General features: G+C 38.4%; 4 protein-coding genes across 8 annotated transcripts; 1 reads left to right on the top strand and 3 right to left on the bottom strand.

Moving 5' to 3' along the window:
• Nucleotides 1-16792: 16792 nt before the first annotated feature.
• Nucleotides 16793-36280, bottom strand: LOC135469078 (uncharacterized). The gene is made up of 15 exons (XM_064747603.1): nucleotides 36028-36280; nucleotides 31723-31785; nucleotides 30527-30584; nucleotides 30208-30365; nucleotides 29038-29164; nucleotides 26070-26162; nucleotides 25718-25818; nucleotides 24232-24300; nucleotides 23792-23855; nucleotides 22980-23018; nucleotides 22269-22471; nucleotides 19120-19170; nucleotides 18713-18824; nucleotides 18121-18353; nucleotides 16793-17207 (listed from the first exon to the last, which is right to left on the bottom strand). Exons 2-15 carry the CDS (start codon nucleotides 31783-31785, stop codon nucleotides 17193-17195), a joined length of 1386 nt encoding a protein of 461 aa, XP_064603673.1. The 5' UTR covers nucleotides 36028-36280; the 3' UTR covers nucleotides 16793-17192.
• Nucleotides 36281-51874: 15594 nt separating this feature from the next.
• On the bottom strand, nucleotides 51875-55601 carry LOC135469195 (PH domain-containing protein DDB_G0274775-like). The gene is made up of 2 exons (XM_064747741.1): nucleotides 55401-55601; nucleotides 51875-52303 (listed from the first exon to the last, which is right to left on the bottom strand). The coding sequence occupies exons 1-2, from the start codon at nucleotides 55599-55601 to the stop codon at nucleotides 52085-52087; spliced, it is 420 nt and encodes a 139-aa protein (XP_064603811.1). The 3' UTR covers nucleotides 51875-52084.
• Nucleotides 55602-55941: 340 nt separating this feature from the next.
• Nucleotides 55942-127212, top strand: LOC135469092 (serine/threonine-protein kinase D3-like). Of its 4 annotated transcripts, XM_064747620.1 has the most exons (23): nucleotides 55942-56140; nucleotides 83251-83389; nucleotides 84542-84673; nucleotides 86198-86334; nucleotides 89443-89499; nucleotides 92430-92652; nucleotides 93420-93500; nucleotides 93903-94038; nucleotides 94424-94547; nucleotides 95212-95289; nucleotides 96192-96453; nucleotides 97191-97225; nucleotides 98118-98190; nucleotides 98670-98776; nucleotides 99089-99145; nucleotides 99701-99805; nucleotides 109734-109832; nucleotides 110457-110541; nucleotides 111096-111171; nucleotides 111722-111828; nucleotides 112870-112958; nucleotides 117518-117659; nucleotides 127089-127212. In XM_064747620.1, the coding sequence occupies exons 1-23, from the start codon at nucleotides 56003-56005 to the stop codon at nucleotides 127094-127096; spliced, it is 2490 nt and encodes an 829-aa protein (XP_064603690.1). In that variant the 5' UTR covers nucleotides 55942-56002; the 3' UTR covers nucleotides 127097-127212. The 4 variants fall into 4 exon arrangements, with proteins under 4 accessions (XP_064603690.1, XP_064603688.1, XP_064603687.1 ...); XM_064747618.1 differs by lacking the exons at nucleotides 112870-112958; nucleotides 127089-127212 and adding an exon at nucleotides 114501-114586 and having other exon boundaries at nucleotides 117518-119057; XM_064747617.1 differs by lacking the exon at nucleotides 127089-127212 and having other exon boundaries at nucleotides 117518-119057.
• LOC135469076 (uncharacterized) lies at nucleotides 102640-106509 on the bottom strand. Of its 2 annotated transcripts, XM_064747600.1 has the most exons (4): nucleotides 106406-106509; nucleotides 105985-106207; nucleotides 104542-104707; nucleotides 102640-104240 (listed from the first exon to the last, which is right to left on the bottom strand). In XM_064747600.1, exons 2-4 carry the CDS (start codon nucleotides 106132-106134, stop codon nucleotides 104212-104214), a joined length of 345 nt encoding a protein of 114 aa, XP_064603670.1. In that variant the 5' UTR covers nucleotides 106135-106207; nucleotides 106406-106509; the 3' UTR covers nucleotides 102640-104211. The 2 variants fall into 2 exon arrangements, with proteins under 2 accessions (XP_064603670.1, XP_064603669.1); XM_064747599.1 differs by having other exon boundaries at nucleotides 105985-106495.
• Nucleotides 127213-138464: the final 11252 nt, after the last annotated feature.

Below are 138464 nucleotides of genomic sequence, written 5' to 3'. Positions count from 1 at the left end.
GCTTTAAATGGTCGGAATCGATTCATGGGACATTAAACTATCTATCTGCAGTTTGACAGTCCCAGCACTTGGGATCTACTTAAAAATACCATCTTGCAACTGAATGCGAAGAAGCAAACCTGACATATATTGTTCTTAAATGAACAACTTCCGCATAAGGTTGTGTTCACAGAAGAAGAGATCCGAGAAAAGGGGTACACACTTTGTCTCCATTGGAATACACATACAGTGTTGATAAATGTCTTTCCCGAATTTCACCTATATATTCTTACTAATGAGAAATTCACGCAAGTCAGTGAACCCAAAGACATCCCACAAATGGTACGCCATGGAACTAATGAAGACCTTGTTGCCCTTGACGTTAATCCGGTTTTAGCAAACACTGGAAGCTGGGCAGGAAGGAATGGTTTGTCACCTGAAGACAACGAAGATGGAAATAACTCCACTGATACCTGGACAGGACGGAATATCTGTGATACATGAAGTTGAAGAGCCCACAGAAGGAGTATTTATTTTATTTGATTGATGTTTTTCGCACTACAGAAGAATATTTCATCTATACCACGGTGGTCAGCATTGTGGTCGGAGAAAAAAGCAGAGCCGGGGAGAAACCCACGACCATAAGGAGTAAAAAGCCAGAAGGTGTGAAAACACTCCAGTGATACCTGGAAAACAAGGAATGCCCATGACACCTGAAAATGGTGATACCACTGATACCTGACAGAAAGGAATATCTGTGGCACATGAAGATAGAGAGCCTTCGGGAGATGGAAAAACTCCCACGAAGGAAGATATGTGGACCTGAATATGGAGAGCCTCCAGGAGATGGAATATGTCCAATGATACCTGGACAGAAAGATATCTGTGTTAACTGAATATGGAGAGCCTCCAGGAGATGAAAAATCTCCAATGATACCTGGACAGGAAGGAATATTTGTGGCACCTGAATATGGAGAGCCTTCACGTGATGGAAAAACTTCAGTGATACCTGGGCAGGAAGGAATGTATGTGGCTCCTGAATATGGAGAGCCTTCAGGTAATGGAAAAGCTCCAATGATATCTGGGCAGGAGGGAATATCTGTGGCACCTGAATATGGAGAGCCTTCAGGTAATGGAAAAGCTCCAATGATATCTGGGCAGGAAGGAATATCTGTGGCATCTGGATATGGAGAGCCTCCAGGTGATGGAAAAGCTCCAATGATACCTGGACAGGATGGAATATCTGTGGCACCTGAATATGGAGAGCCTCCAGGTGATGGAAAAACTTCAATGATACCTGGACAGGAAGGAATGTATGTGGCACCTGAATATGGAGAGCCTCCAGGTGATGGAAAAACTTCAATGATACCTGGACAGGAAGGAATGTATGTGGCACCTGAATATGGAGAGCCTTCACCTGATGGAAAAACTCCAATGATACCTGGGCAGGAAGGAATGTATGTGGCACCTGAATATGGAGAGCCTTCAGGTGATGGAAAAGCTCCAATGATACCTGGACAGGAAGGAATATCTGTGGCACCTGAATATGGAGAGCCTTCAGGAGATGGAAAAACTAAAATGCTACCTGGACAGGATGGAATATCTGTGGCACCTGAATATGGAGAGCCTTCAGGAGATGGAAAAACTTCAATGATACCTGGGCAGGAGGGAATGTATGTGGCACCTGAATATGGAGAGCCTTCAGGTAATGGAAAAGCTCCAATGCTACCTGGACAGGCACCTGAATATGGAGAGCCTTCACGTGATGGAAAAACTTCAATGATACCTGGACAGGAAGGAAAATCTGTGGCACATGAATATGGAGAGCCTTCAGGAGATGGAAAAACTCCAATGATACATGAGCAGGAAGGAATATCTGTGGCACCTGAATATGGAGAGCCTTCAGGAGATGGAAAAACTCCAATGATACCTGGGCAGGAAGGAAAATCTGTGGCACCTGAATATGGAGAGCCCCCAGGTAATGGAAAAACTCAAATGATATCTGGGCAGGAAGGAATATTTGTGGCACCTGAATATGGAGAGCCTCCAGGAGATGGAAAAACTCCAATGATACCTGGACAGGAAGGAATATCTGTGGCACCTGAATATGGAGAGCCTCCAGGTAATGGAAAAACTCCAATGATACCTGGACAGGATGGAATATTTGTGGCACCTGAATATGGAGAGCCTCCAGGTGATGGAAAAACTTCAATGATACCTGGACAGGAAGGAATATCTGTGGCACCTGAATATGGAGAGCCTCCAGGTGATGGAAAAACTTCAATGATACCTGGACAGGAAGGAATGTATGTGGCACCTGAATATGGAGAGCCTCCAGGTGATGGAAAAACTCCAATGATACCTGGACAGGAAGGAATATCTGTGGCACCTGAATATGGAGAGCCTCCAGGTGATGGAAAAACTCCAATGATACCTGGACAGGATGGAATATCTGTGGCACCTGAATATGGAGAGCCTCCAGGTGATGGAAAAACTTCAATAATACCTGGACAGGAAGGAATGTATGTGGCACCTGAATATGGAGAGCCTCCAGGTGATGGAAAAACTTCAATGATACCTGGACAGGAAGGAATGTATGTGGCACCTGAATATGGAGAGCCTTCAGGTGATGGAAAAACTCCAATGATACCTGGGCAGGAAGGAATGTATGTGGCACCTGAATATGGAGAGCCTTCAGGTGATGGAAAAGCTCCAATGATACCTGGACAGGAAGGAATATCTGTGGCACCTGAATATGGAGAGCCTTCAGGAGATGGAAAAACTCCAATGCTACCTGGACAGGATGGAATATATGTGGCACCTGAATATGGAGAGCCTTCAGGAGATGGAAAAACTTCAATGATACCTGGGCAGGAGGGAATGTATGTGGCACCTGAATATGGAGAGCCTTCAGGTAATGGAAAAGCTCCAATGCTACCTGGACAGGAAGGAATATCTGTGGCACCTGAATATGGAGAGCCTTCACGTGATGGAAAAACTTCAATGATACCTGGGCAGGAAGGAAAATCTGTGGCACATGAATATGGAGAGCCTTCAGGAGATGGAAAAACTCCAATGATACATGAGCAGGAAGGAATATCTGTGGCACCTGAATATGGAGAGCCTTCAGGAGATGGAAAAACTCCAATGATACCTGGGCAGGAAGGAAAATCTGTGGCACCTGAATATGGAGAGCCCCCAGGTAATGGAAAAACTCAAATGATATCTGGGCAGGAAGGAATATTTGTGGCACCTGAATATGGAGAGCCTCCAGGTGATGGAAAAACTCCAATGATACCTGGGCAGGAAGGAATGTATGTGGCACCTGAATATGGAGAGCCTCCAGGAGATGGAAAAACTCCAATGATACCTGGGCAGGAAGGAATGTATGTGGCACCTGAATATGGAGAGCCTCCGGGTGATGGAAAAACTCCAATGATACCTGGACAGGATGGAATATCTGTGGCACCTGAATATGGAGAGCCTTTAGGAGATGGAAAAACCCCAATGCTACCTGGACAGGAAGGAATATCTGTGGCACCTGAATATGGAGAGCCTCCAGGTGATGGAAAAACTCCAATGATACCTGGGCAGGAAGGAATATCTGTGGCACCTGAATATACAGAGCCTTCAGGAGATGGCAAAACTCCAATGATACCTGGGCAGGAAGGAAAATCTGTGGCACATGAATATGGAGAGCCACCAGGAGATGGAAAAACTCAAATGATATCTGGGCAGGAAGGAATATTTGTGGCACCTGAATATGGAGAGCCTCCAGGAGATGGAAAAACTCCAATGATACCTGGGCAGGAAGGAATGTATGTGGCACCTGAATATGGAGAGCCTCCAGGAGATGGAAAAACTCCAATGATACCTGGACAGGAAGGAATGTATGTGGCACCTGAATATGGAGAGCCTTCAGGAGATGGAAAAACCCCAATGCTACCTGGACAGGAAGGAATATCTGTGGCACCTGAATATGGAGAGCCTCCAGGTGATGGAAAAACTCCAATGATACCTGGGCAGGAAGGAATATCTGTGGCACCTGAATATACAGAGCCTTCAGGAGATGGCAAAACTCCAATGATACCTGGGCAGGAAGGAAAATCTGTGGCACATGAATATGAAGAGCCTCCAGGAGATGGAAAAACTCCCATGATACCTGGACAGGAAGGAATATCTGTGGCACCTGAATATGGAGAGCCTTCAGGTAATGGAAAAGCTCCAATGCTACCTGGACAGGAAGGAATATCTGTGGCACCTGAATATGGAGAGCCTTCACGTGATGGAAAAACTTCAATGATACCTGGGCAGGAAGGAAAATCTGTGGCACATGAATATGGAGAGCCTCCAGGAGATGGAAAAACTCCAATGATACACGAGCAGGAAGGAATATCTGTGGCACCTGAATATACAGAGCCTTCAGGAGATGGAAAAACTCCAATGATACCTGGGCAGGAAGGAAAATCTGTGGCACCTGAATATGGAGAGCCCCCAGGTAATGGAAAAACTCAAATGATATCTGGGCAGGAAGGAATATTTGTGGCACCTGAATATGGAGAGCCTCCAGGAGATGGAAAAACTTCAATGATACCTGGGCAGGAAGGAATGTATGTGGCACCTGAATATGGAGAGCCTCCAGGAGATGGAAAAACTCCAATGATACCTGGGTAGGAAGGAATGTATGTGGCACCTGAATATGGAGAGCCTCCGGGTGATGGAAAAACTCCAATGATACCTGGACAGGATGGAATATCTGTGGCACCTGAATATGGAGAGCCTTCAGGAGATGGAAAAACCCCAATGCTACCTGGACAGGAAGGAATATCTGTGGCACCTGAATATGGAGAGCCTCCAGGTGATGGAAAAACTCCAATGATACCTGGGCAGGAAGGAATATCCGTGGCACCTGAATATACAGAGCCTTCAGGAGATGGCAAAACTCCAATGATACCTGGGCAGGAAGGAAAATCTGTGGCACATGAATATGGAGAGCCTCCAGGAGATGGAAAAACTCCCATGATACCTGGACAGGAAGGAATATCTGTGGCACCTGAATATGGAGAGCCTCCATGAGATAGAAGAACTCGAGAGATACCTGAGTAGAGTGTAGAGTTTGACACCACCTCTGAAGATAAGGATCTACATGCATGTGTCATTAGGAGAATGAGACTGGTGTGTCAGCAGGTGATTGAGACTGGTGTGTCACCAGGTGATTAAGACTGGTGAGTCACCAGGTGATTGAGACTGGTGTGTCACCAGGTGATTAAGGCTGGTGAGTCACCAGGTGATTGAGACCAATGTGTCACCAGGTGATTAAGACTGGTGAATCACCAGGTGATTGAGAGTGGTGTCTCACCAGGTAATTAAGACTGGTGAGTCACCAGGTGATTGAGACTGGTGTATCACCAGGTGATTGAGACTGGTGAGTCACCAGGTGATTGGGACTGGTGTATCACCAGATGATTGAGACTGGTGAGTCAACAGGTGATGGAGACTGGTGAGTCACCAGGTGATTAAAACTGGTGTGTCCAGGGGATTGAGACTGATGTGTTGTGAGTTGATTGTGACTGGTGTGTCACCAGGTGATTAAGACTGGTATGTCCAAGGGATTGAGACTGGTGTGTCACCAGGTGATTGAGACTGGTGTGTCACCAGGTGATTAAGTCTGGTGTGTCCAGGGGATTGAGACTGATGTGTTGTGAGTTGATTGAGACTGGTGTGTGACCAGGTGATTGAGACTGGTGTGTGACCAGGTGATTGAGACTGGTGTGTGACCAGGTGATTAAGACTGGTGAGTCACCAGGTGATTAAGACTGGTGTGCCACCAGGTGATTGAGACTGGTGAGTCAACAGGTGATTGAGACTGGTGAGTCACCAGGTGAATGAGACTGATGAGTCACCAGGTGATTGAGACTGGTGTGTCAGTAGGTGATTGAGACTGGTGTGTCACCAGGTGATTAAGACTGGTGAGTCACCAGGTGATTAAGACTGGTTTGTCCAGAGGATTGAGACTGATGTGTCGTGAGGTGATTGAGACTGGTGTGTCACTAGGTGATTAAGATGGGTGAGTCACCAGGTGATTGAGACTGGTGTGTCACCAGGTGATTGAGACTGGTGTGTCCAGGGGATTGAGACTGGTGTGTCACCAGGTGATTGAGACTGGTGTGTCCAGGGGATTGAGACTGATGTGTCGTGAGGTGATTGAGACTGGTGTGTCACCAGGTGATTAAGACTGGTGTGTCAGCAGGTGATTGAGACTGGTGTGTCACCAGGTGATTGAGACTGGTGAGTGACCACGTGATGGAGACTGGTGAGTCACCAGGTGATTGAGACTGGTGAGTCACCAGGTGATTGAGACTGGTGTGTCACCAGGTGATTGAGACTGGTGTGTCACCAGGTGATTGAGATTGGTTTGTCCAGGGGATTGAGATTGATGTGTCGTGAGGTGATTGAGACTGGTGTGTGACCAGTTGATTGAGACTGGTGAGTCAGCAGGTGATTGAGACTGGTGTGTCAGCAGGTGATTGAGACTGGTGAGTCACCAGGTGATTGAGACTGGTGTGTAACCAGTTGACTGAGACTGGTGTGTCAGCAGGTGATTGAGACTGGTGAGTCACCAGGTGGATGAGACTGGTGAGTCACCAGGTGATTAAGACTGGTGTGTCAGCAGGTGATTGAGACTGGTGTGTCACCAGGTGATTGAGACTGGTGTGTCAGCAGGTGATTGAGACTGGTGAGTCACCAGGTGAATGAGACTGGTGAGTCAGCAGGTGATTGAGACTGGTGTGTCAGCAGGTGATTGAGACTGGTGAGTCAACAGGTGATTGAGACTGGTGTGTCGCCAGGTGATTAAGACGGGTGAGTCATCAGGTGATTAAGACTGGTGTGTCACCAGGTGATTGAGACTGGTGTGTCAGCAGGTGATTGAGACTGGTGTGTGACCAGGTTTTTGAGACCTCTGTAGACACGCGGGCAATGGTGAGCCATTCTGAAGTGTGTACAAATTAAGTGTACACATATTTCAATTTAGAGTGCAACAAGCAAACTTCTGAAGACATGTTAACAGATATAGAATGGATGCCCCTTCCAGGGCAATATGTTAGTGTATGGTGTGATGTGATAAGTCAGGCAAGATCTGAGATTGCCTCTTCAAATCCCAGTCCATTTTGTCAGGTAATATGTGTGAAAACAGCTGGGAGCCAACTATTTAGATATACCACATTAGTATAAATAGAGCTCAGTCAGGCCATCCCTAGTAACATGTATTTATAGAAGAAATGATGACAACTCCATCCTTGTTTAAACATATTTTTGTACTTTTTCTTCAAAAACCATTCACCAATGGCAGCCTTCCAGGGTCTGAGAGTTTGCTGGCAGATGGATGGACTTGTTAAATGGCCAGCTGGTGTGAGGACTAGAGGCAGAAAGTGGTGGAGGTCGAAGGGGCGTTGGGGTAGGGGAAAGGGTGTGATAAATACTCTAGCCCTAATGGAACATTACAAACAGAGCAGACTATAAATCTGACTGCCTCCTGTGAGAATATCCAGGCCCCAGCACTTAGGCGCTGGGGGATTCCCCTTTAGACTCACCTTGACTGAGACTGTCACTCAAAACAAGAGCAAATGAACAACATACATAAAACCAGAAGATAAAAAAATAGTTGCATATTAAAACACAGTAGCTAAAGTAAAGAGCGGGTAAGTGCAGGAATTGAACGCACATAGTAACTAGAGGATTTCAATTAATTGTAAAGAATAGTTGGATCAGTTAACTAAAGGCAGAGTAAATAAAGGCAGAGTAAATAAAGGCAGAGTAACTGTAGTAATCTGAAAGGGTTTAGCAGTTTTTCCAAATAAAATTATATTGCAGTGGGAGATGCATTTTACGAATGCATTTTAAATTATTATTAGTAATATCAGTTTTGAAATGTAAAATTTGCACAGAAGAGGCTGATACATTCTGAAAGGTAATTATTGGGATTTTTTTTTAAAACTATGGCCAAAAATTCACTGCATTTATACTGATGATTTTTTTGCCAAACATCAGCAATATAGCCTCTTTTAGAGATTTATACATCTGTATAAAAATATTTTACAGTCCAGAGTTACAATTTATTTATTTATTTATTTATTTGATTGGTGCTTTACTAAGGAATATTTGACTTATACAATGGAGGCCAACATTGCAGTGGGTGAAGACTGGGCATAGCCCACAGGGAACCCACAACCATCTGCAGGTATACCATATACAACTGGAGAGGAAGTCAACATGAGCTGTACTTGAACTCACAGCTATCACATTGGCGAGAGACTCCTTGGTCACTATTCTGTGCCAGCACCCTAAAAACCAGGCCAGGGAGACTCCTAACCAGAGTTCCAAGACCTGCATAGCGAATATATGAAATTTACATTTAAATTTTATTTATATGGCAGATTTAAATTCTACCAGAGGAATCTATCAAGACATGAATTTAAGCTAAATTCTTATGGACTCACAGTTGTGGGGAGCAGCCATCAGGGATGGGCATTCTCCACCCCCTCCTTAGCTCAGCTAACAGTTCTGTACTATCCAGGGTGGGATATGGGCTGCCTCCTAATGTAGAGATTTCAAACATCACCACCCCAAATGACCAGCTGAGTGGGAGAGAAGCAAAACAGTGAAATGTGAGAATTTATAAAACGAATAAAAATGAATACCTTTATTACATGTAAATACATTTGCTTTGATAAGATGGAAGGTACAGTAAGTGTATCAGTTGGGGTAAAGAGCTACATAGACAGTTCTGGCTACCTAGAGACTAATTTCACCAGTTTTCAAAGAGCAAACCTCTCAAACTTTAGAAAAAATTCCTTCTGGCAAAAATTTCAAGACACAAATAAATTTATTTAAATAAATTTATTTATTTGTTTATTTATTTATTTGAACGGTGATTCAAAGCATCTGGTTAACCACTGCGGTCAGATTGTGAGTTACATTGTCTTAAAATATCACAGCATATTTACTTGCCACATACTGTCACTTCCTATTTTAAGAGAAAGAAAATTACATCAAAAGGTTTAGCTATACATCCAAAAGGGGTTTCATTCAAGTACAAAAGATTCAAATCATTTCAACAGAATGTGCCAGCCACCACCTTTTATACATGAACAACTGTACTTACACATCACTGGCTGAAGAGAAGGTCATGTCAAATATAGCCTCAATGGACATCCACTTAATGGGCAGTTTTCCACCTCGTCTGTTCACATATACCTTATCATCGTATACAAAACGTGTCAGGCCAAAATCACCGATTTTCAGAGTTTTATTCTCCCCTACCAAAACATTACGGGCTGCCAGGTCCCGGTGAACATAACCTTTCTGAGACAGGAACTCCTACAGGCATAAAAACAATTACAACACACAATGGGTCTTGTGTTCGTGAGGACTGTATAAGTACCAAGTGCTTGGCTTAGAAATTGAATATATTAAAGTAAGCTTAGGTGATACCAATTTTATATTTTATTGTACAGGTCAGAAACATGAAAAGGCCCAAAATAGTATGAAAATAAAACTGAAAATTCACCTACTTTTTATTTTGTCTGATCCTGAGGTTTTTATGAATTCCCTATTTGTCAAGGCTTTCTGATCATGTAAGCAAGTCTTCAACAGTGAAAATTTCTCTGACAGCCCAAACTTTGAAAAAATTGGATGATTTTCAAATTTTACTATTGTTTTATACCGGACACTGAATAAAAATTTATTCTGCCTGTAAAACAACAATTTAAATTGGCATTGCCTTCTGTCACCAGACTGACATGAAGAAGTTCCCCACTGAACTTTTGCTGGTCATAAGTGAAAATAAAGCTGTACAATTTTCAATATAGTACGGAAACAGAAAACGGTTACAAATATGTTCAGGATATCGCATCCTTGTGTAAAACATTAGGATATTTATATTCCATATATTCTTCACTTGTGAGATATGCCCAGGGCAGCTTACTGGAGGACTGTCTGATTCACCTCATGATTGGGAATAGTTTGAGTAGATTTTAGTATGACAAGCACAAGCAGTTTCTTGAAGCCACATACAAATAATTGAAAATAATGAAATGTGATGAGTAAAACAGACTCTGACCAGAGATAGAGGATCATAAAGGTAACATAATGTCCCAAAATGCTTGTTTTCCACAGGCTAACAAAGTGGTGCGAACAATTCCACTAATGTTTACACTTTATTATAGACAAATAAACAGACACACATGGCAGTTAGAATACATTTTGATTATAAAGCTGGCCACGAAGCGAAAAATTAAATCTCTGAAATCACGCTTTTGCAGAAAAAATTTTCTTCCATTTCACACAATTTCTATACGTACCATTCCTACTGCAATTTGACGTGCAAATGAGAGAAGGTCCAAAGATGTTAGCTGTACTGGTGCCATATTAGCATAGTCATTTGTAGCCTTCTCACCCTGATAAACGCAAACATATATCTTCTTCATATATCTGAATGGCCTGATATTATCTTGATAACTGTACATCAAAAGTCTTATTCGACAGCTTTACTGACATTATTTCTGTGGAATGTTTATTCATCATACATTTATTAAATCACACTCAGTACTGCACAGATGGTGGTGAGGTTTATGGCTCGCCACAAGAAACTGAGAATAAACGCAGAATAAACCAGCACCCTTTGGCACTTAAATCTGCTCCTGGATTTGAAGCGGTGACATCACTGATCTGAGGTCAATAACTGACAACAAAAAAATGTTGAATGAACGAGGTAGTCTTTGGTTAGGAGCAAACTGTTGAGTCTGCAAATAGGATTACCTTGTCCAAAGCCTGGATTCAACCTGCATAGTAGTAGTTGTATAATTGTAAGTTTTGAAAACAAGAATGGCTATCTTCAAATATGTGAAATCTTGAGTGGGTATAAACACCTGTGTTTGAACTCACCTGTGTGTAGCTGACACGTATATCTCTCAGGTAAGAAAGAAGGTCTCCATAAGGCACATGTTCCACAACCAGACACACAGGGTCATCAAGTGTACAACATCCCAGCATGCTCACAATGTTACTATGACAACCAATATTCTTCATCAGCTTTATTTCCTTCAGAAAATCCTGCCTGTAACAGTCTTCAATGTCCTCTGAAAATATTACCACAGAAATTCTGTTCAATGACAAATTGGAAAAATTCAAAGCATGCTTCATTTTATAAGTGGTTGATAAGAACGTAGCCACTGTACACAGTCAGTCAGTAAGTCAGTCATTTCTCATCCCATTACATTGAAATATTGGGAGAAAAAGTCCGATACATCTTGGTAAACTTGTAAGCTACTTGCACAATGGATTTTCTTCACTGGTTGGGATGTAATAAAAAAATCTAGAGCCATTACGCAGTCAGAGCCCCCATGCAGGCTTGATATCCAAGGAACATAAATAAAACAAGGGGGATAACTCTCCTTCCTAAACAGACTCAAGGGGTATAACTCTTTACTCCTTGTGGATTCAACCACTCTTGGATATTTCACATACCAGTAATTAAGTAACAATTAAACTGAAGCTAAGGTGTTCACCTTGTAGCATTTTGATTGCAACAGTTATCATGTCTGTGGAGCTACTGGAGTCAGCTGGCCTGACAGATGATTGAAAGAGCTCATATGACAGACCACTCCTACTAACACGCCCCTTGACAACCTGTCCAAAGGCTCCAGTTCCAAGTACAGGCCCTGTCTCCAGACATATACGAGGGATTTCCCATTTATCAGGCGTTACTGTGACAGATGATTCACCAGGTGAAGTGAGTCTACAACAGAAAGAAAAGAGTAAACACAATAACTGTCAATGTGGCCAGAGTCATGGCACTTTTATTCAATAATGCTTTATTATATCTTACATAGTGTCTCCGTGGAAGGTCTGCCACTAATTCGCGGGGCTCAGTTGTTCTAAACTGGTTTAAGACTTAATACCAGAATTAACTTTAAGTCAAGTCTTCAATTTTGTACTTAGCATAAAAAAATTGCATGCCAGTATATTAAATATGAACTAAAACCTCTGCTGTTATACTTTAACTTTGCTGCTGAGTTTGACTTAAAATTTAAATATAAAATATGAGTTAATTCCAATATTATTAGCTAATAAACTTTCGAACAACTGGGCCCACATTGCCATGGGTTTCCCCCAGGCTTTGCCCAATTTCCTCCCACTATAATGTTGACAGCCCTTGTATGAGCCAGATATTCTTGAGTATGACATAAAACAAAAATGAAATAAATAATAAGTAAATAAATACATAACTTCTTGATTCTTTGTGTATATAAAGGATTGCCTTCAGTTTCTACTTTCTATGGATTTTATTTTTGAACCTGAAATGTTATAGGTTGGATTGGATAACTTCAGAGCACACAGAAAACTGAAAGTTTATTTATAGTTTACCCAGCATAATCTTTTCAAAACAATGTAAAATATACTGCAAAGCATGCAAATATTAAAATATGATACGAATGTTATTGAAAGCATGGAAAAATTACATTGTGCAAAACATGTATAAATATATGCACTTCAAAGCATAAAACACATATACATTGCTGTCATACAGAGTGATCAAACAACTCCAATGTTCTACTGAAACAAACAGGACTAAAATATATAAGTGTGATTTGGCCAACCTACTGTGCAGAATCGTGGGTAAAACGGATTGTATTGTAGCGGTCACTGTCATCATGGCTACCCCTGAGTACGCTCTGTTCTAACCGAGGCCGTTTCTGTTTCCTGTGCACCACCAGCATGGAAGCTGTGACAAGGACAAGGATCGCTGCACATGGTACGACGATTTCAACAACCAAGTAGTGCTGACCCATATCATCTGAAAGCAAAACATGAACTGTACAGATTCTACAGATGTGTTAACAGATGGCTTTAATAAAAGCTTCACTGGAGCCTTTGGCTGAGATTCTTTCTTCACTCTGGAAGTAGCAAGCTTAATGAAGGACAACCTTGGCGTCACTGATTAAGGCAGGCGAAAATAAATCCATTTGGAGTTTTAGTGTGAAATTCAATCCCTTTGTCAGAAATCTGTATTTTGAGATACTGTTTTAGATTTTTAATCGTACATGGGTTCAGTAGTAATGATGAGGCTGTAAAGGAATCTCCAAGTAGTTTTCATACAGTTCAAATTGTGTGGACATACTTTGACTTCTTCAGTATTAATCAATTTTGTGTTAAGGTTGAATCAAGATTTTTAGGAAATATGAGTATGCCTTCTGTCCATTACAATGTTACTGTCTTTTCTGTGGTATATTTATTCTGCATAAGACATGCATCCAATCAGAATGGTGACATGTAGATAATTTATATATACATGGGCTTGTACATCTACAGGGGTATTCCCACGGAGTATTTTCTGGACACTCTGGTTTCCTCCACCCATAAACCTAGTTGCCATCATATAAGTGAACATTCTTGAGGACAGTGTTAAACACAAACCAATCAACCAATCAGTGACAGAGTTCCCAATTAAGGCTCTATGATTTCTGTCAAGAACAGATGTGTAACACATGAACTTTATATCTAAGAAGAGACATCATTACTATTCTGGTTGTGTGTGAGTTCCTCCATCCCCTTGGTGTTCTCCAGGCCTGTTAGTGTATCGGAACTGTCAGGGGTGGAGTCAGTGCTGCTGGCAGAGTAGGGAGCCCCTGACTGACCAGAATCTGCCAATAGAACACAAACATCATACATCATGAAATTGTACACCCCGTTATCTAGAAATGTTCAAGATTATGTCTTATTTGTTTGTAAGCTTGTAGTTCGAAGTTATCTTTCTTTATAAAATAGTGTTATTGGGATAAATCCTGACAATGATTTCTTCTCACTGCCATGACATTTCATAGTGCTGTCTTATGGGGATATCATATCAAAAGACACCCAACAAAACACAATATGCTGTTCATGATTTTTTTTTTTTGTTTTTTTTTTATAATTAATACCAAAACTGCAAATAAAGGGGAGTAACTAAAAAATTCATGTGGACTAAGGGGAGATAACTTGCAATCTATACCTAGGCCTATATGGTCAGTTTTTTTAGAGCTATGTAAACCAGACGTCCATAAGATGAGATTAACACTGAGTGAATAAGCATAATATATCATACTATATGTTATTTTTATCAGCCATTTTTTTGCTGGGATCACAGTAAAATTTGACAAACCTGTCTGGTTTTGATTTTATTACCTGAAGGTTGAGGAGCAGCAAACTGAAGGATTTCTGTTGTATTCCATTCCACTTCTGAGTCATTAACCACAGGTGAGTGAAGCATAATTAACTGAAAATGGACATACATGTACAAACAACTAGCATTCCCTTTTTACCCGACATGCTTGATTTGGAAACTATGACTCTTGACTTACCCTTAGCCTTTAACATTAACCAGTAGATATTTTTTTTTTACACAGAAATTTGAAGATGTTTAATACATCTGAGCACTATATATATATATATATTTATATATATATATATATATATATATATATATATATATATATATATATATATATATATATATATATATATATATATATATATATATATATATATATACATCTTAAGGGGAAAATAGTCATCTATAGCTCTCAGTATATGATATATATTGTATAATAAAAGCACAAATCATGTGTATTTCTCATTGGTTTCTAACTGCAAATGCTGCCTACCTGTAATCCATACATGTTTCCTGGTTCCTCTAACGTTATGCTAATCTCTGAGTAGTTCTGTGAGGACAAACAATGTTATATTTCATGACAGATCTAGTACATGTACATTCCATGGGCAGGGATTGTACCTGGGCAGACGGAGTCAATTTTTTTTATTTATCTGATTGGTGGTTTATGTCCTACTCAAGAATATTTCACTTATAGGATGGCTGCCAAGAGTATGGTGGAAGAAAACTGAGTAGAACCCGAACTCACAGGGACCACAGATTAAGTATTAAATAAAATGGAAATTAATTTTAGGCAGTTGGAATGTAAGTGGATGTTTGCTTTCGTCCCCCATTCCATGAGCTTTCAAACTGATTAAGCATTTCAATTCATTTAATTCATTGTATTTAGTTTGAGTGAGTGAGTGAGTGAGTGCTTGGGGTTTAACGTCGTACTCAACAATTTTTCAGTCATATGACGACGAAGGAATCATTAGGGTGCATGTACGTGTAATGTGCCTCCTTGTTGCAGGACGGATTTCCACCGCTCTTTTATTTAGTGCTGCTTCACTGAGACGACTTACCGAAGGCAAGTAAGCCGCCCCGCCCGAGCCATTATACTGATATAGGTCAACCAGTCGTTGCACTATCCCCTTCATGCTGAACGCCAAGCGAGGAAGTTACAACTTCCTCTGTTAAAGTCTTAGGTGTGACTCGATCAAGGATTGATCCTGGATCTACCGGTCCCGAAGCGGACGCTCTACCAACTGTGCTATCCGGGCCGGTTATTTAGTTTGAGAGAATAAGCAACTTAAAAAAATTCATTCTTGAACAAGATGAATGATAATTTATTTGGTAACATTTATTTGTTGTTTAACACCTCGATAAATTCGCACTTAACATACAATGGCACTAAGTTTTATAGGTGGATGAAACTTGAGTGTCCAGGATAAACCATCAACCATTGGCATGTTATTAACAACCTTCTCCACGTGAGATATGCACACCTTATCGGTCGGTTGGTCTGCAAATAATGTTACACTGAGTATCAACCACACGAGCATCATGAATCATTGACTGTCTTCACCAAGGTCTCAAGAAGAGTTACAGTGGGGAAATGAGATGATTGGTTAAGCATCTTTCTCTTTTTGCTTTCCATGCCAGGCCTCACAGGAGAATATTTGACTAGAAATCTCCAGCCCTGTACTACATACATGTACTAATATCTGCATGTACATGTACATACTTTATCATATACCTACACATCACACTGACTGTTTACTTGTAACACTTATGAATTAAAGATATCTATATGACTTAGTGGAGAACACCTCAAGTTTCCATGTCGGCTGAGATAAAAGGCAATTTCAAGCTGTTTAAATGCATGAATCCCTTGATAAACCAGTGGGTTTGAACGTTAGAATTCAACTTTTTCTGTCCAGTTAGTGCTCTTTTATGATGTTTGTTTGTTTCTAAAATGCACCTTTTTTGGCAAATTGTTAGAGTAAATAAGTAGTCTATGGTACACACAGTGTGCACCAATCACCCTTCAGTCTAACCTGTTTAATGCCATACAGAGGAGTTTTTCACTTATTCAATGTCAGTCAGTTCAGAGGCAAAAGTGCTCAGGGTAAACCACTGACCTTTGGCAAGTTTTTGATGAACTTTCCCACATATGACAAACAGAATTGTTTACCATACAATGATGTCACAATGACTCATCAGTTTACACAATTCTTCGAAATGGATCTAAGCAAAAAGTAGACCACAATGTACATCAGATATGTACTTATAGATGAACATATTTTACCTTTGAGGGGAGGCAACTTTTAACTGCTGCGTGAACAGGGCAATTAATAGTTGTCCCCCCTCATCAACAGTAAGCCTACATGTAAATGTAGAGATAGCGATAGCTCTAACTTCCCACACTGATGAAAGCAGGCTTGGCACAAAAGTTTCACTAGAAAGCTGTTTTGGACGAAAACGTAATCACGTACACTGTACTGGGCAAACTTTTGTGTTGAACTGAGGGTATGGTATCTTTGTGTCACCAAGCTGCCTGCAAGGAGGGAATATTTTAAAATATAATTAAAAACCCAAACCCAATTTCAAGTACTTTTGCCACGGTTTTATTTTTGCTAAATATGCCTGGGCTTCTTTCCAGCATCTTCACTCATATTTTGATAAAATCATACAATCATGACTCAGTTATTGTTGACGTTTCATGCCATTCCATTATTCACAGTGCAGTCAGAAATAAACAATTCAATAATCGTCCTTTCTCATTTTGGAAGAGCTGCACAACTGAGAATTTCATAAAAAAATTGTGGACATTAATGTTTTTTAGATTGCTTTTTTTGTGTTTTGGATTCATTAAAAGGAGCTAACTCCATGAGAATGACATGTAATGAAGAGCTGTAAATAAGTCCTTTGTAGGCCTATGATGCTTCGTTAGAGTGCAGTGTATACATGTATATGTGGATTCAGGCAGCTGTCTCAGTGACACAAAGATACCCCGCCTCTCAACTCAGGAATGGTTTCTCTGAAAACAACAACAACACCATCTGTTTATGTACTGGTACTAGTAGGCCCCAGACAGGAGGGACATCAGTGCAAATTGGTGATCAGATAATATTTCCATTAATATTAACAAGACGGCATCTTGGCATGAAGAAATTATCATTCTTAAATATTATTTTTAGGAAACAGTAGCTAGCGCTTATAGAAAAGATTCTAAATGTATTAAAACAGAACATGCTGACAAAAAATAAATAATGGCAAAATTCTACATGTATTGGTATGTACTGAAAGCAGGCCTATTTCTTTCAGTTCGAATATCCCGGCTTTTACACGTCCGTATCGATACCTCCAAATACACTGTGAACGAGGGCAAAAGCCTATGTAAGTTTTTCTTCACCTGAAGTGTCCCTTTAACACCTCCGTATGTCCACATCTACATTTAGCTTCTCTGATATTAAAAATGTTGTAGTCAAACTAAGGGAAATAGGCACGAATAGGTTAGACCATGACTGACAAGGACTACACAACATTGCATCAAGGTGAAGCCGATATGGAGTTACATGGCTGTGTTATCTAAATCGATCATGGCGTACTCTGCGTAGCACATACCGTTATTTTGAAACAACGGTGTATCAAAATCAACAAATCATACTTCAGAAAACAGAACTTTCATGAAACATGTGTGGGCACTATATATGGTTAGCAATGGCAGCCATCTTTTAAGTAAGTTTGTGTATATTGCCAATTGTATGCCCTTACCAGCCAAGGGCCTCTGCCCAACTTACGACACCGCTAACAAAAGACACCCATGCGGTGAGCAATACACAAACTTACCTCAAAGATGGCTGCCACTGCAAACCATCTATAGCGAAATCCTGTGCATTGATTTGTTGAGTTCAATAAGAAAAAGGACGGCATATTCTAACTTTACCTACCCCAGGTACTAGTGTTGAATTTTCAACCTGCATGACTGTGTCATTGAGGTTACTGATCATATCGTCAATGTTCCCACCCTGATGGTCAATCAGTGGCCCCCAGCGCAGTGCATACTGCTTGACCGCATCTTTCTTCTTGTCCCTATAGGGCGGCGTATGCCACGATATCAGAACCTTGAGATCATGAGGGTAGTGCATGACTTTCACATCATTCTTCTTTAACAGCACTTCACCTGTAACAAACAGAAACCAAAGCTTAGCTCAATTCAACAGTGTCTGACCTTAAGTTTAGCATTTTAAAGTGACACATTTTGCTTGATTCTGATTGATTCATCCCTTTCATAGGTTCACTTAAACTTTTTTCTGAGGTGATAATTTTCTAATTGGAAAAAGTGAAGTGTTTGCACCAAAAGTACAATTTTAAGACCCTTATTTGCTTAAGAAGGTGCATTTTTACATGCTAAAGTTTAGGTGAGATACAGTAAACAGGGAAATAAAGACATTTTACAGAAAAGAAGTTTGGATTTATGATAATGATCACAAGGTACTACGACTTCCAGGTTAACTTGAATTTTTCATCAATCTGCCTCACCTTTACCATGGCCGTGTCCATGCGAGTGAGAGCCAATCCTCTTAGCACAATGAGTGGAAATCACATTGAAGTTCACTGTGCTGGTAAGCTGACCAGGGCTTAGAGCTGCTATCTGTCAAACACATTATCGTGGCCATTTTCAACTGTTCTCTCAAAAACAATGCTCAACTAGCTGTTTTGATCCACTCAGAATGACATGCATGTATAAGCTCAAAAATATTTAATACGCAATTTTTGTCTCTTGATTTTAACATAAAAACAGATTCAAGTTTGAATTCCAAGGTAGATTTTATGAAAAAATATTGCTAATATCAGTCCAAATAGTAACCCAAAGGCTTTTATTTACAGTATATGTGATACTCAAAGTCAGCTGCTGAGGTAGAGAAGATGTGTATATGATTGCTTACCCTTACGCCGTACAGTTGTGTGGGATGAGATACGTTCAGGGTGAGGTCCGGCTATAACACAAAACAGATAATTAATCATCTACACTAATCAGCTACACAGGTATCGCTAATCATCTCCACAGGTATTACTAGTCAAATGCACAGGTATCACTAATCATCTACACAGGTATTACTGATTATCTACACAGGTATTACTAGTCATATACACAGGTATCACTAATCATCTACACAGGTATTACTGATCATCTACACAGGTATTACTAGTCATATACACAGGTATCACTATTCATCTACACAGGTATCATTACAATCATCTACACAGGCATCACTATAATCACCTACACACGTATCATTAGTCATTTACATAGATATCACTAATCATCTACACAGTTATTACTAGTCACCTGCACGGGTATAACTAGTCATCTACACAGGTATCACTAATCATCTACACAGGTATCACTAGTCATTTACACAGGTATCACTAATCTTCTACACAGGTATCACTTATCATCTACACAGATATCACTAGTCAAATGCACAGGTATCACTAATCATCTACACAGGTATCACTGATTATCTACACAGGTATTACTAGTCAAATGCACAGGTATCACTAATCATCTACACAGGTATCACTGATTATCTACACAGGTATTACTAGTCATATACACAGGTATTACTAGTCAAATGCACAGGTATCACTAATCATCTACACAGGTATCGCTAATCATCTCCACAGGTATTACTAGTCAAATGCACAGGTATCACTAATCATCTACACAGGTATCACTGATTATCTACACAGGTATTACTAGTCATATACACAGGTATCACTTATCATCTACACAGATATCACTAGTCAAATGCACAGGTATCACTAATCATCTACACAGATATCACTTATCATCTACACAGGTATTACTAGTCATATACACAGGTATCACTAATCATCTACACAGGTATTACTGATCATCTACACAGGTATTACTAGTCATATACACAGGTATCACTAATCATCTACACAGGTATCATTACAATCATCTACACAGGCGTCACTATAATCATCTACACACGTATTATTAGTCATTTACATAGATATCACCAATCATCTACACAGTTATTACTAGTCACCTGCACAGGTATAACTAGTCATCTACACAGGTATCACTTATCATCTACACAGGTATCACTAGTCATTTACACAGGTATCACTAATCTTCTACACAGGTATCACTTATCATCTACACAGATATCACTAATCATCTACACAGGTATCACCAATCAGCTACACAGATATCACTAATCAGCTACACAGATATCACTAATCATCTACACAGGTATCACTAATCATCTACACAGGTATCACTAATCATCTACACAGATATCACTAATCATCTACACAGGTTGTATGGCACTAAAGTTGTTTTTGGCAGATCAGAACAAAATTAACTGAGCTGTCATAAGCTAGGTTTTCAATACACGCTGTTAAAATGGTTAAGAAAATACAGATGTGTTCACCTATCACGTTTTATTTGGGTCTGTAGTCCAGGTTTATGAAGAAGGTAGAAATTTGTATGAATGCTGTTTAGTATTTTTGCATTAGTTGCCAGTAATACTAGTACCAACTGAATGTGGTAAACAAGATACATATAGGCCTATCACCAAAACTGTGATCAACTGGAAAAACACTAGTTACCAGTAATACTAGTACCAACTGAATGTGGTAAACAAGATACATATAGGCCTATCACCAAAACTGTGATCAACTGGAAAAACACTAGTTACCAGTAATACTAGTACCAACTGAATGTGGTAAACAAGGTACACATAGGCCTATCACCAAAACTGTGATCAACTGGAAAAACACTAGTTGCCAGTAATACTAGTACCAACTGAATGTGGTAAACAAGATACATATAGGCCTATCACCAAAACTGTGATCAACTGGAAAAACACTAGTTACCAGTAATACTAGTACCAACTGAATGTGGTAAACAAGGTACACATAGGCCTATCACCAAAACTGTGATCAACTGGAAAAACACTAGTTGCCAGTAATACTAGTACCAACTGAATGTGGTAAACAAGATACATATAGGCCTATCACCAAAACTGTGATCAACTGGAAAAACACTAGTTACCAGTAATACTAGTACCAACTGAATGTGGTAAACAAGGTACACATAGGCCTATCACCAAAACTGTGATCAACTGGAAAAACACTAGTTGCCAGTAATACTAGTACCAACTGAATGTGGTAAACAAGATACATATAGGCCTATCACCAAAACTGTGATCAACTGGAAAAACACTAGTTACCAGTAATACTAGTACCAACTGAATGTGGTAAACAAGGTACACATAGGCCTATCACCAAAACTGTGATCAACTGGAAAAACACTAGTTGCCAGTAATACTAGTACCAACTGAATGTGGTAAACAAGATACATATAGGCCTATCACCAAAACTGTGATCAACTGGAAAAACACTAGTTACCAGTAATACTAGTACCAACTGAATGTGGTAAACAAGGTACACATAGGCCTATCACCAAAACTGTGATCAACTGGAAAAACACTAGTTGCCAGTAATACTAGTGCCAACTGAATGTGGTAAACAAGATACATATAGGCCTATCACCAAAACTGCGATCAACTGGACCACCCAGGTAACCTTATGCCTGTTGCATCTTTATATCCAACCAAAACTTACACCTTAGAACACATTTGTGTAATTAACAAATGCCTTCACACTAAATATCCTGTCTTTGTAAAATGCTGTAAAAATACTTTCTTAATAATACACATTTTTTTAAAATGTAAATTCAAGCCCAGCTCATGCTGGCTTCCTCCCCAGCCGTACATGGGAACGTCTGCCAGTAACCTATGGATGGTCGGGGATTTCCCCCGGGCTCTGCCCGGTTTCCTCCCACCATAATGTTGACTGCCATGGTATAAGTGAAATATTCTTGGGTACGGTGTAAAACACCAATCAAATAAATGTTAGGAATGTTAGGCTCTGCAAATAACTGTTAAGTTTTACTATTAGTGACATGGCATACATGTCTGTTCACAGACATGAACATATATCTTTTATTGACAACCACCACTGATGATCATAACTGGCTAACTTGCCTCATACACACCTTTCCCACAACTGTGACCTTCTCATGCTCCAGTTTGTATAACTTGAGTCCTGCACCGGGAACAACAGAGTGACAGAACCCCCATTGTATCCCGTAGGCTCCTATACCACGACTTCCCTGATCCTCAGGTGGCTCCCACTTGATGTAAACCCCCCTGGTGTCTTGAAAGACCTCCACCACTTTCACTTGCCCAGGGGGTACCTCTGAAAGGTTACAGGTCATATGGCATGCATGACATTATAGAGACAGACTACGTCTTAAATCTTCAACCTTTCCACCTGTGAAAATTATTTTTAGCACTCAACTGCAATTTGTCTGCCAGTGGAATCTGAATATGAGAATGAAACTAAATTGGGGTTCTTAACAAACTGCCACATATGGTTAACCTAGACTGAATAATACTCTTAAAATATGACAAAATGAACGCCTTTTGTGCATGTGAAAAGGGTACAGACTTAGGGTTGAGATGTCAGAGGAGCATTTTTAAACACTTCGTGAACAGCCATAAGGGCCTTTATAATGTTGTTTCGATGATATATCAGAATTCCTCTAGATTAACATTTAGAGAGGGTCAGGAGAAAATCTGAGCACCAAATATGATATCTCCTTGAGATATACCTTATGTACGACAAAATGTTAAATCTTCAGCAAACAAAAACTAACTTGAACAGCAGACAAAGACTGACTTAAATACTGATAATAATGTTTTACCTTTGTGTGGGCAAGGAAACTTATTTATCAGAGAGCATTCTGAAAAATTCAAATTCAAAGAATAAAATCATGAAATACGTTTAAACATATCCTTTATTTCATCATTCTAATTGCTGTCATAATCTACTGAGTGCATGTATTCTAGATCAAAGTTAAACTTTCTGAATTCTCATCTGATTATTTATCTATTTGATTTATTTATTTATTTATTTGATTTGTGTTTTATGCCGTACTCAAGAATATTTCACTCATACGACGGCGGCGGCCAGCATTGTGGTGTGAGGAAACCGAGCAGAGCCCGGGGGAAACCCATGACCATCAGCAGGTTGCTGGCAGACCTTATCTATTTGATAAATATGATATGATAAATATTTGATAAATAAGGGGTGGGGCGTAAGGAGTTGGGATATGGGGGGGGGGGGGGGTGAGGAGGTGGGGCTCACTTTCTCCTTTATATAAGTGTTCTTTTACCATAGCAGTTCAGCCCTTTGTGCCAATGAGTTTCTCTAAGGTATATTATAGGGTCATAAGGAATAAACCTGACTATCATCATGGAAGTTGAACATTCCTGAGCATTCTGTTAAAAACCAGCCAAATACCGCAAATAAATATTAAATTAGATTCTAGTCAAATTGATGTGAGCATAAGTATCGTGCAGTCCTGAGCGAATCAAAGAGTTACTTCCCCTGAATTCACAGTCTTCATATTATCTGTGCTCTCTGATGAAGTGGGCTGAAGACTGATACCATGCTACCTAATATATACTCATGTGATGGTATAGAAGTGGTAATACAAGTAGATGAGCAATTTACCTGAGAGACTGAGGTGAACATCTACCCACTTACTGCGAGCCTTACACCTGGAGACCAGCCTCACCTAACAGGAGCAGAAATAAACTAAGAATCATTACACTAATTCATCTGATACTTTTATGGCTTTCTGTCAAATAGAATACAAAACTTGTGACTGTTTTCACCTATATCATGGCGGTTTAAAGTATTGTCTGCAGAAAGCTGACTGCTTTTAGTCAGTCAAGTGATCGTATTGGTTGTATTGATTGTATTAATTTCCTAAATTTACATGTGTTTAGGAGTTTCATTTGAATTACAATTTCAAGCTTGAGCCTGAAATCAGCTTTACAAATGGAACCTAAGCTTATTCCAGTATCATGGATAGAAACCTAGTGATTTTTTGTTTAATACTGTCTTTATTGGTATTTATATTAGTTGAGGTGGTCTTTAGCAGTACTCACCTTGCCTGTGTAGTTACAGCCAAAACCAGCATCAGCCACACTAACCTCAAACCACTGTCTCCGCCTGTGCTGTAACATAGAAACCAATACTCGTAACTACTCATCACATTCTGAATGTTACAGTATTTATACACAGTTTATGATAAACTGATCCATTTACATACATGATTGAAGCCTTGAAAAACCCTGACTGGTTTGTTTCATAGAACATATTACCTTTTTATTTAATTAGTGTTTAATGTATTCACTAACATTCAAATGATAGGGAGCACCCAATATCAACAGAAATGATGCAGTGCAATAAACCACAGATCACCCACGCATAGTACAGAACACCCGCACATAGCACAGAACACCCACACATGGCACAGAACACTCACACATGGCACAGAACACCTACACATAGCACAGAGCACCCATGCATGGCAAAGAACACCCATACATGGCACAGAACACCCACACATGGCACAGAACACCCACACATAGCACAGAACACTCACACATGGCACATGACACAGCCAGCATACACACACATGGCACAGCACAACCACACATAGCACAGCCAGCACACCCACACATAGTACAGCCAGCAAACCCACACAACACAGCCAGCACACCCACACATGACACAGCCAGCACACCTACACATGACACAGCCAGCACACCCACACATGACACAGCACACCCACACATGACCCAGCAAACCCACAGATAACACAGCCAGCACACCCACCCATGACATAGAACAACCACACATGTCACAGAACACCCACATATAACACAGTCAGGACACTCACACATGACAGAACACCAACATATGTCACAGAACACCCACACGTCACAGAACACCCACCCATGACACAGAACAACCACACATGTCACAGAACACCCACATATACCACAGTCAGCACACTCACACAATACAGAACACCAACATATGTCACAGAACACCCACAAGTCACAGAACACCCACCCATGACATAGAACAACCACACATGTCACAGAACACCCACATATAACACAGTCAGCACACTCACACATGACAGAACACCAACATATGTCACAGAACACCCACACATCACAGAACACCCACCCATGACACAGAACAACCACACATGTCACAGAACACCCACATGTAACACAGTCAGCACACTCACACAATACAGAACACCAACATATGTCACAGAACACCCACAAGTCACAGAACACCCACCCATGACATAGAATGACCACACATGCCACAGAACACCCACATATAACCCAGTCAGCACACTCACACATGACAGAACACCCACACATAGCACAGAACACCCACACATGATACAGCCACCACACCCACACATGACACAGCCACCACACCCACACATGACACAGCCAGCACATCCACACATGACACAAAACACCCAAACATGACACAACACCCAGGCACCCCACATAGCTAGCACACACCAAACTTACGTAAAGATATCTTTATTTTCCAACATACCTTGATTGCTCTGACAATGGGCTGTATTGCAGGCATAAATGGGCAATGGCCAGTAAAGCTTGGCACACGCCACTCACACTTAGCACCGGAATGGAGCCAGTCTGCCAATATACAAGTGACTGCAGTTTATATCCACACCAGTAGCTTTACTCCAGTAAACTGAATTTATACTAGTGAAAATGTAACACAATACTAACAAATCTATATTCCTTGTGTACAGATGAAGTGCATATGTTTTTCAGATGCAAGGTATATCTTTCAACAATGACAAAAGTATCCTATTTAGTTATATTTATCATTTATGGGACATTTTATTATCTAAAATTCTTCTTCCCTAACAAGATTTACTTACCGAAAGGAATATCACAAATAACCTTGATAAAAAATTCTTGTTTCATTCTGTCATAGGTGAACTGCTTTTGCTCAAAAAGTAATTTTGGCTTTGCTGAAAGTATAGAAAACAAAATAAAACAAAACAATGAAAACAAATATATGTCTACATCTGACAAGGATCTATGTCCTTTTGGTAATGCCTAACAAAGTTTTGAAGACAAAATCTTGACACTTTATTGGCTAGATGGTCAACATATAAAGGAGACTGAGAGATCAAGTACTGGTTGACTTTGTGTTTGTATGTCATACCTGGTAACAGAAACATCATCATTGATAAAACCCAAAACAAGCAACTTTTACTGTTACAGTGATACAGAATCAATGCTTTTTGACTGGCAATAGGTTTTCCTGGGTAAAAGGGTACAGCCTTTGTCCTGCATGAACAAACATGATGTACTGGTACCTGAAAAGTACCGGTAATTCTTTTAAATTTCTTTATATTTAATGTTTAGTTGTATCTACAAATCTACATCATAAATAATAATAATAATATAGAATACTTGTAATATAAACTTGTGTTTTTAATACAGACTAATAAAAAATTTATGATTCACGTGGTCTCATGATGAAGCACACAAATTTTATCAATGCTAGGTGCTGTAACACGATTGGGCAGCATTTTACCATGATTTGGTGACGTTGGGAAACCCAGGATCAAACCTGGGTAGAGTCATACAATGACTTTAGGAATGGTACTTGTTGCTGCCTCAGCATTCAGCATTGAGAGGTTAGAGCAAGGAAACATGACTGGTTGGCCCTGTGTCACAGTATAACGTGAATGAGTGAGTGCTAAGGGTTTAACGTTGCACTTAACAAGTTTTCAGTCATATGACGTCTAAGGAGCAAGTAAGCTGTTTCGCCCAAGCCGCCCAGGTCAACCATTCGTTGCACTATCCCTTAATGCTGAACACCAAGCAAAGAAGCTACAACTTCCTCTTTTAAGATCTTAGATGTGACCCGACCCAGGATTGATCCTGGATCTTCTGGACCCTGGGTTTTTACTATGCGTTGTTAAAAGACTTAAAGCATCATTTTACTGAAGATTTAACAAGGTTACACGACTAAGCACACCCTTTTCTCAGTGTTATGGGCTGTCACATTTTGTGATCATGCTTAGCACCCCTTACGCAATTAGGTTCTCCATAACCCTTAATTAAAGACCTTAATTTAAGGGCACATCTGAGTGGCTTCTATTTGCTGAGTTATACCCTTACCTCATGGGAGGTGTCGGGTACATGGCTCTATTTCCTGTACCCATTCCCTATACCCATTCCCTGTACCCATTCCCTATACCCATTCCCTGTACCCATTCCCTGTACTCATTGCCTATACCCATTCCTTGTACCCGTTCCCTATACCCATTCCCTGTGCCCGTTCCCTATACCCATTCGCTGTACCCATTCCCTATACCCATTCCCTGTACCCATTCCCTATACCCATTCCCTGTACCCATTCCCTATACCCATTCCCCGTACCCATTCCCTGTACCCATTCCCTATACCCATTCCCTGTACCCATACCCTGTACCCATTCCCTGTGCCCATTCCTGGTACCCATTCCCTATACATATTCCCTGTACTCCCTATACCCATTCCCTGTGCCCATTCCCTACACCCATTCCCTGTACCCATTCCCTATACCCATTCCCCGTACCCATTCCCTGTACCCATACCCTGTACCCATTCCCTGTGCCCATTCCCTGTGCCCATTCCCTATACCCATTCCCGGTACCCATTCCCTATACCCATTCCCTGTACTCCCTATACCCATTTCCTGTACCCATTCCCTGTGCCCATTCCCTACACCCATTCCCTGTGTCCATTCCCTATATCCATTCCCTGTACCCATACCCTGTACCCATTCCCTGTGCCCATTCCCTGTGCCCATTCCCTATACCCATTCCCGGTACCCATTCCCTATACCCATTCCCCGTACTCCCTATACCCATTTCCTGTACCCATTCCCTGTGCCCATTCCCTACACCCATTCCCTGTGTCCATTCCCTATATCCATTCCCTGTACCCATACCCTGTACCCATTCCCTGTACCCATACCCTGTGCCCATTCCCTACACCCATTCCCTGTGTCCATTCCCTATATCCATTCCCTGTACTCATACCCTGTACCCATACTCTGTACCCATTCCCTGTGCCCATTCGCTATACCCATTCCCTATATCCATTCCCTGTACCCATACCCTGTACCCATACCCTGTACCCATACCCTGTACCCATACCCTGTACCCATACCCTGTACCCATTCCCTATACCCATTCCCTATATCCATTCCCTGTACCCATACCCTGTACCCATTCCCTGTACCCATACCCTGTGCCCATTCCCTACACCCATTCCCTGTGTCCATTCCCTATATCCATTCCCTGTACCCATACCCTGTACCCATACCCTGTACCCATACCCTGTACCCATACCCTGTACCCATACCCTGTACCCATTCCCGGTACCCATTCCCTATACCCATTCCCTATACCTATTCCCTATACCCATTCCCGGTACCCATTCCCTATACCCATTCCCTACACCCATTCCCTATACCCATTCCCTACACCCATTCCCTATACCCATTCCCGGTACCCATTCCCTATACCCATTCCCTATACCCATTCCCTCTACCCATTCCCTGTGCCCATTCCCTATACCCATTCCCGGTATCCATTCCCTATACCCATTCCCTACACCTATTCCCTACACCCATTCCCGGTACCCATTCCCGGTACCCATTCCCTATACCCATTCCCTATACCCATTCCCTGTGCCCATTCCCTGTGCCCATTCCCGGTACCCATTCCCTATACCCATTCCCTACACCCATTCCCTATACCCATTCCCGGTACCCATAAGCAGCCAGTGTATAGGTCAAAATCATGTATATGTATGAAATGAATAACTCATCTGTAAATAACTCACGCAAACTGCTCTGGGGTGATGAGAATCCTGCTGTTCCGTACTGGTTGACAGCAGCCACACGGAATCGGTGATTCTCACAGTAATCCATTCCATCTTCTGTGAACATGTACCTGTTAGTGTTCTCCACCTGGTGTCAGTTACAGAGAGCAACATACATGTGTAATGCAGGTAATATGAATAATTAATGTTTCATAATTAACATTAATAATAATGATGATGCTGATGATAATAAGGAGAATAACTGGTAACCTAGTAGCCTGGGGGGGGTTGAGATAATTTAAATTCTAACCAATAATAAATACAGAAAATAGTAGGCCTACATGCAATTTATTTATTTATTTATTTGATTGGTGCTTTATGCCGTGCTCAAGAATATTTCACCTATGTGATTGCACACATGCAGTATGCTGAATTCGGTGGAATAGTACATGCAAATGTTAACAAATACTAGTACTACAACTAAGATAAAGAGATACACATGTAGATCTTCAGTAATGAATGCAGATTTTTCTTCTCTAATATCATTTCTAGCTTAAGATCACCATTAAGACCATTGCTGAAAACAAGCAGTCTATGATCATTTCTCTTAAAACCTCGAAAAAGAGCTCTAGATTTGAATCAGCAGATAAATTAAGGGGAATTACTTGCATATAAATTCTTTAATCACCATTATTTTGTTCTTTTGTGTTTCATCAATATTTCACTTATATGACTGTGACATTATTTTACTGTCATCCCAACAGCATAAATGTCAGAAAAAACAAAAGGCAAAAAATCAGATCTTAACTTCCTCTACCCTCTGACTGATTTATAAAATCTCATGAATTCTTGAATGCTACAAAGACTACAGCGCACAAAATCTCATGATGTTCCAAACCGTTCAATCTTTCATTAAGAAATCAGGGCCCATGATCCCGAAACTATCTTAGACTCGATTTCATACTTGGTCTTAACTCTAAAACAGTTTACTGCATTAAAATTGTGACTTCATCAGCTGTAGGATTTTTATTTTGATATTAAAGGTTGTCTAAGGCCTCCATGCCACGAATAAAAATTAGAGTTTAAGTTGAAATCTAAGATCGGGTATAATGCCACAAGAAAAGGCAAAATCTAACTCAAGCCTACAACAGCTTTCTGGTTATGTGGCCAACTACTTAAAATGGCACTTACCCATCCCAGAAAAAGCCACTCTGGATCTGCATTCAGCTGATGTTGGATGATGTAAATAACGGTTTGGTTGTCAGTAGTGGAGCTCCTGTCCCAGTGTACTATAGTCTGATTGTCATGAGTGATGGGTGGGTGAAGTGTTGGTATCGGAGGAACGTACTCTGAAACATGCACACAGCACAACCTACTGATATGTGTTGTCAATACCAACAAATATAGATAAAAAAAACTGAAGGATTTTGCCGGTTTTTATAAACATATACATTTGACACCTTTGAGGAATGTTTTATTTGGTGGTCATGAATTCTTAAACTCTACTTACCCATGTCAAGGATTTTTAACTGCTTGTCAATACAGGAGCTTACACACGTCTGTTTCTCCTGAAAACAACACAGGCTTGAAGTCTTACATTTGAATGGGTAACATAATTTGTGTGTGTTAAAGCATACATTTTATGTAAGGATATGACAAAAATATGATTCCAGTACAATAATATGTACATAAGTGTCTCTTGTACAAAACAGAGAAATTAACACATTTTTTCAGGCTAAACATGCAATGACCTGGGAATTCTTGAATATTTATTTATTTATCAGTATTTATTTATTAGATTTGTGTTTTATCAATATTTCACTTATATGACTGTGACATTATGGTATGAGGAAACTCGGGGGAAACCCATGACCATCCGCAGGTTGCTGAAAGACTTTCCCACTAACAGCTGGAGAGGAGGCCAACTTGAGGTGGACTTGAACTCACAGAAACCACATTGGTGAGATGCTTTTGGGGCATGCAACCCCCCTCAGGCACGGTCCTGAATATAAGAGATCCATTCAAAAGCCAAACACGCAGATAAAAATGAATGTTTTTTAGCGAATGCATGGCTACTGATTGTCTATGTAAATACTACCTGAATAAATTTGTGTGCCTTAATGCATTCAAGTTTGTCAACTTTGTTGGTTTATTTGATTGTGTTTTAATACATCATTCTCAAGAGCATTCTAGTTCAACCATGACGGACATTGGTTTACAAATGAGGGAAATGAAACAGACAGAACCTAGAGAAACTAACCCATCTTACCAGACATAGGTCCTTGGTACCAGACAAACTGTCTGGCCTAAAGCTGCTGCCATGCCCGCAGGGGCTGGGTCCCACCTGGGAGGCTTGACGACTCCAGCAGCCATTGCACCACTTGGCCAGTGAAGGCCCACACACATAAATATTCATTTAATTATTCATTTCTTTATTGTTTATTTGCTTGGTCAAGAAGTTTTCACATATGTGATGGTGGTCAGTTTAATGGAGGGAAGAAACTAAAGTGCCTAGGGTAAACCATCAACCTTTGGCAAGTTATTGACCAATTTTTCCACACGCACACAGACGAATAGACGGACTAAGTTATAAGCTGAATATGTAGGCCCCTATTCTACTGAAGTCATGGAGTTTAATGATCTGCCATAAACATTTACATGTACGTTTCCTCAAGTAAGGATGAGGCTGATAAAAAACAAACTTACCTGGCACAATTCCTGCCACACAGGCCGTCTTGTGGTATTGTCACAGTTCTCTTCACAAGCCATCTGTCAGATGGAAAATATCAGCTGTTATATCATTGATTGATTGGATGAATGAATGGATAGATGATCAGTCAATTGAATGTTTGATTGATTTATTTATTTGATTGATGTTTTACGTCGTACTCCATTATACGACGACGGCCAGAATTATGGTGGGAGAAAGAGCCCAGGGGAAGTCCATCCACAGGTTCCTAAGTCATTGCTGTGCTGGAGTGGTAACCACCATGGCTAGGGAGGTACCCTTATTTGATCAATTGTTGTTTAATGTTCTTCTCAGAAGAATTACACTTATATAACACTTATATAATCACGGTCAACTTTATGGTTGGATGAAGCCTAAGTGGCCAGTGCTAGCTATCAACCTTTGTCAGGGGCTGTTATAGGCAATTGGATCATGGTTATTAACTAGCATGGTATCAGGGTATCTTGGTACCATTAATTCTGAAAAAGTCAACATACATGCTTCCATTAAATTGGATCAATTTTTAGAGAAACTGGAAAGGAGCACTGGAAAATAAATAAACTATATATGTAAAAAAGAAAGAAAATTGTTCCGGACAGGCCATGGCAACTCTACCTTATGTACAAACTTTCTGATAAAGCAGGTTAGAATTAAATATGCTACAGATTAGATATACTGGAAATGAGAATAGTTAAGTTTATTTAGTTATTTCATTGTTATTGTTAGGTTAGTTGGTGACAGGAAACCTTGAGTAACATGTGTACAGGTATTTACATTTAAGCATTCTGAACAAGCATAACCCAATAGTGTTTGTCACCTGGATATTAAAACAAAAGTGAACATCCGAGGGTTTTCCCCATGACTTTAGAATACAAGGATGGCCATAAATAACCAAGGTATCTCGCTCTTCAGGTTATCATAATAGTACAAACTAAGGTGGTAAGTTATCAAACCAGCGCACAGAGAATTAAAGTCAGGGCTACACCTGGATTTATACCACACTAGATATAACTTCATAGGGAGTAAGGCTACATGTAATCATGGTAAAGATAATAATACAGGCTAGAGGTAGAGACATATGGAGGTAGAAACATATGGCATATGACAACAATACAGTTATAGAGGTAACCACACCAGGGGTAGAGGTAACCATTCAAGGCTACATGTAATTATACATGGCATATGACAACAATACAGGTGTAGAGGTAACCACACCAGGGGTAGAGGTAACCATTCAAGGCTACATGTAATTATACACGGCATATGACAACAATACAGGTGTAGAGGTAACCACACCAGGGGTAGAGGTAACCATTCAAGGCTACCTGTAATTATACACAGCATATGACAACAATAAAGATGTAGAGGTAACCACACCAGGGGTAGAGGTAACCATTCAAGGCTACATGTAATTATACACGGCATTTGACAACAATACAGGTGTAGAAGTAACCACACCAGGGGTAGAGGTAACCATTCAAGGCTACATGTAATTATACACGACATATGACAACAATACAGGTGTAGAGGTAATCACACCAGGGGTAGAGGTAACCATTCAAGGCTACATGTAATTATACATGGCATATGACAACAATACAGGTGTAGAGGTAACCACACCAGGGGTAGAGGTAACCATTCATGGCTAAATGTAATTATACATGACATATGACAACAATACAGGTGTAGAGGTAACCACACCAGGGGTAGAGGTAACCATTCAAGGCTACATGTAATTATACACGACATATGACAACAATACAGGTGTAGACTTAAAAACACCAGGGGTGGAGGTAACCATTCAAGGCTACCTGTAATTATACACGGCATATGACAACAATAAAGATGTAGAGGTAACCACACCAGGGGTAGACATAACCATTCAAGGCTACATGTAATTATACACGGCATATGACAACAATACAGGTGTAGAGGTAACCACACCAGGGGTAGAGGTAACCATTCAAGGCTACATGTAATTATACATGGCATATGACAACAATACAGGTGTAGAGGTAACCACACCAGGGGTAGAGGTAACCATTCAAGGCTACATGTAATTATACATGACATATGACAACAATACAGGTGTAGAGGTAACCACACTGGGGGTAGAGGTAACCATTCAAGGCTACATGTAATTATACACGGCATATAACAATACAGGTGTAGAGGTAACCACACCAGGGGTAGAGGTAACCATTCACGGCTAAATGTAATTATACACGGCATATGACAGCAATACAGGTGTAGAGGTAACCACACCAGGGGTAAAAAATGTAATTATACATGACATATGACAACAATACAGGTGTAGAGGTAACCACACCAGGGGTAGAGGTAACCATTCAAGGCTACATGTAATTATACACGGCATATGACAGCAATACAGGTGTAGAGGTAACCACACCAGGGGTAGAGGTAACCATTCACGGCTACATGTAATTATACACGGCATATGACAGCAATACAGGTGTAGAGGTAACCACACCAGGGGTAGAGGTAACCATTCAAGGCTACATGTAATTATACACGACATATGATAACAATACAAGTGTAGAGGTGGCCATGCCTGGCTACAAGTATTAAAACATAGCCATGACAACAATACAGGTGTAGAGGTAACCATGCCAGGCTACAGGTTATGATACATGGCCAGAACAACAATACAGGTGTAGAGGTAGCCATACATGGCTACAGGTAATGATACATGTCCATGACAACAGTACAGGTGTAGATGTAGCCATACAACAACACAGGTAATGATACATGACCACTGACAACAATACAGGTGTAGAGGTAACCATGCCAGGCTACAGGTTATGATACATGGCCAGAACAACAATACAGGTGTAGAGGTAGCCATACATGGCTACAGGTAATGACACCTGGTGTATGACAACCATACAGGCGTAGAGGTAACCATACATGGCTACAGGTAATGATACATGTCCATGACAACAATACAGGTGTAGATGTAGCCATACAACACCACAGGTAATGATACATGACCACTGACAACAATACAGGTGTAGAGGTAACCACACGTTGCTACAGGTAATGACACCTGGTATATGACAACCATACAGGCGTAGATGTAGCCATACAACACCACAGGTAATGATACATGACCACTGACAACAATACAGGTGTAGATGTAGCCATACAACACCACAGGTAATGATACATGACCACTGACAACAATACAGGTGTAGAGGTAACCACACGTTGCTACAGGTAATGACACCTGGTGTATGACAACCATACAGGCGTAGGTGTAGCCATACAACACCACAGGTAATGATACATGACCACTGACAACAATACAGGTGTAGAGGTAACCACACGTTGCTACAGGTAATGACACCTGGTGTATGACAACCATACAGGCGTAGATGTAGCCATACAACGCCACAGGTAATGATACATAACCACTGACAACAATACAGGTGTAGAGGTAACCACACGTTGCTACAGGTAATGATACATAGCCATGACAACAGTACAGGTGTAGAGGTAACGACACGTTGCTACAGGTAATGACACCTGGTGTATGACAACAATACAGGCGTAGAGGTAACCATACATGGCTACAGGTAATGATACGTGTCCATGACAACAATACAGGTGTAGAGGTGTCCATACAAGTCTACAGATAGAGACATATGGCATATGACAAACATACAGGTGTAGAGATGTCCATACAAGGCAACTAGTAGAGAGATATGGCATATGACAACAATACAGGTGTAGAGGTGCCCATACAAGGCTACAGGTAGAGACATATGGCAATATGACAACAATACAGGTGTAGAGGTGTCCATACAAGTCTACAGATAGAGACATATGGCATATGACAAACATACAGTATAAGGTAATGGCAAATAATGATAAGGAATTAAACAATACATGTGTGAAGACAGCAATATAAGAATTTAGGGTCAAGGTAGGAACTCAGGTGTAGAGATAATTATATCAGGTTAGAGGCCTAATGGTATATGGTTAATGTGTGAATATAGGTATACAAGTAATTACATACATATATTCAATTCTATTAGCAGCATCTGTGATTTATATGTGTGACAGTGAGAATGAAAATATAATAAAAACATCCTAACATTTATTACTGCGCGATAAATGGTAATTATTACACAAAAATTTTCCATTTTATATTATCAGTGAAAAGCCCCAGAAGAGAAATACATAGCTTGAAATAACAAAAGTTCCTTTATTTTCATATAAAATGAAAATATTCACAACATAAACGTGCATGTATATTTTACCTGGTCATTTCTGCAGTAGACTTCACATTGTGCCTGACACAAATCAACCTCGTCGAAGAAATCAGTGCCACTAGAGAAGGACGGCTATCCACAGGTGCGTTAGAATGAACCAGGTATCCACACACGTATATCCATGCTGTCAGCTCTGTATCCACACACACCTGTCTCTACATCACTTCAGCAACATCCTGCTCAAACCACTCACTTCTTTAACACTGGGACACCGTTTTGAGCGTTATCAAACAAATTGAGCTTGAGCTAATCGTATAGGTGAGAATGAGCAACAAAGGCGTGAACAAGATTGCCGCACATTGGACACAACTATGTCAGTAGGAAGAGGCTTGGCAATGCCGTGTAACAGAACCGGGTCAGTTTGCTGATAATGTCAAGAAGTGGCTGGCCCATCTGGTGGGCAGGGACTAGTTTCTCAGTCTGGCCACACACACACCTAATGAACACACCTTAACAACTAGCTCCCTCCGATGCGGTACATTGTACGTGTTAACCATGATCAATATCATACAACCATTGGCTACTGGGACCCGGAACAACTGGATCTCACCCTGTGACAGCTGACATATACCCCTCTTAAGCACCTCACCGACACCCTCAGCGTGATATACCGCCCATATCCCATAGGTTTTGTCAGGTGTATATACCTGCCAAGGTCGGGCACTCCAGTTTCCTTCACATTTGAGCCTCAGCATCGTGGTTTGAGTGAAAACTTCTAGAACCTTGCGATAAGACAGTCAGTCAATCAATCAATCAAATCATCTCAAAGGTCATTATACTAACCGGCACCCATTTACGGACAGATCTAACTGTACAAAATTTTGGCACGATAAAGATGCTGAATTCTGTATTTGTATTTTTCTTGGCTTTTAACGAGTGATCTGATTGCCCAGGCTGCTTCATTTCCCCATCTCTAAATAATGGCCAATGGATTCCTTATTGACATCACTGTAGAGAAATTTAACCAGGTAACCACCTGGCCCGTAGTTATGTTGTTTTCGTACTGACCTTCATGTTCTTAGCAAGACAGATTACACTGCCCATGATCAGCTTCATGCACCAAGTTTTAGTTTAAAATATTATTTTACATGTTCCTAGTTTTTCATTACGCCTCAAGTCGTTAGATACTTGACCATGATACCAAACTAAACATTTTTTTCGAGTTTGAAAAAATCATTTAATCGTTTAGGTATCGTTTTAATTAAAGCCTGGTATAATGTAAGTATACTTAACTCTATTTAGAACTTAATTAAATGAAACGTGCAAGGCTCCATATGCCAGTGAAAAGTGTTCATGCATGGTTGATATTGTTTCCCTCCAATGAACTGTGAAACTATCAATCACTATGTTGTGTTGTTGTTCCAAAGCACATGTAAAGCCTCATTTTCATGACTGTGTATATCTTTAAAAACGGGGAACAACACGGCATAACGTTTTACTCAGTAAAAGAGAGCTTTTACAGATGTAGGGCGGGTAAGAGATCATTACCAGGTAACTCAGCACAGTATTGATCTCGAATCGTTGTATCCAGGTGTAAAAAATATGCGACTTCTGAACCAGGTTTGTCTAAAGCAGTCTAAAGCACGTGCATAAGTAAAGTACAGAAAGAGATCTAACACAAGCAAATGTACAGGCTGAGTTAAGACAGAATGCATCGATAAAAGGCATGAGCCCATCCTATAGAAAACGCAGCCAGGCCAAAAGTTTTTCTCATTTCAAAGTTTAACTTCATATTTAAATACAGCATTGTAATGCCAGAAATGATTGTCAATGTACCAACAGTTATTATGTAGCCTTTCCGGTTAGTGGCACATTTTAAGGGTGAAAATTCCAACATGAGCTTTAATACTGAAGGCCCCTAAGAGCCAAGATGTCAACCTCGTTTCATGATATTTGAAGACACACATATTGTCTTTGCGCATACAAAATACTTCATTACATTTTGGAACTAAAGTTTGACCAAGCACGCAGATAGCCCTAACTATTGTGATTGTGTAAGACACAGTTTAAATGTCCAGATACAACAACTACAACCTCACCACTAGTACACCTCTTTTCTACATTTAAACTACTCTTCCAGAGGCTGGCCGTATTCAGACGAATCACTAATCGACTCTGTGGTGCACCAAAACGATACCGCAAGGGATCATAACTTAGCTTGTATTGCAGCCCTTGTGTAAATCGTATAATCTATATTATTGTTGATGTATAACACTCATCATAGGCCAGTTGTAATCAATATACATGGAATTAAATTTATTAGGCTGATGAAAACAATATTCAATTTTTAACAATCAAGTATTCGTCCACCTTCTGGTTTATCAACGTAATCCAGCCATGCTTTGTAGATGCATACACTCAGATGTCCTCTATCATTCAGGATGAATTTGGTCCTGATGGCATCAAAGCAAGCCTAGCAGGTATCCTATATCAGATACTTAAAAATGTTGTAACAAATTTTTCTATTTTTGATCATCGTATACTTTTCTGATAAACCCAAAGGCGGGCAATATCCTCTCGATGTGTATAGTACTAAACAACTTTACAGGGCGATCACACCAGCGTATTGAAATGGAGCCATCTGTATAAGGCTTAACTTTCGTCACTTCTTTATTTTCAGGGCATCTTTGTAGCCAGTGTTAATTGGAAGTTGTAAATCTCGGTCGATGTTGTACTGAATTTGAATAAATTGTCCAATATTAATTACCACGACCTTAGCAATTAATACTTCGAATCATACATAGCAATCAATGCTTCAAGTTATAGCACAGATTTATGAACATCGAAATAATAAAGTAAATCTTAGGTGATTCCAACTGAATGTCATTTCAACCGCTTAAAATTATGATTATAACAGTTCTCAAACACCTACAACTGATAGCAACATTTCCTATCAAATACAATATATTATTAACATACATATTTGAAGAGTATAATAATTCAGTACAACAATATCTGTGCATAATAATTTATCCCTTGTTCTATTATTGTATATTTAATTTGTATGTCAACACCAAGAAGTAATTTTACACCGCTGGAAATTAATAAAATAATTACATGGTATTGCATTACAAAACCGCAGTGCCCTACTGGGATGGAAAGGTCGTAAAGGTACTAGTGATTACTTTGGCGGTTTAACTAAGCTTTTTTCTCGGACTCGTATTAGCTCCAGTTTAGGTGCTCTGTAAATGTCATGTGATCCTGAGGATGTTTTGACAAACATCCCTAATGTTAGGTGATAAAGGCTAGAAGTCGATAATAACAAATATCATGCGTCACTGGTCCCTGACATAAACAACTTATTGATCAATTTCACCTTTGTGATGAACAAACACGATAAAATGACGTCAACTCAATCCGGTCGGTACAACAAAATAAAAAGCTAGATCGAGTGTGTTGTAGTCTTATTTAAGTTTATTACGTGTTTAACAATAAAGTGTAAATCATACCAGAGAAATGCCCCAGATCCCGGTAGGTTCCTTAACAGCTGATCTATTCTTTTCATTCCTTCATTGATTTAAATTGCATCTAAATGGTTTTGGAAATTTTCGTACCCATAAATAATAGCAGGTCAATGTATATTTTCTCAGTTTTGATTTCATACATTTGATTGCTGTTCAACGCCGTGCTCAAGAATTTTTCACTTACACAACGATTTGTATTTAGTTTTATGGGTGAAGGAAACTGGGGTACTCGGGATAAACCACTGACCTTTGGCAAGTTACTGGTTAATCTATCCACGTGTGACTTTGATTTGCTCACCCTATTGGTGGAATGCAAACCTGTTGTCATCAAGACACGTAAGACTATTTCAACACTTTCGAAGCTTGCAGAATTAATGTATGGAACATGGCGCCTATGTAATCTATGCCATTGTTTTAAATAGCACGAATCCATTTACTTGCAGTATATGGGGCGGTGGGGTAAAGACAGAAAGTTTTATTGTGCTGGTTCTCATTCCGAGTGTGTTCAGACATCTACACCAGAACTGTAATTGACGATCTGATCCCAAACCTTACATCGCCATTCTCGTGGTTGATGTCCTGATGAAGAAGTGTGTTAATCTGATTCACTCAGCGACGATAATCCTGACGTAGGAACAAGGCAAAAATCCATTTCCATTACGAGAGCAAACAGTGTTATTCGTCACCTAGACCTCACAATTATCGCCGGTATTGTTTTAGTACGCTGACGAGAATCGAAGGATAGTACCATAGCAACTACTGGAGTGCAGAGGACGCGAAAGCAGCCGAGTCAGCAGTTTGTCGTGAGGTGGTTCCGACGGCGCTTAATTCCCGCACTAATGTCCACATGATGACAATGGTGTTGGAAAGATGATCCCGCCATCGTTATCAGACATGTTGGCCCTAATTCTTTGATTTCTAGCGCTTGACATGGTCACTTGTCATTCAGTAAGGGTAAGGATGGAGATCTGTGCATGGCTGAATCCGCGTTTCTGCACACACTGTAAACGCGACAATTCGACACACAGTGTAAGCGCGACAATTCGACACACACTGTAAACGCAACAATTCGACACACACTGTAAGCGCGACAATTCCACACACGGTTACATTTAAGTACATGTATGATGACATTTAAATGTAGAATCCTATTCCAAAGACTTGTGCTTGTGTACAAATATATAGCCGGACGGCCAATAATTAGGAAAATGAGTTTAATAGCCAAGAGCTGTGGGATTATGTTTGGTACCTGTAATCAAAACCTGGGTCCAGTCTTTGAAAACATTATTGTTGATTAAATAACAACAAGATCAGGCGAGTCATCAACCATGAATTTGTACAGTAAGTATCTAATCTATTCCGAAATTACACACACTAAGACATTTTTGGTGACGGGCGACGCCCGTATAGGATGCTTCACTGAAACGGTCGTGTTGAAGACACCCGGGGACCAACTGGTACCGTGCTTGGCCTATCTTTCAATGTAACAAATTACACTGTAATTTTACAGTGAAAAGTGCTGACAAATTTGTGACCAGTTCTTTTCACTGTAGATTTGCTGTTTAATATTTACACCCAAAATAGTAGTATATTTCAACATATACCTTTGTAATGAACAAAATCTACACACCTACCAAAAAAAAACGGTGTACATTTACAGCAAAGTGCACTGTAAATCGTCAAACCGCTACAGTTTTACAGACAATGCTGTAAATACACATCGACTAGAGTAAAATTACACCACATAGGTGCAGAATTGCGCGGGAAAATGGTGTAAAATATTTATAGCATGATTTACTGTAACAATACACAGTGTTTTAGGCTGTAATTTTGCATTCAATTCTTACAGTGTTCTGCACTGAGCGCTATGTTATCAAAAGATGTAAAAAGATTGCCTATTTTATTCTTAAGGCTAAACGTAGCTCAAGTTTGTTCTACACTTTAAAATTATTATACGTCAGATAGGACGTTGATGCCAGTGATCATGATCACGACATGAAATACTATAGAGACAGCACTAGCTGTACCTCTCCCATTTTAGTTTTGCTGCTGGACGGAGAGCTACAGGCTGAAATCTGAAGACAATTGGTGAATCCAGTCCTATCCATGCAAATCGAGGAAATATGGCAATATGACGATTTCAGCTGGAGGTACCAACCTTGGGGCACTAATACTAACACAAACCAGTACGAGTAACCTGTGGTGAATAACTATACTTTGAAAAACAACACAATACATTGCCTTATTGAAAACAGGCGTTTTAATTAAACGGCATATGCCCTTAATTAGTTTCTGTAATGTTTTGCCAAGGATCCATGCCTGCATAGCTATATTTAGCCGGCAAATTCTCAAGTTGTCCGTCAGTTTATCAGTTTAATTCGGATCCTGTACCGCCTCGTGTTTTTTAACTTGTTCTCGCCACGATATGGCTGAGATATCGCCGATGTGGCGTTAAGACATAATCATTCATTCATTCAATTCGGATCCTCGATTACTGTTCCCAGTCACTGATGTGGCTAGATGAATTCATCGCGGACTTAGATAACTCTATTCGGGCAACGTAATTGCAAGAGTTATACCTACAGAACCTCTATGCCTGAAGATGATGGAATTTGGTAAGGAACAGACGTTGATATACACACATTAAACATGCCTTTGCAATAAATGAGGTCAGTCATGTGACGTGTTAACCACAGCTGGGGTTAAGATATATTTTCCAAGAGACACCAATTCCGGACGCTCCTCTTAGTGCAGTGAGCTTGGCACGAGTGCATGGACTGCATGTATTCTTTTCCGTCATATACCACCCTCTTCGGGAGGGTTTTTTTAAACTCGCGCTCTAATGTTGTTCGAAGGAAAGAAACTATGGTTTGTAAATATACAGCTAAATGACGGTTGCAAAAAGCAGTATCATCTAACAATGAAAGATTTCAAAGCAAATTCATTATTTCTATGCTCTTGTGACCCAAGAAAACTCTATACGCATCTCCTTAACTAGACGAATCTATGTGTAGCAAAGGTAAGTATTAGCGTCTATCTGTTAATGTAGAGTGTAATAGAGGATGGTCATGATGACGGCTTAAAGTGCTGGTTCACTGCAACTGTCAGACATGGCCGGTGGTTTCTTCCACTCGTAAACCTGACCGTCGCCGTAAAATTGAAAAAAAAAATCTTGATTACGGCAGGCAAATAAACAAAAGGCGGCGTCATTTGAACGCGAAGGAATCAACTACGATAACCGGCAGGCATAGAATAATTTGGTTTTTTGGTGAAAAAAAACAAAAACAAGAAGAACAAACACTTGCACGGAACACTCAGATTAAGAGCAAGATATAGCTCTATGCGAAACGATAAACTGTATGTTACATAGTAAATAATTCTTTCATCGACAGTTACTTACATATATACAAATATGATCTTGTGAAACAATGTCTGATTCGCAGAAATAAAAACATTTACAGGACATCAATGACAATCAACTGGTCTACTGGCATATCATATATGTAGATACTGAATGTCGAGAAATAAGGAGCAGGGGCATTTAAATTAAAATCTCATCTGTGTACATGTAATATGTTAATGCACGAACACGTATGACGTGTAACGCATTGCATGATGGGACATTGTCTGAGCCGAGCGGCATTTCATGACAGTAAGCATGAAATATCATATCAATCAACTCTTCTGTGTTATCTTTATATGCTATGTGAACACATGGTAACGCGCCAATCTGGTCGTCATGCCTGGATTCAGTTCTGTATCTCCCCCTCACCTGCTTTAGTAGGGTACCATTAATAAAACAATAAAACAAATAAAGTAATATGAGTTATGTTGGATAAGGACCAATACAAACAGATATGGTGAGCGCAGAATGTGGCGCATGCGCCGACATGCATTCATTTACATGTGTCCATGGACGTATATTACACTGAAACACATTCATGTCAGCAAGTCTTAGAAAACTACAGGTAATAAAGAGCCGGGGGTGGCGTACGTTGCAGCGTGTACATATGAGAGAAGTATTCAACTACGTTGAAAAAATAGTTGCCAGCGTAATAGCACAGGATCTTGTTCCGAGTTGTAAACCATTAGGCTTTCATATAGGAGTACTTACACCGACGCCAACGCGTGTACTTACATGAAGAATTCATTGAAAACATTGATCTACAGCTCGTGGGCGGTGAAAAATACTGGTATTGTATATAGACACTGCCATCGACCTTTAACTGTTTGTAGGCATTACCCTCATGACACTGAGAGACAATGTCTGCTGTAAACCACGGGAAATTACATTCGACCGGAATTTGAAACAAAGTAAACTTTTCATTGTTTATCCCTTTTAATACCGCACAAATAATTCCACGCACTATGCAACAAAATTAACGCCGCCAAAGTGACGTCATGCAATGCAACATATATACGTCAACATACAGTACTTCACCTATAACAAAAGTTGTCCCGAATCACTTAAAACGTAAATGAGATAGCCAAGCAAAGAAGGCATACATTCACTTGGATTAGAGGACGCACAGACTTGAGGCATAGCCGTGAATCAAATACAGCAGTATTGACTTTGTTTCATGGGATAAACTGGAAGCTTTCTGTATATACATACATATATTTATTGCATTGAGCACACTGATCTACGCAATAATGTCTCTGCATTAGAAGTACATTTGCGCAAATGCACGAACTCCAATTCCCAAACTCCATGATCTATAAGGCCACGGATGTGGAGAGTAAAACGAGAGCACAGACGACAGTGTACTAGATGGAAAATGGTCACGCGTAACCAGCCTCGTGTCAGTTTAACTCCGACTTTGTTTTAATGTTTCATTCTGACTGTTCATGTGTTACTAAATGCTTAAAAAGTAGAAACGAAAACACCCCCTAGCATCATGTTGGGGATTGCTTTTCTCCATAAATAAGCAATACAGTCATTTTAATTACGCACGTCTTGTCCCTTGCCCACCTTTTGTCCTGTACTTGGATAGTGAAAGGAATCTGTTGAGCTGTAGCTGTAGGAGCACAGCCCAAAAACACACTCCCACTGTCTCGTGTGCCCCTAAACCATCATGATACTCTAGTTATGCTCTCATCAGACTTCCATTCCTATATGCTCCAGGGGATAGTGCAACGACTGGTTTACTGGCGTCAGTATAATGGCTTGGGCGAGGTCGCTTACTTGCCTTTGGTATGTCGTCTCAGTGAAGTAGCACTAGATAAAATAGCAGTGGAAATCCGTCCTGCAACAAGGAGGTACATTACATACACCCTAAGGATTCCTTCGTCGTCATATGACTTAAAAATTGTTGAGCACGACATTCAACCTCTAGCACTCACTCACTCCAATATGCTCACATTGCTTCACTGCTCCTACAAACCTTTCGATGCTCTTATCGCTTCCACTGTTCCAATCACACGTTTGCCCCTCGTTGCTCCTGGATTGCCTCCAATGCTCCAGTTACACTTTTGCCGTTCAACGATCTTGGATTGACTCCAACGTTCCCATCCCACTTTTGCCTCTCAACACTCCAGTATTACCTCCAATGCTCCGATCCCACTTTTGCCTCTCAATACTCTAGTATCACCTCCAATGCTCTGATCACACTTTTGCCTCTCAATACTCTAGTATCACCTCCAATGCTCCGATCACACTTTTGCCTCTCAATACTCTAGTATCACCTCCAATGCTCCGATCACACTTTTGCCTCTCAATACTCCAGTATCACCTCCAATGCTCTGATCACACTTTTGCCTCTCAACACTCCAGTATAATCTCCAATGCTCCGATCACACTTTTGCCTCTCAACACTCCAGTATTACCTCCAATGCTCTGATCACACTTTTGCCTCTCAACACTCCAGTATCACCTCCAATGCTCCGATCACACTTTTGCCCCTGAAAGCTCGGGGGTTGCTTCCAATACTCTGATCCTTCTGCCCCTAAACACTCACGGATCACCTCCAATGCTCTGATAACACTTGGGTGCTCAATGCTTCTGGATCACTTCCAATGCCTCTATCGCAACCACGCCCCAAATGCCTCCAGGCTCTCCCAATCACTTGATGACCTTACAGCCTAAAATGTCTCACAACACACTTTACGCTTGCCATGCTTCCACTGTTTCTATTGCTCCTAACATCCTCTAGGGATCACATCGCACACTCGATCACCCTTGATGTTCCCATCGTTCTTGGGTATTGCCACTTTCATGCAAACTGTATTCTGAAATCAAATTCTGAATAACTGTACAGCTATACATTGTTTTGGATGATTTTGGATGTTTTGTCTAGGGATAAAACAGGCTTTCTTAAGGAGGCTTTGATGTAAATGACATAAACTTCCCAAGAATGCTGTATTATGACCATCACAAGTGCGCTGCAGAACTGAGGGGCAGTAAGAGAATGGATGGGTAAGATGGAGGAAACACTGGTCCAGCCAGTCTGTGAAGCCCCTCAAGTACTGGATGCCAAATGGAGAAGTCACAGGAAGAATTCTTGGAGTCTTTTTGATGGAGACTTGGGACGTCTTCTTAAAAGTGTAGACTAGATTCAGAAGGTATTAGCATACATGTACCTGTATATAACTTATCCTTTAACTAACAAACAGTCTCTGTATCCAGTCACTAGAGTATCTTCATTGCTTAACATAACTCTTCATTCACACGATTTTTTCACACGTACGCTGTAAGATGATGGTCCGTTTTATGGGTTGAGGAAACCACAGTGATCCACATACACCACTAACCTGCGACAAGTTACTCACTAAGTGTGTCAAGTGTAACACACAGATATGCACACCATATAATTTGATGGAAGGTAAGAGGTATTCAATAGATTTGCATCGAGAACAGTCACAAGAGCAAGGTACATCACATATGCTACAAAAGAATAAGTTATTACACAATAGGATCTCAACACACTACTGTTGCAGTGTACTCTAGAAAATGAGCTAGAAAAAGGAACTTATTTGAAAGAATTAGCAATACTTTTTCAGTGAATGAGGGCCAACATTTCATGCTGCCCTGTAAATAAAATGTTGAACAATTTTTGAGAATCTTACATTTTATTGGAGTTTCTGTCTTTGCTTGAGTGAAAACAAGACTAATATGACATGTGATGTTGAACTGTTGATAGTGTTATTAGTACACATAGTTCTAATACAACCACAGCACAGTACAATGCACCAGGGTTTAATAGGATAACCTACACAAATGTACAAGCTTAAAGAACTAATGACATCCGAACTGCAGTGCAACTTCAAAACAGTCCATTCGTCGTCATATGACTGAAAAATTGTTGAGTACGACGTTAAACCCCAAGCACTCACTCAAAACAGTCCACATAATAGGTCAGTTCATATCTTGGTCCAACATAACACCTCTCAAATGAACCCACTGCCATATTAACAAACAAGGATGTGCTTGAACACTTTCCCCAAGGCTTATAACATTCCATAGAATTTCCAACTTTAACAATTTTTGACAACACTTTGCAACATAACAGGCCAAGCATTACCATGGCAATGTGATATGCTCATATCAAAAAGCTGTGAAAAGCGAGTGACTTTTGGTTCTGACCTTCATTTTATTGACATAATCCTATAGGGATGTTATCTAACTTATATTGATATATTAGTCCAAATTTCAACAATTCTAGATTCCATATATATAGAAGGATTTTTGTTTTACAGAATAACATTCCTGGCACTGAAGATTTACAGACAACAACAGTAGATATAACTCACACAGCCTTAAACGACCTACATAATGCCATAGATCAGGTTCTACAGAAATTGATCAACCAAAAAATCCAGCATAAACCTCAGCAAACATAATGCAAAATAAACAGTATCTCAGCAGATGCCTCTTGATTTAAATTATTCCCAGAACCAGGTGACAATTCTTCCCGCATCAAAAACTCACTTGTTCTAGATGTGAACCCAAAACAGGGAAGTTACCATATGTTAATTATTATCACATAAATCTTTCCTCCATGCATTAAGGAATTAATACTAGAGTGGCGCATACGAGAACTGATATACAAAAGGCTGCATTCGCAGGGTACAATTTGTTGTATTGACTTGCCAAACACAACTTGTCAAATGAATTTAGGACAAACTTTAGAATCCTTTCCCCTGTAAATTCTGCATGTGAGAAATAACATTATGTAAACTATGCTTTAACTTTGTATGACAATATATAATTTTTGACAAGGAGATATATTCTTGATAGTGCTTTCCACATTATATAGCGTTTCTGCTTATTTCAAGAATGTCATACCTGCTTCTCAACCTGACACAGTATACTTTACAGTAGTTCTGTTCATTATAAAGTTTAAGAACCATTACTTCCAGTTGAGACCATGTTCCCATATTGTAGTCATGGTAGCAGAGGATCCGTCATCTGCCCTAACCCACCAAGCTGGGATCTTTTACTATGATACAAGATATATACATGTACAGTAGAATACAAAAACCAAGGGTCAGTATCCAGGGGTAATGAAAACAGAATCCTGAATATATACAGAACTTAAACCGCATATACATGTGCTAAACAGATTTGTAAGTTAACAAAAGTAACAGTTACAATGGATACAATGAACAACCTTTTTGTGTACAAGTGTTACAGAGCGCACACCAAACCCAGTATTCAAAAAACCACTAGAAACAGTGGTAGCTAACAGTTATATACAATTTGTGATAATAATTTATAAATGAATAGGTATTATGGCTACATTTGTAATGAGTTCAACAAAGTGACTTTACAATATACCTAAGCAATACAGTATAACTTATGACTAAATGAAACAAAACACACAGGATATTTTCAAAGTCAAGACAAGAACTCAAGACACAAACTTTACAGCAGGACTACTAATGTACATCTCTAAGAAAACACAGTATAAAACACTATAAAGATTTGGTTTTCATCTTTCTTCAATGTGACATATGATTTTAATATGTGACCACCAAGTGTAAAGAACACACATTTCTACATGTTGTTTTGATGAAACATTTTATTAGTCTTTTTATTAGTCTTCCAATACTATTAAGTATAGGACTGGAAACTAAAAATATCATTGACGACAATTTCTTTTAAATATAACTTGCACCTCTGGAAAAAAATTGACACGCTACAACCTTGACATTTAGATGGTGTTATTTGGGATTCCCCTAAATTATCATCTTTCCCTTGTATAGTTATTAAAAATCAATGGAAACACAATGAGATTAGAGGAAAGAGGACGTACTCATTTAATAGTAATACTACCCTGACTAATTATTAAAGCAAATTACAAAACCTTGCATTCATGGATGGGTTTAATTTTAAGAAAAGGTACTACTAAGCCACATGAATAATCATATAAAGGGGCCGTCCATAAAGTAAATACGCTTAAATTCTGAAATTTTCGATTTGTTTGGAACCTTGTTATACATGTACAATGTATGGTCGATTGGTACAATAGTATGTATCCCATTTATACATTCCAGCCTAAATTTTTGTTTCTTAACAACACTGATAGATAAGCACCTTTAACCCAACATACAAACCCCCGCACCCTTATGAATGTACACACATGTACTGTACTTCATGAACAGGCCCAGAGAAGTATATAGGAGCCATATGCAAGAAAACCATAATGCTACACTTACAAGTGAACCATAATTGCATTATTGTTGCTAACTGTATGTAGCATGCATAAACATTCACGAAAAAGGGGACTAACAGGGTAAAACATATTTAGAAAAGTAGAGCAACAATAACAAGAAAAACTTAGGTCCAACAAAAACAAAGAATAGATCGACTGGAAACAACCATGGAGCCAATAAATGGCCACAGCGGGAAACAAGTTAAAATTCCACATAAAATTAATGCTGCAAATATGAATGAATGATGATATAATCTAGGACACTAAACAAACAGGTACGTGTGTTTGAGAGAACTGCAGAAAGTACATACATGCACATCATTAACATGTGGCCCACTAGTAGGTGAAATGGCAGCTAAACTACAACAACAGATCTACACAAAATGAGAATTCGCAGAGAAAACATGAAACTTCTTTGGCACAAAATCATCTGTTATAACTATATAATTAACAAGAAAAAAGCCACGGAATGACAGAGATGCAGTGGAAGCATAAAAGCCACATGTTCACACATGTGGATGTAAAATATATTACAATTGAACAGGTTACCTATTTGTTCTAGAGTAATAAACATCTTCAGTCATCATCACTCAAAAAAAAAAAACCCCTAACCAACAAATGATGAGATAAAATAACCTAGAATATCTATTTCTGATTTCAACTATGAATATTAAATTTTTTTCTTTCCTTGCCTCCTTGCTGCAGGAATTTAGTCTACCAACATAAACTGTTGCCCTTCGCAAGCATTGTTGGCAGGTCGCAGGGCAACAAATCTAACTAACCGTATCAGCAAAGTTGCTACTTTAATTCTTCAACCTTTTTGCATGTTTATTCAAGCATATTTTGAAGGCATTATTCTGTGTCGACTAATAAAATCATTCTTTTGTGACGCCCTGAAAGTGACCAATCCAACTATAAAAGTAGTTTCGTCTCCAAAATCAAATTAGAAATGTGCATCACTTGCACTGAATGTTGCTCTTTTATATGTGAAAAGGTTGAGGAAATGATGGTAATCACATCTTTCAAAGTATTTGCTCATTAACATGTAGGTTCATAGTCTGACCTCTGACCTGTAAAGCAGTTCCAATCTAAGGATCACTAACATATATTTAAATAAATGAAAGATGTGACCTAGATCATATTATTCTATTATAAATTAACTCTCGTGTAAATGAAGAAATGCCCTTGACCTGGAAAAGGGCACAAAACGAAAATGTACAACACTGATTAATCTGTAATCTCACTATTTACAAATCGTTCAAAGTATGTACAGTAAGGCCGTTGTTAATTATTTTACTGCTTCCCATGACCGATCATTTCCAAATAAAAGAAACAGACAAGTACACTTTGAATTTTGAAAGATTTAAATACGACAAACAAATCTCAGAGACAATCAACAGGAGCAGCTCAGTCCAGAAAAGTCCACATACATGTACATTTTGTGAAATCAATTACTAACTTAAAACTGGTCTGGTGAGCTTATGATGTTCAAATACAGGAAAGCGCCTAAATATCTTGATTTAAGCCTAATGTTGCTTTAGTCCTTTCTTTCTTGTACTTTCTGCACTTTCTTGTACCTCCTACCATCCACTAAAGTAGTGAATTAGCATCATTCATTAACTACAATAAACATGCTTCATACATTGTGTATTAAAGTAGGCTTAACTAAGGGAGGTAACTACAGTGTTGATTTATTGTTAGTACTGCCACACAAGATCCTTTCCAGTTGAAATCATATTTATAAATCATATTGATGCCAGTAACTAATAAGGAATAAGTAGTCATAAGGTAAGGCATAAAGTTCAGGTACTCTGTAAAAGCAAATTATCTCTCTTTTGCTCAACTCACAAAAAAAAAAAAAAAACATGCCAAAAACCTTCCAGTAGGCAGGGAGATAATTATACAATTAGAGAATTACATCTCTGAAAACCTTAAATAAGAAATCATTTCAAAATGAAAATAATGATAACAAATATCTGAATACATGTAGTAGCCAAACAGCCTGGGGATGGGAGGAGGGGCTACAAGTGTTTTTTTGTTTTTTTTTAAAGAAATCAAACACCCTTAATTTGCCTTAATAGTAGGTGTACATGTATCATTTTGAAACATTTTGAACCTCCCATTAAAGGAATTTTTACAATGGAATGTACAGAATCATGAATGCCACAGGAGTAAATTATTGAGCACTTCTATCTTCACATCACTTCTGTTGGATTTCTCTACAGCTTTAACTGTGCTTGCTATATTTACAAATGTTTACAACTGTAATTAGAATTTAATTGTTTCGTGAGAGCATGCTAACCTATGTACAGGCATGACAGGTGCCACAGTATATAGGTCAACATCTACTTCACATTAGTCCACTAGGACATGGTAGATGTGTTAAAAATAAACATATAACTTTAAACACACAAAAATATACGCCCATGCATGTATCTTCTGGGACTTAAGTATTAAGACATGAATGTGTAAAAGCTGATGATGACTTGAATGTAGCAAAGTCATCATATTTCAGCTCTGAATGTCTTACATGTATATACGGGCAAGCATGTATACATAATTAAAACAAGCAAGTACTTTTTGGAGTGTCAAAATTTTCCTCATAGGATACATAGCAACAGGCCTGAATATGTGCACATACATGAACATCATATACAAAACAAAAGGAAAAAAAAAAGAAAAAAGAAAAAAACAAGAAAAGAAAAAAATATTCTGCTGAAAAAATACATCATGGTATTATGAAGGAAGATCAGTCAAGTACCAGGTGATTGTTAGAGTTAATCTGATGAGCTGCATGCTGAATATCTGCACTGTGATATATACATGTACACTGTAGCACTCCATGTGTGCATCTCTGTCTACAGATGGCGCACTCCTGCCACATGAAGGGTACAGCCATGCCAGTTCCAGACCAGCAGGATTCCTATATCACTGGATGACACATGCCTGAGATGCATCTCCGTGCTGCCCTGCTGCCTTAGCGAAACAAATTGCCTGCATCCAGTCATTCTGCACGGACTCGTTATCGGCCTGTATGTAGTATATACGACCATTGTCTTTGGGTTTTAATCGGAAGGCATGAGGCTTTTTATCAACTCCGCATTCTGAGATCTCGGCATTTGCCAAAGGTATCTTTTTGACTGTTGTCTACAAAAGAAGAGAACAACTTTTATGAAGATACATGTATGCTGAAATTTATCACACTACTATACATGTTCATGTAGTACTATACAAAAATAGTATAATCTACTTTTAATGGTACATGCAACTGTATGAGCACAGATAAACCTGGAGTTACTACCTACATCCAGGATATACTTTTGGTCAAGTTTACCCCACATTAATATTCTTGACAGTTGAAGGATTTGAAAGTAATCCCACAATAGTATAATGGTTCAAAAGGATGTCAAATATCATACAATTTCATGTTGCTAACATACATCACAACAATATTTGCTGCCATATCATCAATTCAAGGGGGACAATTTAAACAGCTCAAACATGACATGGCCATTGTCTCCCTTTTTTACACCACAGAACAAACAGTTGTACTTGTTGGAATCAGACGCTACATGTATTTACTATGCCACAGGAATCTTGCTGGTGTTCATTTGTCTGTCTGTCCGTCCACTGTGTTACCAAAAAGATTTGCATGAATCTGGATGAAATTGTGTGCACATGGGTCAAGCCATTACATTTTGGTAGTAGCCTGGATCGACAATTGCCTCAAGGAATTTTTGTAACCATTATGTCTACAGATAGGACAAAAATGCAGACGATTTTCCTTTTATCTGTAATGTCTGTTGTGGAGGAATTTTTTCATTACGTTGTAGTGGATCTAAGAGTGTCATCTAGTTTATTTGATAGTCATACTCAAATATTTTTCACTTATTAACCACTATTATTAACCAATTATGTCGGAAGTAAACCACCACACTTTGCCAGGTATCTGATACACCTCCTGATTTAAAGCCGAAGTCAAAGTGGCAAGAGCTGGACTTGAACACACAACCTCATTGGTGAAGGGCCTAAAAGCAGTGATGCAGTGCTCTAACCAGTGTAAGTTAGTGAGGGCCATATATTTGATTCTATCATAGATATTTAAATTAAAGGATCCAAATGATGAAAAGTTTAGTTAATTCAGACCACAATCCACTATAATTCATTCACACCAATTTTAATTAACTGATTATGTGCAGATGATAATTCCAGGCAAATCTAACCTTTTTCAAAAACATGGTGTGTTGCCAACTTCTGAACATTAACTTAATGTGTTCTGTTCAAATGTCAAGATCTTAATGATATTGTACATTTAGATGCATAAATCACAAGTAGAAAAAAAAATCAAATTTTCTGTGCACTTGCCAGCATACATGTTCATGGCATGATAGGTGAAGGTTGCTTGGCTAGCATCACAAAAACGTAGGGTCCTATGTTTCAAGTTGTTTCAAATTTATTTCTGCATTCTACTATTTTTCCAAGAATGTATGCTGAGTACGTAAAACAAATTTCCTCAATTTTAACAATATTAAACACTTAACTTAAAAAAAAATTAATACAACTTGTATTACAATAAAAACCCATTTACATGTACTGAATATAAAACAGTAAAGTTAATGAGTTTGGCATGAATATTTGGCGTGTTATACATGTACAGGGGTACATGGTATTCATTTCCCTTGATAATGTTTTGGGTGTTTAAGGCATGTACATGTATCTTTTGCTGTACGGTATTGCATGAGAGTACAAAATATTTGTTCAAATGGATCTGTGGTGCAGTAGGGTAGGACCAATGGATATAATAAAATTTTAAATAGCTGACATATGATGTCTACTTTTATGCCTTTGTATCCTGGAGTCAATTCTGGCTTTTCACTTGACAATCCTGCATATGTACTATATTAATTTTTTTTTTAAAATTGAAAGTAGTAGCAGACAAGATAACTTTCTTTAGTACTGTCCTGTATAAAAATGTATACAAAATGTTAAAAATTGGGTCTTGTTCAACAATGGTCAGTGGGCACTGCTTGTCATTACACTGATTACCACAAGCACAGGAGTGTGCGCCATGTCTTAAAATAATAGTGTACCATTGTCATGTTGCAACATAAAATGTCCTTTAAAGTCCTTTATGTGCAACAAAATTTCCTCATTAGACAGGTAACATCTGGTCCGTACACACAGAGTTATATTGCATTAAATATTTAATATTGCTTAGCAAACCTGATCTCTTGGCTTTAAACACGAGATGAATTAAAAGTAATCAAATTTAAAAATGACCTAATGACATGAATAGGTTTAAATGGAATATTTTGCACACTAGCACAGCGCTATGTCCTTATTGGTTGATGGCTGGAATACAAATGTCTGTTTTGACGTATAGATCCTGGAGCTTCTCACCAATACATTGGTTGTCAGTTCAAGCTCAGCTCATGTTGGCTTCCTCCGGCTGTTTGTGGGACTGTCTGTCACCAACCTGCTGATTTGCCTCGAGGTGGCTGCCACCGTATAAATGAAATATTCTCGAGGACATCGTAAAAGACCAATGAAATAAATAAATAATGGCTGGGGTCCAGTTAAAGGGCAGGAAACAATGCAAAAGAATCACAAAACAAATGCCACAAAACATCTACCACTGTCCCATCCTGAAGCTGTATTCACACAATGTGGTTTGTCTTACCGACTTATCAAACTTGATGAGTAAAATGAAAAAAGGACTAGTCTATGTCATAAATGGCTTTCAGATATGATTTGTCAAGTGTTACAATTGCATGAAATTCTTCTTGTTCTATTTTCATTTGACTGTCAAATGCAGTTTTTGCAGTAGGCCTAACTGAAGTACGTCAACATGCCCAAAGACTCTATTTGGGTTATCTGTACCTTTCTGGACTACATACAGTATATGCTGCAACAAATGGTGACAAATTTGAAGTGCAAACATGTACACTGTGCTACACAATGCGTATATATAGGTTGGTCCTATATGGGGAAACCCCTGAAGACTGACGTGTAGCCTTCTACTTACAAGTAGGATTTAGTATCTGTCCAATAAAGGAGAGATGTTTAGAACAGTTATCTCATAAGATCCCTGCCTTTACACCCATAAAGTATTTTAAAAATATTATCTATGAAATTTAATATTCGATGAACAACTTCGGAACGTGAAAAATTTCAAAATTGGATTCGCTCAATGCTCAGAACATGTCTCAACAACAACAAAATCGTTCAAATGTCAAACTCTCACCGCAGGACTATCACCATAAAACAGATCTGTGTTCTTCAGCAAAAACCACTGTTTCTTCCACTTTCGCGATAACCTCGTTCTCTTCATTAACCACCCTTTGATTTCATTGTGTGTCATGTCGTCTTCATTCTGACTGCCGGTAGAATGTGAGGGTAAACTACTCGTCCGGCTGTTTGTGTCATCTTGTCGCTGGTCAGCCATAGTGCGATCACTCAACTGCCAACACTCGGCCACACCCTCACTTATTTGTCGTAAAAGTCGTAATTTCGCTGGTCAGATTACGACATACGAATATGATTTCACAAAGTTCGGTGATTTCTAAGACCGTGCTTTATTTTCTGAAACACTGAAAAGCCCTACGTAGTTAGTTAATACAGCATCACAATTGGATTTACTTTAAGTTAACCGATCTGTCGTGGCTGTAGAGATAAAATTGTTTGCGCGGGTGTTTTTCCAAGTCCGATTTACGGCAAGATCACGTGATTAGGGCAAACCACTGCGGAAGCAAAAGCGATCGCGCAAAGAAGGGCGCGGTGTGAGCGACTTGTTGGTAGAATTGTGTGGATATTGGGCTTACGTTGGCCTGATTCGCGAGCACAGTCATGTCGTCCGATCTCGACAAGATCGAAAGATTCTCTTTTATGATCCAAATTGGTCTGACGAGGGAACAAGTGAGTGTGGAGGGAGAATTAACTCTGGCTCGCTTGAAAGACATCGCATGTGCGTTTGTTGACAGAAAGGTAAGTGTTTCACAATATGGATAGGTCGCTGTGGTTTCCCAATGTATTGAAATTTGGGGTTGACAAGCAGTCTAGAGCAATTCTTACTGACGCCTTTGAAGCTAGTCACCTTAATGTCCTTGTGGTTTTCCGGTGAATGGCCGCAATGGGGACATTAAAAGTTCTGACAGCGACGGTGCATGTTGCACACCTGTGCAACTTTAGTGTGAGCACTGATGCAGAATTCTGTGATGCTGATTGTCAAATCTGAGGATACAATTTAGTGTTACATCTGTTTCAGGCACTTTTCTGTAGTTTGTCTGCACTTTTGGGTGTATAGGAAATAGTTCATCAAAGCGTAACAAAACAGAAACAGAATAATTCAGAATTCAGTGATTAAGGAAATTTAAAATTACTTGCATCACTTGCCTGAGGCAGTTGCAAAGTTGCAAGCACTAGCAGATGATGAGGTGAAAGATAACATGGAACAGCAATGGACAATCGTTGGCTTCTGAAATGTCACTCTTACTCTTTTTCTTATACTGAGCGGGCATAGTTGTGGTCTTGATGCTTACATGATGTTAAATCTGTACCTAGTGAAGGCTTAAGCTGATTGTCACTGTTGTCCAGGTTTTGCGGAAATGAAAGCTACCAAGTTAAAGGTCTTTAAACTGGCCTTTATATCTTTATATGTCCATGTATTTTGTGTTGTGGGTGGATATAGTATTAATCTGACATGCACTTCAGGACCCACAGGTACGATGTACATATTAGTCTTTTGTGCAGGGAGATAACTCTTGAATCAGTTGATGTTAAAGGTTATCTTGAGACAATTCTTAATATGGCTGTGTGGATGAGGGCTTTTGCCAAGTGTTTGTGCTTGTCTTTTAGTCACTAGAATGCATGAAGTGTGGATTCAAACCTGGCCAAGGAGGGTTAATGTTTACAATTTCTAGCTCTTACTGCTTAGGTGACACAAAGCAGTCAACAAGGCTTTTGTGGCTGTTTGTCTTACTCTAGTCTGACATTCTTCCACTTGTCCTTCATCATTGTTTTGTGCAAATGTATGCTACAGGTGGTGAAAGTAACTTGCCAAAAGTCTGTGTTTTATCTTGGCCATTGTGTGAGTGAAAATTTTTTTGAGTATGGTGGTGAAGAGGAAAGACTCCAGTTAATAACCTTAGTTGTGTTGAAAGAGTGGTGGAAATAGACCTGAAGGGCCACACTCAGTTTTATTTGTAACTCTGTAAGTCAACTTTTAGTCTGGAATTTTTATGAAGTCATGTGATACACCATGCTAGAGAAGCTGAAATTTGTAAACTTGTTCCCTCAAACTGTGTCTGATATAAGAATTTTGAGTTTTGACGCTACAACATCATGGTGATCTCCCTTTGTTGCGTGATGTCATCGCTTTCTGGCAAGTGAGGCAAATCAGTGCCTTTTGGCATGTGCAGGTATACACTGAAAGTTATACAATAATGTTGATTTAAGTCACCTGTTCTACCTTGCCAGTACTCTAAATGAAATATTTGAGAAAAATTCTTTTGAGGAAATTTTCATGTCATAATGTATTAATATGCCCCGCCATGCTGTAAAGAAACAACAACGCAGCACAAAGGATGTCACCTAGATGTTGTAATGTTCAGGCTCAACCCTGTCATATTGTCAGCCATTTTATCATCCACTGAGTGGTTAAGGAAAGTCAGAGGATGCAAATAAATGTTGCTGCAGCCTTCAGTGACACATTGTCATGTTTCGTGCCAAAAGTCCTGTGAAAACCTTACAAATTGCTATCATTTTCTCCAAGTGGACAGATAGGAAAGGACAGTGGCTTTCCCCTGGTGATATGGTACAACATTTTATGACTAAGGAAAACGTGTGAATTTTTAAATATGACTATTTTATAAACCGTTCAGTTTTTAACAAAGAAAGGTTTAATTTACAGTTGCAGGGTGGCTATGGGGGATAACGCGGCGCAATGATCCAGTAGCCTCCAAACAATGCAGTTGCTGTGAGTTTAAGTCATTCTGACCTCCTCTCCGGCCATACGTTGGGATATCTGTCAGCAACCTGTGCATGGCTGTAGGTTTCCGCAGGGCTCAGCCAGGTTTCCTCCCGCCGTAATGCCGGCCGCTGTTTTATAAGTAAAATATTCCCAATCAAATAAATAAATTCAGTTGCAGGTGTTTAATATGACTTCAAATTTAAAGTTATTCCCAGGCTTCTTTATTAGATTAGGTGATTAGATCTTTATTATCCACCTCCTTAATCTGTTTAAAACACTACTTGACTTGAGTGTGAATTTACTTTTTCATTATAATTTAAGACAGCAAAGTACTTAAAGTAATGTCCAGTAAATAGCTGTATAGTCAAGTGATAATGCTTTTTAAGAAGCAAAATGGAAGTTGATATTTGCGACGTTACAACCTCTGTGACGTGATGTTGTGGCTTTACAACATGGTGGAACCAAACAGTGCATTTTAACATGGGCAGGTATTACCAGTAATAAAAGTCATTGATTATGTACAATAATAATTATTGTCTGTGATGGTAAAATGCATTGATTTGCCTCACCTTTCCTCACCAAGAACGTCACTTCACAAATTCCACTATGTTGGAACGCCACAACTCGAAGTTTCATACTAAGCACGCAGTACCCTGCACTAACCTTTGGAAAAAGTGTGCATATATTCTTTTTGATGTTTTCTGCCCCATGTGAATCTTGAAAAACATGAAATCATGTGTGCACATTTTTGGCCTTGATAGCGAGCTACTCATATAGTATCAGAATTACATGTGTCTGCTATGCACCACCTCATTTGAATAGGTACATGTAAATAATTGAGTAGTTATACTTGTATCAGCCCTTTCATTTTGCACTTGAAGAGATGCATTTATGTATTTGGGATTTGTGCTTAATTATTCACGGGATCTATTAGAGCTACATGTCCTGTATGCAGAGTTTGGGAGAAGAGTCATTTCCTGCTGTGTTTAAACAAGCTGATGAGATGGATAACCATGCATACATATGCACAAATATTTTGCTCTAATTATGAGTAGCCTGGTTTACATACAGTAGGTGCAATATGTTGTACAAGTACTTGCCATGGTTATGTTTGCACCACAATTTTCAGTGGCCTGCATCAAGTGTATTCAACCTAAAATTTTGATGATTACTGCAAGTATTAAAGCTTCTCACTTGACTTGATTCTGAGAGATTAAGTCCTCTTTGTGATCTTAGAAAAGACAGGTCCTGTGAGGATTGTTTAGAAGGTTGGATATTACCCTAGTGGGAAAATGTTTCAGCATTTAAAGTTATATTTTATGATCTTTATTTGCTTCCAAAAACTGCACTTTTCTGAGGTGAACTTTCAGGTAAAATGCACTTTAAGAAACATATAGTGGCCTTAAGATAACGCTTGTAGTGGGAACAGGTGCTCTTTTTGCTCAAACGCAGTAAACAACTGTTTAAGCAGCCCTATAAGGTAGATGAATGAGTCAGAGTCAGGCAAATAGTGCTACTTGAAAGATGAAATAGGTGAAATACAGTAATTTTTGTGTATACAGTACTTTGTAGTGGGATTATTTGAAGTCAAGTACATTTTTCTAGGAAAGGCTATATTAAATTCTTAAGACAGAAAGTGGCCGTATACATATTGTATTCCAGCCAGAGTATGTGAAAGTGCTATATGGTTTGAACTCTCTGGATGCAGTGCGTTTTGGGATTGATGGCTCTTAAGTTATGACCACAAAATGTTGTGAAGGGCTCTAACTTGCAGGGGAAATACATTTGTTGTAAAACCACATGTATAAGGTCACAGTAAATGACCTAAAATTTGGTCCAAAGAAGTGCAGTTTGAAAGGAAAATAGATGACACAATGTATTACTTTTAGTGCTTAAACTTACATTTGTCCAGTTTTGGTATTCATTCGGAGTATTAATTAACCAAATATTTTGTACAATTATACACTAAATAGGTTGGTACAGGTAATTGCTTAGACTGGTGCAGTCACCTTCGTAATTTTACATCACCTTCGTATATTTTTACAGGTGTGCCAGTGTGTTAAATGTCTTGATTGGCTTATTTAGCTGATTGATTGAAAATAGTGTTCTATTAAATGAGTATATTCAGTGCAAGTTATGTCGTTTTGATTTTCCTCTCTTTTCTTGCTCTGCTGACAGCAGTCTGAGAATACATGCACTCAGAGCTCATTCGGAAAAAATCCTGATGGCTCTCCTTGATCATTCCAGTTGGAGGATGGGTGAAGATGTGAACTGCACATGGAGTGTACAGTAATCCTATTTTCCTGACTTGTACATGTATTGTAAAGGTATACCTTATCATGTACATGCATGTAAGTAGGAATAAGTGTATGTTGATCTTTGAATGATTTCCCCCCCTATTGAAATTCTCAGTTTAACACTTCCTCCAAGGAGATCGGGAAAAATACAGCTCTAAGAGATGTGGATTGCCTAAGGGTATAGTAATAGCATTGAAAGCTGATCCGAGTAACCACACATGTTCATGAAATTAGGACATGTGACTGAACATTGCGCAAGCCCTAATTCTTGGGGTGACAAATATAAGAAGAAACTGTGACAATACATGTGCGCATGTGTTTTTGAGACTTGAGAAGTTAAGTTAAATTTACACGTACACTGCTTTTCTGGGATTGTAATTCCATGTGCGAACATGTGTATTAAATTGTGAAAAGTAGTGTGCATTTTGAGCAGCTGTTGGTAATTGAGGGGGAGGGGGGGGGGGGGGGCAGGTTAAAACCAGGCCAAGGTCTTCTCTCTTTCCCCTTCTGTCTCTCTCTCCTCCACCATGTGATAATTAGGACATCAGGCCTTGGATTTGTAACAGTACATGTAGATATGTTTTGTTAAGGTTTCCTCACAAGTATGAAGATATGGTTTGTGCCGGATTTGCATGAGTATTCACAGTGTTTAGAATTGTTATGGATTGTCCTCCATTGACCACTTGTCACACAAAATTACCAGAGGGCTGGTAGTGTATTGACTTATAGGTTAGTATCACACAATGACATATGTGATATATACATTCTGATGCATGTATGCATATAAGCTTGTAGTGCTATAAGTACATAAACTACAGTTTGCATTGTAACTGTAGCTTTAGCCCGAATTTGAAATCAGGCCATCTCATTTCCAATTTTCTCCTATTTTCTCTATCTTTTCTATGTTAAGTATTTCAGAATAGGGCATCTCAGAGACACTGAGACACCTTCCTGGTTAAATCTATGATTGTAACCTATATTTTGTGACCATATTTCCATAGAATCTAATTGTGCAGTTGGTTACTGTACAAGTACACTTGGTTGAATTTCTATGGGAAATCATTATATAGTCAGACACTGGAATCTGATGACTAAGACTTCAAATATAATATGTATATTTTGGATTAAAAAAAATGATCAATATCAGTTTACTGTAATTCTTCAAACTTTTCGCATGTTTGCAAGGTGTTTATTTAAGCATTATTCTGAAGACATTATTCTGTGTGGACTGATAATATTACAATTTTTGTGTAGCCCTAAAATTGGCCAATCTAACTAGTGTAGTTTTGACTCCAAATCAAATTAACAAAAAAGCAAGGAACTGAAACCTCCTACATATGCAAAAAGGTTGACGGATTAGAGCGATATACGTATGTATGTATGTATGTAATCTGATTATAGGGACAAGTATTGTCTTTTCACAATGTAAAGTCTTCAACTCATCAAAAAGCCCAGCTTATCCAATGAATGTTTCGTGAGTATGAGGTAGACAACAGAAAGACATGGAGAAGAAAAACACCCCAAAACATACGATCAAGTGGTTTTGGCTGGAGATCATTATCATTTGTGATCCCTATATAAGCGAATAAACATGTTACATTCAAGATTAATTATAGATGCAGGCTAATTTATTGCTCTAGAAAGAGAAACATCAGGTGTGATTGTTGAAATCTATCATTGTGGAAGGAATGAGTAGATGATTATGGTTTAACTCCACATAGGCAGTGAAATGTACACAGGAATATGGTAAAATAATATGGCTTTTCATGAAGAGGTACATGTATGAATTATTAATTACTTGTATCTGTCAAACTATGTGACCTTTATGTGTTGATTCTATGGCTGTTCTCTTTGGGCAAGTCTTATGCACTGTATGTACTTCGGTATATATGTAGTGCTAAGCGGTTTGAAATTCATTGCATTATGTAAGTGTCCAAGCTGCTATCTGATGCTGAGTTATGTGTAAACTCAGCCAGCACATTGGTTCTGCTGTAGCAGACCTTGAGCTGTACTGAAAATGATGTATGTAATGTCAGAGAGCAATTCTCTTATGGGTTTTGAAGCCTACATTATAATAAGTGGATAGCAGTGACAGAAAAGAGGCACATGTACTTAACTGGTGAAGGAGAAGTGCTTCTTGGATGCTTGTTTGTTATATGTTTGGCTGATAAGTTAATATCAGTTAACATTACAATACATTATGTGCTGATGATATTGCAAATTCATCATGTTCAAACTTGAAGGATACAAGAAAAGATAGTGTAAGGCTCAGAGTATGGTTTTAAGGAAGAAATAAAAAAAAACATTTTTGAATTGTGTTTTATATTTCTTAATAACCTCTCTATTTTATGCATATTTCCCATCAATGGTGGCAAATGTTCAAAAATGACGACATTGATGAACATGTATTGGGACATATTGGGAATGCAGGACTAGCTTACAAAAACACATCGTAAAAATAAAACAACTTCCCCACAAAGTTTTTTTGACAGCTATTATTGTTGACGTCACCACAGCAGGCTTCTTAATTTCCGCACTGATTGCTGGAGCCTCACCAAGAAGAGAGGCGACAAACTTTTTTTGTAGTTTTATATGTTAGGCCACATCATGTACTATGTATTAAGAAATAAAAACCAAGTGTGGCATGTATCCTTTGATAACATGACATTTAAAGATGTTCTAAGCCTGTTTAATTTACTTTTAATTAAAAATATCAGAAGCTCTCAAGTTTGAAGACATAGTTTCTGGAAGAAGAAAATAAAATTTATAAAAATAAAAATCATGACAAGCACATACCATGAGCAACAGAGTTTGTGAATTTGTACTTTTGGTCTGTGGTATTGTGATTTAATAAATACAACAGCCTACTGCATACATGGAGACTTACAGTAGATTTAGTGCAATTATCTTGGCAGTATTTCATCATGTTGAACAAACTCCCTTATTTCACTGTTGCGACATTGTGGCTATAAGATGTGTTTTGGTGTGTGATCATGTTGTTGTTTTTCAGTACTGTGGGATAAAGTTCAGTCATTTAACAATGACGGGTATCCCGTGTAACCCTGGTATCCCGTGTAACCCTGGTATCCCGTGTAACCCATTGCACTACAGAATGTTCAGTAATTTAGGTGGGTGTTACTGCAAGCAAATATGAATGAGATAATAGCAAGAACTCTTTTTTGTTGAGAGAACTAAATTGTATTGACAAATCTGCAAATGCTCATTACATACATGTATGTTTATTACACATATCATTCTAACTTCAGAACTGATTGATTTGGATAAAAAGTTATGATTTTATTAAGCAGAGCTGTACAGAACATTGTGAGAGAATTTTTTTCTCTTTGCAACCATCTGAGGAATTGTCGATAGATTTATTAGAAGTACAGTATATCATATATTTTAACATTTGTACATGTAAAATGATGCCCATTGGTATCTCGATAATGTAAATGTATTGAGCTATTATACATGCTATTTGAAATGTGAGAGGCTGTGTAACAGAGCTTTCTGCAAGATCCTTGTCAAAGTGGGAAAATTTACTGTCATAGCACTGTGCTTAGAAGACTGGTTTGCTGTACTTGTGCGCGCCATGGCAGCTGCCTGGGGCTTTAAGGCCTTCTGACACTATGTACAGTGACACAGCGTTTGATCGGTGGACATGGATTCAGCCTTTTATAAGATTGATCTTATGTGTAGAGTTTATGACTGCCAGTTCACACAATAGGTTTAGCGGCCGTGTAATTTGCACCAGGCCGATCAAGGCTTGCCGATGATTCTCGGTAGTTTTAGCCAGGCATGTTGTAAAAGTTCTCCACTAGAGTTGAAGGCAGGATCACACGTACAGCTTAATGACTAATTTGGGCATTGAGCAGTATTAAGGGGATTTCAATCCACTTTTATCCCCATATGTTTACGAGCCTGAAAATGTCCACTAGCTACACAGAATTGACCACAGGCTATAAGACACAGCATACTTTTGTACCTTTTCTGTGTGAATTAGTCATTAGATTCAAGTCTTTGAGTGGTGTCCATTTGGAATGAAGAAGATTTTTGTAAGTTGAATGAAGCATACAGAGAAGTGGAACATGTAACCTAGTCAGGACAGCACATGCATAGTACTTTGTACATGTGCAAGGGTTACACTTGCACCGTGCTTAACTCAGATTTTGTTTACCCCGAGGTCTGCTTGGTTTTCTCCCAAGACGATGCTGGCAGCTGTCGTATAAGTAAAAAAATTTTGAGTACTGCATAAAACCCCAATTAAATAAATTAAATAAAAATATCAATAAAATTATTTTATAGAGGTAGGTAAAATTCATAAATATTTGTGCTGAAATATCCGTTGGTTCAAGTGATACCACAAAAATCTTTTCTAAGATCAACGGAACTGTCAGAACCGGGCAAAATGAATATGGAAAGTAGCAATTACAGGACAATTGAAATTCATTTGTTTTGTGTTGAAACTGACATTGTGAATATAATATATGCATTTCATTCCCAGAATAATGACAGGTTCTCTTACTGAGTTTTATTGGTTAGTGATGAGTGCTTAAATTTTTGCTCATGTCACTTTATCATGTTTATATGAGAATTGGTTCTAAAGCTCATTTTTCTTTTGGAATGGGTATTGTGATTATTGGTATTGAATGTGGTTTTTACTTATGTTGCACAGTCAGTGGATTTCATCTTTGACGTGGTATTGAAGGATTGAATTTGACAATTACATGTTAACTGCTACATGTATACAGAGAAGAATATTTGTGGTACTTTTAATAATTCATCAAAATAAGGCTCGCCATTTGATATGCTCTGTGCAGAAATGGTTTCATGTACAAAGTAACATGACTGTGATATTATATACTTGTATGTACCTGCATGTTTACAAGGAAACCATGAGGCAGACCTTGTAGCTAGTCACTCCCTACCAAGTTGTTATGGATGGACTCTGTCATTGATGACATTTTAGTCCAAGGCCTGTTTGATGAGGAGTTCTCATCATTTTCGACACCTGGACAAAGCGCTCATGCGATGATCTATGATGGCTGACGTTCAGCGAGCTGAAGTAAGCAGTTTTTTGTCTCCTGCTAAAGGATGCCTAGTGTTTTGTGTCAAGTGGCACTGAGGGACAGTCAATCCCTGACAGGTTGTTGTTCCATCTATCTTTGATATCTGCGCATCTTTCATCATGACATCAATGTATCTGCAGTGCATTGACTGATGGGCGCACCCATTGTCATTACTGGCGTCTTTAATTTGTTGGAAGCGTTCGTTGAAAGACCTCGTCTGGAACAGCCTTTTGGCCAGTGTTGATTGGAGTGCTCAGAGCAATCATGGGCTGATTGCTTTGGCCCTAGATCTGGTTCTCCTGCACCTAAAAGCATACAAGTACATGTACATATTCCTAACCTACTGGTAAAACACTGCATTCCTGAATTAACTACCTATAGTGCATGTGCCGGTACTTACCTTTGTGTTGGACATTTAGCGAACATGCCTATAATACTTGACAGGGCAGTATACATCCGGTAAATTAGGAGACAAAGTTTGTTATACAGATCAATATGTACATACATCGTATGCGCAAGCAAGAAAATTTGTTTCATAATAAAGTTTAAAGTAAATTGATGCAAATAGAGACATATTTGCACCAAGCACATATAACATCAAGACACTGTAAAGTTCTGACTTAAAGGACAAGACAGCAAATGGCTAAAACATATTTCAATGTTTCAAAAGCAGATACCCAAGCTTTCTAAAAAGTATCATACTTTATTATTTTGAGGAGATTTCACAGAAGAAGATGCAGAACAAAATAACAATACTGCACAAATGGCTGGCGTGAGTTGAGGCAGCCAGCTTGAGAATTTTATCCAATCAAACATGTTGCTATCAGATTGTGTGGCCTGAGCTGTGACATAGCCTTTTACGCATTCACTCCATGAAGTGACATTTGATATCACAGAACTACTGCATAGGACACCATGTTGAGATTGTTCACAACAATTTAGTTTCGTTTAGTCAAACGTCCAGTTCACAAAGTGTTGTGGGGCAGATCTGTATCAATTACAGACCACCAGAGATGTGAAATCGGTTGATTTACAAGCTGTGTAATGTTCATTGATGGTATCACAAATTATGTCAGACAGCAGCATACTGTTTGGACCCAAAGTGCATTCCCCAAATACATTTTTTGTTGTTCATTTTAGCATTTAGTCAGCCGTCTCTAAATAACAAATATCAGAGTCAGTGCAAAGTTCATTAGGGATGCTGAAGGTTTAATTTCAATCAGAAGACGGCATCTCAGCGGACAATGCTTGAAATCAGTTAAATCTTATGATATAATTTTTTCTCTGAATTTATTACAACTGAAGAATTTAAATTTTACTCCATCTTTCTCTCATTCAAAGGATGTTGTCTTTTTTTCTGTTTTCTTTTATAAAACTCAGTAAAATTATTGAAATGCAGTGCCCCAGCCAAGTTGGTTTCTCTGACATCTGCAGTAATTGGGTCAGCACTCCTTTCACATTAGAAGCCACGGCTACAGAACTGAAGTATAAAATCCAGTAACAGGCAAATGCCTAGATCAGCTTCGGTGGTACTTAGATTTATTTCCATTTGTTTTGGATTTGAGCATGAATCTAGTTTTACAACAATCCTGTTGTAACTTTGTAAATATTTAAAAGGGGTCAAGTCACCAGCACAACCACACCTTGTAAATAATATGGTAAGCATACTGTATCAACAGTTCAAGCAGTGGAAGAAATATTCTCCCAGGGTGTACAGTTTCTGAGAAAACTATATGTATCACTTAGGCACAACTATATCTGGCATAGCTAGGCTACTGCTTACACTATTATATGGGGAAATACCTTGATGTGAGAGAACCAGAGTAAACGTGACATCACCTTGCCTTCGATAATGGAGATGTACTGAAGCTGTGTCAAGACGAAGTTTTACTAAAATTTTACTGAGTTTTAAAAAATCTTAAAAAATATTTAATGCCAGTTTAAGATACTTTGAAAGGTTGTCTTTCAGTGGACGTAAAAATTAGCCAGGTGCTATTTCACTTTAACTTAATTTTGTTTTTATTAAATAATGGAATATGAATATAAACATGGAACATGTACATGGATGTACATCTAACAGACACATTGACAGCATTCAAACCGTGCCAACCGTCATTTTCAAGTAAACCCAGTCAGTTGCTGGTTAAGCTACATGTTGTGTTGGTAAGGCTCAGCATCATCCGGAAAAAGACTGCCGAGCAGAATAGGGAGGTTTCATCACAGAGATGTACATGTACATCATTAATATGGTGATGTGTTTTGGAGGAGTGGCATAAAGTATTCTTTTAATAATGAACAAATTCAAGTATATGCGATTACAACAATCTGGAGTGAAGAAAATGATTTAAGTGTTGGGAAAATCAGCAGAGTTGAGGCCATACACCAAGAAAGTCATGTGATATTTGAAAAGGTGGTTGATGAATTCTTCATGCTCTCCGATTCATTTGCCCCAGTTTCTCTGGACCCGGTTGTTCAAAACTGGTGCAAGACTTAATACCAGATTTAGCTGTGAGCCAAGTCTTCAATTTTGTATTTAGTGTAAAATAAATTACATACCAGTATGTTAATTATGAACTAAAACTGCTGATGGTGGTATACTTTCACTTTGGAGAACTGCATTGCCTGCTGAGTTTATCTTAGATTTTAAATATAAATTATGACTTAATACCAATATTAGCTAATGCACTCTTGAAGAACTGGGCCGAGGTGTTAATTGTGGCCTGATGGTGTTTGTTATTCAATAACAACATGGTGGTGTGAAGTCAGATTTACTCCAGGACTAAAAGAAGTTTGGTGGTTCACAGCTTAACATGCTGAGGAAAGCTAACTGAAGCGTTTTGTGTTTCACGTCAGGTAATGTAACCATTCAGAGAGGCCAGTGTGGAAGCGAATCACTTGTTTTTTTTTCGATATGGTGAATTCTTTGCCAGAATCACTTGTCAGTTATGTCAGCTAAACACTCTGCTTCGTCTGTACATGGGTATGTACCTATGACACTGCACGCCATGTTGTTATACAATTAATTCATGATGTAAATAAACAATTAAGACCATGTATTGAGTTTGATTACAGTTGAACATGTAAGATGCGTATGGATACTTCAGGGCACTGTCTGGAACCATTTCAGTTGTGGAAAATATTTGTGCTCTTAGAGAGAGTCATAGTGATTGCATTTTGCAACAATTCCTAATACAATCATACCTATAAGGTTTAGGATGAGAACCTTCAGTTGTGTTTTTCTGTGATGTTGTACTAAATACGACGTATGCATTCTCATGAAATTCTAATTGTAGCTTATATACCAAAATGAACCTTTGTTTCAGTCCTTTCTCTTGTGTATGTCAACTACTTGTACATGGTAGTGTTAGCCTCAGAGAAAGCAAACGGCGAGACAGCATGTTAGAGCAGGATGTAGAATACCTACATGTGTGTACTGAGTCGACACAAAACGACAGGCGATATATTGCATGCTCACATCTATGGTTGCTGGTACTCTGTCAAAGATTGATTGGGAGATTGCTGACTTTTTTTTTTGTAAATCTTTATTGCACCCTGATCTGTTCTGCACCTTACTGGTTGTACCTGTGACATTTGTCAGAAACAAAAGCTGGTTGTAAATTGTTAAAGGAAGCTAAACATGCACGCATAGTGTAGAAGAAAGCATTGGGGAGGTACATATAATGAAGTACATATACTTTACATTTGTGGTGTGTGTAAATGCATTAAAACAGGCCATTTATTTTCTGTTGGTAATATGTGCATGTGTACATTTACTTAAACTTTGTGGCAAGTTGTGTTTAGTACAAAATTTACATGTACTTTTTCTTTTACGAAACGTTTTTTTGTATATATATATATATATATATATATATATATGTAGTAATTAGACCATGGACTGTTTGTGCATGAATTCTTCAGGTATTTGATCTCTCGCACATGCGTAGTACAACGTATAATCAGAACAAACCTGCTAATTTTGATGGAATACATACCTACATATGTACATGTACTAATTTTGATTTCTGACGGATGGTGCAGTGTGTAACTCCGGGATTTGTGTTTTGGTGGACATTTGAGCACATATTGTATAAGTGATACGCACATACTTCTGATCAACAGGTATTTCATCACATAGGTAATCACACGGGTATCTGCTTTCCCCAACACGGAGATGACTTTGAGACATAAGATCCATTTGATTGCCTGGTTTGTCAAGGAGAAATAACAAGTAATGGTTTCTCTGTGTAGTTTGACTGCAATGTATTTTAACACTGTTAGAGGGTGTATGTGGTTGGTAGTGATATAGCAAGTCTTTGACCCTTGACAAAAAAGACAAACGACCAGATTGTACATGTACAGATTTGTGCTGGGTGAAAGGGAATCCAGTCACAGCTACAACCTGTATTTGTAGAAATCTACAACATGCTTAGACCGTATGTTTTCTTTACATGTGTATGCCTTCAAGGGGAAATGATGGCCGAAAAAAAAAGCTATTTAGCACACATGGATATGCTAGCCATGTCTGCAGCTATGGTGAATATTTGGATGAAAGCTGAGTGCATGTATTTACATGTTACATGTTGTGACTGGTGGTTGCATTAAGTTCATGCAGATGTTGGAGAACATAGCTCCACATTCACACTCTTTTCATTTGTTGTGTGCGTATTTCCACAGGCCACATGGGGTCTTGAAATGTTACCTCTAGAAAGCAGATGGCCTGACAAGTTGTTGAGAACAGTGTTAATCTGCCGTTGAATACATAAACAAATACTGCACTCTGTCTCTACTTTTCTCTCACAATTAACACGTTATGAAGCAAGTGTATTTATTTCAGGTACATGTAATTACTACATATACATGTGCATGTGTAAATAACAGACTCCAATAATATGCATGTACTTTGTCATTTATGCTTTAGATGTTTATTTTTTGGGCTTTAAAAAGTACTGTCTCAAGATTGTTTTTCCATTGTCTTAAATAGATTTCATTTTATGCAGAAAGGAGTTGTATTCAAGTCAGTTTTCAAGAATATTCTATGGAAAAAAAGATTAGCTTGTACCCATGAACATGTGTACTTCTAGAGAACCTATGTAACATGACTGGCTTTATATTGAATCACATTTACAGCTGGCAAGGAGGCGAGACTATTGGAATGCAATCAGAATTTTGGTTTACTGGAAATGAGTTAAGGCATCAAGATGTCTTCAGGCAACAGGCACAATAACAAGATTTTAGATGAATTTTTGATTAAACTGCTGTACACCAGCTGTACTTTAAGTATATCACTGAAAGGCATTGTACAGGTAGGCAGATCTGTAGTTTGTCTCCTCGGCTGTCTATGGTCTGCTGCCTGTAAATTGTGGCTGTGAGCTTTTCGAGTCTAGGATGAGCGGCCCCATGTGGCACATCTAACAAAGCTGCTGCTAGAGAAAAGCCATCACATAAAGTCACTAACCATAGACTGTTATGGCTGCTCACTTTGATCTGCCTTGAAACCCTCCAGAACCCCTCCTCCCCCTCCTGCCCCCAAACCAGATAGCCATTCATACTGTTTTGCCAGAGCTTTGGTCAGATCCATGGTTTATTGGTCACAAGGGACATAATAAAGTTGTATTCCATGCCACATTTCCACATTTTAGTTGTACATTGTGTCTGTACAGGTATATAGCATGTACATCAAACAAGTCAATTTGACTATTTACACGTACATGTAATTACTTGTAGATGAAGATTTATAAGTATAATTTATATTTGTGAAACAAAAACATACTATATGTAAAATTACTGGTCATGTATGTACATTATAAGTTATGAAATTGTATCTTTAACAAATGTATATGTGTTCCACATCTACAGAGCAGATGTGACTCTCACATGTGTGTTAAGCTTAGCCTTTTCACATGCATGGAAACTTTGTGTAAATTGACCGTTTTTATGTGAAAAAAATGTGTTTAGATGTAAAAATTAACACCTTTCTATTACACCCCAGTCCACACTGAACAGGTACGTTATACCAGACTGGAGAACTATGTTTTCTATCTAACAATCTGGAAAATAAAGCATGCAACACTAAATCAGAGGAAATTCACATTTTTAAACTCATCTTGTGAATTTTGCAAACACGCTGAACAGTGTGTTGTGTACGATTACAGCAGCACATTTTTGCAAGGTGTCGAAGGATGAGACAGTAACTGCGAATGTGACAAAAGCTTGTGTGACAATATTTTAACAGTAAGTGCAGAAATGCTGAACCAACCATGTGTGTAGTTTGCAGTGTCTTATGCTCAACCTAGCAACCTAAGATAAGATAATCAGTACTTCTGTCACACTTGGGTTCATCATGAAAATACATCCAATAGTTTGCTAACCTGTCAAACCTATATAGGTTGTGCAATATTATTTTCATATTCTAGCTTGTGTACTTTTGACTTCATGTTCTTGTAACTATTTTAGTAAATTTCCCGTTTATAACAACATAATAGGAGACATTACATGTAGTCATGAAAAAAGATATGGAAAAATTAGTTGTGATAAGATTGGCACTGGAACCTGTCCTTCTTTAGAGGCGTCACAGTGAACACATGCAACTTCTTCCTGTAGATCATTCCAGATGCTGACCTGTTTAAGAGATCTTATACTTGGTTTTTTAATGTTGTTACAATTTGTCTTGACTGCTTGTACTGTTGTGGAAGTAACTTTTTATGGCAGTCTTGCAGGCCTCCAGTCCCTAATGCCTTTTTTTCTCCATGTCTGAAGTGGTTTGCTGGAGAAATGTACACCATTCAAGTCGGCCATTGCTAAAGGCAGTGCATGATTGGATTCAGATTTCACCAACATTAGTTCCTCTTTCTGTGTGATTGCATACATGTATAAAGAAAGTTATATTTGAAGGAGACCCCTAGAGGAAACAATTTTTTCTTCATTTGATGAGATTGCATTTCATTCCATCATAATTTCATTTAGCTTCTTCGTTATTTCAGCCTTATTTCAGACCCTACAGTTAAGCTGTATGACGCCACTTCCATTTACTGCATTCACTCCTGCATCTGTAGGATGCACCAAAACATAGCCTAATGATTCCTAACAATATCAGGCTTCATGTCAGTATATTGTTGTTTTCACCTTGGAATCAGTTGTAAAAAGGTCACCCATAACCACCCGAAAATTGTTTCTTTAGGCTGCGCACGTAGTATATTATTTACTATGGTATAACAGGTAGTTCTGGATACCTGAATTTGAAGGCTGCAAATTAGTAAGCAGTTTAAAACCTTTGATTTCCACATCATCTGATGACAAAACTGGGAAATGCCAAAACATATACCATTACCAGAATATATACATGTATTTAATATCAGTTACTTCCTGTACAATTCATGGATGTGCACATCCAACTAAAATTATTTAAAGGTGAAAATCACACAAGAATTTAAAAGAAAAATAAACCAGATTTTGACAAGATTGGCTGCCTTAAGCCAAGCATGTAAGTCAATCTTGCTCCAGTCTATAATTGATACATGTACCTTCCTAAGACACAAAACATGTAGTCGCTGCTGGATGGATACAGGTTCCTGCAGGGTCCATCAAATGACTTGTCTTTAAAGTCAAATGGGCAAATATTTAAAGATTTCAAATTTTTTTTCTTCCAAAGATGAAATGTTTGTATTTTGAAATTTGTACTTTAACATGCCTCCGAGTAATAGACATAAAAGACGGTTGTCAGTACCGTCTTATAAATGCACAGAAATAGATTAAAATAGCTGAGAATACATATCCAAGCATACACAAAATCTGTGGCATCCAGAGCCCAAGCTATTAATTGGTCCATTTTACCTCACTGCCCTGGGAAAAATATTCAAACAAGTACTTCTTAAAAATTCCTGGATCCAACACTGACAGTACATGTATATACATGTACTTATACGATATTAGTATATATATTTTGATATACAGCTGCTATAACGTGTCTGACACATTGTTGCATGCGTGATTGGATAGATATCTTCAGTATTTTAGAATGGAATGTGAGAATGAAAGCATAACCGAGGTAAATTGTCAAGAGGTCAGGTTCCAGTTGCTACATGTGACCATTTGCCAACTGTGAGACTGTCCTTGCTACTCTTCATGTAGTGTTACTCTCATTGCTGTAGTTGTATTGTTTAATTGATTCATCTGTGCACTCCTTCTGTAAATCAGGCAGTGTAATTGTATCAGCAGTAAATCCCCAGCAGAACTTTGCCTTTATATGGAGGGAATGTCAGTTTCCGTTTCTACATAAATATTAATTTTACTTACATATTAATGGAAAAATTGAATTGAGTTTATGTTCATGTAGTATACTGGGTATCTGTAGACTGGTTAAGTTTGGGTGATGTACAGTTGATGGCATTCACATTGTAACCATTTTGTATATTCTGAATAGAATGTAGCCTACATATGTATCCCTAGAGTTTTACGATGTGCTTAATGATGTTTCAGTCATATGATGACGCTGCCAATAGGTTTGTGTACATACATGTATACTGTCATCTTGTGGCAGGACGAGTCCATGTCGCCAAAGTGTTGCCGCCGCTGAAGTATCAGTCTGAAGACAGTTACTCCCTTGTTTAGAGTTTGTAGCTCCAAATGATGTTACTGTTTTTTTTCATTGGAGACTTTTAAATAACTAACAATGAGATCAGTGGCTTCTCTCCTTGTAGTGTTATTTACACCTTCATGTTGATAATGTTTGCCTCATTGATGACATGAAGTACGACTTAAAAAAAAACAATCAAATAAATAAATAAATCACGGATGACGTGTACTGGCATTAATGGTAAACATAGTCTTCAATCTAGTCTCACCAGCTTATGGTACAGTTGGAACTATTGTTTCCTTTGGTTGTATTATGGCAACACTATGTTGCCTTATTATGGCAACACTATGTTGCCTTATTATGGCAACACTATGTTGCCTTATTATGGCAACACTATGTTGCCTGTCTGGCGCAAACATGGCTACACTATTTATTGCAATTTCACCAACATGTCAGTTTATTCCTGGTACTTTCTAAAACTGAGATTTGTTATACAAGTGAAACATTTTTGAGTATAGCTTTTGACCCCGGTCAGATAAATAAGTACAAGTATGTATACATCTGAATGATATGCCAAAACCCACTGTGTCATCATGATTCAGTGTTATGTTATTTTCAATGATCTTCTAAACTCATGCAATATGTATTGAAACTGAACAGTGTAATATGTTTTCCTTGGGGATGTTAAAGCAATAAATGATTAAAAATATTTCACCCACTAGCCTTAATTGTTGAGTACCTGAAAAGCATTAATATGTGAACTGATGTACATGGACTGATATATGGTTCTTTAATACAGTAGTATGGCAGTAATCAGTGCATGATTATGGATATTAGCTGATTTGATCAGTAATAGGCATGGATTGATTGTTTGCAAGTTGTCATATAACCTGTACTTTTAATTGGCTGGGAGGGTCACCATTCCACTGTGCATACATGTATGTACTCATAATTGTGCTTAAGGGGATTACATGCATGACCACTAGCATGACTAGTTACACACACATGTATAATCTCTTCTGTAGCACTTCTGTAGGTCGATTCTACAAAGACATTTCTCACTTAAGTCAAGATTTAAAACGTCATATTAATTTCGACAATGGAAGTTGAAATTTTGGTGCATAATATGTTGAGATAACACTGAAGAGGTGGTCAACATTTTAATATTCGTGGCTCAAAAATGAGCTGTAAATTCCTATTTCAAATTTTTGACTTTTGCAATCGGCCCCAGATCTTTACATTGAGTATTTATTTATTTATTTGATCGGTGTTTTACGCTGTACTCAGGAGTATTTCACTTATATGAAGGCGGGCAGCATTATGTTGGAAGGGAACTGAGCAGAGCCCGGTGGAAACCAATGACCATCCGCAGGTTGCTGGCAGATTACATTGAGTATGATGCACTGGTACATGAACATGTGCATTTGTAATCATGTAATCCTATCCCAGATACCACATATACCACATATCGTGGATAACATCTAACAGTAGCCTTGAGATCATCAGGATACATATACATAAATTCTTACTCCACTTCTGTGACAACCCACCAAAAGAGCCGCTAACAACTGCGTAGGCTGTCTTTCAAAAATTACGTAACAAATTACAGGCAAGTTGTCTAAATGCCCTACTCCTGAATTTTCCAGTCAGATGGCTGTCAGATTTATGGGTGGAGGAGACCATTGCCATTTACTGGGTACCTCACAAACCCCCAGACTGTTAAGCTGAAGCCTGTGATCTCAAAGGTCAGAGGTCTGTCAGCTGCATAGAGAACTGTTATATAACCTGTCTGAGACACCAGGAGTTTATGTGTTTATTGGCCTGTGAGTTCTACAGGTACATATACATATATGTTAGGTTATATATGAGGCGTTATATATGAGGAAACAAAAATGTGTGAGTGTTACAATACATGTATTTTGGTTTTCAAATATATACCTGCCAACATTCAGGTGTACACACACATGTACATGATCTTGGACTTTTGGCTATGTACATGTAGTTACGTTTGCTGTTCTAAAACACTGCACTGGTAATAAACACCTTTACACATAGGTATATTGTAGCAGTTATTCAGGGTGTGGCTGGATAAGTGTTTAGTGGCCAGTGTCGCTGTATGTGACCATAGTCCACCTGTGGGTCAGTGACGGTGAATTATAGTCATGGCTGTATCAGACCAGGATAATGAGTTGACACACCCCCGTTAAGCTCCCATCCCGCTAAAAGCTTTAAGCTTGATCCTGTGTCTTTTATCACGTTGCTATGGTAATTGTGTTAGATTTCTCCCTGGTGTTATAAAAGGTATGCGGGTTTCCTATCTAATTTGGGTGTAATTTGAAGAGTTGGTGGCATTAATAGATTGCAGTACAAGGACTTGTTTAATTTGCTCTAACCTCATATAATCAGGGGATAAAACCAGACACCTGCTATAAGCTACTAATATGGTACATTGCACATGTGTGTGTACATATGAAGGTAATACACCACATTTTCAATCAAGAAAATAATCCTGATTTTTTTATTCAGTGTTTCATGTACATGAACATCTAGCCTGTGTATCTTACAAAAATTCTTGTCTGTACCTGAAACTATAAATTTACATATAATTAATGCCTAATTAATGTGAAACTTGAAATGGTATTTTTTAAAATTAATTTCTTGTCTTTAAATGTTATGGTTTGAAAATGTTCCATAGTAATGAGTGAAACCTAGCTCATGGTTCATCATAGACATGAGCATATACAGGTTGCTATGGTAATCGTGTTCACCCAAGCTCTGCCCGGCTTTTTCCCACCATAATGCTGGCCGCCATTGTTTAAGTGAAATATTTTTAAGTACGGTGTAAAACACCAAGCAAATAAATAAATAAATACACACACATGTCTGAGTCTGGCTCAGTGGTTTAAGTCATTGTTGATCACGGACAACCACACATTAGTTTGAAGAATGCTGTTATCTTGTCTGTCTGTCTGTGCAGCCTTGTTTGAGTGTTGTTTTCTGAAGATATTGGGTCAGGCAATATCTTGTACTAGCTCTGAGAAGTTTACGCCAAACCTATAGGTAAATGTCATCCTCCCTCTGGTGTAAGAGTAATTGAACTTTTCTGCAGTCTGATATGGAGCTCTTTAGTAAATACATGATGTATATAAGAGCAACCTTTCAGTGGGACATATGCATCTTTTTAATTTTGATTTTGGAGACAAATCCAAATTGGTTTGGTTGGCCAATTTGAGGGCTTCACAAAAAGTGTAATTTTATCAGTCTACACAGAATTATGGGCTCAGAATATGCTTGAATAAATGCCTATTGAACATACGAAAGGTTGAAGAATTACAGTATCTCTCTTTTATGGATTGATATATATATGTATATATATATATATACATCTGGTACATTTGTGATCTCCTTTAACAGATTGCTCCTAGCAATAGGAGGAATTTAAAAAAAAAATAATTTAAACAGTACAGCTTGTTGGAAAATTACGCATTTTAGATGATTTTTTCTGGAGCAAGTTGCAAGATAATTGGTATCTTTGGAATATAGCCGATGGAGTCTGTATGGCAGCTCTACTTTTAATGGTTTCAGAGCTGTGAAAGATGTTTAGTCCTAGGCCAGTCTTTGAGCCCTGGATTCCCACACACTAATCAGTCCTCTGATCCCTTAAGCCAAGTCCCCAAACTCAATATATGTCTTCCCATTCACTGGGATCTGTGTGGTCAATGGGCTACCCTGGTGGCTTTGTAATGATGTGACAAGTCAGTGTGGCAGGCCTTCAACCCTGTACACTGAGCTGGACTCGGCATGCCTTGTATAAACTCATGAAGTTATATATTCATGTGCATAGTACTTGTGTATTCCCTTAATTTGATTCCCTAGCTTTACCCTACTGCTCATGAACCAGGGTTTGATATGCATGAAGCTGCATAGTATAGGCACTCTGTTTATGTGCAAGTTTTTGCAGTTTCACTCTATTCAGACATATGCCAATAATACAAAAATATACATGAAAAAAGGTCAATTGTCATTTTTATATCCAAAATTTCTGACCCGCAAACCCTTTTGACAGGTTTGAATTTGTGGCCTTGCCTGGTTTCCTGCCACGTTAATGCCGTTGTATAAGTGAAATATTCTTGAATACAGCATACTACACCAATCAAATAAATAAATACATACGTGTACTAGTTGTAGCTGTGTTCATTGTTAATACATGTATCACCCAAAACATGGGAGGCTCTGCATGAAGCTGTGTAATGTGTTTATATCACTCAGGTCATAGAAAGTTTTATCTGGGTCGTTAGTTGACATCATCCAAGGATGGGAAGTTGTAGCTAGGCATGGGATGATGTCATTTAGGCCATGGATTAATGGAGTGTTTATTACAATGTTAGCAAATTCTAATTCTCTCCTGACTCCTGTAGTACTGTATATGTACCATTTTGCCATTATACATGTGGTTGTTCAGCCAGTGTGGTGAATCCTGCTTCGTTACTTCCGTCATGTAGATGCATGCAAGTGTATTTCATATTGCAAAGCATTTCCTTGGAGAACTTTACAATGGTGTCAGTTGATTGACACAGACTGTTTATATAGGTGTAAAATTATGTGATGGTCTACTGAGGATATTAAATAGGGCGGCCGTATTACTTGTAATTGCAGAGCAATTTGATCTAGCTGTTTACTATGAAGTGATAGAGAATAATGAATAATGGATCATTGCATTCGGGAACAACATATCCATTTTCTGTCTTTTTGATGTCTGACTGTGTTGTTGTGGTAGTGATATATAACAGATATGAGGAAATATTCTGCTATAGACACATGCCAGGCATCCTATGCCTCGCGTCCTCTAATAAGCACTGCTGGTAGTCATGGTAGTGAGTATACATGCATTGAATAGCTTTCTGAGAAGAGTCTCATCACTTGTACCCACTCTGTCTAGCCATGTGACAATTATTGCCATAAATCTGTACAGCCAGGTTGAATAGCAGGTGATGTGATGGGTCCAGTATGTAGCATTTATCTATGAAGGATGAGTTCTGGATTCCACCCACATTCTTGTATGTTCACAGGTACATACATGTATGTTATAGAAACCTGTTCACTTGTTAAGCAATGCCTACTGTGTGGTTTATCTGCTCAGTCTCCTTCACTTGTAAATCTGGCCAGGTGTGATGGTTTATTTGCCCAATCTCCTCCGCCCATAAATCTGACCAGATGTGATGGTTCATCAGCCCCCACTCTCCTCCACCCATAAACCTGACCAGGTGTGATGGTTTATCTGTCTAGTCTCCTCCACCTGTAAACCTGACCAGGTGTGATGGTTTATCTGCCCAATCTCTACCACCCATAAATCTGACCAGGTGTGATTGTTTATCTGCCCAATGTCTACCACCCATAAATCTGACCAGGCGTGATGGTTTATCTGCCCATTCTCCTCCACCCATAAATCTGGTCAGGTGTGACCCATAAACCCGACCAGATGTGATGGTTTACTTGTCTAGTCTACCTCCACCCATAAATCTGACCAGGTGTGATGATTTATCTGCCCAGTCTCCCTGCACCCGTAAGCCTGACCAGGTGTGATGGTTTATCTGTCTAGTCTCCTCCACCTGTAAACCTGACCAGGTGAGATGGTTTATCTGTCTAGTCTCCTCCACCTGTAAACCTGACCAGGTGTGATGGTTTATCTGTCTAGTCTCCTCCACGTGTAAACCTGACCAGGTGTGATGGTTTATCTGTCTTGTCTCCTCCACACATAAACCTGGCCAGTAGTGATTGTTTATCTGCCCATTCTCCTCCACGTGTAAACCTGACCAGGTGTGATGGTTTATCTGTCTAGTCTCCTCCACTTGTAAACCTGACCAGGTGTGATGGTTTATTTGTCTAGTCTACCTCCACCCATAAACCTGGCCAGTTGAGATTGTTTATCTGCCCAGTCTCCCTGCACCTGTAAACCTGACCAGGTGTTATGGTTTATCCGCAGTCTCCTCCACCCATAAATCTGACCAGGTGTGATGGTTTATCTGTCTAGTCTCCTCCACCCATAAATCTGATCAGCTGTTAGGGTTTATCTGCCCAGTCTCCTTCACTGATAAATCTGACCAGGTGTAACTGTTTATATGTCTAGTCTCCTCCACCTGTAAACCTGACCAGGTGTGATGGTTTATCTGTCTAGTCTCCTCCACCCATAAACCTGACCAGTTGTTAGGATTTATCTGCCCAACTCCTCCACCTGTAAACCTGACCAGGTGTGATGGTTTATCTGTCTTGTCTCCTCCACACATAAACCTGGCCAGTAGTGATTGTTTATCTGCCCATTCTCCTCCACCTGTAAATCTGACCAGGTGTGATGGTTTATTTGTCTAGTCTACCTCCACCCATAAACCTGGCCAGTTGTGATTGTTTATCTGCCCAGTCTCCCTGCACCCGTAAACCTGACCAGGTGTTATGGTTTATCTGCAGAGTCTCCTCCACCCATAAATCTGACCAGGTGTGATGGTTTATCAGTCTAGTCTCCTCCACCTGTAAACCTGACCAGGTGAGATGGTTTATCTGTCTAGTCTCCTCCACCTGTAAACCTGACCAGGTGTGATGGTTTATCTGCCCAATCTCCTCCACCGGTAAATCTGACCAGGTGTGATGGTTTATCAGCCCAGTCTCCTCCACCCATAAATCTGGTCAGGTGTGATGGTTTATCTGTCCAATCTCCTCCACCCAAAAACCTGACCAGGTATGATGGTTTATCTGCCCAATCTCCTCCACTTATAAACCTGAAGGAGTGGTGCAATCTTAAAGGCATTTACATGTGTGGTAGTATAAATTTACTCCTGACCATAAGTGCATATTCTTCTAATATATGTATTAGGCTGATTACATGTATGGGGTTAAGGGCTTACTTAGCTAAGTGAACTTCATGGAACTGGCCCCTGGTTCTGTGTGCAATATATACATGTAGGTACAATTTATCATCACTTTCACTTTTGGTTTAGAGCAGGCTGTCTGTGAATTTGATGAATGCAGAACAAAACCTCTCATATCAAGTACATTTTAGTCCTGTTGGTGTCATGGATTTTAAACTGATGGAAGCAAAGGAATCATCAAATCACCAATTGATATTAAAGTACCTGTACTTATATGTAACCTGCTACAGTGGACAATATTGTAAATATCGGCACATGTGTCTTAGAATTTGTGATATTATGCCATGTATTGAAAAATGAATTTACATGTATACATGTGCATCTTGGGAAACTGCATGTGAATATACATACATTCATGTATGTAGAATAAAGAGGATTTTTTAAAATTGTTTTTATAGCGAAGGTGACAGTATTGGATAACCTTAATTGTGTAAATGTACATGTACTGTACATTTAATATAAAATCATCCAGGTTTTGTATCTTTGACAGTAACTTGATCCATCAGCTGAGTGCAATAGTAAACATGAGGTAACATCAAAGAAATGCCTCTTGACAATCTTAGGATTCACTACGTTTGTAGCTAATGAACAGTATGGATTTCTGCATGTTGTACATGCACCTGTTAATTAAGATTCACAATTAGGTGCATAATTGATTATCTCAGCATGCCAGGAGATGCTGATATGATAAGGGCTTATAAGCCATGCAGAAACTTCCTGTACTAGCTTTAACAGAGAGTGACCAGTGGGTTGTGGTGTGAATATTACGACCCCACCTGTACTAGTATATATATATGTACATCTACCTTTTCTCTTCTCATTGTGAAGGGGACCCCAAACTCATTTCTACAGTATGTAACAAATTTCACTTAAAATCATTTCCTGCTTGTCAGGAAGTAAAGAAAAATTGTTTTATTTATATATTTATTCTTGAGAGTGTTCTCAAACCTCGGTCAGATTTTAAAATGAATGATGTTTTTTTTTAATAGGAAGTGCATACATCACTAGTGATGTCATGGAAAAGACTTCTCAGAAACTGTTTTACTTGTACTCTCACTAGATCATTTTGGAGACATAGAGAATGTGGGTCACTAATACCTTTTGGAAATCTAAGGAATGAAAGTTTTTTGTACAAACCTAGCATGTGTAATGTAGTGCTTACATTGTGACGCTATCATTACCTATATGTAATTCACTGTCAGTTTTTGAATACTTGATCGTGCACTTCCTGAGGAATACACTTGTTAAGAACAAAACCAATTGGATGAATGGTTGTGGAGAAAATTATTAAAAGGACAGCCATACAGAGATTTGTTCCTCCATACAATGTATAAACTCATAGGCATGTTAGAAATATATGTGGGTGGCTGTGTATGGATTAGTCTTGTGCTGCTAAGTTAAATTCTTAGTAAAACTAAGGGAAATAGAATTTGGTTAAGGAAGGAGATTGGTATACTTGTGTGCACAGTGTATATTAAGACATTGCCTGTAGTGTTTGCTTGTTTACATGTGTAAGGAGAGCAGCTTCCCAGTGTATGGTAGCAGTAGCTTTAGGGAATTTCCCTCATAAGCTTAGTTGCTAGAGGGCTGGACTTTGGTTGCTGAGACGTGAGTTCGACTCCTGGCGTGACCAACATAGTTAAATCCTTGAACCATTTCACTGGTGCTGTGACTTAACAGGGTCCAAGATGTGTGGGGCTCTGGGCCTGTGAATGTAGGTGTTTTGTGAGAGGGGAAGGGTTTTAGTGGGAAGGAGTGTAACAGGAGCAGCTTTCCAGTGCAAACACTAGCAGTAGCGAGAGCGATTTTCCCTTTAGCTCAGTTGGTAGAGCGCTCGACTTTGGCTGTTGAAACCCGAGTTCGAATCCTGGTGGTGACCCACGTTGTGAAATCCTTCAACCATTCCTACATGGACCAGGAGCCGATTTCACAAAACCAGTTTTGGCTTGATTTGAGTTGTGATCTAAATATTTATTTTCAGGCTGTATGAGTTAATATTGAAAACACTTCACAATTATTATGTGACGGCAGATGAACTAAGAAGTCAAAACTAGCTCTGTAGGAACAGATACGGTTTTTGACGTTTAATGATGTCATATTTGTGTAACTAATTAGATGTTGGGCGCTAATTTATGGAGTGTTTAATAGAAACAGGAGAGAAATTAACAGTCTAATGACCATTAAGTCAGTGTTACAATGTTTCTAATATTACTAATATATTTGTACATCTGTATTAACTTTTGCTTTTATCTATGTCTCTTTTCACAGTTTCCTGAACATGGGTTTTACAATCTGGTCGACAAAATCCTGCTGTTCCGACATGATAACAGCAGTGAGAATGTCCTGACCCTGTTGAACACACCTGTGGATGTGAAGGAAGGGGGCCTGGTGGAACTGGTGTTGTCAGGTGAGTGCTTGGTGTCATGATGCATGCAGGGTACATGTAGGGTTAAATGGTATGCTCAGACTCATTTTATTAAGGTGGTTTTAGTGGTTGAGTGGGCCTGCCAGCAACCAGCTGATGGTTGTGGGTTTCCTTCGGGCTCTGCCCGGTTTCCTTCCACCATAATGCTGGCCACCGTAGTGTAAGTGAAGTAGTCTTGAGTATGGTGTAAAACACTAATCAGATAAATAAATTCCTGGTTGAGTGGTATGGTTCTAGTGGGTACAGTTGTATCAGGTGATTGATGTCACCTTGAGGTATGGTCAGGCGTGAGGTGTTTTATAAGTAAAGAGTAGTCAGGTTAGTGGCTCAAAATGATACTGTCGGATGTGTAGTGTTTCATCAGCTGATGGCAGGTCGCCTTCTTATGCCTGACATAATCACATCTCATCAGGGGAGTATAAATTAAATTCAATGGGTTTCATGTCACCTTCTTGTACAAGAACAAAGGCCTCAGTCATTTAGCTGTGGTGTTTCTTAAGGGCCTTAGTGAGGTGAGTGGTGTCACCTTATGGTCACAGCAGGGGGTGTGGTGTTCGTATGTCATTTATACATTTATTTGTCCAGTGTTTTATTCCATACTCAAGAACATTTCACTTATACAATGGCGGCCAACTTTATGGTGGAAAGTAACTGAACAAAGCACTTGGGAGAGGATATGCAAGCATGAACTATGCTGTGGTAATGCACTAACCACTAGGCCACCGAGGCCCCGTGGTGTTTTATAAAGTAGACATGGAAGGTGAGTCGTATCAAATGGTACATTGAAATGTGGTTTTGTCAGGTGTGTGGTGTCATGAAGTGGGGCTTGGTCAGGTGCATGATGCCAGATGTCAATTACTGTCATGTGACACGTGTGAGGCACACTTTGGTTTAGTCACATGTATATAGCATCTTCATTATGAATTACAGGTTTCATATGTTACGCATTTAAAAGGGATTTTTTATTGAAATAATAAGCATTAATTGAATTGCTACATGTACCTACAGTGTGTTCTTACTTCACTATAGGATGTTCTAATTTACATTTACTTGTATGGAAATTAATATAAACTAATCAGTATAAAACTTACCAGAAGTTTTACGTAAATATGCATTTTACACTATGTTTATCAGCCCAGACCACGATGGAGGAGCTTCAAATTCGTCCCCATCTTCTGTACGTCCATTCCTACAAATCACCACACTTCTGTGATTTCTGTGGTGAGATGTTGTTTGGGCTCGTCAAGCAGGGTCTGAAATGTGATGGTGAGTTCAACTAACACCAACAACAACGCTTCAAACTTCAACATCAAGCATGTAATACATTTGGTATTATATGAGTGTTGCTAGAATTAACCAACCACAAAATTCATGGCTGTTTTTTTTGTCACAGGATTTTAATGTATTCAGTTGTAAGTGTTGTAACTGTTCAGGTGTGATTTCTAAGGTTTTGACAGAAGCATGGATTGAGCCATATTTGTGCTATGTATAAACATGAAAACGGAATTCTGTCTCATAGCTATATTAATACATGGTTAATCTATTTCCCACATGGAAACGATCAGATCAGTTTAAACACGATATTTCCAGGACATTGTGAATTTTATGTTACTACAGTAGCCTTACACTGTGCTTATGTCGTGTGTTATCTATAAAGTGTCTGGTTGCCTGGTTTTGATAAAAGCTTGATTGAAACACTTTGCAAGACCAGTCTAGTATAAAAATTTAAGTGAAATTTAAGTGTGTTTTCTAACAGTAAAAGTGAATATGATTAACAGACAATGCATATTTATAAAAATTAGCTGTACATTTATGATTTCTTTTTTTCAATTGTGAAAGGTGTTTGGCTAAATTTAGGACCTGTATGACCTACAGAAATGAGTTGTTTCTTTATGGAACACCAGTTACATTACTGCAATTTTAAAGCAATTAAAGCATAGATATTCTGAAAACTTTACAGTTATTAGCAAATGAACATAGCTATCAAGAGACTCATTAATCCGGAATCTCATCATCATGGAAACAAACTACTTGAAGGAAAAACAACCATGTGAGAGAAAAACAAAATCAATATCCCTGCTGCAGTTACATGTATATTGGCTAAAATGAGCAGACCAGGTGTCCCAAAAATTAAAAGAAATAGTGTAATCATGGTAATACTTCTGTAAAGGACTGACACCACTCATCAAGAGAGGTATATCCTTTCAAAGGGAAGTAACCTATACATGTATGTATTCTGAAAATATGAATTTGCACTCCATTCAGTATTGCATTTCAAGTACAGCTGTAAATCCAAACTACATCTAAAACACAATCCAAACACATTGTAGTGGTAGTAACTGTAGTTAGTCACAATGCTAATAGTATATTAAGAGTAATATAAATACATATGCAAAACTGTGTTTAGATATGAGGTGTGGTTATCATTATCGTTAAGTACTGTGATTGTAAGAACAGAGGTGAGCTTATTAATTTTGCAGTTTGCAGGTGTTGAGATAGTTCTCAGTTGGAACATTTATTGTTGATTTCCGGAGACAGGTGTCAAAGTGCCTGGATTATAACCATGTTAGTTATTGGAAGTGTCCCCCTGGTGGCTGGCTGATTGGCTGGACCCTGGATGGCTGATATCTTACACATGTATGTGTTGTCTTCTGTTTGAAGGATCCTGTTTGTTACCCTCAATTAACAGATCACGTGGAGCATGTTACAACAAGCCGTTGGGAGTTCAATACCAGGGCTGTTTGTTGTTTTGTTTTGCATCTTGAGTTCTCTCCCTTGCCTCTTCTTTAGGGTGTGGCCTTAATTTTCACAAACGTTGTGCATACAAGATCCCCAATAACTGCTCGCACGAGCGTAACCGACGGCCGTCCAGTGGCCAGAACACAATTCTGGTGGGGAGACAGACTGATGGACCTTCCGAAACATTGGTAAGACACCTTCATCCATTGACCACAGATCAGCCAATAAAATAATCTGTACTAGCTAGCAGCATGTTTACTGCCCCGAAATTAATAGTGCATGCAATACCTTTTAGGAATATGATTTAGAGATTTTAACACTTCTTAAGTGCATGATTTTAACCATTATACCTCATTGCAATCCCTGCTCTTACTGAATCGGGCATAATTTAGTTATAACTTTTGCAAGCTTGATACTGGTAGTAGGCGGCAAATTCCAGGTGCATTTTTCCTGTTTGTCAAACTTTTGTTTAACCCTGTTTACATTTGTTTCAATTCAACCCTGTCTCACTGTGTACCTCTTATTTCATCTTGTTCCTTCTCGTCTTCCACACATTATTCATGCTGTACTACATCTTCTAATCCAAGGGGAACTGACCTAGACTGTAACCAAGACTAAACCACCCTTATAGCCTAATGTGCCCTGATTTTTCTGCCTTAAAACCACCCTGTAGTCTCGTCAGTCCTTATTATGTCTCATTGTATGTAAGTATAGTGTCTCATATCACAAGCATCAATGTCTCTTTAGACTGATTGACTGAACACACCTATTATCACACACATGCAGATATAAATGTACTTACCTGTTACCATGTCTTCATTACAAGTCAGAGACTTTGAGACTCCCCTGCCTCTGCTGTTGTTGGGGACTTTGCTAATCAGCATGTAAGTCTGTTCAGATGACATTCTTAGAGACTACTTTATGTCCCGCAATATGGCATACCCCTTCAGGTCACTGTGCTGGTCAATACCAGTGCCTCACACACTGGAAAGCTTATTAGTTAAGCTACATGTAGTCCCAGTATTCTGAGTAAGACAAAAGGCACAAATAAAATATGCATGAAATAGAGGGGTTATTAAAGAGATACGAAGTATACTGTGAAATTGTTCTTTTTTTTTTTTCATATGATTTTTTGCATAGCTTTTTTTCATATTCTTTAAAACATAATATTCATTTAAGAATTTGTTTTCATGTATCCTTTCCCATAGTCATTACAATGGAATTTTTGGAATGCTTCACACCTACTCTTTATCACGCCTTTATGGTCAAACAAGCATTGTAATATTATTACCATACTTAGTGACAATCTGGTCGTATGTGGAAATGTCTGCCAGCAACCTGCAGATGGTCGTGGGTTTCCCCTGGGCTCTACCCGGTTTCCTCCCACCATTATCTTGGCCGCCGTCGTATAAGTGAAATATTCTTGAGTACGGCGTAAAACACCAATCAAATAAATAAATAACAGTACTTAGTGACAATATTATTTTGTGTCGTAGACCTGGTTTATGTTGAATTCATCTAATATCTTACTGCACAAGGTCAGGTGGTAATTTCATACCCATTTCAAGACACAGACATGCTTATTGTACAGAAACAACAGGGGTCTTTGCAATCTCATCCATGTGAATTGCCGATCATACTGGAGACTACAGGTCCTTGACCAATGGTGTCTGTGTTCATGGATTTGCCAAGCACCTGTCAGGGCAGAGGCGTGTCCATGTAGAGAACTATTGCACCCATTTATGCGACCACAAACATAAATGTGTAATACTCTTGACCACATTGAAAAAAAAACAAAACAATTTAACAAACAGAACGCAATAAGGATGGGTTATTGAATGACTACGTGCTGCTTTGGACGAATTAATTTTTGCGGGGTGCAGTAATTTGTTTTTTTTTGTATCCCCAGGGAAAATTAAAATGAGTCCAAGCCAGCATGTATTTATTTTATAACCTATTTAATTATACACCAAACATCAATCAGTTCCTTCTTTTAATGGCATTTAGACGTTGATAGTAGAGCTAAGACAAGATAGATTTCTTATGGATTACAACTTCTTGTTTATTATGCACACGACATTTCCATGCCGATACTAGCATCATTTTCAAGTGGTTGACATCAGTAAAAATTGCAGAGTTTATATATGTACAGCCTGAGTTACAAGTGTCAAAAAGAGATAACAGAGTTCAAAAAAGATTATATGTATTTTATTCTTGTATGTTTACTGATTTATTTTAGATAAGCTTTCCATTGTTTATTCTTTGTTTAATACGTTAATCTTTTTGAACTCTGTTATCTCTCTTTGACACTTGTAACTCAGGCTGTATATATAAACTGCAATTTTTACTGATGTCAACCACTTGAAAATGGTTTTCAACTACCATTTCTCCAGGCCAGTTGCTTTATACATCCCACATTCTCTTATGCCCTGTCAGCATGTATGTAATGAATTATTATGCTTTTTCCCCCCTGTATTGATAAAAGATTATATAATGGATATTTTATGGGTGTACGGTTTCCACAATATAGCACATGTTACAGATCCATTTACAAGCACATGTAGCGGGGTTTCATGATAAAGACCTGAAGAAGTGAAGAATTACAAACTCTTGCAATGTGATTAAATGCTGATGGATAAACACTTTTTTATTTCATTACACACACATATAATACAAAACTATCAAACCAAATTAACGAACTAAAAGTACTCTCATCTACACTTATGTAGTATGTGTTATAAAGAAACAAACATTTAATTACTCCCTGTGTACTTGAAGTGATTGTTCTATCTGTTCTTGTCCCTTTCACAAGTCGTGTTTCTTTACCCTGTTTTACACCTTTGGCTATTTGTAATTTGTCTGGTCTGTGGGGACAGTGTTACCTGGTAAAGAAAATGCATCTGGTGTGAAAACTTCTTGATATTTTAAAGGTCGTAGTGATTAAATCAAAGTATGAAACAGCCACTTGTTAGTACAAGTGCCTGTGGTTAATACATGTTGACTACTGTTGGTGTTTACATTTACATGGTATTGTCCAGTTAATTGTTCAAAATCAAACTGGAGGGGTGATGTACATGTGATCTGTATGTCAGATTCATCGGAAATGTTGATAAAACTGATTAAAATATACCATGACTACTATATTATTTCACAATTCACCTCATTTCTTTTTAGACTGAATTGGACATTTATGTGTAGGCTTATGTGTTATTTTGATGAATGAAATGTTTTCTGTGTAATCTACATGAAGATTGTACTTTTAAACCTGACTGATTTTTTCTGTATATATTGGCTAGAGGTACCATCATGACCTTGGCGCAGAGACATCCCATGTGTCATTGCGCGTTCCGGAGGTAAATTAATTGACGCTGTTGTGGGAACCTTACATTTCTCTAACCCCTGAGTTCATTAATGCTTGGAATTGGCTTTTTTTGCTCCTCTCTGATGCACTTCTGGCTTCAACTGATGAGAAATCTTCCACCCTTATGTTCCATAATATCTTTGCTGCTTTGTGTCATGCTATAAACTAATAATGTCCATGTACAGTATAATTTGGGTGGAAGCTTTGATATTTCTACTTCCTTTTTTCTTCTGCCCTACCCCTTGCTGCATTTACTTGCATTTATATCCGAACTTGGATTAACATTAGTCTGATGACATTGTTATTTTTTTTATATATATATACCTGCATAGCAGAATGAGAATACATGTATATTGGTAATGGGAGGTAACTCCTTGTCATTGCAGATCAGTGGAGAAGTGATTGAGAAAGTACATATTTAGTTTCACATCATTGAGTGGAAAGAGTGGGAATTTAGGGTTGTTGGGAGTTTTTGTATTTATTTTTTTTTAAATTCTTATTTAAGGCTTTCATAGTTACATGTACATTCTTTTTTAATACACATGTACCAGGTTGTTATTTTTCTGTGAGAAGGAAATGTTTCATTACTGATTTGTAGAGCATACTTATACGTGTAACTTATACAGCCTCTTGATATGAACAGACATCAGCAAATACTATTTTTCTGAAGAAAGATTCTTATTCATAACCTGTTGCATGAAAAACCCTTTCTCTAGGGTAAAATTTTTTGATTGTGGCCAAAGGTTTGACTAATTTGCACTTTGCATCAGCGAAAATGATTTTTGGAAAGTCCTTCTCAGTAATGTTTGTTCTTAACATCGTCATTGATCAGTTCTTCTTAAAATTAACATTCTCGTATTTGTCTCGGGACTGCATCATCAGTCTTGCATCTATTAAAGATTTCGCTGAGAAGCTAATGATGTATTATTACTTCTAACCAACAGATTACAGAATTTCAGTTTTTTCTTTTTCAGCAGTTCAGTTAAAATGTAACAGTTCAATCTTAACACAGATATCTTTGAAATGACAGTCAAAATCATATTTGCATTTAGCTTGAAAAAAGGTTAGGTACATGTTCAAGGCGAAGAACAACTGTTTGCACTACATACTTAAGTTTCCTCTACCTGTAAACCAGACAGCCTTTGGTATTAAAATGCGTGAACCCTAATTCTTCAACCTTTTCAACCATATCTGCAACCAACATTTTGAAGCACTCTAAGAGAAGTATAGGGGTTGGAGAAATAATTTGCACAGTTTTATGAAACTTGCAACTTCAGTGATACAAACATAGTATAATAGAGTCATTTTCATTACAGTTGTATGCATAAATTTCACGGAAAAAAGGGCTTTAGAGGTCGCAAGGATTGAAGATTTACAACTTTATTAGAATAAAGAAAAAAAAAATAAAGAAGTCAGATAAGTGTTTATTGAAATCTTGTAGATTTTGGGGCTAATAAAACTACAAAAGCATGAAAGCGGTATATGTTACAGCCACCTCCATGGGAAGGTCTGGGATTTGGGGGTTGGTATAGTTATAACTTCACACATTGACTTGAATGTCATTTGTATTTATTTAAATCTGTTTCCACAAATACTACTTATAAATGTACATTTTTATATAAACAGGCATTATAGATGTAAAGGTTATCTTAGTAGAGGTTTCAAAAAGGAAGTTTTGGTGTCAAAGAAGGAGGAAAAACTGCACTGTATAATAAGGAAAGAATATTTTAAAAGTGTACATTCAGGAAGTTAGCAAATTGTGTTATTGTTTTGGATTGCTTCAAGATATAATTGTATTGTCCTTCGAAAAGTCTGTACATCTGTACTTTTGTGAGATGAGTCAAAACCTTAATGAGTGATGAGTGATCAAAACATTTCCATCCTAATGCCAACTGCAATCAAGGCAACGAATCAGAAAATTTGATCATAGAGAAAAAGCAACTATTCAAAACTGTGCAACACACTTAAGTAAACTTTAGAACATATCATCTTCAGAATGCATTTGCTACAGTGTTCTTGCTTTTCATGTTCATGTTGATCTCCATGTTATGATTTGTTTGCTTTTTTGAATCTTTGAATGTACATGTCTGGGTTAATATGTTGCAGTTCTTGTTTTCCTTTGCATATTAAGGATATTTTAAGGTATATATAAAACACTTGTGTAAACTTGTGTAAAATATCTTTAGGTACATCATGTTCAGCAGAACTTGAACAGAACTGCTTGTACAATGTAGTAACAGTGTCATATCTAAGTGAATGTTAAGTCAGTTTTAGTAGACAGGTGCAAGACAGATTAGGCATGTAATTGTGGTATGATAAACTACAAGTGGCCTGTAAATGAAGAGCTACATGTGTTACACTGAATATGTGTTAATAATGTGACATGTATTTTTATACCGTCAAAAGAGAAGTTGAAAGTATTTGTAATTGCACAAATAAACTTAACTATAAACCTGTGCACTATAATGACCTTCTTAGATACAAGTAAATAAAAGATGATAGTCTGTTTATTGATAGTCTACCTGTATTTTGCACAATCTGAAATGATGTGTTTGATGGAAGTGATAGTGAACAAACCATACATTATATCAATTCTTCAATAAGGCATTGGACCGGACCTCCGTGATTGAGGAGGTTACGTGCCATTGCAGTACAATGATCCAGGAACCTCTCACCAGTGCGGTCGACGCGAGTTCAAGTCTACCTCATGCTGGCATCCTCTCCAGCCATACATGGGAAGGTCTCTTAGCAACCTACGAATAGTCGTGGGTTTCCCTGTGCTCTGCTCAGTTTCTGTCATATAAGTGAAACATTCTCGAGTATAGCATTAATTACCAGTCAAATAAATAAATGAAATAAGGCATTAGACAACAGTCAAACGAATAAATCTAACAGGTGTACTATAACCCTGTTGTGTTACAGCCCCTGTCCATTCACTCCTCGCCCAGTGGCGGTTCTCTCAATGACACCCGCTACAACCGTTCTCGCTCCTGGAGTGGCCGTCCGCTTTGGATGGAGAAGGAGTATGCGGGACGCATCAAGGTGCCCCACACATTCAATGTTCACAACTATACCCGCCCCACCGTATGTCAGCACTGCAAAAAGCTCCTCCGCGGACTCTTCCGACAAGGCGTCCAATGTAAAGGTGAGTTAACTCTTATTTCATCGTAATCCATGAATTTCTTGATTCTCCTCGTTCTCAGTGCTCATGCAACTTTGACTCAAGGAGACTAGTGGACTTACTGGGTTGAAGGCCACTTGTTGTCATGCATGTTTATGGCAGTGATGGGAAGGCTCATCAGTAAGATCAGTGTTTTACCACGAGCACTCTGATTTCACTATTGTCTAAGTGGAAAATTCTGAAGTATGGCTTTTAAGACCCATTAAGTTAGCCTTATTCGTCCAGACTCTCAGCTTCTTCAAGGTCAAAAAGGACAGGTTCAGATGGAATTGATGCACCCTGTTAAGTCATTTAGGACATGAGTCTATAGCAATTGAACTGACTTCATTGATGTAGCAGAGAAATTTATTGGATATCAAGAAAGTGCACGAGCTTTAATATATGGTTCAAAATGTTGTTCTTTTCTGTGTCAGCCATCATCATGATTGACTGACCACTGTCTCCAATTAAACAGTATTTTGCCCCTCAGAGTTGTTGATTGTTGTTGTCTTTATACACTGTAAATCGTTAACCTTTCAACCTTATATGCACTTTTTCCAGTGGAATTAATGCATACAGTTATTATGGAAATGGCACAAAAAATGATTCAGTTGTGTCACTAAAGATGGGAGCTTCATAAGACAGTGCAGATTATATCTCTACAGCCTTAGATCTTAAAGTGTTTCAAAAAATTGGTCGCAGTTTTTTTTGAAAATTTTGACGAATTAGGTTACAATCTTTGTCTGTTACAGATTGTAAGTTTAATTGTCACAAGAAATGTGCCCCAAGTGTGCCAAAGGACTGTACAGGTGAACTACCAGGTATTATTGGAGGTGAGTGTTTGCTCAATTTACACTTGTCATTATTGAATTGTCTATTTAAATCACGCTGTGCTTGATAATTGGTAAAACCTGATATCTGCTTGCTTGTAGATTGTTAAGGTAACACAGAGACAAAAATATTACTTTATGTGTAAGACAAATATGAGAAAAATAATGTGAAAATTTATCTTTTTTTAGTCCAATTTGGTACAACTATCTGTCCATTTGGTTCCATTTTGTTATGACTCGCTGCTCAGTTTCTTCCGTTTTCCCCAGGTTCTGCACCGGTTCACCATAAAGTTGGCAGTTATCGCATATAAGTGAAATATTTTTGAGTACGGTGGCAAACTCCTATCTAGTAGATAAATAATTATTGTCTCCCATTTTGTTGACTCTCTGCTCGTTTTCCCCCAGTTTGTTATGACTCTCTGCTTGACCCTGATGGTGACAGTGTGACAGACATTTCCCTGATCTCTGACACAGTTGACGAGGAAGACACACCGTCCCAGGATGACAACGAGGACTCTGATCCGCCGAAACCGCCTCTCAGGTATGTACATGTATGTCACCTTGGAGACAGGTCATACCCAACTGCTTTGATACCTGGATCAGTCTCTCAGACACATGTGTAAAACTCGGACAACGATGATGATCACGAGTCAGTTTCATGCAGCGTACTTAGTTTTAAGTTCCCTTTGGATAAATATACTTCATATCTTTACCACATCTGAAATCTGGTTACTACTGTGGACTGAATATTTTATAGTTTGGTAGATAGACAGAGGATTGGGCTGTTAACTGAACATACCATTATTGGCAGTTGAAGACACTATAAGGTATACATTTTGTTTGTAAGTACTATACTTGCGCAAGGCATAAGACGTAAAATGCAAACTTGGGTATTGTATAAGCCTTTGTTATGTATTGGGTTGCAGCCCAACACAGAGCAGTAACATTCCGCTGATGAGGGTGGTGCAGTCTGTGCGTCACACCAAGCGGGCCGGAACCAAGGTCCTGAAGGAGGGGTGGATGGTACATTATACCAACAAGGACAGCAGTGTATGTCTTATCAACTATCCATGATACTTCACCATCTACTTGTCCCACACCCTTTATAATTTATGTACTAGAATTGAAACTGAATATACAAGTGTACTTTATTGTTTGATTCAAAGAACAAAGAAACCTCTCTCGATGGACTGGGAATCTCATATGCTATTATGCGAGGGGGTTAGCTCTGCTTGTTTTTGCAGAGTGTTCAGATTTCATTTTCTGGTATTTGTCCCATGTTAAAAGTGCTGAAAGCAGGGTGCACAAGTATCACCAGTTTTCTGTTTCACCTGTCCACTTGGACGGGTGGATGGGTAGCTGGCAATCCCTATGTATGATGCTTCTGTCTTACTTTTCTTTAATACGACGTAGCCTAAACCAATACACATGGAATGTTATGTAGGTCGATGCATGATTTAACCTGGCCACTCCGAGTTCTGTCCATCCGTAAATTAAACTTGACTGTCATTATGCAAGTGAAATATTCTTGTAAAAAGAACACATCAGACATGCTGCTTGATTGTTACACATTTCAGTTCTAAAAGTACCAGACGCTAGCTTCTCCTAATGTGCTATTGCGAATGTGTTCCTACTTTCCACAGAATGCCTTATTAGATACATGTGTACACATGCATATCTTTGACCTTTTGTTTTTGCTTTTTACTTTTCTCAGAGACGGCGATATTTCTGGAGGCTGGATACCAAGTCGTTAACCCTTTACCAGACTGACAAAACCTCACGATATTATAAGGTAATGGCTTGATGCTACCAAGGGAGACAACTTACCTAACCAAGATCTAATCATAAGATTTATGATCTTGAACGTTCTCGATGCTAATAAGATTCATTTTTATGAACATGCACCGGGTTAAGAAGTGTGGTTATGAACTACTTTCTAACTGATGTGATTTCCTCCAGGCAGTTAAGTGTGATCTGGTTCCCTCTTGTCATGTAGCTCAACCCTCGCTAACTGAGAGATCTACTCTAGACTGCCTCCAATCACACAAAGATGACACTTGACTAATGAGGTCACTTGTGTGAATCGTGCTATCATTAGGCTGTGGCCTTATGTGATGAGGCAGCGGTACCTCTGACTAGTTTCCTCATGCCAAGTAGTTGCCTGGAACCCGCCTGGAAAAGTCCAGATTTGTCGTGCTATTGTCTCAGTCTCTACTGTAGGAGGTGCCACTGTCAGGCATCGTCCTCCTGGAATTGGCCAAGAGCTTACCATGAATATCCAGATTTGTCATGCTGTGGTCTCTGTCTCAGCTGTAGGAGGTGCCAGTGTCAGACATTGTCCTCGTGGAATTAGCCAAGAACCCACATGGAAATGTCCAGATTTGTCATGCTGTTGTCTCTGTCTGCTGTAGGAGGTTCCACTGTCCGACATCGTCCTTGTGGAATTGGCCAAGAACCACTTGGAAATGTCCAGATTTGTCATGCTATTGTCTTTGTCTCTGCTGTAGGAGGTTCCACTGTCAGACATCGTCCTCGTGGAATTGGCCAAGAACAACCTGGAAATGTCCAGATTTGTCATGCTATTGTCTGTAATGTAGGAGGTTTCACTGTCAGGCAGCGTTTTTGTGGAATTGGCCAAGAATCCACGTGGAAATGTCCAGATTTGTCATGCTATTGTCTTTGTCTCTGCTGTAGGAGGTTCCACTGTCAGACATCGTCCTTGTGGAATTGGCCAAGAACCCACCTGGAGATGCTAACAAACCACCCCATGTGTTTGAAATCCGCACAATGGGTCTGACATACTTTGTGGGGGAGGACCCGACATTTGGAGGAAAGGAAGGGAACATTGTTGCGTCACAAGAGAGTGGGGTTGGTCTGGAGCAAGCTAAACACTGGGAGCAGGCGATCAGACAGGCCCTCATGCCCGTGACCCACACCACAGGCAGTGTCAGGGAAGGTAAGATCAACTGATGACCCTTCGGCCATGACTGTTGAAAACATTTTACGGGCAGAATGAATCTTTTTCTGTAAGGTGGACAGTTGCAGCAATTATTCACATGCAAGACATATTTACGTGGTTGGAAAGCCTTGTAAAGTTCATCTAAACGTTAAGATGGGACAAACTAAATCGGTGGGTTGTCAGTTTATTTTTATTTTGGATTGTTTTAAGTGTCATCATGCCAGTAAAACACAAAATATAACTGGTGTTGTCTTATGGAAAGTTTAAAATTATCAAGTGACCACTCAGTCATGTCCTCTGACAGTTCCATGATACAGTAAGCGGAAAACACAAGGGGTCTGTTTCATAAAGCAGCAAACTTCAAAAATGGATAACTTCACTGTGGAATCCATTTTAGATTGTGTAGTGCATGTTTTGTTGCCATGGTAAATGCATGTACATGTTTGTTTCCCTTTAGGAAAAACAAGCCCAGGTAATTTGTCTTTATTGGGCGTACATATGAGAACAAGTTAACAGTTCAGAGATTTGGCAAATTACATCCAAGCTGTGTCCAGGATAATTTAAAACTGATCAAAGTTTCCCTATAAAATCTGTGAGACCTCAAAGCTAGAAGAGCATTTCTCTGTTAGTGATGGCTTTAGTCTTGTTGCCCAAATAGAAAATGTTTATGTTAACCATTAGCCATAAGATGAATGAATTTCATTGCTTAACGGCGTTTGTTCTTCTGTTTGTAGTGAAAGGGGACAGACAAATGGTGGACCACAAGCCTGTAAGTATACAGGAGTTCACTCACTTCAGATTTCTTATGAAGACATATTAATAGCTCACCTCAGTGATGAAACCTGGATGATGCTGGTTTCACCCCTGTGCTGCCTCATTTGAGAGTAGTTCATGTAGGATCAAGAAACTTATTGAGTATCCTAAAACAAATTTGACCAGAAAAGTAGAACTTTCGAAGAATTTTGAAGACATATTTTATAACGTTGTGAAGACTGCAATGTATTTTTGAAGAAGGTCACACATGTGAACTTCACAGATATTATAAAATAACCTTTGCAGATCAGATAGCATTCTTCTAATGTGCCAAAACATTCACTTGATCTTTTGCTGAGGTCTTTCAAATTTGCTGAGGATTTAGGTCAGTTTCTCACATACCAGCATGCAGTCTTTTTATAAAGGGAGGTCATTGGTGTTAGAATTATGCTTGGGAAATTCTTGGAGGTTCTCCGTGTGTATTGTGTAGATATTTGTCAAGGAAGCCAAACAAACTATACATCTTCCACATCAAAAAGTGGTAAAGAACATGTGTATATATGAATTTACATGTTACAAAGACCTGTTATTGTAATTCTTCAACCTTTTTGCTTGTTTCAAGATGGTTATTCTGGTATAATCTGAGGGTATTATTTAGTGTAGTTTAATAAAATTATCATTTTTGCGGAGCCCGGAAATTGGCCAACCAAACAAATATATAATTTTTTTCAAAATCAAATTATAAACGTGCATAAATTGCACAGTTGCTCTTTCATGTGTGAAAATGTTGAGGCGGAATTAGGGTATGCCATTTTGATTCTACATATGGTGTTATGGTTTTACTTTGGGTGTTGTGTTTTACTTTGGGTGTTGTGTTTTACTTTGGGTGTTGTGTTTTACTCTTTTAGGATGTGAGCCAACTGTACCAAATCTACCCTGATGATGTCCTTGGATCAGGACAATTTGGGATTGTTTACGGAGGTAGGTAACAGTTTAATATCCCGTGTTCACAAGTTTCATTGTTTTAAATATTAAAGAGACAAATTATGATTGCCAAGAGGTAAATCGTTAATGTAAATGATTTCATGTAAACTTGTACATGTATTATGTCTGTCTCACAATATATGTGTAATTTGTTCTCCATAAGATCACAAATATATTGGGAGAAGGCCAATTTCATTGCCATTCGTTGTACTTAACTTAATAAGTGGTTGCAAGATCTTGTTTAATTTTGGAAACAAATTATGGATAGATTTTCATAGATAGTTTTCAATAGATAATTTTTTATTTCATGATGCCAGTAACAACTATTATTGTTTCCTGTGTGCAAATGTCAAAGTGCATGTTTTTTCATTTTCTAACAACTTTAATGATAGATTTCAAGTCTCAGTGTTTGACATTATGGGGACTTATAATATGTCTATACTAATGTGTATACATTGGGATGATGTATGTTAAAGGCAAACACAGGAAAACTGGACGAGAAGTGGCCATTAAGGTGATAGACAAAATGAGGTTTCCCACAAAACAGGAAGCCCAGCTTAAAAACGAAGTCTCTATTTTACAGGTAAACATCATATTTTCAGAGTGTAAATATATATTTATGCCTATAATACTCAGTGATATCCTCACTGGATATAAATATAGCATGCAACATGGTTTTGCAAAGATAAAAACCAGTGTCAATTAAGTTTGGAAAAATTCATTCATTAGAGGATTTTCTTGAGGCTTTTTTTAGATACTAAGTCTATAATGTACTAGTCCCAAGATTTGGAGTAGTCTCTTAAGCACGGTTTTGAAATGTTCACTGAACAGCTTGTGTAATACTTTTAACCATCTTCTCAATCATGAGTTCCCTACCCTGTTGTCTTGGTTACAGAATCTCCACCATCCAGGGGTGGTTAACCTGGAGATGATGTTTGAAACAGCAGAAAGGGTAAGTGTACAGATGGAGGCGTTTTGCATTTTCATCATTTATATTTAACGTTCAGTGGCAAGGTGAGCAACTCCTACCGGCTGGCACAGGAGATGCGGGGTTAATCCAGGCTGTAGACAGGGAATTTCTAGCTCCCATTGTATTTAGGATCTTGATGATGATACACGTAAGTTGATAACAGAGCTCTACGGGTCGCTGGCCCAGTCTGTATTCATTAAAGACCACTGTAGTCTTCCACTAATGTGAAGTGTATTGAATTCCATACACTGGAAAGCTTCAGTAACTAGCCAAATGTGCATGGTTTCCTCAGGCTATCAGATTTCCTCGATCTGTTGAACAGCTGTCACATAAATTCATTATACTTGTCAGATATAGTCTAATTAATCTTGTTTCTCTATATCACATTTCACAGCTTACATTTTGTGGTTAGGTCTAATTTATTTTTCCAACTGTTCAGATTGGCTTTCCTACATGTGTAAGTGAGTGCAAATCTAATGCTACCTGTGAAACGTGTTGCTATTTATCACATGTTTTATGGTATTACACATCTTTCAGATATTCGTGGTGATGGAGAAGCTACAGGGTGATATGCTGGAGATGATCTTATCTAGTCCTCGAGGGCGACTTAGCGAAAGAGTCACAAAATTCCTTATCTCACAGGTCAGTTTATCGTGCGTGTACTATTTGTATTAACATTGGGATGCATTTTGCAGCAGTACCACATGTACTTATCAGGCTAAGGCACAGCCAATTTTATTTTGTGTTCCAGGGCAAGCCGACATGAAAAAATCCAATAGATAAATGAAACTAGAACTGCAAAGCAATTTCGGTCGGGGTCCTCGTCGTTTGTTGTCTTAGTTATCATTGTACACTGTCAGATAGCAGACAACATAAATATGTCTAAGCCAGCAACCACTTTTGAGGATCATGGACAGTGCAATAGAAACCAGCCATTTAAGACCATTTTAACTGGCTGGTCAGGCCATTTGGCATCTAAATCAATGTTAAAGCTGTAGGCTAAAATACGTACTTCTGAAAACACGGTGGTGTCATTTAAACGCTTGTGGCAAGAAAACTGTTGATTGTAGCTAAAATAGACCTCCACTTTACCTAAAGAGCACAACCTGATGCAATTTCAGATTTCTACATCCATAGTTCTCGAGTTACAGTCCATTAAAAATTATGTAACTAAACTAGTTTTTTGACTATATCTCAAGAAGTTACAAAAATAGACAGAAAGAAAAGCACAGGTTCGACAAGCCCAAAATACATAAGAATATGTTAAAAAAAAAACATCAATGTCAAAACTAGTAAGGTCAAAACATGGACCAATGGGAAGCTTCCACAGTTTTTATTGGAAGTCTTCCACAGTTTTTATTGAACAGGTTTGTCAAACTTACCAGAGTCTACCAGAATATTAGAATTTTAGAACAATTTGTGTAGTGGTTCTCAAGAAGCAGATGATTAATCGATTGCTACATATCCAATATGGCTGGCAAACCACATGACCTAGAAAAAACAAAGGGCCCAGTACACTACTTCAAGTATCGGGGAATTTTACTGCAAAATTCATCTCAGTTAACTACAACTGCATACAGTTGTATGACTTCCAGGTGGTCTGTACACAAAGCTTTTGGCTTCCTCTTGTTAAAACTTTCCACTTCCTGAACCACAGACCGTTCAAATCTATCAGCTCTATTCTCTTCTGAAAGACCCCAGGTTTCTCTAGTACAAGCAAAACATAATAGATGTAATCCATATTAGACGATGAACTCACCAAACGAGTGCACTGTGTGTACCTTGGCGAAACCAGATCTCGTATTTTAGACGAAAACAAAACTACTTCAGCAGTATCTGGCGTTACATTCTCCCACCATTGAACCATAGTCTCCTTACTTAAATCCGAAATGAATTTGGTAAGAATGGTAAGGAGTAGACTGGGTTTGAGCCTCAGGCTGTTGGAACTGGTAGTCTGGTGGCAGATAATTTCATGATAATTGAAGAAAAAAAGAGAAGATTGGCAGGAATGAACAGGATTTGAACTGCTAGGGACCCTTGGACTGCTGGGGACAATGTTCATTGGTTCTGTGGTGAAAGACAGTGAAAAGTAAAATTAAACATTGCTCTCAAATAGCAGTGCCGGGCCACATGTAAAACGAGATTGTTCCTGTGATCTACTACTCCTGTCGCCAGACAGAATTAGAATACACGCCCTGTAGCCAGCATTATACAGTGATCAGGTTCCATGCAGTCTAGCATAAAGCTCTTGTGTTATTTGAATGGGACGTTTTGTCAGTTTTTGTATGTATGTATGCTGCTGGGTTTTAGGTCATACTTCATGTTTTTTATGGTTTTTTGGTCATAGCCTGAAAAATATACCAAGTAAAAAATAAATAATTCTTACAGATTTGTACTCCTGAATTCAAGGAGACATTGTGTTTATTGAATCCTTTTAAGCATTTTATAGACTTGACCTACTTTTTAGCTTATTTCATTGGTCATTTACAGCATAATTTGCATACCAAAGAAAAAGTTTCTTTACAATACAGGTACGGCTATCCAACTAAAAGTTGCAAGTGAAATTTCATCCAAAGACCATTAGCCTTTCTACGGATACTAAATCACATGACTGGCCAAATGCCACAAAGAGTCAAAAGCTGCTTCATATGTTCGTTGTTAAAAGTGCCAGGTTTTTTTTTACTACCTTTACCGGTTTTGGAGAATTGCAGTTTCAAGAGCTGACTATGAATAAAAATAAGTTTTTAAATGCATTTTAAAATTTATCAGTGACAGCTGCCAGTCATTTATCAGTGACCTACCAGTCAAAAATGAAGATCTGTAGTTGATATATCTGCTCACCAATTTTCAGCTTCAGAGCTATTAAGGTGTCTGGTGTCGTGATATTTGAAAAATGACACTAAAACTAGTTTTAATTGCAATTTAAAGAAAAACTTGTTTAAATTCTTTACATTGTAGGAAAAAACTAGAACCACGGTTGTCTTCAGCAGGTCAAATTACATCTGGTCGCTATCTTGTTTTTACAGAATTCAGTAACAGGTCATCACGTGACTAAAACGACTAACATCAAGCTTCCACAATTCTCAACATATTTGCAAAAATGTTCAATCCTGATACCCCTAGTTGACTTGTACATGTATATCAATTTTCAAAGCAGTCGGATCAGCAGTTCTGGAGAAGAAGTTTTTCATATTTCTCCAACCTTGCTGACAAGTAGTTCACAGGTGGGTAAAGTTTTTTACCCTAGCAGGTAGCTCAAAAGATTTGGTGATGAACTTGTGTATGAAGTTAACAGCTGTGGTACTTAGTTTTCTCGCAAAATGAAAAAAAAAAAAAACGGTTGTCAGAGAAGAAGAAAAATAATCTGTTGCGAGGACTACCTGCATGGACCCCTGATAAAAGCAAAAGTGAAAATCCGTCTTTTAAGTTGTCCAATCTTGATGTTTTTATTATTTTCCTATTACCCAAGGCTTTCCCATTATGTAAATAAGTCTTCAAGAAGAAAAATTGTCAAGATACTCCACACTTTCCACAGATTAGATTTATTTTTATACTCTCCTGGGACATTGGGAAAATATTTACTCAGCTTGTAAAAGAACAACTAAAATTGTTCTGGCCCAAGTCAGAAGCTGGTAAGAATTGATATACACCGTAAAGGTGCGGCCATGTTGGCTCATTCGGATAAATTCATGTCTGCTATTTCCACAGTCAAACTTCCACTGGCCAGTGAGGTAACCAGCTCAGTTGGTAATGGTTAATTGTTGCAGCTTTGAATTAGGAGGCCTGTCATATACTTGAAGTGGGATGATTTACTCCTGTAGAAACTCCGGTATATTTTTGTAACTGATTTTCTCAAACTATAAAACTGCATGATTACCACTGTGTATTATAAAATGAACATTTCCTGAGCAGAGTTTAACACCAGTATTAAAATAATAGTACCGTACCTTCTCAATAAATTCAGACACATTTTCAGAAAATGTATACCATGATGTCTTGCGAGGGCTGTTGACTTAAGTTGTAAGCTCTCTGTGGGGGAGTAGGGGATTACCTGTAGTTGATCCGTTACACTAGTTCACATCTCAGTCACACCTCAGTGAGCCTCACCAGCTTGACAAGACATGGAAAGACACTCGGCAGGGTTTTGGATAGATTTAACTTTTTGTGCCATTGAATGCCTGTTTTCTAATCATGCCAGTGTCGTTAAATACTCTTCACACATTAGTAGACCAATGTAAACTGAAAAATTTCAGAAAACAGACGTTTGTGGAATTTTTTGCTTATGTCACGTGGATACATCACTTTGAAAGCTAATCTTTTATGGTCATTCATACCAAGTTGTGCCACTTACAACTTACACGAAGACTATCTGAAAAATTGATTTTAAACATCGTTGCGTAAACCAGTGGGCAGTAAAAGACTATGAGCGCACACTAGACATAAATCTAGAGAAACACAACAACAGCGACACAACTGAATGCAAACCTTTCTTGAAGAAAATTACTGTTTTGTACCGTTTGACATACATAAACAGCTAGTTACTTATTTTGCGATATTCCCAAGCCCGTAATATTGGTCTCAATGTGTGGTGTGATATTTTTTATTTAGGCCTACATGTACATCAGAAACGGAGACAGGTGTTTCCTGACATACCAGGCTTGGGCAGTTGTGGAGGTTTTATACTCGCTGGTGTTACTGTTGAATACTGTATTTGTGTGATGCGGTTTTTTCCAGATTCAAGGAAATCTTGGCTTGGAATCTAATTAAGGATACCAGTGTTAATAGTTCATGTAAATAAATGAGTAAATCAAACTGGATGTGATAACCAGGACTTCAGAGTTGGAGAAGCCCTCTTTATTCTCTATGCAGAGTGCAGTGGCATTCCTAAAGACTAACGAATTAAAACTGTTTTTCTTGACTTTCATTGATACTTTAACGTTTGACTGATGAGTAGTATGAATATTCGACAGTATCACAGCTGTTGCTACGGTCAGTTTGCGTAGGCCGTTGTCAGGTGTGTTCATTTGTGCATGGTTGTACAGGAGTCTCTATGGATCAGCTTCTGCAGCTTTTAATTCTGAAAAATGAACCCAAATGTACATGTATATGTATTGTGATGATGAAGGGCAATAATTTTGGGTGGTCATTCTAAAATATGTGACTAACGTCATCTACAGCTATTTCCCTACACTTCTAATCGTAGCAATGCATCCCTATATTAATAGAAAAAATTGTTCAGATTTTGTGATATTTCTGGGCATAAATTTGTTTGGAGAAGATGGTGGTTATCATATATTTTTTCATATGCATTAGATTGATAATAAATTAAATAAAAGATGACGTATGATATTTGTCCAGATTGACGTAAGAGCTCATACCTTTAATTCTTCTCCTGACAGCCTGTTTGAGCATGTTAGAGATGGGACCCTGACCAGTGCTTGTCAACACATGACAAAATGTGTTGAAATTGTTTGTGTTTTCTTTGAGCTTTTCAACCAGGAAATGGTTAACTTCTTTCACCTTCTGAGAAAATGTTGGCTGTGTCTGGAAAGCAGATAAATGATAAAATTGGGAAACATTTGGAAAGTTTTTCAGTTGATTTAGATCCTACAGTATAAGTGTGGTTCATCATACAGAATATGGGCCTTATGTCCAGTAAGTGAACTATACAGTGAGATTTATACATGTACATGTAGTTGTAAATTCACACAAAGCCTAAAACTTGTGCACTGTATACATGTATCTTCAATGTTTTCAACCTCTAAAGCACTTTTTTCAGTGGAATTTAGCATACAGTTATGAAAATGATGCGGAAAATGATTTATTTCTATTCTGAAAGATGCAAGCTTCATAAAACTGTGCAAATTATTTCTCTACACCCTCCAGTTCTATCAGAATGTTTCAAAATATCGGTTACAGATGTGGTTGAAAAGGTTGACGAATTAGAGTAAATCAATCTGTTAAAAAGAGGCCTGCAAGCAGAGTTACAGATTGAATGCAGGAAAGAAGGTCCTAAATGTATAGTCTTTTCTGTTCCCATTTATGTGATTTTCAGAGGAAAGGAAGAAGTGTTATAAATCATGGGTACAAAGGAAAAACTGTTCAAGCTTGCAATTCTGACCCTTTGTCCTGATTATGTCCACTTATCCTTGTTGGACAATCCAGCTTTTGGTACAGAAATTAATGTTGTGTGACATACAGTAGCTACTGAATAACCTGGTGATATCAGACTTCTCTGTCACTGACCTGTTAGTACAAGTCAGTAACATGATAATTGTTGTCACTGAGCTAATCTACTATCTTGATTATCTGAAACTTCTTGCTGCATGCATGTTGATCAGGTAATCAGAGTTTTGTGCTCAAATCTGAAAAGGCTGAATGCCGTTTATATCCTCATGTGGCTGCAATATTGTAACATCACCTTGAAAAGTGTTTGGTTCTTTTTTCAGTTAGGTTTAATATCACATGTGATTAACGTTATGACTTGCATCTAATACCTGTAGACAGTACAGCTATGTACAAGTCAGGCAATTTGAATAATTGTCTTAGTGGTATTGTTAGAATGTAGCATATGTTTTGGGCTGGGCGATTTGATGGGGTCAAACACAGGGGCTGGGTATGATTAATACACATATCAATACAGGAGCCTGGTTTGGTGGTGAAATAAACTGTAAAGATAAAGCAAGAAAGATACACTTCTTGGATATTACCTAAAACTTTTTGGCTAAAATCAGATGATGTGGCATGAAAGTGTGAAGCTATAATACATTGTGTGTTAATATCATTGCTGAGGTGGACACAGTATAAACAGCTGTACCTACCCTGATGGTGCTGACCATGTTGTGGTTATAGAGTCTACTCTGTAGCAGTTCTGAGTACACCTGTGAGTCTAGTGTCAGCGTGTCCACCAGTATGGGTGTCATCTCCTCTAACACCTGACCGTACTGATCAGGTGTCAAGTCCTCAGCCATCTCTGATAGATCTCCAGTAACTTCACTGAGCGGTAGGTAGATACCAGGTGTCGCTGGAATCAGGTACGTGACACTGGAGAAAATAAAGGCATTTATTGTGTCACAAAGGTCTCGTATTTCACATACATTTAGTCTTGAAACACACTTTGGTCTTCTCTGTTGCTTTCAGCAGCAATTCATGCAGCAAAGCTGGTAACAGTGCTCTGTGTTAAATTCAGATTTAAACAGTGGGCTAGCTTAGTATCTCAGTGTTTAGTGTTATGATGTTTACCTGGTGAAGGTTGACTCTCCTGTCTAAGGTAAGACGGCCCACTCAGTGATCATACCTCACCTGTGTGCACGTCTCTCACCCATCAAGGTGTATTCATCACCCTGTCCACAGAGGAATGGTTTTGTGCACTCACCTGAGGCTTGTCATAGAAAGTGACTGAACAAGTTCAAACAGGCCGACAGCAGGCTTTGCAGAGAGAGAGCAATGTTTACTCAATAATCGTTAACCAATATGCAAGCACACTGTTGCTTGCAGTTCAGTTTTTGTAGGGCTGGAATCTTTAACAACATTGCAGCATGGTTGACATTGCATACAAAATTCATGCTGTAAGAGGTAAAAGACGACACTATGACCCATCAAGATGGCATAACCATCAGAAGTTCAAATTCCCAGCACATCAGATTTTACACTGATTTTAGTACATCTAGTACCAGGATATACATGTACAGTTGAGCATGTGTTTCACGACGTCATCAAAGTTGTGGTCGTAGTGATTAAAAACTGGGATTCCCATTTACAGGTACATGGAGAAGTACCAGTGTGTTCCTTGGGATATATTTCATCGTACATTTTGGTCTTTGCCAGGTGTATTAATAGTATACATTTTAAAATTTTTTTTTTTTTATTCATGTTTATTATACTGACCAGAAAGAACCAGTTTTTATGCTCCCGTATTACTAGTCCAATTATGGTATGGCAGCTGTCCATCCATCTGTTGTTCAAGCTTTTAGTTCTACCACTATGTACATATGCCAGGTCACGAAATCTTCACTTAAAGAGAAAACATCAAAGTTAGATAAAGTTCAGATGAAAGAGTGCAAAAAGTTAGTTGTTAATGGTGGTCTTCAATATTTTTATTGATTTTTCTTTAAAGGGAAAGAGACACTTGAAAAAAAAGTTTTGTGTGATGGGTACTTGGGACAGCCTTTTGTGTAATAATGAAGATGTAACACATGTTTAATATATGTTCACTAGGCTTTGGTCTATTTAGCTAACAAATGTGTTCAACCTTGATTTTGATCATTTTTATATTTTTAATATATTCATAAATATTATCGTAATTCAGGTCAAACGCACATGTTCAGATATAAACACCAAATTTATGTTCGAATGTTTTTATTAGACATGCATCACATCCTTATTTAGAATATCATTATGCAACAACGATAAGTACCAAAAGGTCATCCCAAATCACACCAAAATATTTTCAAATACCGTTTTCTCCTGTAAAAAATAATCAAACAAAGTATGAAAGACTATATTTGCAAGTAAGTTTTAACGCCCTTTTTGTATGATTTTTACATCATATTTATGTTTTCTTCTCCTTTAAAGTTCTTTCTACCAATCAAGCCGAAAGGCCATTGAAAACAAGCCCTTCCATGGCACAGTGTTTTTTTAAGTCCCATTGTATTTGAAGGACAGCTTCATATCAGAGTCCCAAATCGCTGTGATAAGGCTGAAATTTGGCCAATGTGACATTGAGCCATTAAGCCATATAGATCAGTGACACTAAGCCTGATGGCTGGGTCTGTTATTCACTCTGCCATGACTGGCTTCTGGAGTTACAAAACTCTTGTGGTTTTAAGTGTCCTGGAATATTTTAAAATATTAAAGAGGCACAGACCAAAATATGTCTGATGCTTGATGCATACAAAATTAAACATTTCTTCAGTCTTCTTTACAAGCATATTACTGGGGTATATAATTAATGATGATGTTTTCTTTTTTATTATGCAGAAAACCAGAAAACAGTTATATGATTCTGTCAAATATCAGAGAAAATTCAGCTAGTGGTATATTTGTCTTTTGTCAGTCATTGTTTTGGTTACAGAAAATGTGAAGCTTCCGCTTTTAGTTTTAGTGTAAATGTCTCTTGGGCCATTTGTTTAGGTCATCCAGCCTTTGATTTGTCATCACTCTTTATTGCAGTGTAAAATATACCTATGTACACCCAGATATGTGAGTCCTGTCTGTGATATGAGCATTGATCAGCATATGGCCGAGATCGGATGTGGAAGCCTGAAGTGTACAGAACTATTTTTATAAGCTTATTAAAACCTTTAACATAAAATTGTCTGTGTCAGTTATTCCAAACTGAAGATGAAGGTTTAGTTTTCATTCATCGATAATAGCTATTAAACCAAAATTCTGGTAGAAAAAATAAATATTAAATGATGTGGGATTCCCCTGTATCACTTTTGATTGTTGAATTCTAGTTTGCCAGATTTTTATACTGGGCATTTTTACTGGGCTGTGCACTAGACTGAGTGGTCATAGATTCTCTCCAATTCAGATTCGTCTACTCTGTTGAGCTACTACATTCTGAATAATCAGATTGAATTTACCTGCACACTCTATAATCCATCAACACTGGAACATTTTGCTTTTATCTTTTAGTATGTACAATCATGCGGGCTGACAAAGTGTTTACATTGATGTCTACATGGTTGATAGTTCCTTTCTTTCTATTCATGTGTTTGGTGACAGTGGACTTAAAGAGATTTGTAAATTGTTGTTTTCACATTTTGCCAATAGGCTTGTTTATTTGATATTTTTGACACATGTCGTCATAGCTTCACCTAGTTTTTTTTACATGAATTCACATCTTTTTCACTGTGCCTAAATGTATGAATTCATTTGCTTGATGTTGTACTCTAAATATTTCTTTAAAAGACCAAGTGTATTGAACAAGGAATTCAGTGCACCTCGTCATGAAAAGCTGATGATCAGTGCAGCACCACTGCTTACAACATACGTCATTGCATAAGCTGGCCTTCAGGGACAGTGGTTTAAACTACTCTACCATTTTGTCAATTGTTGAAATCTGACATAATTGCTAGACTAGCCAACATTTCCCTCGACATTGTGTAGCCACTTACTGACACATATACGTGTACCCTTGTACGCTCGTCTGCATTATATCTTTTAAAGCGAGTCATAGGTTTTACCTGGATTAAATGACATCTTACACTTATAAATGTTCATGTATGTAAGGTCTGTTCGTCATATTACCTGTACTGAAAACAAAATATTGTTAGAATAATTAATAGACTGAACTATTGTGAACACTGCTGACAATTTGTCGATGACAATAACGTGTTTCACTGTCAGAATTTAAGCAATATAATTTTCAAATCGTGTTAACTTTGTGTCATTATTATTTGGCTGTATGCATGTATAGTATAACCGTGTGCACCTTGTTCAAAATTTATTAAACTGTTAAATTTTACTGCTGTGAGTTTCAGTTGATTGAGTGTTCTTGTTTGTATGTGGATGCATGTCTATAATTAGCAGTCATCACTCATACCATGTTTGTCTGAATCCACAGATTCTGGTTGCCTTGAAACACCTCCACTCCAAATGTATTGTCCACTGTGATCTGAAACCTGAGAACGTCCTCCTCTCCTCCGAGTCCGCCTTTCCTCAGGTAACCATGGTGACATCCACATTTACCCCAAGGTCATGGGAAAGATCAAACTTTTTCTAAGGCAGAAACATTCTAGTACCCATGGGAAGGCATGGGCAGGGTATTTGGTAACTCAAGTCATTAAATAGACTAAGAAGATATATAAATGAACAAATATGAAAGCTGATCTTAATTTTATCAAGTTCAGTGAACATAGATGTAATTTCTATAGAAAATGGTCTCTAAATATGGGGTTTATGTACTATGATACCATGTACAGTGAATGAACAAATGAGTGGCAGATTGACGTGATTGATAGCGCACCACTCACACATCCACTCTAATTAACCTGCCTTGGTTTTAGGAGGTCTAAGAGGTATGACAGGAAGGTTTTTGTCTTTATATCTAATCCAGGCATCAAGATAATTCAAATGTATAAAAATGGCTTCAAACTACATGATGACTGAATTAGTCTCATCACTGCTGTGATTTGCTACTGAGAAGAGCAAACTGAAAAATTTGTCCCCAAAATAACCCTTGTACCTGTGCTGAAGTTATGCCTTCAAATGTAATACATTTGGTACGACACAACATACTTGTACATGTGGTTGTTTGCTGTACACATTTCTTTGTTTGTCACAACAGGTGAAGCTGTGTGACTTTGGTTTTGCCCGCATTATTGGGGAAAAGTCCTTCCGAAGATCTGTTGTCGGCACCCCAGCTTATTTAGGTGACTAGTTTACTTAACTACTTTTCTTGCCATCATCGGTTTGCTTCAAACTGTACTTATTACATACTAAGTCAGACTTTGTTCCCAGTAGTTTCATGCCGTGTGTGTGATATCATTATTATGCAGATAACAAAGAAATGTGGCAGGATATAAATTATAAAGGATAATAAGAGTCTATTTCAAACAGCAAACATGTTCAGTAAGTAAGTTAAAATGTTTTAAATTTTATATTCTGAATTGTCTTCAAAACTGTTTTTGTGGTGGGTACAATCATTTTCATGATATTAAGACTTGTTATCGCTGATAAAAGGTAATGAGCAAAGTTTTGTTCTCCAGAAAACAGTGGTGGATAGCAAAAGTCTCTCCCAAAAAGCTAGCATAGTTTACCCAGTTTCCTGATTCTCTATTAACTGAAGAAATCTTGAATAAGATGTGAAACACTATCCAAAGTGAATTATTGTGTTATGTGATTTTTTTTTTTTTTTTTTTTTTTTTTTTGTGTTTTGTGTTTTGCTGCATGATCATTGCTGATCTTCTGTTGTTGTTGTTGGCAGCCCCTGAGGTGTTGAAGAGTAAGGGGTATAACCGTTCCCTGGACATGTGGTCAGTGGGGGTCATCATCTATGTCAGGTAAGATTGGGAAGCCATGCATCATGCACCTACTCTCAAGAAATCTTCTCAAGATTGTCTTCTCTTTCTTTCTAAAATGAATAAGAGTAAGTAAATTTTGTTTCAAACTCATCACACTGTACTTCACCTAAAGTTTGATATATAAAAATTGGCTTTTAGAATTAGATAAAGGCCTTATTATAAATAAAATGATCCTTTTCATACCAATATTTGTGATTTTAAATTAATCAAATTTCTTAAAAGGAGCCTACATACAGAAGGTGGATGAACAGCTGAGAGTTTATTATTCTCTTCCTGATTGAATTGATTGATTTACCATTTTCATGCAGCTGTTTCAAGACACCAAAGAAGCATCTGTAACGCATTAAAATAACTAAGACTTGTTATACCTCAAATATAAATGCATGTATTATAAAAATTTGAAACCAATTTAAACAATTTTGCCTAACTAACCCATTTCAGTGTGAAATTCAATTTCATGGCCTTGGGAAGCAATAGGGAAGTTTAGTTTCTATGGTATGTGATAAATAAACTTTATCTGTGTTTACAGTTTAAGTGGAACGTTTCCCTTTAATGAGGATGAGGAAATCAGTGATCAGATTCAGAACGCAGCCTTTATGTACCCTACCAACCCATGGAGAGAAATCTCTCAAGAAGGTATTTGTCACTAACATAATGAGCTGTTTGCCATTGTTCATGGTGGGTTGTTTCCCTTGATTGAGGACAGAATATCCTCCCTTGTCACAGTTACGTGTATGTTGTACAGATTTGTAAATTACAAATAAGACTGTATTGGTAACTTATTTAAGAACTGTGGAGCAGGTTTTTCTAAAATAACCTACATATAGCAAAGATTCATTGTTAAAAGTGTATCTTTTATTTTCATTCTGTTTGGTAACATTTTAATAATTTGCTGATGTTTGTACAAATGAGGAGTCTTGGATTCATAAGTGATTTTGTACAGGTAACAGATGTATCATTTCCTTTTAGATAATGATGTATTAGTTGTAGTATATAAATTAATGATTCCTAAAGTCTTAATTGTATACAGACAAGGTATCATGTGGATGTATCTACATGTATCTCATCTGACGCTTTGGAACACTGTGTCATTGTCAGCTGCATCTGAGCCTGTCTGCTCAAATAACTTCAACAGTTTGCCCCTCAGGCTACATGTACCATAATGCATTTGTGCTCAACCTGGAAAATGCAATGGGGAGCATCCACTTCGTATATTTTGTTGGAAGAGCATACATGCAAAATGAATAGGGCATATTTTCTTTGTGGCGGTATTTATTGGACTCTGGTGGTATGGAGCACCTAGCTGCCAGCAGTGAACATGGTAAATGTGACACCTATGCTGGCAGATGCGTCTGTTGTGATTGGCATGAAGTTGCGGTCGTCAGTCAGTGAGCTTATTACTTCAAATATGTTTTAGCTGCTGGTATATCTAACTTTAAGTGTATTTTTTATCATCAGATACTTGGAGAAACAGTTATAATCTGTAAGATTTTGTTAAGTTTTGCAATGTGTTTCGAAGGCTGTATTGGTTTTTGACCCTTGCTGTGACCTAAACATAAGTCCTGATCAGTTAAAATTCTCCAGCAGTTAGATTTTGTTGAGCTTGTTTGAAAGTTTGAAATTAGTTGTCAGATCTTGTGTATTTGTTTTTGCTAACCATTGTGTTTCCTTTTTCAGCAATTTCAATGATTAAAGCCATTCTGAAAGTGAACAAATACGAGCGGCCTTCAGTGGCCGTGGCTCTCAACCACATCTGGCTAAAAGAGGTTACGTGGTTTTGTTCACCTATCGGGATGTTGTTGCCAGGCTGTGTGAGGCAGATGCACATTTTCTGTAGATTGCTCCTGCTGCAGTGCGCTGTCATTGCTAGCACCGTTGCCTTAGAGATGACCTTTGCCTTCTGCTTTCTATGCTTGATTGAGAGAGATTGACATGTTCTCACACATTAAAACTCTCCTATCTGTGGAGGGCCGTTCTTTGGCCCGACCTTTGTGTAATCGGCTCAGAATGACACCTGTGTCCAAACCACATAGCCCTGCACCTCTGACATGTTATGTGTGCCTTAACACAGACTTCAATAATACATTTATAACACTGAGTTAACAACACTACAATCATAACCTAACATTTCTCACTTGTTTAAGTGGGGAGGGGAGGGAGGCTTTAGACTCTTACATCATCTCAGACGCTCGTACTTAACTTTCGTCTGCCTTTATATTAATAAGTTGTATGGAAGTACACCGTACATGTTGCAGTTCTAACATCTGATTGTGTAGTTTTAATGAAACTTACACAACTCTTCATGTAGATCCCAAAACAACAATGAAGCTCTTCAGCATAATGCGCACTATTTGGAAGTAGCAAAGCAAATCTGTTGATATGTCTAACAGCTTTCTGACTGGTACATGTACACGTAGTATAAATACTTGCGCCCTTCAATCTCTCCCTATACTGTGTCTTGCCACAGTACGGCAGCATGAATATCGAAGGCATAACCATACGTCATTACATCCTTCTGTAGTGTCGGTTCTAGAGATTACTCACAGTGGTTCGTAGATTGATCTGTAATTGCGTGAGATGATGGTAGCCATGTGAGGAGATTCATGTGCACGTTCATGATTGGATGGGAACATTTGAGTTTTTAGTTTTAATGACGTATTTAAGAATTTTTCACTTATCAGAACGCTGCCATGTTTATGGATGGAGAGTATATGCAAAACGCTCTTCTTTCCAAGGTACTTGATAAACCTTGTCGCTTACTAAAGCTTCAACCAAACAGGCAAGAGCTGGATTTGAACATGAGACATCTTTGGTGAGAGACTAACTGGCTATGGATGCCATCAACACCTTAATCAACTCTAACGTCAGCAAGAATCCCCATCAGTAACACAAGCTATGGTAACACATACTGACACTTTTAAGTAGATGTATATACACCTTTGCAGATTGTGGACCTAGACAGATTGTAGTATCCTAACAATCATGGCTTATAAACCATACTTATATGCTGTCACATCTGTGCAGCAGAAAGAGCAGCCGGTCCTAGACTACATTCAGCTGTTGTGTAACAGTAGGTCTGACAAAGTAACCAGGTAACCAAGCACTCAGGGTAACAGTCATTACTGGCAGGAGCAGGGAGAGAGGGGGACACTTGGCAAGGCTTGGCTCTCCCATCATGTCTTCTGTTTCAGTCGGGCACCCAACGAAATGACCGGCCTTTCAATTTTTTCTGCTTTGTATTTTTTTTTCTCCACTATTATACTGTCCTCCCATTGATAATTGCTTGGATGTTTTGTTTATGCTTGCAGCTATTGATCTTATCAGCAACTTACTACAGGTGAAAATGAGAAAGCGTTTCACAGTGGATAAGTCCCTCTCTCACGTTTGGCTACAGGTGAATTGAGTTAACCCAGTGTTATGAGAACGGCTGTGTGACTGTAGGACTGTAACTTTGTGGTAGTGGAACCGCACCACCTTTGATGTAGTATTTGCATGAATGTGTCGTTAACCTGTTCATGTACCTGTATGTGGTACATGTAGATAGGAGATTGGTGGTCATCGCCGCTTTAGCTTTCATTTTTACTTTCATTTTCTGCCTTCTCACTGACCTCAGTCTTAACTTCTAGACTCCAACATTGTCTGATGCTCCAAGGTTTATCATCCCCTACCCTTATGAGGTGTATTAGAGGTATTCTTGAGGTACGTCTTAGGTGTACCTCTTAGGGTGTAGCATATCTGAGTTGAGGTGTGTCTAAGGTATGCTTGAGGTGTATGTGAGGTGTATGAAGGTGTATCTGAGGTACTGCCAATTATGCAAATTACTACACCTATAGTACATCTCAGTGGAGGTGTACCCGGTAAATATTAGGTAAAAAATATGATGCCTGAGGTGTAACTGAGGTATGTGCTTATAGGCAAGGTGGACGTATACTGTTTTCGCCTTTATTTTGATAGAAAACAAGCTCAAAACACTTAACACTATTACAAAAGTTTACATGAGGCTATCTAACTACTTGATCAAAATTTAGTGCCTTTTAATTTATGCCTTTTAGAGCTATTCATGTGCTCAAACATGTTACAAATCCTGTCCCTGGAAGCATCAATCAGTACACAATTGGGTTGTTCTCCCACAGCTTGGAATGTATATGCACCTTATTCAGGACAGCCACCCAGGAATAATCAGGGGCAAATATATCCATGCTCTGTGATTGGTCAATATTTGCACTCTGAATGGCATTATAGGGTGAAACAAAGGCTTATGTTTATTTTATAGTAAACATTTTTCTTTTGCTCCCCCCCCCCCAAATTTGTAATTTTGTACTCACCATTTTGTCTGAAGTAAAATGTAGGTTTGACCTCTTATTTTAAGACTGAGAGGCTGAGGTGTACCTGAGTTACATGACCACTAAATTATGATCAAAAACTCTCAAAGTTTCAAAGGTGTACCTGAGGTAGATTGTCTAAGTGTTGATTTTTTTAAATGTTCCTAAGGTGTATTTGAGGTGCATTATCTCGTGTTCAAAACCTCTCAAAAACACTCAAATTTCTAAAGTGTACCTGAAGTGTGTCATTCATTTTTTTTAAGATTCAAAGTTTCTAAGGTGTTCCCGAGGTATAGGTATATGGCTGGGTTGTACTTGAGATACAATACACCTTTGATAATATAGATTTAGCGTTCACCTTATATGTAGGGTGTACACCTTATCTATATGTCGCGCTGGGGTGTACACCTCATGTCTGTAAGGGATTTATGTCAGATCTGGACAAGCAGATGTTTTTGCTTGGCAGGATTATCAGAACTTCACGATCCAGTAAATTTTTCATCATTTCAGCACATCAAATACTCTACCAGGAACAGTTCCACAAAGACATTCTGCACTTGAGTAATAAATTGGTACATGACATAAAATATTTTTTCACTGCAAGAATCTAATGGTTCGAAGACCTAAAAATTGCAGTGTGAAGTCAAATCTATGACTGTTTCTACTTTTATGACCAAAATATTCATTAGAATGAGATTTTATAATTTGACGCCAATGAATATTTGCCCTGTGGATTCTGCTCTTGTATACATTTTCATGCAGTTGTGTCACATGGTTAGCTGTTGTGTCATGGATGACAGAAGGCAGATGATTGTGGGAAAAGTATATGTGACAAGGTCTGAAGTTTTCTGACATTGATATGATGTTGTCCAGGATGAATTAGACATATACAATGTACATGCTTCAATAATTTGTGTTGTGCATTCAAAAGAAAATGTCAACATGTTGAAGCTGTAATACGTGGAAATCAAAGGCATGAGGAAACCTTTGTTTTATTTGGGTTTGTCTATTCAAAATGTATCGTTTCACTGAAGCCTTCTCTTAGCAGGTGACTGACCATTTGATTGAGTCTTTACTTGAAATGTGACATGGTCCTTATTTCCTTTATTGGGTGTGCACATGTATCTCTGGAGTTGCTTCATGAATGTAAGTCTTCTGTACTCAGTAAGTGACATCCTGTTGAAGTCTTCACTCCATGGGTTCCATTTTCAGACTTTCTTCACTCAAGGATTTCATTATTGAACTCCGTATAATGTACATGTGCAGTGTAGGGTGAGTCATAGTGATCATCCAGGTATTGCTCTGTTAAAGCCAGCTTGTGTCACACTACTGGTAGTGGCTCAAATCACTGAGTGAGTTGCAGAAAGGTCAGTGCAATATCTTCAGCTTTTGTCATCTGTCATGTGATGTGATCATTTGGGCACGTCTGAATTACCTACTTGCATTGTACTGGCATTATGCATTCATCAACACATGGTCATAAATTATTTGCCTTTTCTGTGCAGTGGGGTATATGGGTGCATGCATTTGCTCTTTACGTGTCTCTTCATCAGCAAGAACACATGTTAATACATTTACAGTGGCTTTGCTATTTAGATGCCTTTCTGTGGAAAGCAAGCTTTTAGTGTTGTCATGAGATGTGCTACAGTGTTATTGTGTGAATGGTTGTGTGTGTGTGTAGTTTTGTTTCATGAACTGTTGTTTCATAAAGTGTTGTACTGTTGAAGACTTCTGTGTTGTCTTGAAAGCATGGCATCGGCTACATGTGTACAATTTGATCTTTGTGTTAATGGCAATATGCATGATTTCTTTGTACATGTAAAATATTGCTAACTTTATCTGAAGTTAACTCTAACCTATGTTTAGTTTCGCTGTCCAATTAATTTTCATTCTAAAGTAAATCAAGAAAGAGTACATGAACCATGTAGATCAATACACACTTGTATCATTGATGATCAGAAGGTGTCTACCCAGACTGTACCTCTGTCTGTCTGACTTTGTAGGATTACCAGACCTGGTGTGACCTCAGGAAACTGGAGGCTGCTGTGGGTCAGCGCTACCTCACCCACGAATCCGATGATGAACGGTGGGAGAACTACAGGAAGGAGCAGAAGCTAGGCCCCTGGCAGGAGATGGGACAGTCAGGTGTGACAGAAACCTTTACCCTCGGAAAGTCTCGTGATCGTACTGGCTCTGCACCCACCTCGTGAAGCTTTCGTCTGTGTTCCGTCACGTGCCACACCCTTGATATTACCCTCACCTTGCCCCAGCTGTGACTGTTTGTCAAGGTCACCTTGATATATCCGTGACCTTGTGTCAAGGTTACTTAGTATCAAGGTGACTATGATGAAAGTGTGGCCTTGTGTTAAGTTACCCTTGATGTTGATATGACCCTGTGGTACATGTAGCTAGGACCTTGTATCAAGATCACCTTGGTATCTTCTTAATACTGTGGCCTTGGTATTGCCTAGTACCTCAGTGTTACTGTGACAGTGATCAGTGTCATAGTGTGACTGCTTTGTGACAGTGTGTGACTTGGCAGTGCATGAATTGACAGTACAGAAACTGTTTTCTTCTGACATTTTGACGGTGCTACAGCCAGAACGCATTCCACATGCTAGTGCTAAGTGTATTATTTGTTTGTTTAATATTGTATGTCTATAATTTTTCTCTCTCGAACCCTGTGTGTGCTAACCCTGGGAGACTCTGAGAGACCGTAGTATGGTACATACATGCATATATACATGTATGACAGGGATTCCAACACCAGACTGCTACCCTGCATACTTGCTTTAATAGCATGAGTGTTATGTAACTTGTGCTTTATTTCATGTACCTTCCCTGGTCAAGCGCCCCCTGGTGTCATAAAACTCCCACTTGCCTGTGGCTTAAGTTTATTGTGGTTTGTAATCCTGTGTGTAAAACCCTGACTTGCGTTATGATTTGTGAAGCAATTTATAAGTGTTTAATATATTGTTTGCACTCTCCAGTCTAAAGAGATGAGGTAGTAAAATGAGGGTAGATTACATGAAGGCCGCGATGATGTCTGACTTTCATGTACAAGTAACCAATGCTCAATATCGAAACAAACTGCAGCAGCCAAGGTACATGTTTAACATGTAACTCAAACTATGACCAAAAGATGAGGAAAGGTGTGACCTTGTACCAGAGTTGTGCTGCACTTTTTGTATTACCTGTGTATTACACATTATGTACATGTAGGTTGAGAGAGAGAGTCAAGGCTGAGAGAGAGGAGAGAGAGAGAGAGAGAGAGTCATGCGGAGTGGTTTAAGAGCTACATCAGTGTCAATACCTGGTGTATGTCTTAAAATCAGGGTAAAATAATAAGGATCGAGATAATCTGAGTTGCTTTAATAAATTGTCCAAAAAAGATTGTGTTGTATTAAAACCACTGTTGGTAGTTTCAGAGGGTAATACGAAAACAAAAGTCTTTTACTATTTCCACATGGTTTCAAAAGTCATCGTCACATAAGGAATAATAGAACGTCACTTGAGGCAAATTTAACGAAAATTGCTGATTTTGTTTTTTTAAATAGTGTTATTCATCATAATTATTTTTTAACCATAGGGTATCCTTAATATCATTTTACTATTACCGCATGGTTTCTCTTAGGACTTAAGTAGCACTTTAAGTTGCTGCTATGTCACGTGGCACCTGGGTTCAGTACCATTGCCAGACAGGGAATTTTCAATATTCCCCTGTTTCCCTACTTCTACGTGCTCTTGTAGTCTCAGATGTAGATTATATTTGCTGGAGACTACAAATGTACTTGCCTCCCACCAGTGACTTACCAGTATGTGACACTATAAAATAATGCCATTATAACTTGCCAAAGTCAGAGTTTACTATGTGCACTCTCCATCTGTCATATATTGGTAGTCATTATTTAAGCTATGTGTGAAAATCATTCAGATTGCCTTTAGCAATCATAAAAAAGTACATGTACATGCACTTGTAGGTTGCATAAGTTGCTGTCATGCTAGGAGATGTGTCAAGAACCACTTGTTGATCTGGCATTGATGTCAGAATATTTTAACCATGTCCTTGGAGTTTTAATATGCACTGGTGACAAAAAAATGTTATGCAAGGGTAGATAACTTAGTATGAAGATTCTGATCTATATGGTGAGAATTGTTAGGTCACGTGTTGCTACCAAACAAAAACTACATGTGTACACATGACTAGACCTCGTGGGCCAGTGTACGAGTTAATACATGTAGGCACCCAGTGGCTGACATCCTCCAGTAGTGTGGTACAACATTGTTGGTCAAACAAGGTATGAGCTATAGCCAACATGTGTATGTCATGGCTGGCCAATCCTGGAGACTTCAATGACAGGGTCATTGTGTATGAAGAGGTGAGCATAAATTAGCAGGCAATTTGTTCTTTGAATGATTGCAATGTTTGCAGTCTTAATCGTCTACAAAGGTCAACAGTCTTTTCAAATCGTCTGCCTCATAAAGGTCTATGAAACTATGGTAAGGCAGAAAAAATGCGTTTGGACATTTTCTGACCACTCCCAATTTATTTTCATAAGACATGTTGGTTAAATATATATATTATTATATTAAGGTTTACATCATAAATCACATTTATTCAAAGTAGTTTTATGGTTTCAACATTTTCTAAAAATAGAGATTTTAGGGTTAGAATCTCACGTTATAACTATTGGCATAATGTTACAGTATGTGGCTGGTCTTGCGTGAGGTGATTTATTTAATATTGGAAATGTTTTCTGGGTGTGTGTCTGTGTATGTCACACTGTCTGTTGGTATTGACTAAAGACTAAAGATTGACTGTAATACCTCTGTGATACACCTACAGTAGCATGACATAGTACATGTATACCTACCTATGGGTTGCATAATGGGGCATTTAATACAGGTAAGGCTTGTAGGCACAGTTATGTACTTGTGAAGCATGTATTTTTGGAATCTCATCTCTGAATCATGGATTATTTGTATGTGTGTAACCTGAAAAAGAGCTGTCCCCTTTTCTCAAAGAGGCGTGTTTTCGTACATTTACCACACGATATTTAGTAGGTCACTCTTACCATACCATTGTGGAATATGTGCTATTATTGTACATCTTTGTGAAACTGGGCCCAGCGGCCTTACTATAAAAACCTTGGTTAAATTAGTGGGTATTGTGACTAGATGGATCTCTGGATGGACTGGTGTAAGGGAGGAGGTATTAATAATTAGGTCAGCTTTCACTGGTTGTGTACATCTAACGTTCATAACTGAACTTCCAGTGGATTCCCATGTTGAAAAACACAGCAATATACCAAGCCCCCAAAAAACCACATGACGTGGAGATTCTTTGTGACCTTTTTCACCTTCAAGGAATATTTGGGACCAAACTTTGGCACACTCGCACATTTAACAAGCCTACTGCTAACCATTATAATTGTCTTAACCTTTATCTCTTTAGACTTTTGGACAACTGTATTCCCATACAGTGTTGTTGTTGTTTTTCATGGCTTTACTTTGTGTATGTTACCACAAAAAAGTTATGTTGTTGAATATCTGTTATGTATGTATTTTTGTACATGTAAAGTGATGTCAGCCAAAGCAAGTTTTTAATATGCCCTGGTGACAAGCATGGATGTGGGTAATACCTCCCTTGCTTGCAATCCACATATATACAATATATGTACGTATTTGTATTTACCAACTAGCCTATGTGTATTCATTCATCATTTAGGTGCAGTCTTTTTTGAGAGAAAATCACTCTATTTTGTTATCTTTACTCCAAAAGGATGCTTCCTTCAGATTGACTAGGATTGAATGTATTACAGTTTTGCAGGATTAAAATTAAGGGCAGAATCCCCTTATTAACGGCTAAATTTGAAATGTTAACACTTATCACAATGTTTATTTCGCCCCAGGGTGAGGCATCCCTCCTTTTAGCTTTTTGTTAATAATAGGTAGTTGTTTTCCAGATTAGCTGTTGCACTGGACCATTTGTATGGTGCATTGAGCCTAAAACCATGTATTTCAAACAGCTGTTGAACAGCATGGGATTACAGTTAAGTTTTTGTACATTTTAATAACGTTCTTGCCTAGATGTATATCTGGGACTTTTTCTATACTGTTTTGTACAAGTGGTAGTACAGGATAATTGGTGTACAGGATATGAGCTCCTGTGGTGTAGCCTGGCATCGACAGCAGCTGTGGTGCATGTTTTTGTGGAGGCCACAAATGGATATATAACAAATATACATGTATGTATGTATAAAATATATATATATTCAATATCATACTTACATGTACAACATATAAACCACACTTAGAGGGAGACTTATCTCATTATGCAATGTATATTATATAATAAACATTGTATTTAATGTTTGCTTTACTTGTTTAACTTTGTGCTCATATACATGTAGTAAGTGGTAAAGGTTCTTGCATAATTTATACAGAACTACATCTAACAGCTTCTGTGCGAGTTCCATGGACCTGGCTGGTGTATGCCAGCTTTTCACAGACAATATCAGACAATAAAAAAAAAACAAAAAAAAAACAAAACAATGAAAAGCGAAAAAAGGAAACCCTACACAAAAACTGCATGCTTTTTTCTGGTCCGTAGCTGTACTTTATCAAAACCCACTTAAGGCCCCATGGATGCAAAAACCCAAGTCAATTTTGTGCACATCAAAGTGTTAACATGCGTTTTGTGTGGAATACTACATGTATGCTTAAATTTTCATGCCATTCTAGGGATGCAGGAAGGTTTGTATAACCACGTTTGTATACCTATATTGATGGTTTTTACAACAATGTTTGTAGACATAAATTGACAGTTTGTATAACCACATTTGTATACATAAACTAATGGTTTGTATAACCACATTTGTATACATATATTGACGGTTTGTATAACCACATTTGTATACATAAATTGACGGATTGTAATACCACATTTGTATACATAAATTGACCGTTTGTATAACGTTTGTATACATAAATTGATGGTTTGTATAACCACGTTTGTATACATATATTGACGGTTTATATAACCAAGTTTGTATACATAAATTGATGGTTTGTATAACCACGTTTGTATGCATAAATTGACGGTTTCACGCTTGGAACATAAATTAAGCCACATGGCGCTGCTTGGCCAGTGAGCATTGGCTTAGATATTTCTATCTTTTTCTGTTTACCGAGAGTTTGTTTAAGTTTTAAAGAATAACCCACTTGGCCTTGTAAGGGGACACTGTAAGCTCATGTATGCTGTGAACTTTAGACCCGTGTTCTGGTAGGCCAGAGGAAACCACTCAACTATAAGTGGAATAGGTGTGAGCATTTGCCAGCTATAACAATGTTGTTGCTGTGGTCTTCCTCTTTATGCTGTACGTCTTTGTTAGATTCCATTCGCGAGACGTCGGCCTAGAAACCAGCTTACACTGAAATTGGTGATATTTGCTAGTTTGTGAGACACTTGCCGAGAAGACGCAATTATCACTGAAGTTCTTCGGTATTGTTCACCAGTACACGAATCTCACTCGACAACTCAGGTACCAGCTCCATCACTAAAAATCTCACTAAAAAGTCCACTCCATTAGCTGCTCCATAAGTGACCTGCCTGGCCGGTATTGTCCAGCAATATACCAATGCAATAAATCATTTTCGCTACCAAAGAAGTCAGTGACACGTAACAACACAAGCTCTGCACATGGATATTCTTGCAAAGAAAATCAAATTAGAACGCTTTTTTTTCTCATTGCCTCGGGTGATGTCATAATTATTAAAGAAAAAGAAAAACAAAAAAAAAACAGTGGCATGCTGGGGAATGGGCGTGTAGAGAACAAACTCCACGTAGTAAAACAGCCTACATTACACTCTCGGCGATAGACTACATTGTGTTTTATAACAAAATTTCCTAACATCCAGCTTTAAAACCACACTGCCATGAGATCGTATACTGCAAGAGATAAAATAAAATTCATTTATGAAGGTTATATGATACTAAACATGTTAACATTTTCAAATATGACAGTATTAGAAGCAGGGTTTACAGTAAAACCGACGACAGTTTAGGTAACTGGTGTCGACCTCAGTCAAGACGTGATGAACTCCGTCCAACATCCAGCATAGGCCTACCTCTGGTTTTTAAATAATTATGACGTCTCCTGAGGTCATGGGTTCTTACCGTTGAAACCGAGCCTTTAACCGAAATGGACTTTAACATGAATTAGAAAGAGTGCTCTTACTTCACGTTCCTTGCAATGATATAGGCGTTCAACGTATAAATGCTTACGGCTTACGTTGTTACGTGTCACTGACAAAAGGCAATTTTGATAGTGAATATGGCTGATTTTACAGACAGCTGAATGTAGGCGACTCTAAAAGAAATAAGACAATAGTTACCGCGTCATTACTGAGGTACCTGGCGGATATTGTCCTCCAGTAAACAAATCCCACTAATGTCCGCTCCATTACTGAGCTACCTCCCCGCTAATACAGTTTCATGCTGTTTATGTCAACAAATACAAGAATTTGAGTGTTTTTTTTTGACTTGTTAGATATGCTTTCTGATTTGCATAAATCTAAACTATCGGAATTTCCTTCAGTGATGAAAGGGTTATTTCGCACAGTTTATAGATATCGCTTTTGTTTTTACATTTTTTATATTTTACACCAAGACGACATGACGTTGAAAAAGAAACATTTGTTTCAAGACGTTCCAATCTGAGTTCAGCGGTATCACGTCATAACACATGTGCAGTAAACTTTTACATTCCTACGTCACTCAACAATAAGACACGACGTCATACATACGCAGCTTTGAAGTATCTAGGTCAACTGACATGGCCTATGCTTGCCGTTGAATGGTCTAAAGTGCATGACCTCTGTAAAGGGAGTAAAACAGAAAGGCGGCATGAAATATGCATTTTTACCACATTTTCTTCAGTTTTTGGGGTAGAATATACTTTAACACCTTCGTCGTGGTGTTTGTTGTGTAACCCGATACCGCTTGGTAACCCTAACCTTGGTTCGTACCTCGTCAAATCCCTCGAATGTTGTGGTGGTGAAATCCCTCGAATGCTGTGCATTTTTGGGATTTGACTCTGTACGAAACAAGGTTGAGTGGTATCGGATTACACAAGAAACACCAAACGAAGGCGTTAAACCCTATACTCTTACCTGCTGTTAATTGCGGGCCGTGTGAAATATACATATTAAATAAAAATGACCTTTCAAACAACATCGAATGTGTCACACAACACACCGGCCGATACGTTTACCCCCCGAAATAATATCATTCCAGGCTGTTCATTTCTACAAATAAAACAGTTTGAGTTTGTTGGTTAGATTTGCTTTTATTATTTATATGAAAGGGAACTATTGGCATTTCTTAGAAGTTAGTTTGTGCTAGAAGTTTTTCGCAGAATTTATAGATAACGCTTTTTCTTTTACATTTTTGATGTTTTACTCCAAGACGCTAAGACGTGGGGAAAAAAACACATTTTTTTATCTGACGTTCCAATCTGAGATCAGTTGTATGACGCCATAATACATGTGCAGTAAACTTTTACATTCCTACGTCACACAACAATAAGACACGACGTTACACATACGCAGCTTTGAAGTATCTAGGTCAACTGCAATGGCCTAAGCCTATACCTGTTCAAGCTGAGGGAGTAAAAAGAGAACGGCAGTACGATATATACCGTTTTTTGTGTGGGCTTTTTTTACACATTGTCTTCATGTTTGGGGGTTAAAATGGATTTTAACACCTTCGTCTTGGTGTTTGTTGTGTAACCCGATACTGATGAACCTTATTTCGTTCCTCGTCAAATCCCTTGAACGCTGCGCATTCTCGAGGGTATCGGGTATCGGGTTACACAACAAACACCGTTACACCGCTTAAACCCTAAACCAGTTCACCAAAGTCCGCTCGAATTGCCGCGCCATTACTGAGCAACTTGATCAGTATTGTCCAACAATAAACCAATCTCACTAAAATCCACCCCAGTAGAAGCTCCATTACTGAACCACCTAGTCTTTATTTTCCACCTACAAACCATTCTCACTTAAGTCCGCTCCAGTAGCCACTCCATTACTGAGCTACATGGTGGGTATTGACCACCAAAGAAACCAGTCTCACTGAAGTCCGTTCCAGTAGCCGCTCATTACTGAACAACTTGATCGGTATTGTCCAGCAAAGAAACCAATCTCACTAAAGTCCGCTCCAGTAGCCGCTCATTACTGAACAACTTGATCGGTATTGTCCACCAACAAACCTATTGCACTAAAGTCCGCTACAGTAGCAACTCCATTATTGAGCCACGTGGCCTGTATTGTGAACCAATAAACCAATCTCATTAAAGTTCGCTCGGTTAGCATATCCATCACTGAACTATATATACACACGATATTGTCCAAAAATTAATCAATTTCCCGAAAGTCTTTTCTAGTAGCCGTTGATTTGCGGACTTTAACAAGCAAAGTTAACCAACATTGGAATCACCTATTTGACCGTACCTTTAGTCGGATTTAGTGGGATGTGGTTTTCAATATTTCTTCCAGTTTTCTTTAAAGAGAGAAAAACACTTGAAACTGGTTTTTATGTGGTGCATATTTGAGACCACTTCTTAATTTTTTGGTACATATTGTCCTTGCGTTACAATATAATTCAGATTATAATTCAGCATGTCTTTCGTATGTAAACAACAAATTTACATCCAAATAAATTTATTAGACAAGCATCACATCCTTATTTAGAACATTTTTATGGTGGTCCCAGATACCCAGCATACACAATATTTTAAATACTCTTTTTTTTCCTGAAAAAAAATAATCGCAAAAGTATTTAAAGACCAATGTTTGCAAATGAAGTAAGTTTTTACGTTCTTTCATCTGATATAGGCGCCATTTTTTTTTTGTTTTCTTCTCCTTTAAATGATACATTGCACGTGGCACAGGAACGGATAGATCCCAGTGTGTAACATGATTCACCTCAATACGGAGTATTGAGACTGCAGATCACGCCGGTAGTGTTCAGTTCTGCACGGGTACTTGGTATGGTTATGTGTCGCGTCACGTGCATGTCAATCACGGGGATTTCATTATGCCATTTATTCATCATATATCAAGCTAATGATGTCCATTTTTAGGAAGGTGGGTGGGGGTCATTTTGATTTCACTGCGATCAGTATAGGCTTATTTTATGCATGGAATGCATGAAGTGTGATGTATGCATATGCTTGTACACGCGCATATGTGTACAATAAATACTATATAGTTATGTAGGGGTGGGGGGGGGGGGGACCAAACCCAGCTCATGCTGGCTTCCTCACCGGTCGTGTGTGGGAAGGTCTCTCAGACCGGCGTCCTCCCACCACAATTCTGCCCGCCGTCGTATAAGTGAAATATTATTACATGAGTGTGATGTAAAACACAAGTCAAATAAATTAATATATAAATATATAGGTTCATACACCTACATGTGTATACATGCACACATGCGCATGGTTTGCTTTTGACCATAGGGCAGTTTTGGGATCATTGACACTAAAACTTGCGTGATTGTATTTGTTTTAGCGGAGTAAGAAGACACGTTAATATGGAGGTTGATATGGAAGACAGCTACAGCCTTAAGTGGACGAGGGGCATGTCCGGTTCTTGCCATAACCACGCCCTTGCCGATATTTCAGGATGCTTTGGATCGAATCGAAATTATTACACCGCAGCATATTGATAAAGCAAAGATGATATATAAATCATCTAATCTTTGTTTATACCATGTATGTACATCTGCATGCTTATATGTATCTAGACAGCTAGATATACAATGTATTATGTAATTCACATATATGTATCATATATAAGATGATAAATACGCCTTAACTTTACGTTGTGTTTGGAATAAGTGTCGAATTCACTTTAATTATGTATGTACAGTATACTTTGAAAGAAAAAAACTAGGAAGATTTGCTGTAATTAGGTTGGAAGAATATTGAGCATTTATATTGATGTTTTGTTTCTGATACATATATAGCACATGTCTGGGTGTATATGGCATATGTATATGGAAAAGGAACTTTTCCTTGTGCCATAAATAGTGTATATATTATAGGTGTCTTCAAATTGAGGAGAAATATACGGTGAGACGGGAATGACTTTATCAACATCTCGCATTTGATTGTATGTTGCACTTTGGATTGTCTGATCTATTGTTCAGCTCTTGTGAGATTTGATACATGTATCGGTTATGTTCATGTTTGTTCTGAAGGTTTCCTGATCGGATGTCAAGTTTTAATGATCGTGTAAATGTTGGCTCTGTTTAAATAGAAAGGTGTGATAATGAAGTGTTTTCCCACAATTGGTCTAGTAGAACAGGAATATGAAATTGTACAAAAATGCATGGTTTTACATATTCGTATAAACTGGGCATGTGAATAGTTTAGTTTGAGTGTCAATACATTGCACACACACACTACATCTAGGCCTACTAAAGGTCAAACTGTAAGAGACTCAGAACGTACTTTATTTACCGGTAGATTATATTTTATTTCTGAGTAGACCCATTTTAATCTCAATTCCTATGACATAGTAGATGAGGGGTTTATTCGTTTAAATTATTCAAAAGTTAAAAAGCGTCGCGTATGAATATATATATATATATATATATATATATATATATATATATATATATACGGGAATGACTTTGAGGTAAGTTTGTGCCTTTTGTTATATATATATATATATATATATATATATATATATATCAATGAAACAGTAGGCTTGTTTAGTTTTAATTTGAGACTAGTTAAAACTGGTGGAGCATTAAAGCAGTTTTGTACTGTTCAAAACCTGCATCCAGAACGTTTCGGGAAGCGTGGGTGTAGCAAACAGGGACAGGGACAGACATATATGTATATTATTATGAAACTGCCGACATTCTATTTCAGTGTCGTATTAGCCAAAGGTCAATCTTCTGCAAACTTGAGAACCGGTTTCACAAAGCGCACGTAACGTTACATGAACTCAACTTCCTTGGAGACTGTATGATTTTACGTCGCCATGCAGGCAGTTACGTGGATGCAGCGCTACCTGCGCCTTGTGAAACGGGAAACAGAAAGGAAGCTAAGGTAATTAAGACAACTCTTTTTTTCCTCATGCCTGAAGGCTGTCAACGACAGTTCGCCGCAGCACAGGGTGTCACTCTATACAAGTGTTTTGTTGTGACGTCACGCTGTTGATTATATTTCAAAAATCCACACTTGCGAGTTAGGGTAACGACTTGTATAGTCCAAGTGCGTCTTCGATTCGTGTACGGATGAACGGTATCCGAACCCACAGACACAAGGCTTTAAACCATTCCGATATCCCGCTGAGCTATCCGGGAAGACCATACATTCTTCTTCTTTTAGACGACTTTAAACGTTTGTTGTGACGTCAATCCTTTGTCTAAATGATCAGAAGAATGTTACATATGAAGGGTCCATTCATTTCTGTGAAATTTATTTGCTAAAAGTTTCGTTCTTGGCTTTCATTTCAAATAGTCCAAATGTTGAACAGCACAAATATGAACAGCAAGTTTGAGTTTGTACGAAGGTGAACTGGTGGGTCTAATTTGTGGCATTCTGATTACGAACATTTTGGATATCTAGAGGCCTGGTTATGCCAATGAGACAGAAATTGTATAATCTACTATCAGACTTCCCCAGATTATACAATCAGTTCAGACTTACTTTCCCACATAATTAATCATAGACCGAGTCACTCATTGTATGCTCATGTAGTAACCTTTATAGCGTACAACCTGGTGTCTCATTGGCTACAAGTTCCAACTTTACGCTGTAGCTCTTAAACTTCATGTAACACCATCATGAAAGATCAACCACGTATTATGTTAGCTATGCAAATAATGGAGCATGGCAGGCACGAAAGAGCATTTGTTGACGCTAATTGTGATGTAAGTTTTTTTTTATTATTTATTTGAAATGACACCGCGCGATTCTTGAAAAAGAATCGATAGTTAGTAGGTAAAACAACTCGAAACAGTTGATTCTCGAAAAAGAGTTGAGGCGGCGCCCCGCTTGTCGTAATAGATGTATACCGGAAAAATTAGCTTGAAGTAATATAGATTCACTTCTCTTCATGTATAAATAGAATACCCAATACCACGTATCAACACATCTGGGTTTTTCTTGAACGCTACAAGCCTACCCTCAGTGCTGTGTTTAAACTTACGTACCGTAATTGATGCAAGTAGCAACTAGCAATTCAAAAAATACGGACTCAAATCGCGTTAGTTATGCGTTATTTCTTCCTGACCGGGTCAATGTTCAAAACTATACAATAAACCATGACCTCAGCTATGGGTCCAAATGTTCGATAAACATTTGTAGCAAATAACTCCACGTTCACGGATGAATAATCTCTGTATGAAGTCCACAGCGGTGTGTTTAGTTAGGGAAATATACACTAATTATTGTATTCATACTTTATTCAAGGTGACACGTGTGTGATTGGGAACAGTGTAATATTGAATGGATCTGGTTTGTTTCTGTTCAAGGATTCAGCTTGTTAAATGCGGAAAACACACCGTCATTTAAAAACTGAATTACTACAAGTCTCGAGGAAACAAACAACCCCATACTTGATAAGATACTCATAATTTATAGAAGTTTTGTGTCATACAGAAACACAGAAAGTATAGAAAGAAGAAAAACATTGTGTACTTAAATAAAAATTAGCGGTACCGGTATATCCTGCGTTTTTGCTCTTTAGAATCACACCACTATAGGCTGGCAACGGTTATGAAGCATATTTCTGTAAGTATTTAAAAATGTTTGATACCGGGGTTGTATTGTGAGCGAACGTTGATTGTAGCATGCAAGTTAAGCCCATTTTAACACAAATAAAATGCGTTAAAAGAGGAAAACCCTTGACTGTCGATATTTCTTTTGCAGAATTGGTGCGACAATGTCATTTTATTATAACTATCTGGCTAGTTTGTGAGGATAGCACGTGATTGTATGTAGGATTAATATCTGTATATGTTCATATAAATACTTCTGTATATGGTAAGACATTTTACGTGAAATACATGTATCATGTACGTATGGATATGTTTTCTTTTAAAATGCCAATTTTGATCATGTGAGCACTATGTGCATTGGAATGTATATATAGGCCGGTTAACACACTATGTGATTTGTTGTAATGACGTGCAAAATGTAAAATGAATAGAAACGTGTATACTTGTTAATCTACTTCAGTTGAAACTTGCAAGTAGTATGAAACAGTACAATTTTCATTGGACTATAATGGCATTCGGAGAGTCGATATGGCCAATTGCACCGCATGGACGGCCTTGAATGAGATACGGCATCGAAGCTGATTGGCTGACAATTAAGATAGGATTTCCTGGGTTAAACCCTTAAAGGTGGTCATTTCTGACAATATTGGGACCAGTGACGTCATTATATATGTTTTTGTCACGTAACTGCTAGATTCCATTAATGAAGATGTGTATACATATAGATTTATAAATCCGTTCGCCGAATGGACCTTGAAAGAGGAATTTCAAGCAAAAAATATGGCTGTGACGTCACTGATACCAACTAGTTCACTACGGGCCACCATATAGAACCTGATGTTTCTAAACCATTTTACTTGATTGGAAAATTAAATGGCACTATTTTCTTGGGCAGTTTTATTGGTCTGTGATTTAACATATATTTTAATTTATTGTTTTCTTTGCCATTCAGTTTTGGTTACGCTTGAATAAATCTGTTATCCCTAAAATTCAGCTTTCAGCTCTCACACATGCCAGTCAGAAACTTTTCTGTATCCATTTTAGTAGAGAAGTTTGTTAAAGAGAATAAGTTCCGAGTGATGTATTCTGAAGTCTGAACTATCAACCCACACGAAAGGGAACAATTTACACACAGACACACTCTGTGACGCCACAACCTAGATACCACGTAACCGAATAAAGCACAATCTCACTACCCTAATTGTATCCCCTTTTGCATATGAAAGAACAACTTTCAGTGCAATGTATGCACTCTTGTAAGGTGATTTTGGAGACAAAACTACATTGGTGGTATTGACCAGTTTCAGGGCTTCACAGAAAAGGTGATTTTTATCAGTCTACAGAGTACAAAACATGCTTGAATATACACCTTTCAAACAGGAGAAAAGGTTGAAGAATTAGAGTAGGTCAGATGTAGCCCCTGATACCTTCACTGTCATGCCGCTTACTAGATCAGCAGTAAATAAACCAAAAACTTATTCTCCCGCCCGTCAGCTACTCGCCTAAACGCATTCTACGTTTTTTGGAAAGTGAAATCAGCTGTAGACTTCGTTTCATTCCAATCATTGTTGCTCGGAACGCCGATTCTGATATGTTACAAAGGTGTGACCTTCTTTGCTGTTGTTAGTCTAGTCTAGCTTTTTAGCATCTACTGACTAAATCCGATTATAGCCAAACGCAATGAGTCTCTCACTAATGCGATCGCTGTGAGTTCAAGTCCAGCTCATGGTAACTTATTTTCCGGCCGTACTTGGGAAACTGTGACAGCAATCTGCGGATGGTCGTTGGTTTCCCTTGGGCTCTGTCCGGTTTTCTCTCAACATAATGCTGGCTGCCATCGTGTTAGTGGAATATTCTTGAGTACGTCGTAAATAAATAAATAGAATGAATATCACTTTTGAGTTATGTTAGGCTGTGACTTTAAATTATAGGCCTACAACTCACCATTCACACATGCAGTGGATATATACCGTGTAACAGGAAAGTTTCGAGTTCGAACTCTTTTGTCTTTGAAGGTAAACAAAAACCTACTCCATCATGTCACTTTTCCATAAATGTTAGGAAACTTATGTTGACATAATTTTACTAATCATCCTCAGTTTTCTCCATCGCTCGTGTAGGCTTACTCTGAATGAGTTTTAGTGAAGATTTTTCTATCGCCCCTATGTTAAATTAAATGTAATCAAAATAGTTGCCTAATATTTTTGAGCGTTCACGGTTAACGCTAGTTAACGCTAAAAAAACTGGAACTCGACACTCTTCTTTTTGTTCTCCTATAATTTTTGGCGGAGGACAAGGGAAGTTGGGAAGGGGGGGGGGGGGTGGGATTTTCTGTCTGCACTACTTTGTACGACAGACTTGCGTAACGTCGGAAATGAATATTTTGCCACGGTAGTCTGTTATTACTGTCCGTATTTTCTCTCTGTAAAATCCAGTGTTCGTTGTTCCCGTACCGAGTACACAAGAACATACCAAGCATGCATCAGCAATGGGTACATACTTACATATATAAAGCGGGAAAATTGTTTGTCTCGGATGGCTGATTTCATTCTATATCTATGGCTTTGAAACTGAGGCCAAGTTGCATAGTCTATTGTTCATTCTTTATATAGTATGCGATGACGTTTTGTGGGCAAACTGGTGATGTACGCTCTTTTGCTACCCTGCAGAGAACTGGTCTGGACCTTGAGTTGTCGCCGGGCAGGATAAGGCACACCACTGGTAGTATGTATGTCTTTCTTATAGATATAGTTCTATAGTATCTTATGTGTAAAGTTTTGTGCTGAGACTGCTTATTTATTGAACGGATGCACTATTAAACTATAGTGTTATATACAACTTTAATAATCTTAAATCGAATATTTTGGCAGTGGTGTGTTTGTGTGCAGGCTTGCGGGCGGGGAGCGGGTATCGTCATTTAACTTTTTACACTGTCGGAAATTTGACATTTTACCAATTCTTAGAAAACGTTGTAATCTATCTCTATCTTAAGTCAAATAACTCATTTATGGAGTTTTGTTCCCTAAAATAACCGTTAAATTAAAAAACATGTTGAATTTCTTGTAATTTAACATTTAATTTAGGTTTCAGCATTACCCGACGTAAGATGTTGGCTGTGATATTTGACGAAATTTAACATGTATCATGATAGCACTTTAAACATGTTGGCATTTTAATCAAATTTAATAGTGTAAACTGACTTCGATTGTCTGTCGCGCTGCATGCTGACAAAAAACAAACCCCGTTAACATATCTACCTGCTGTACAGGAAAACGAGTCTGACCTATAACAGAGCCATGGGATGGTTTACAGAGGAGATTTTAATCGTCAAAAACTTGTACACGATGTGTACATAATAAATTGGTACTGAATTTTGCTCATGTAAAGCACCAATAAAATTTGAATACCTCAATTTAAGATGGTCTAAAAAGTGTAGTGTGCATTTGGACTATAGTATGCTTGTCTGAGACTTAAGTAGTTAGCGTCTGCCTTTTCCATTACCGTTTCCATTACCATTAACATTGCCTTTCCCATTACCGCTGCCATTTCCTTTACCGTTACCGCTGCCATTTCCTCTACCGTGACCGCTGCCGTTTCCTTTACCATTACCATTGCCTTTCCCATTACCGCTGCCATTTCCTTTACCGTTACCGCTGCCGTTTCCATTACCATTGCCTTTCCCATTACCGCTGCCATTTCCATTACCATTACCGTTGCGTCTGCCGTTCCCGTTGCGTCTACTCTTCCCGTTGCGTTTACGGTTTTCCTTACCATATCCATTGCGTTTTCCGTTTCTATTCCAATTTACATTATCATTACGACTGGCAATTCCTTTTCGGTATACATACCAATATCAACCATAACTCCAATGGTCATTGTCCACTTTCTCTCTTTCACAAGAGTCATGGTACCTGTCCCAAATGCAAAGTAGCCATAAGATGTCTTTTAGCCAGTTCCTGCCATTCCCGTTATCAATAGCATTGCCATTCCCATTGCCGTTGCCATTCCCTTTGCCGTTGCCCTTCCCTATCCCTTTCTCATTCTCGTGCATTTCTCAAAGTCGTGCATTTAACAATTGTGTGGGACGAAAATTATTTTGAAGTTTATCATTTTTGTGTTCTCCATATATTGTTACGTTGGTTTTGAGACAATTACGAAATCCCTTCAAATGAAACAGAAAGCCAAGAAAGAAAAAATCAGTTGTTCCTTTTTTTCGTTAATTTAATTACTTTACATGTTTTTTTTTTTCATTTTTGTAGTGATCACAACACTGTCTTTTCAACTGGGCAACATATTTATATAGTACTACTTTCCCAGTATCAGGTTCAACTAGACTCCAGTATAGAAAAATTTCCTTATCGTGATCATCAAGCCAGAAGACTACAAAATTTAATTTTTAAGTCTTATTCATAACCCAAATAGGGACTGAGCCCGGTTCTCCCATTTATAGAGCAGCTTGAGCAGAGTTGAAACCACGCACATGTACAAACTGATAATGCTTTCTATTAGACTTTATAGGTAAATTGCTAACGTTTTCAGTCCAAAAGTTCTCAGAGTAAGTGCATGGTAATGATTGTGTCAACTTTTCCCATTATTCTCTGTGTACCTATATATAATTTATAGGTTAAGTTTGTCCAGAAATATAACGCACAGATCTAAAGCTAAAATTTTAGCCAAGCGCATTCGATTGTTCCCCTTGGATTTTGGAACATCTTGACGTCATAGCGGTAATGACTACTCCGCCAAATCGTCAGTCGAGGAGGTAACCATGAGCTGTAGTTTACTAAAACTCATATGGCGGTGAATCGACTTGCTCTACATATGAAATTTCCACCTTTACCTTTTGTCGATAAAACACTACTGTCTCATGGACGTAAAACTGAAAACTCAGATTTGTGAATAATATGATATTGTTATTAATATGATCAGGTGGCATGAGAAAGCTTAACGATTTCAAAACTAATAACGCTTTTAATGATCTATGCATAACATGGTATAGACCCAAAAGGAATACTGTCCGTGGATGACTGAAGATTATTGATAAGGGACCATTATAAAAGTCCATACAAGACCTTGTTAATATCATTACCGGGTCCTCGGTCGCTCAGTTGGTTAGCACGCTAGCGCAACGTAAAGACCCTTTAGTTCAAGTCTAGCTCATGCTGGCTTTTTCTCCGACTGTACGTGGAAGGTTAGCCAGCGTAAAACACCAATCAAATAAATAAATAAATAGTGCCATTACCTGATCAGGACCACACCTTTTGAATGAATGAATGATTAGCGCAATAGACTACAAGAATTTTTCATTTATATGACGGCAGTCAGATGTATTATTGGAGGAGACCGGTTGTGGTTGTTGCCACGTGAGCGTCACCCAGCTCTTATTGTAACCAAGGCCCCGCGACTAATGAAAGCAGAAGTACGAACGAATTCTCTGTCCACGGCCGGTCGTGAGCCCATACCTCGTGATACAGACTTGTGAGGTACTTACAAATCATTTTCTGCCAGTAAGGACTGAAAATATGGTACCGGTAATAAAAATGTGGGAGATAACCTGTCGCTCAGATATATTAGCCCTTTCTTTGTAGATAGTCCAGATGACGCTCTGGTAACACAGTGGTGTGATTAAGCTCTCCCGGTAGTGGTGAAACATGTCTATGTCGTCCGGCAGAAAATTCTGTTATTCTTGCGGGTTGTAATGGTACCTGTGCTCCTGGTTAGAAATTGGAAGCAAAAAGACATGTGGAGAAGATATTTACCATGCGCATGGACAATTTTGACTCTACTTTTGTAATACTGGTTTGAAATCGGCAAATGATGAGAGAAATGGAAATTCTTTTCTTGGATATAAATTGCCAGAAAAAAAAACATATAAGGAAAACGTATGCTATACACTTGGACGCTTTCAACTGTTCTATTGCCGATCTGAAATCCGCAAATGGTTACACGAATGGTACTTTTGCTCTTTGATGGAAATTACACGAAAACAAAATAGCATCTGGAGAAACCGTATCGTAATTATTTTCAATACTACTGCTACACTGTTGGTCTGAAGTCGGCTAAAGGAATGGCACTTTTGCTTCTTAACAGTCAATGCAAGATAATAGCAGATAAGGAAACATTGCTGTGTTATGTAATACACTATAGGACACTTTCAACACCACTAGTTTATTACCAGCCTGTAAATCAGTATTTTTTCTTAAAGCATTGGCACTTCTGCAACTGGATAAACATTACAATAAATAGTATATGATAAAATATTGCTTTATTTTGTTACTGTATACACCACATCGGGCACATCCATCGGTATTGGTACGTTGTCTGTAATCGGCAAATGGTTAGAGCCAAACGGGTAAAACCAAACTGTCTTAAATTGGTAGTCTTAAATGTAGGCCTATTGAAGGTCAGCATGTTTAAACAGTTTTGAGGCTGGAGCTCAGTACCCAATCAGGTAAATCCAAAATATCATCTTATAGCAATACATACTAATCTTTGTATACCAGACTGAATGCCTGAAAAAATCTTCAGAAAATCGACAGAAATCTACCCAGAAATTTTTAAGGCCTTTAGAGTTCATACCACCAAAAATGTGAAAAAATGGCCTCCAAAACAACACGTACCTCGATTTTGTACTGGAAGAGAGGCGCAGTTTATTCGTCACAGTCATACTCCATCACTGCCACCAATAGACAAGCTTGACCTTTGGAGCCTCCAAGACGCACGTATGCTTGTTTGGGCTTAACTTCATCACGTGTGTCCTCCTGAGGAACTGTTTAATCAGCATTTATCAATAAAATTGTTTAAGGTTTTAGAAATCATGTTGTACGTACTATAGAATGCATGTACAGGTATATAAAATACTGTTAGAGACAAAGGTTGAGACGGATTGTTTGTGTTTTCTCACATCACTTCCTACTCATCACTGTGACCCAAGTGACGGCGGCGTTGTTCAAAATTTATGTACGAAATTGTCTATTGGTGGCAGTGATGTAAAGCGAAAGACAGAGAGCGATCCAAGCGCTGTAAGGAGTATGGGTCACACTTAAGAGTACATTTGTTGTCACTGACGGCCCAATCTTCTTGTAATAATAAACTGTTTTTATTGACCTGGCTCTTTTTTCTTACACAGTTGGTTTGTGATTGGCTTAAGGGCTTCCTTTTCTTCGGAATTAAGATGAAAAGTATCACACACATCGTAAATCGAAGGTTAATCCAGGGCTTTCTAAATATTAAAGAAAAATGAGAAAACTAGTACTGAAATCGATATGGTGCTGATGAAAACAAACTGTAAATGTATGTACAACCTTTGTCATCCCGGATCTGATCGCTACCGGTATTGTCCTACAGCCTATCGGATAACTCACGTAAAAAGCTGACAAACTATTAAAGGTTAACCTTTATCTGGTGATGATATTCACGGTTTATACCTATTACCTAGCCTATCCCTATTAGCAGACTAAAGGTCCATTAAAGCTTCGGGATTTGGAACTGGACGTCAAGGTTTAAATGGAGCTTAAACATATACAAACTCGACGAAAACAGTCCACGACGACTTTCAAAAATCAGCGTCGTCGTGTTTTCGGATTTGATACAATGACTTTATCGTGATATAAACAGATTGAATACCATGACTGTCCGACGAGGAGCCGATCAGCGCTTAGGCACGGAAACTGTCGACAACTATCACTTATCAGTTGTAAATCTCATGCAGTTATTAGCCGAGGTTGGCTGATGTTAAGTGGCTAACTTTGTCATAGACAATCGACCAGAGCTGGAATTCAAACTGCAAGATCGCGCTAGCTAACTGCAGGGATCAGTCATTTTCCGTCAAATAGGCGACGAACCACTATACATGTATGTATGTATGACGATGTGCCGTATATGGTGTTACTTAAAATGATGGAGTTATCCCTAATCAGTGTTTACTATATACCTAGTCAGTGTTTAGTATATTCCTAATCAGTGTTTAGTTTATTCCTGGTCAGTGGTTAGTTTATTCCTGGTCAGTGTTTAGTATATTCCTGGTCAGTGTTTAGTTTATTCCTGGTCAGTGGTTAGCATATTCCTGGTCAGCTTAGTATATTCCTGGCCAGTGTTTAGTTTATTCGTGGTTAGTGTTTAGTATATTCCTGGTCAGTGGTTAGTTTATT

Source organism: Liolophura sinensis, chromosome 6, assembly GCF_032854445.1.
Source record: "Liolophura sinensis isolate JHLJ2023 chromosome 6, CUHK_Ljap_v2, whole genome shotgun sequence".
NCBI classification, from domain to species: Eukaryota; Metazoa; Mollusca; class Polyplacophora; order Chitonida; family Chitonidae; genus Liolophura; species Liolophura sinensis.
The sequence above is the reverse complement of the archived record's forward strand: the minus strand, read 5'-3'. Positions and strand labels throughout refer to the sequence as shown.

Coding starts and splice junctions, on each gene's coding strand:
- LOC135469078 (XM_064747603.1), bottom strand. CDS start 31,785: ATGGCTTGTGAAGAGAACTGTGACAATACCACAAGACGGCCTGTGTGG. Junction 24,301..25,717: donor CCATTGTCAGAGCAATCAAG/GTATGTTGGAAA, acceptor TCTATGTTACAG/CACAGGCGGAGACAGTGGTT. Junction 22,472..22,979: donor GTTTCCTTGCCCACACAAAG/GTAAAACATTAT, acceptor GTAACCTTTCAG/AGGTACCCCCTGGGCAAGTG.
- LOC135469195 (XM_064747741.1), bottom strand. CDS start 55,601: ATGGCTGACCAGCGACAAGATGACACAAACAGCCGGACGAGTAGTTTA. Junction 52,304..55,400: donor TTTATGGTGATAGTCCTGCG/GTGAGAGTTTGA, acceptor CTTCTTTTGTAG/ACAACAGTCAAAAAGATACC.
- LOC135469092 (XM_064747617.1), top strand. CDS start 56,003: ATGTCGTCCGATCTCGACAAGATCGAAAGATTCTCTTTTATGATCCAA. Junction 97,226..98,117: donor AAATGGTGGACCACAAGCCT/GTAAGTATACAG, acceptor TTACTCTTTTAG/GATGTGAGCCAACTGTACCA. Junction 99,146..99,700: donor TGTTTGAAACAGCAGAAAGG/GTAAGTGTACAG, acceptor CACATCTTTCAG/ATATTCGTGGTGATGGAGAA.
- LOC135469076 (XM_064747600.1), bottom strand. CDS start 106,134: ATGGCTGAGGACTTGACACCTGATCAGTACGGTCAGGTGTTAGAGGAG. Junction 104,708..105,984: donor ACATGGTCAGCACCATCAGG/GTAGGTACAGCT, acceptor TCTGCTTTCCAG/ACACAGCCAACATTTTCTCA. Junction 104,241..104,541: donor TGTCAGGAGAAGAATTAAAG/GTATGAGCTCTT, acceptor TTCATTTTTCAG/AATTAAAAGCTGCAGAAGCT.